The 138709-nt window shown below is 45.1% G+C and overlaps 11 protein-coding genes across 14 annotated transcripts in view; 4 read left to right on the forward strand and 7 right to left on the reverse strand.

Moving 5' to 3' along the window:
* Positions 1-1380: 1380 nt before the first annotated feature.
* On the reverse strand, positions 1381-3514 carry atp6v1f (ATPase H+ transporting V1 subunit F). Its single transcript, XM_030720141.1, has 2 exons — positions 3282-3514; positions 1381-1806 (listed from the first exon to the last, which is right to left on the reverse strand). Exons 1-2 carry the CDS (start codon positions 3437-3439, stop codon positions 1605-1607), a joined length of 360 nt encoding a protein of 119 aa, XP_030576001.1. The 5' UTR covers positions 3440-3514; the 3' UTR covers positions 1381-1604.
* A 705-nt stretch (positions 3515-4219) lies between these two features.
* Positions 4220-7974, forward strand: lamtor4 (late endosomal/lysosomal adaptor, MAPK and MTOR activator 4). Its single transcript, XM_030720142.1, has 4 exons — positions 4220-4354; positions 7112-7195; positions 7398-7515; positions 7764-7974. Exons 1-4 carry the CDS (start codon positions 4352-4354, stop codon positions 7859-7861), a joined length of 303 nt encoding a protein of 100 aa, XP_030576002.1. The 5' UTR covers positions 4220-4351; the 3' UTR covers positions 7862-7974.
* Positions 7975-8456: 482 nt separating this feature from the next.
* LOC115773236 (ADP-ribosylation factor 4) lies at positions 8457-13705 on the reverse strand. Its single transcript, XM_030719806.1, has 6 exons — positions 13494-13705; positions 12944-13024; positions 12603-12712; positions 9750-9821; positions 9536-9661; positions 8457-8936 (listed from the first exon to the last, which is right to left on the reverse strand). Exons 1-6 carry the CDS (start codon positions 13558-13560, stop codon positions 8850-8852), a joined length of 543 nt encoding a protein of 180 aa, XP_030575666.1. The 5' UTR covers positions 13561-13705; the 3' UTR covers positions 8457-8849.
* Positions 13706-14248: 543 nt separating this feature from the next.
* Positions 14249-17433, forward strand: gcc1 (GRIP and coiled-coil domain containing 1). Of its 2 annotated transcripts, XM_030719805.1 has the most exons (4): positions 14249-14486; positions 14619-15067; positions 15176-15829; positions 15920-17433. In XM_030719805.1, exons 2-4 carry the CDS (start codon positions 14684-14686, stop codon positions 17186-17188), a joined length of 2307 nt encoding a protein of 768 aa, XP_030575665.1. In that variant the 5' UTR covers positions 14249-14486; positions 14619-14683; the 3' UTR covers positions 17189-17433. The 2 variants fall into 2 exon arrangements, with proteins under 2 accessions (XP_030575665.1, XP_030575664.1); XM_030719804.1 differs by having other exon boundaries at positions 14249-15067.
* Positions 17434-18524: 1091 nt separating this feature from the next.
* dennd6b (DENN/MADD domain containing 6B) lies at positions 18525-25263 on the reverse strand. Its single transcript, XM_030719922.1, has 20 exons — positions 25056-25263; positions 24072-24110; positions 23934-23976; positions 23744-23853; positions 23589-23669; positions 23286-23391; positions 23119-23198; positions 22979-23041; positions 22820-22875; positions 22615-22737; positions 22434-22529; positions 22207-22301; positions 21954-22019; positions 21813-21877; positions 21655-21744; positions 21495-21548; positions 21310-21419; positions 21128-21230; positions 20979-21053; positions 18525-18985 (listed from the first exon to the last, which is right to left on the reverse strand). The coding sequence occupies exons 1-20, from the start codon at positions 25200-25202 to the stop codon at positions 18854-18856; spliced, it is 1734 nt and encodes a 577-aa protein (XP_030575782.1). The 5' UTR covers positions 25203-25263; the 3' UTR covers positions 18525-18853.
* A 1248-nt stretch (positions 25264-26511) lies between these two features.
* lta4h (leukotriene A4 hydrolase) lies at positions 26512-37633 on the forward strand. The gene is given in 20 exon segments (XM_030719921.1): positions 26512-26545; positions 26548-26741; positions 27788-27918; positions 28000-28120; positions 28690-28758; positions 29053-29157; positions 29249-29301; positions 29386-29458; positions 34071-34211; positions 34304-34327; positions 34422-34492; positions 35606-35717; positions 35821-35965; positions 36043-36146; positions 36325-36395; positions 36483-36537; positions 36618-36713; positions 36789-36871; positions 36960-37064; positions 37292-37633. Coding segments are annotated over 20 exon segments (1926 nt in total). The 3' UTR covers positions 37431-37633.
* Positions 37634-39780: 2147 nt separating this feature from the next.
* On the reverse strand, positions 39781-71414 carry mical3b (microtubule associated monooxygenase, calponin and LIM domain containing 3b). The gene is made up of 36 exons (XM_030719800.1): positions 71369-71414; positions 70221-70343; positions 68573-68910; positions 68049-68256; positions 67849-67965; positions 66928-67029; positions 66364-66519; positions 66183-66283; positions 59839-60096; positions 59441-59556; positions 59236-59362; positions 58998-59091; positions 58234-58381; positions 57496-57692; positions 57115-57215; positions 56974-57036; positions 55577-55747; positions 55296-55385; positions 54670-54768; positions 49669-49752; positions 49039-49201; positions 47055-47158; positions 46137-46203; positions 45828-45981; positions 44304-44461; positions 44150-44218; positions 43216-43773; positions 43069-43142; positions 42844-42915; positions 42624-42674; positions 42297-42542; positions 42106-42199; positions 41976-42026; positions 41797-41896; positions 41646-41719; positions 39781-41478 (listed from the first exon to the last, which is right to left on the reverse strand). The coding sequence occupies exons 3-36, from the start codon at positions 68834-68836 to the stop codon at positions 41294-41296; spliced, it is 4716 nt and encodes a 1571-aa protein (XP_030575660.1). The 5' UTR covers positions 68837-68910; positions 70221-70343; positions 71369-71414; the 3' UTR covers positions 39781-41293.
* Positions 71415-72414: 1000 nt separating this feature from the next.
* svopl (SVOP-like) lies at positions 72415-93736 on the reverse strand. 3 transcript variants are annotated; one of them, XM_030720344.1, is made up of 16 exons: positions 93579-93736; positions 92304-92413; positions 90951-91039; positions 90746-90844; positions 88542-88613; positions 88316-88440; positions 88149-88212; positions 76040-76165; positions 74973-75101; positions 74334-74407; positions 73648-73844; positions 73381-73492; positions 73212-73293; positions 73046-73135; positions 72854-72967; positions 72415-72771 (listed from the first exon to the last, which is right to left on the reverse strand). In XM_030720344.1, exons 2-16 carry the CDS (start codon positions 92410-92412, stop codon positions 72760-72762), a joined length of 1494 nt encoding a protein of 497 aa, XP_030576204.1. In that variant the 5' UTR covers position 92413; positions 93579-93736; the 3' UTR covers positions 72415-72759. The 3 variants fall into 3 exon arrangements, with proteins under 3 accessions (XP_030576204.1, XP_030576203.1, XP_030576202.1); XM_030720343.1 differs by having other exon boundaries at positions 90951-91042; XM_030720342.1 differs by having other exon boundaries at positions 73648-73871; positions 90951-91042.
* A 6173-nt stretch (positions 93737-99909) lies between these two features.
* Positions 99910-116476, reverse strand: LOC115773637 (UPF0606 protein KIAA1549). Its single transcript, XM_030720483.1, has 20 exons — positions 116311-116476; positions 112694-113953; positions 112512-112594; positions 111427-111726; positions 111155-111341; positions 111020-111079; positions 110756-110907; positions 110423-110600; positions 110146-110330; positions 109649-109854; positions 108998-109125; positions 108862-108876; positions 104336-104544; positions 104013-104248; positions 102961-103132; positions 102428-102709; positions 102284-102336; positions 102074-102201; positions 100895-101049; positions 99910-100788 (listed from the first exon to the last, which is right to left on the reverse strand). Exons 1-20 carry the CDS (start codon positions 116474-116476, stop codon positions 100567-100569), a joined length of 4377 nt encoding a protein of 1458 aa, XP_030576343.1. The 3' UTR covers positions 99910-100566.
* Positions 116477-122745: 6269 nt separating this feature from the next.
* parp12b (poly (ADP-ribose) polymerase family, member 12b) lies at positions 122746-133262 on the reverse strand. The gene is made up of 8 exons (XM_030720166.1): positions 132876-133262; positions 132287-132422; positions 127565-127814; positions 125668-125739; positions 125092-125218; positions 124854-125022; positions 124462-124582; positions 122746-123810 (listed from the first exon to the last, which is right to left on the reverse strand). The coding sequence occupies exons 1-8, from the start codon at positions 133208-133210 to the stop codon at positions 123695-123697; spliced, it is 1326 nt and encodes a 441-aa protein (XP_030576026.1). The 5' UTR covers positions 133211-133262; the 3' UTR covers positions 122746-123694.
* A 1064-nt stretch (positions 133263-134326) lies between these two features.
* Positions 134327-138709, forward strand: part of ovch1 (ovochymase 1) — a 7277-nt gene continuing 2894 nt past the window's right edge. The window contains exons 1-9 of the mRNA XM_030720490.1: positions 134327-134390; positions 135352-135447; positions 136379-136562; positions 136837-136912; positions 137447-137636; positions 137720-137859; positions 137986-138136; positions 138217-138258; positions 138381-138600. Coding sequence (XP_030576350.1) covers positions 134351-134390; positions 135352-135447; positions 136379-136562; positions 136837-136912; positions 137447-137636; positions 137720-137859; positions 137986-138136; positions 138217-138258; positions 138381-138600 — 1139 coding nt within the window. The 5' untranslated portion in view covers positions 134327-134350. The remainder of the gene's footprint in view (positions 134391-135351; positions 135448-136378; positions 136563-136836; positions 136913-137446; positions 137637-137719; positions 137860-137985; positions 138137-138216; positions 138259-138380; positions 138601-138709) is intronic.

Below are 138709 nucleotides of genomic sequence, written 5' to 3' on the forward strand. Positions count from 1 at the left end.
GGTTGGCTGCTCATTGCCTCTGGCTCTCTGGACTCTTGCCGTTTGGCCGTGAGGGGGTCCGTCTGGGGTCTCCCTCCTTCCTCCTCTGGGGTGTGTACGCAGTTACCATCGGGATGTGTGGCCTCTCTTCTTCTGATGTCCTGGTGGGCCGTGGATAGGCCGCGTCCCCTGGATCCTTCCCTGTTCGCCTCTGGATCACAGGGGAGCATGATTGCAGTTTCTTGCCCCTATTGGTGTACTCGCCAATGGGGCCAATGGTGTATGTGCCTCTGTCATGGAACGTACTCGTTCCATGACAGAGGCACATACACACATTATTTGTAAGCAACAGCAGGATTGTGTGTGTGTGTGTGTGTGTGTGTGTGTGTGTGTGTGTGTGTGTGTGTGTGCGTGTGTATGTATGTGCATGTGTAGATATATGGATGTGTATGTATATGTGAGGATATCATTCTTTGATTATTCTTTTCTCACCTTTGTTTTGTTTTAGTTTTTGTTTGTTTGTTTTTTCTCTTTCTCACTCCTTTTCCTACCCTTTCCTTTCTGCCTGTCAGGCCTGGTGTAAATAAATAAAATAAAATTAAAATACAAACTAACTAAATACATGCTAACAAGGGTAGCCTATTGTAAAACTTACAGAGCTATTCTTGGGAAAGCAAATATGTTTGGTACACCAGCGCATTCGGATCATATTCCGATTGCGAAAACTGCCAGACACGACAGGCTAAAAAAAAAAAAAAAAAAAAAAGATTGTTAGTGTCATTAAATCTTCTTACTGCGTGACCTCAGACACCTGTCCCCCCCTGTTTGTGTTTGTCTCTGTGTTTATATTTTTTGGATGGGTGTTCTGTTAACTGTAATTTCCCCATTGTGGGACTAATAAAGGTATTCATTCATTCATTCATTCATTCATTATAGGTTGACCAGCACTACACCTTCAGACACAAACATCGTTTCTATTGGCTGACATCACACGTGCTTCTTCCTCTGCTTCTTTCAGTGTCATTACCCTTTAGTTACCAAGTGATTTATGACCTATTAATGTGTCATTCAGAATACTTTAATGTCTGTGTTTCCTCCATCTGCTGCTGTATCTGACAGATGTTCTCATATGTTCTCCTGACATCACTGACATTTTCAGGATGTCCTGAAAGCTCCTCAATGATCCGCCACACAGAGACCATAAGGCGGTCTCTGTGTGGCACTCTGAAGAGTTTGTGAATGAATTTAGATGCTCACATGGCTGATGATCTGCTCCTGACTAACCCTGCTCATGTTTAAACTTTAAGAGCTCATCACACCTGAGGCTGGAAACAGGAAGTAGGTGTTACCTTGTCAGGTCTGTGACATGTATTGTATTAAACCAAAAAAACTTCAAACAACAACTTTTTTTATTAATTTATTACCACATCTGTTCACGTTTATAAGTTAACACATCTGGAACAAACACCTGGGAGGAGGTAAGAGATCACGTAACTCAGGCAGGTTTGGTCTAAAAATTGTCACACGGTCACATCACTTCCTGGAAACAAAAGTAAACAAAAGAGGAAACATCACAGCAAAACATCTGGACATATCTGCCAGTCGCACGGGCGTGAACACGCCGTTTATCGGAAATCGTCAGCAGAGAACATGCCCTTGGCGCGGCGCAGGATGGAGTCCTTCGATGCGTCGTACGGGTGCTCTTTGGACGGGATCTCCAGCACAGCTGGGATTGATTGCATGTGGGCGTCGATGGCGTGCCGGATCATCTCTGCAATGAACTGGTTAATCAGGATGATGCCGATGTCGTTACGCGCCAGGAAGCTCCTGCAGAGAAGAAGACGACTGCATTAGTCTGCCACACCAAAATCCAGTCACAATTTAACGTCCTCAGAACCAGGTGAGACCTTAAAAAAATAAATAAATAATGGCAAAGCGTTTCTGAGAATCTCAACATTTCTCACTGAGTTCCAGATCAGACACAAACACACCAGACTCCTTTCAATTTATTGTCAATTTAACATCTCTGCTGTTAATATATCATCACTCTAAAGGATCACAGCAGTTTGGATGTAAAGGATATTTACAGATCAGTTCAATGATAGCAGAGAATGCAGGAATTACTGATCTGTCACTAAAAGGATTCAAATTCAGACACACAGGAAATGTGATTTATTTTATAAAACAACTGAAAACATTCAAGATTAAATAAAAAAGGCTGATGTTTTAACAAACCAGAAAATCTCCAATAGCTGGTTTGTTTCATGATATCTAAACGTTTCTAACTACAACAGTGACCATTTAAATCAGCTGATTTTTGAATGTGTGAGTGTGGTGTGAGTCACACAGCACGAGGCCATAAATCAAAACCAGGGTTAACTGACCGACAAACACCAAACCACCAGATAATGAATAAAAGTGAACAATTAAACAAAAAGAAAAAACTGAATAACATATAGTACAAAATAAATTTATGTAAATAAATGTGTGCTGATAATATTTAAATTCTTCAGTCTAAATGCTGATTTCATATAAACTCACAAAGATTTAATATAATGCTCTGGTTTTTGAATGGAGTCTGGTCTGAGGGCTACCATGCCTCATTTGCTGATTTTTTTTCTTACTTTCAGTGATCTTTAACAAGTCACTGATTTATTTTTTATTGATAACTGCTCTGAACCAGGATTTTGCAGCAGATCCAACCTGAGTCTTAAAACTGCACGAGAAACATTTAATGGAGTGTAACAGACTGAAGCTACACTGATGCTGTATTTACAGAGAAGAGACAAACACTGAGGATCATTTATGTGGACTTCAGTGTTTAAATAATGTCGTAAAGAATGAATAACCTAAAATACTTTGATTATTGAATATTGTCTGGTTCAGGAATCCAGAGACAGAAACAGACTGAAGTCTGTCTAAATTTAAGATGCTCGGTTTAGTTCATGTTGCAAGTAGGATTAATATATTGATAGATAGACTTATTGATTATCAGTGCCCCACACTGGTTATTGGACAGGATTTGGCTTCAGACTCACGCCACAGGCCCAAACACACCAGAGTCCATTCAGATTCTCACCAAAATAATGGCCGGCCTGTTATCTTAGAGCAGGCCGGTCTTTATGAGGTCACTGGGTGGTGTTATGGTCTGCTGCTGTCCAAATCCTTTTCCAAACTGATCTGACCTTTGATCCCCGACGACCACGGGGGCCTTTAAGGGCGTTAAATCAGCTGATTTTCTTTAAATAGGCTCTGGTATATCTGTGTATGTGTGAGGGTGTGGGGGATGGACTCCATCTTACTTGAAGGTCTCCTCGATCTCCGTGATGCTCGTGTCCTTCTCCACCACCAGGAAGTTTGGCTTCCGGTTCTTGTTCAGTTCCCCGATCCCGCCGAGCAGGAAGCCCGTGCACGTGTCCTCGTCCCCGATCACGGCGATCAGTTTCCCCCGGCCGGCCATCACGGAGCTGCAGGTGAGATTCACGGAGAAACACTCAGCGTCACGGGACACGGTCCGCAGGTCACGTGAAGGAGTCAGCTGAGCCGCACTTCCGCTTTCCTTTAGTCCCCCCTCCTGCCGCTCGGAAGAATCGAAAAATTAATATGTAAATTAAACGAAAATTAATAGAAATTGATTAACTATTGACGATCGATCATTTATTTTAGTAAACGCCTCCAATTTGTGCTTTTTTATTTTTATTTTAATGCTTATCGGAATTATAGGTGACGTCATGTTTAGACGGCGGGGTGCTGCCTTCACTTGTTCAGTGTAAATCCAAATGTTCCTACAAGTGGCATTTTTTTCCCTGTGATAATCGGAACAAACAGGGACCGTCAATACACACCGGATCCAGTCTGTGTGTGTGTGTCTGTGTGTGTTCTGTCCCAGTTCTTGTTCAGCTCTTGTTCTTGTCGGAATAAGAACTCTAACTGTGTAATACCCACATTTCTGTGCAATATTATATTATTCATACTGAACAATATCTATCACCCCTATACTGTGTAATAATATCCAATATTCGTTCAAGTGCAATACTCACATCTTCATTATTGTATGTATACACTTATTTTATTTTTACAACGTATATATTTTTATTGATTTTATTTTCTGTATAATTTTAGAAGTTCTAGTTTATATTTTAGAAAGTTTGACTTTCTACAGCATGTCACTGAAAAGGAGTGGCCCTCCAATCACATTGTACATCCTGTATAATGACAATAAAGGCATTCTATTCTATTCTATTCTATTCTATTCTTTCTGTTTCACGGTTTTGCCCGACAGCGCTGAAAGGCCTCAGCAGTCACGTGAGGCTCTCTGATAAAGTCGGAAATGCGCAGCTGCGGGCAGTAAAAGCAGCAGCAGCAGAAGAAAATGGTGAGTTTAAAGTTTTACTTTTATTTTATATGTATTTTTTTATTCAGTATGTAGCTTCACCGTGAGACGTTCACGATCCGCGGACTCTCCACTGTGCGGCGTTTACTGACGCTGTTAGCTTCACTGTTAGCATCACTCGCTAATTTCAGTTCAATTTTATTTATATAGCACCAAATCACAACAAACAGTCGCCTCAAGGCGCCATATATTGTAAGGTAAAGACCCTAGAATAATTACAGAGAAAACCCAGTAGTCAAAACGATCCCCTGTGAGCAAGCACTTGGCAACAGTGGAAAGGGAAAAACTCCTTTTTTTAACAGGGAGAAACTTCCGGTAGATGTAGGGGATAAACAGTAATTGTTCATCTGGCTGCTTCATGTGAAGAAACTCAGAGTCCTTTAAGCTTTAGGCTAGAAGGGCTTCAGATTTATAATTAGTGATCAATAATCAATAACCGGACCGAATGTAAATACCTTTGAAACTGCAGCAGCACCCCCTGCTCTCAGGGTGGTACCAACATTGAAGAGGAGGGGGAATAGTGTTTGTGGAGTTTTTACCTGGCCTCTCCTGGCCTGAGCTTACACCTGTAGGTGAGCACGGTCCTAGATAGCGACTGATTGCCTGGTGCTGAGAATTTCAACCTTTTCCACGATGGAGCATCGCTATGAATTATGGGATATCATTCCCTCCTCTCCTGTCATAAAGGATGCTTTGGTGTCTCCTCTGTTAACAATCAACATGTTTATTAGATCACATTCCCACCAGACTGTTCAAAGAAGTCTTTCCAATTATTGATGCTTCAATCTTAAAAATGATCAATCTGTCTTTATTAGCTGATTATGTACCACAGACCTTCAAGGTGGCTGTAATTAAACCTCTGCTTAAAAAGCCATCACTGACCCAGCTGTCTTAGCTAATTATAGGCCAATCTCCAACCTTCCTTTTCTCTCAAAGATTCTTGAAAGAGTAGTTGTAAAACAGCTAACTGATCATCTGCAGAGGAACGGTTTATTTGAAGAGTTTCAGTCAGGTTTCAGAATTCATCACAGTACAGAAACAGCATTAGTGAAGGTTACCAATGATCTTCTTAGAGCCTCTGACAGTGGACTCATCTCTGTACTTGTCCTGTTGGACCTCAGTGCAGCTTTGATACTGTTGATCATAACATTTTATTACAGAGATTAGAGCTTGCTATAGGTATTAAAGGTACTGCACTGCAGTGTTTGAATCACATTTATCTCATAGACTCCAATTTGTTCATGTAAATGGGGAGTCTTCTTCACACACTAAGGTTAATTATGGAGTTCCACAGGGTTCTGTGCTAGGACCAATTTTATTTACATTATACATGCTTCCCTTAAGCAGTATTATTAGAAAGCACTGCATCAATTTTCATTGTTATGCAGATGATACTCAGCTTTACCTATCAATGAAGCCAGATGACACACATCAATTAGTTAAACTGCAGGAATGTCTTAAAGACATTAAGGACTGGATGACCTCTAATTTCCTGCTTCTAAATTCAGATCAAACTGAAATTCTTGTTCTCGGCCCCACAAATCTTAGAAACATGGTGTCTAACCAGATACTTACTCTGGATGGCATTACTTTGGCCTCCAGTAACACTGTGAGAAATCTTGGAGTCATTTTTGACCAGGATATGTCCTTCAATGTACATATTAAACAAATATGTAGGACTGATTTTGTGCATTTGCGCAATATTTCTAAAATTAGAAACATCCTTTCTCAGAGTGATGCTGAAAAGCTCATTCATGCATTTATTACTTCTAGGCTGGACTATTGTAATTCATCATTATCAGGTTTTCCACAGCATGTCTTTTGTCCTGTCTCTCTCTCCCCTCACAGCAGATGACCCCCCCTCCCTGAGCCTGGTTCTGCTGGAGGTTTCTTCCTGTTAAAGGGAGTTTTTCCTTCCCACTGTCACCAAGTGCTGCTCATAGGGGGTCGTTTTGACTGTTGGGTTTTCTCTGTATTATTGTAGGGGCTTTACCCACAATACAAAGCACCTTGAGGTGACTATTTGTTGTGATTTGGCGCTATATAAATAAAATTGAATTGAATTAAAAGAGGCGATTAAAAAAAGCATTGAACAACTGTGATTGGCTGCAAAGAAGAACCCTCCTCAGGGCACTGCTGAGCAGGAAGTGCCATCAGTAACAGTAAATGTTCAAGCAGAAAATTCCTGTTTAAGGAAATCTGTCCTCAACAGCTGAAGGATTTCATTTTGAATTAATCTGAAGTGCATTTCACTTCTGCTGAAGTGAAACAGGTGAAACTCTAACCTCATGAGTTCTTCAGACTCATGGCCACATTCTGACTTCAAAAATAAGAATCTTTTTTACATCAACGCAGGAATCTCAAACTGAGCATGTGCAGATCAGTAGTGACCGAAGCTTCAGTGTGACAGGAGTTCGTTTTACACTCTGTGCTGCGTGGCTGTAGCTCAGGTCACCTGCTAATCAGAAGGTTGATGGTTAGATTCCTGGCTGCTCTAGTCTGCATGTCAAAGTATCCTTGGGCAAGATGCTGAACCCCAAGTTGCTCTGTGTGTGAAAGCACTTAGTTGTAGAAGTGAGAGTGAGAGTAGAAAATCGCTGTGTAAGAATCCGTCCATTTTCGTTTGTTGTATTTTGGAAGGCGTCAGGACATCTTTGTGTCTGAGTCCTCAAACGACCTTTATTTCTGCACATCTGTCCATCATTTACTGTTAACTTGATGATCCTGTCCTGCTTTCAGGCCACGGCGGCGCTCACTGCGGGTCTGGAGCGAATCCCAGACCAGCTCGGGTACCTGGTCATCAGCGAGGACGGCGTCCTGGCTGTGAGTTTCTGTCTCTGAGCCTCCAGATGTTCATGATTAAAGTAGTTTTCACAAAGGAAACTGCTGGTAACCATAGTTTGGTCTTTATTTAACTGCCCTCAGTTAAATCAGGTGCTCAGTTTAGTCTGGATTACTGAACACAGAATAAAGTTGAGTCTGCTGTTTCTATTGATCAGAACATAAAGTGATTATTGATTATCAGTCTGCAGGTGAGCTGGAGAATGACGAGCACACAGCAGGCGTGATCATGCAGATGGTTCGAACAGTGAGCCGCTTCAGGTTATCAGGCTCAGCTGAGCCACCCTTCAAACGAATGTCAGGTAACACGCACACACCTGCACAGCGAGCTCATCAGCTAAAATAAAAACAAATGACTCAAGGTTTTCGTTTTCCTCGGACCTGTTAATGACAAGTCACACAATTAAAACATGTCTAATCATCAGCTGCATTTTCATGTTAACCTGATGACGTGTTTCTGTTGCATGATGGGATACAAAGCTCAGGTAGGACCCTGTAACTTGCAGTTACCTGTGATCTCAGTGGAATCACCTGGTGTGTGTGTCCACAGTGATCCTGGAGGATTTCGTCTACACCGTGACAGTCTCCAGTCAGAAGGTTTTTGTGGTCAAACGTCAGCACAACCACCAGGAGCCGATCAGTGTGTAGACTTGACACCAGGAGCTCAGCCGGGGTCCAAAGAGCCGCCATGGCGATGATGTGTGTGATTATGTCGTGCTTTTGATGTTTAGTTCGTGTGAAATAAAGGTTTTTGAATGAAACTCGTCTGATTGAGTGGAACAGACTGAGCCAATGGAGGTTCAATTTGACCTGTGAAGGTCAGAGCTGTCCTGCTGCTACCTTCAGATCATACCTGCACAGGTGTACATGTTGGGATACAGGTGTGCTGTGCGCAGCGACAGCTCCACCTTTAAAAGCCTGAAAACTTGATTTAAATCAGAACTTTGGGGATTTTAGGGCCTCTGTAGAAATCCAGGTGTTCTCAGGTTTTAATGATCTCACAGTTCATGACTGGCAGGTAAATCTGAGCTTCTTTCAGCATTTGTCCAAAAAAAAAAAAAACTTACAAGAACAAACAAACTAGAGTAATGGAACATGCTGGTGGATTATTGATCTGATTGGTGGATCAAAGGTCTGCAGGTGATCTTTAGCCCTTTATCTTGCCATTACTGACCCAGGAACAGCGTGAGAAACGTGTCATTAACACTGAAAACAAAGTTTGAAACAGGAAGCAGAACACAGGTGAGAAGAAAAAAAAAAACCTTTATTGCATCATGGTCTCTCCCTTTCTTCTTCACTTAATAAGGAATGACGAGGCCGCCACACGGCTCTCTGGAATGAGTCATCACACGACCAGGTGACCATCACCTGCCGTAAGCCCCGCCCCTCCTCCTGTCACATGATTCTGAGTTAAAACATGCGGATTAAAAGAAGATCTAACAAACACCTGAAGAACAGAAGAGGATGAGGGGAAATCAAGGTGAGCTCAGAGTCCATGACATCACTTCCTCCTACAGACACACAGGTATAATTTAAAAAACAAAAAAAAAAAAAAAAAAGGAACGCTGACACGCTCCTCCTCCTTTGTACACGGTGACATCAGCGGCTGAAATCAGTCTGCTTCCTGTCAGGTGGTCTAACGCTTCGACAGCTCATTGGACAGCCAGTCCAGCCCCTCATACAGACCTGTGCCCTGTGTCGCACAGGTAGCCTGCACATGCCACTGAAACACACACAGAGCATCATCACAGGTGAGTGAACAAGTACAGGAAGGACATCCAGGTCTGTTCACCTGTCCAAATATACAAACAGGTGAGTTTACCGGTCTAGAAAGATTTAGGCCCATTGATTTTTGGACACTTGACAGTTTTTGTAGTTTGGTGTCTGCACGCCTGAGTGGATTTTAAAAATCAACCAATCAGAATGCAACTGAGGTGCCGACCTTCAGCTTTAATTCACAGTTTAACAAATTAGGACATGAGGCTCCTCCCAGTGCCTCTGACATCACAGGTTTGAAACCTGCTGAATGTGCTCAGAACCCTGTCCCCCCAGACCAGTGCTGCTGGCTCATCTGAGCTCATTTGACTGCCTCATGTTTTATACCCTGTCCCATTTATCAATATTATAGATCAGTTTAACTAATGTTTTCACTGATTGATCAGTGGCATTCAAACACCACTGCATCTGATCAATCAATCAATAAAAGGTGGAGGGAAATAACACGACAAAAAGAACTGAGTCTCTAGAGGCAATACAGAGATACTGATCAATCTAATTTATTCATTGATCTGGATTATTAATTGTGTGGGTATTGATCCTTACGGTTCTGCTGCGCAGGCTGTGCAGACCAAGCTTGTCGGTGAGCTCGCTGACCCCCATGGCATTCGGGAGATCCTGTTTGTTGGCGAACACTAGAAGGACCGCATCCTTCAGCTCATCCTCCTGGACCTGCACAGTCATGTGACACTGTCAGTGGGTTCATGACGATCACTGAGCCTAACAATGTATTAACCGTAAACTGAATGAAGGGACTGACCATCTTGGAGAGTTCCTCCGCTGACTCAGCGACTCGCTCTCTGTCGTTACTGTCCACCACGAAGATCAGACCCTGCACCGGTGATCAATACAATCAGCACATCAGTGATCAATACGATCCTATTCCTGCTGCCAGGGAAAGTGTCATCGCTGCTTTAGAGTCATGACTGCTCAAGTGTCTGAGTGCAGCTCTGCAGGTCACCTGCAGGTAACCTCAGACACACCTGTATAACAGTTGCTGCTGACATACACACCCCTCCAAAAGTATTGGAACATGTGACTGACAGGTGTGTTTTGTTGCCCAGGTTCATCCTGTTACATTGATTATTCAAACAAATAAAGTTTTAGATTTGTGTTCTGCTTCTGCAGACTGTGCATTTATAGTCAGGAGTAACCACGGTTATAATAGTTTTGGATTTTACATTATAATTTAGTTTTAGTTAGGTTTTACTTTTTTTTCTAATTCAGTTAGTTTTAATTAGTTTTCAGAGCGGTTTTTCTCGTTTTTATTAGTTTTTATTTTTGGTTTCATGCTTAGTTTTAGTTAGTTTCAGTATTAGTTTTAGTATTTTCATACCTAATCAGGTGCAAGATTCAAGGCGCAAAAATGACTATTGTGTAATGAAAACTTGACAAAAGATACAGTTTAAAGAAATATATTCAACAACCAACTGTTCACGAGACAGAAGCACTACAGGCTAAATTTGTGTAATATTAAGGACACACATGAACATCAACAGGGAGAAACAAAGAAAAACATGAACTCCCAAACTCAATAACTTCTACAATAAAGTTCAGCATCAGTGCAGCAGATTAACAACAGCTACATGTGGTGTTTGACAAAAACAGACTCTTTGAAGGAGTCAAAGGTCAAATCCAGCTGCATCCTGATGTTCTCACCACCTGAAGCTGCTTCTGTTTTGGAGCTAGCTGGTTAGATGCTGCTAATTAAACTTGCAGGGTCTTTGTGGCCTCTGTACACAACCTACAGAAGTTGTCGACCTCATGTCCACATTTATGCTTGTGTAGCTGGATTGTGTGTTAATTACCTTGTGGTCGTGTGCAGGTGTTTTATATGCGGTGCATGCTGGGACTTCTTTTTTGGTCCTTGCTCTTTGTGCTCAGTTTTTTGGCTGCAAACATATTTGTCCCTGTTTTTTTTCACTTTCTTCATTCCTTCACGTCCATCCTGATAGTTTCAGCAGTCTCCTACCAGGAATTTGCTGACAGTTTTGAGTCCTTATATTGATGCTTTGATTATTATTCCTGATTGTTATTCTCTCACTGATAAAGTAGCTGGAAACGCACAAGGACGCAACAGTTTAGTCACAACGTTCTGGGCTGCGTGGACCCGACAAGTAGTCCCGTTTCTCAGAGGCGCAGGCCAGGTTACCTGGTAGGATCAGAGCGGTTTCTGTAGCCGTTGTGCGCTTCTTAGGTGGACTTTGATGTTGCTGGTTTTTTCTGACAGAAATGTTCCGCACATTTTTCATCATCCACAACAAGACTTTCGATTCTATCTGTGCTCTTGTACTCAAAGAGCCTCCATACGGGACTCTGCTGCTTTCTCGGCAGACCGCAGCCATTACTTTGCGGACCAGCGCGGTGAGCGAGCGCACGCCTGCACATGCGCAGGCACCCTATGGCACTCCCAGCTTAAACTCGGAGAGCGGAAAAAAGGATTTCACGTCAATCCACAAGGCTTAAAAACAAAACAACACACAAAAAAAAAACAAGTAAATGAAAGTTATTTTATCGATAATTTCAGTTAGTTTTGTAAACTCACAATTCAGTTTTAATTAGTTATCGTTTTTTCCTTTTATAGTTTTTATTTATTTTAGTTAACGACAATGTTTTTCCAATTTCAGTTTTCGTTATTTCGTTCATTTTCGTTAACTATAATAACCCTGGGAGTAACCAACATGAAACCAGAGAGCTGCTGTAGGTGAAAAACAAGTAGGTGTGAAGCTGAGAGAAGATGGAAAATCACTCAGAGCCATGAACAAACATTAGCCAGTATGAGCCTTTGGAACGTCCTGAAGAAGAAAGTCGTTACAGGTGTACTAAACAACAATTCAATTCAATTTTATTTATATAGCGCCACAACAAACAGTTGCTTGCAAGGCGCTCCAGATGTGGAACAGGCAGACCGAGGAAAACAGCAGCCGCTGATGACAGAAACATAAGCGCTGTAAAGAAAGACCCTAAAACAGCTGTTAGTGACATCAACAACGACCTCCAGAGGGCACGAGTGAAGGTATCACAATGTACTGTTCACCGAAGACTTCATAAACAAAAGTACAGAGGCTTCACCCAAAGATACAAACCACTAATTAGCAAGAACCGGAAGGCCAGGCTGGGATTTGCAAAGAAGTTCAGAGACAAGCTTCAGAAAGTCTGGGACAAATTTGTCCGGGGACAGAGATGGGTGTAGATTCTTCCTTTGTTTCCTGGATCACAGACTCTGACAGAGAGGCCACAGTTTGTCAGGTTTCTGTGTTTCTGGGACAGGGGCTCCACAGGGGACTGTCCTGGCTCCTTTTCACACTGTATACAGCAGACTTCAAATACAACTCTAAGTCCTGCCACATCCAGAAATACTGGGATGGCACTGCCACTGTGCCATGTATCAGGAATGGACAGAAATCTGAATATAGGGATCTTGTTAAAGCCTTCAACAACTGGAGTCACAAAAACTGATCAAATACTGACAACCCGCAAAACGAAGGAAATAATAGATTTCTGAAGATTAAGGCCCCTTCTCCAGCCTGTGAAAGTTTGTGGTGGACATAGAGGTGGTAACAAAATATAAATATGTAGGTTTACACCTAGATCCAGCTTTCTGGTTCTGTACCTGTGTGTTCTGGAAGTAGTGTCTCCACAGAGGTCGGATCTTGTCCTGACCACCAACATCCCAAACCGTGAAGCAGATGTTCTTGTACTCGACTGTCTCCACATTAAAGCCTGAAACACACAAACGCACCTGTGAACAGGTGACTCACTTCCTGTCAGGTGAAGAGAAACATCTTTACAAGTGAGACTCTTATTCATCAGGAATTAAAGTTGACCAGCTGACCAGTAAATGCAGTCAGACTTTTAATTTGAAAAGAGAAGCTTACAGGAAATACCTGAGTACAAACAAACCTGCTGAGAACAGGTGAGTCTCTGTATCTGTACAGTGTACTGATTACTTACCGATGGTGGGGATGGTGGTGACGATCTCGCCGAGCTTCAGTTTGTAGAGAATCGTCGTTTTTCCAGCAGCGTCCAAACCGACTGAAATACAGATTAAAGTTTGATCTGAGATTAATTAAACCTCTCACACACATTAAAGTTTAATCTGAGATTAATTAAACCCAGATCTGAGTCCAGCTGCTGGTTAAAGCTCCCATCAGACAGGGCTTAATGGTTTTTATGGCCCGAGCAGATAACATCAACACAGTTTTAGGCCTAAACCCAGTTTGCATTGTCTTAACCCCAGTTTAACCCTAGTCTGGACCCTGATTTAACCCGGTTTAACAGACTGTAATGCTTCCTTCCGTTAGCTCCGAGCTAACAGTCTCCTACACCTCCGGGCCGGGTTTGTACTTTTCCTGGCACCAGAGAACGGGCGATACTGTCCGCAGGACCCTGTGAGCGGTTTCAGGGTGAAATTAAACGGTATGTGGGGAAGATGGAGCCGCTTCCAGACGCCACGGAGCCCGGCCGGTAAGCCCGTTAGCTCGTTAGCCTAGCCCCCGCTCACCCATCAGAATCCTCATCTGCTTTTTCCCGAAGAGTTTGGAGAACAGCGACGAGATGGTGAGGCCCATGATTGCTGAGAGGCGGCGGGAGGTCACACACTGGCGGCGGGCAGAGTCGGAGGTCCGGGAGCAGCGGCGGAGCGGAGCCGGGAAAGCGCGGAGCGGACTGAGGGCGCAGCTCCTCACGGTGCCACGTCCAGGCCAACGCGGAACAAATGACGTCACTGCTGCAATAGAAAACTTTATTAACAGCGCTACAAACAATGCAGCGTTCATGGTCCGCTCAAAAATCAAACATTCGAAAACTGAACAGGATGTAAATTCAAAGCTTCAAATAACTAATAATGAAAACGAAGAAGAAAGGTAATTCATACTCATAAACTTATACGTGTATATTACTCTGTTCACGTCATTAAACAACACAAGATTACATAATGAAATACATACATGCTGCCTTTAGGCTAGTGCTCTAAATATAAACATGTAAAAATTACAGGATTTAAAAGAAGATTTTAATCTGTCCTGAAAATATTTCTTCAACATCATCAACCAACAAAGTTCATTTTTAATTAAAAAAAGCCCTTCTATAGATGTAAAAATGTATTATTATCAATTTGCATTGCTTGTTCAGAAATTTACACAAAATAAAAAAATTAAATAACAAAATAATTTTCTTTGTTAAAAAAATGTAAAATAATCTGCATAATGTTGTGCATTTTCTTGACGTCCGTGAATGAAGCATTAAACTCCCGCCTCCTCCTGTTCAGTCACTTCCGGCTCGCTCCAACATGGCGGCTGTTGACAGCTGAGGCTTTGAGTCGGATTTTAATCATCGATCGGATCGATTATCGGCCGATTGTGACGGATGGACTGAGTTTGTTAACCGCATCGTTCCGGATTATCGGCGCAGTTTGAAGTGAAACGTTCAAAGAGGCGAAAAAAAAAAAAACAGAATTTAACGTTTGTTTGACTCAAAGGAAGAAAGAAACAGAGAGGTGAGAAACTGCTCCTGCTACTTCCTCTGACCTTCAGCAGGAAGTTTCATCCTCACAGAAACCGATCAAGTAATGATTGATCGAGGACTCGTTGGTCAGAACAGGTGCTGTTCTCTGCTTTTTCTCTAACAGGAAGTCACTGCTGAGGGACCGTTCATGGTCTGGGTGCTGTGACCCAGCTAGACCCAGCCGGAGTCATGGAGAAGTTCGGGATGAGTTTTGGTGGCGGCGGCCCCAGCAGGAAGGAGCTGCTGGACACGGTGGAGTCCCAGAAGAAACAGCTGGTCCAGTACCAAACCCGCTTCAAGGACGTGGTCCGGGCCTACAAGAGCCTCCTGAAAGAGAAGGAGGCGCTGGAGGCCAGCCTGAAGGTCCTGAGCGTGACCCAGGACCTGGACCTGAGCCGGCAGGACCGGAAACGTCTGGACACCACCACCACCACGCCGGAGCTCCCTGAAGATGGCTGCTCGCTGCACAGTGAGGACAGCGTGGACACGGCGGCGTCTCTGGACATAGTCAGTGAGACTACGAGGGGGGACCAGAGCGAGGAGGACCCGGCAGAACCTGGAGGAAGACTGGTGGTATGTTACCATGACAACTGAACATAAATCACGTGACCAGAGTGTGATGAATGGCACACCGTGGACATTACTGTCTTCTTGTTGTCTGATTCCATGTTTGTTCTGCAGGCATCCGAGCCCGACGGAGGTTCTGAGAGTGGCAGTGTGGGGCTGGGGCAGCAGCAAGCCACTCCCCCTCCTGGTGTGGAGGCAGACCGCAGAGTTGCTCAGCTGAAGGGCCAGCTGAGCACACTCACAAGCTCCCTGGCCACAGTGACGCAGGAGAAGTCACGGATGGAGGCAAGCTTCCAGGCCGATAAGCGTCAGCTGAAACAGGAAGTGGAGGAGTTGCAGGAACGGCTGGTCATCATGACGACACAGCATGAGGCAGAACTGCACACCCTGCAGCAGCAGCTCGCTGAAAGCCGTGCTCGCATCATCACGCAGCAGCATGAGCGTGAGCAGGAGCAGGGAGACCACGCCCAGCAGCTCCGCGAGCTGCAGAGGCTCCTGCAGGCCGAGAGAGACCAGCGGCAGGATGTCGAGCTCCGCCTCCAAGACACCAGCACTGCCCTTCTCGTGACGTCACAGGCCATGGACCGGGGGGCGGTGTTCGAGGCTCTCCTGAACCAGGTGAAGGAGGAGAGAGACGAGCTGAAGAGGAGGCTGCAGGTTGCTGAGGAGGACCAAAGAAAACCGGATCCTAGAGTGGAGGAGCTGCAACGAGAGCTAACAGAGCTGAAGAGCCGGGTTCAGGAGCAGGTCCAGCTTGAGACCCGCAAGGTGAGAGCAGAACCTGTAAACAGGTCAAAGCTCGAACAGTTCAGGTAAACTAGAACAGGAAGTTAGGTTGTGCCTGTGTTTGTGTTGCAGGTATGTGAGGTGGAGGAGCGCGCCCATGAGCGTGCTCAGTCTGCAGAGGCCCGGGTGGCGGTCTTGGAGCAGCGCGTGTCTGAGCTGTCCGAGCTGCTGGGCTCGTGTGAAAAGGCGAGGCAGCGGGACCAGCAGGCGGCGCAGAGGCTCCGGGAGCGTGTGCTGCAGCTCGACACTGAGAACAAAACACTTGCCATTGCTGCCTCCAGCAGGACGACCTGTGACCTCGGGCCAGACGAGCTGCTTGACGTGGGCACGCTGCGGGAGAAGCTGCAGAAGGTGAAGAAGCTGCTGCTGCTGGCGGCACAGAGGAACCCGGACCAGAACATCCAGGACCTGGACGTGGAGGCAGAGCCAGGCGCGGATGCCGCCACGGTACTCGTCTACCAGCAGGAGCTGCGGCAAGTGAAGGACGAGTTTGAGCGCTACAAGCTGCGAGCGCAGGTGGTGCTGAAGAACAAGAACGCCAAAGATGGCTGCCAGGCGCGGGAGCTGGAAGAGGTGCGTGACCAGCTCGCCGAGCTGCGCGAAAAGTACATCAACCTGCGCGTGCAAAGTGACGAGGCCGAGGCCTGCCACCGCCAGCAGCTCGATGAACGCCAGCAGCAGGTGGCGGCACTGCATCAGGCGCACCGGCAGGAGGCGGAGCGTCTGGAGGCACTGCACCGTGATGAGCTGCTGCGCCTGGAGGCGGAGCTTCACAAGCAGCGTGAGCGCACCATGGCGCTGCTGGACGAGAAGGACCGAGAGCTGGAGAGGCTGCGGGCAGCTGCCGCTGCTGCAACACTTGCCTGGTCCAACCGTGCTGATACCACGCCCGCCGACCCACAGGAGGACAGCATCGACACAGAGGCTGACATAGTCAGCCAGGCACTGTGGCGGGCCACGCCCACCGAGTCCACGCTGCTGCTGTATGCTGAGCAGCTTGCCCGCAAAGAGGTGGAGGTGGGGGCGCTGCGGCGGCAGAAGAACCGGTTGGAGGAGGATATCCGTCAGCTACAGGCACAGCTCATCACCAACGGTGAGCGCCACGATGAGGAGGTGGCAGCCCTGCGGGACCGTCTTGAAAAACTGATCCGGGACCAGAGCCGTGAGGGGGCCAACCTGGAGTACCTGAAGAACATTGTGTACAGGTTCCTGACGCTGCAGGACACCAGCGGGCGCCAGCAGACGCTCACCGCCATCCTCACCATCCTGCACTTCAGTCCGCAGGAGAAACATGACGTCATGAGGCTGCAGGGGAGCACCTGGTGGGTGGGGCGCAGGTAGAACACCTGAAGAAGAAAAGCTCACCTGCAGGAGGAACACCTGGAAATCAGAGCCAATGAAGACCTGGCTTCATGCTGCGGTTGAGGTCGTCTGTATTTTTCAGCTTCCTAATGTTTCTCTGAGTTTGGTGCTTTCTGAGCTACACGTGACTCTAAACACTACAAACACATGATCATGTGACCTTCGCTGGTCAATCAGCTGTCATTTCTGATGTTTATTTTTGATTCAGATTAAAATATTTTTCCTGCTGCACTGTGTCTCCGAGCATCACGATGGTGAAACTATCAAATCCAGCCTCTCCAACATACTGCTCACCTGTCCACTCACCTGCCCACAGGTGCAGTCCGTTTAATATGTTGCTTAATAGCTCCGAAGCTCCGCCTAATCACAGGTGTCAGAAATAAAATGATTTTAGCTTTAAAATCTGTTAAATATTTGAAGACCCAAATGAAACAAACAGATGATGCACACAGGTAACTTTCTGTAGGGCCTCCCACAGGAAGTGTTTTTTCACTGACCTCTGATTGGCTCTGGTCTGAAAACATGAAGTTCAGGTGAAGCTGTGATGCACTGTGCTCAGGTAAACCGTCTCAAACTGTATATTAATGATGGAATGAAAGAAAAGGACCAATCAGAGGCGATAACGTTGGTTTCTGAGGTACAGTGAACCGCACTGTGAGAATGTCTGCAGTTACAGGTGGTGAAGCTGGTGGAGAGTTTTTGCTTTTATGATTAAAGTTTTATTCAAATAGCCAGAGGGTGAAAATAAGCATCAGCCTGGAGCTTCACGTGAGGGTTCGATTTAATTTTACATCTTTTCTGAGACTTCGCCCACAGATGAGCTGGTAAGAGGTTCTTCCGTCCTGGTTTTAGCTCCTCAGGATCTCAACCCACTTGACAGGAGGAGAAATGGCCTCCACAGTCACATCTGTACACGTCCCCTCCTCATCTGGAAACGCTGCCTTCAGGGTCAGAAATATGCAGATTCTCTCCAGCAGCTTAACAAAGATGTTTGCCCCAAATTTTAGGCTCAAGCCTCATTTTCACTTCCATGTTCAGCGGTGAGTGGATGTGGAGTCTTCATTATTTGCATATAAAACATAAAGAAAAAAGAATCACAGGTTTCCTCATTGGGATCTGAAGAAAACCTGAAGGAGAAGCACTGAAGAGGCTCAGCATGAAGCACAAAAGAGCCTGAAAAAAAGCAGGGCTGTGAGGAAGTGCATCACAGGAAGTGATACATATGTATATATGTTTTATAGTTTGGCACAAAGACTCAAACATGTTAAATCCAGGAGGAGACGATTAGAATAAAATGAACATGAATAAAACAGGCAGCAGGAAGTGGTCAGGCTTTAATTTCAAACTAAATGTTTACAGACAAACAGGAAATGGAGCGTAATTCTTAGTGTTACATTCAGTGTGTGGAGACAATAGAAAAATACGACTTCTGTGAGTGTTCAGCCAGCCTGATTCTACCATCAGAGAAACTACAACATCAGAGAAGCAGCAGCAGCAGCTCGATGGTCCAACAGATAATAAAGTTTAAATATTCCAGGAAAAAACATTTTCAGGGTGAAAGTTAAAGTTTGGAGCTGATGTTAGTGTCGTGGTGGAGCGTGAAGCTGCTGATGTTCGAAACTCTGCTGACGAACAGAAAAGTTGTCACGCCGAGGTGCCGGTGCCAAGGACGCTCTGCAGGTCATTGGGCAGCGAGCTAATGATGGAGGTAATGAAAGAGTCGAGTTTGTCCAGCACGCCGTCTCTGACCTGCAGCTGCTGACGCCGAGCTTTAATCTGAAAAACCACACACACACTTCCTGCTGTCAGAAATGGTTTCAACAGGAAACCAACAAAGAAAAATTAAACAAGAGGCTGCAGGCTGCGGCGTCACTTTAAATGTTCAGCCCCTCCCGGGATAAACCCGGATAATTATTGCAGCTTCATTTTCACACAGGGGTTCATACTTTTTTCTAGGCTCAAATTCAAGCACTTTCAATGTTCATTTAAGACTTTCCAGCACATTAACACTGTGATACATTTTCATACAAATACAAACTCAAAATTATGTCACATTTTTTTAATCATATTAAAAAGATGGTATTATGCAGTAAGTCACTTGACAGAAAACAACAACTACTGATAGTTAATTCTGGAAACTTTATTCTCCAGATTGTGAGCAAATCCGGTTTAAAACAGCTCTTATGTTGCTGCCACGGTGTAACTCCATCTAACGCAGTAACCTGAACTATCCATCAAAGTAACCAATCACAGAGTCCGCCCAAATGGTGAAAAGTTAGTTTTTTCACAGGCGTAAAATTCCTCATGAGAGCGTGAACCTGCAGCAGCGTGCACAGCAGACACTCATGTGCGCTGCGTTTCTTTGTGTGTGCGCCTGCTGAGTTCTACACACACGAGTTGTTGAATTTCCTCGTGAGAAATGAAAACCTGCACTCGCGGAATCACATTATTTGCATGGATTATTTTTTTTTCTTGCGTGTGACTTTTGACCTGAATATAATTCCATACTCATCTTATCCATAATTGGAATTTGCAGTTTTCCAGCCAACACTCAAAACGGTGACTCTCTGTCTTTGGGGGAGGGGCGGGGTCACATGCAGACCGACAGGTCGCAGGCAGACGTGCAGCCCAGGTGGAGAAATTTTCATTTTAGACTTTCCGACTCATTTTCTTTCTCTGTCTCATAAGCGAACTATTCAATCAGAGAGTTATTTTTTTATTTAAAAAAAAAAAAAAAAAAGAGGTTAAAATTTCAAACTTTGAGCTCTTATCTTTTAAAGACTGATGTTTTGGGTATTTTGGCCTTTATTTGATAGTGTAGCCATGAAGAGTAGACAGGCCAGAGGAGAGAGCAGCAAAGGGCTGCGGGTAGACTCAAACCCAGGCCGCTGCGTTTCAGCAGTAAGACGTATGGTCGCCTTCAACGAAACATCCTTTTCTCCAACTTTGTCCAAGATGATTAAAATGTATTACCCTGAAGTAATTCTTCTTTTTATCTCAAACTATTTCAACATTTTATCACCAACATGATGGTTTACCACAGATGATCTCAGTGTCAGCGAATGCATCGGTGTAATAATAACTAATGATTAAAAGCAGAGTGCTGTATAAACAGAGTGAAACAAGGTGAATGAAAAAGAAAAACTCAGTGCATCATGGGAACCCCCCAGCAGCCTACAGCAGAATAAGGGAGAAAATTAGAGGTCATCCAGGCCTTAATGTCTTTAAGACATTCCTGCAGTTTAACTCATTGATGTGCGTCATCTGGCTTCATTGATAGATAAAGCTGAGCATCATCTGCATAACAATGAAAATTGATGCAGTGCTTTCTAATAATACTGCCTAAGGGAAGCATGTATAATGTAAACAGAATTGGTCCTAGCACAGAACCCTGTGGAACTCCATAATTAACCTTAGTGTGTGAAGAAGACTCCCCATTTACATGAACAAATTGGAGTCTATGAGATAAATATGATTCAAACCACTGCAGTGCAGTACCTTTAATACCTATAGTATGCTCTAATCTCTGTAATAAAATGTTATGGTCAACAGTATCAAAGCTGCACTGAGGTCCAACAGGACAAGCACAGAGATGAGTCCACTGTCAGAGGCTGTAAGAAGATCATTGGTAACCTTCACTACAAATTATCCTCTTATTTGGGATGCCAACGTGTCAGTGAACGTGTCCTCAGCCTGCTCCTGTTCTCACACACACACACACACACTCTCTGAATTTCCTCTCGCTAACAAACTTCCTGTTTGAACTCACCAGCTTCTCCCTGAGCTTCAGAATCAGATCTACGACCTCCACCTCAGACTTGTCTTTTGTCCATCCCAGCAGGTCCTGTGGAGGACACACCTGGATTAGAGGCTACACAGCTGGCTGACAATCCAGCTGTTGGCACTCAGATAACTCACCGCATCACAGATGACCTCCAGGTGCAGACTCTCCAGCTTCTGCATCATTTCTCGATGGCGCTGACGATACCAGCCATCAAAATTTGGAGACCTGAAGAACTTCCTGAGGCAGAAACAGGAAGTAGAAACTCAAAGACAGGAAGACAGGAAAGACCTGGGCCACTCCCATCTGTGAGGCTTACCTGTACAGTCCTATCCAATCACCTCTGAGCAAAGAGGTGAGCTGTGGGCCTGTGTGATCCAGTGTGGACAGGAACTCATCCTGACTGAAGGGACGGATCTGAGGCGGCGTCTGAACAGAAACACAGGGAACATGTAACACATGGCACTCCTGTGACCTCATTACCACGTCTCACTTCGTGCTTACCTTCCAGGGTGTCACGGATCTCTGCAGGGGCATCAGGCTCGCCATGTAGCGCTCCTGTCAGACAACACACAGGGCTTACTAAGAGCTGCTCTGTGATTGGACAAGTCATTATAATGTCATTATAGCGGGGGAGCTGTGAGCTGATTGGCCAGTTCCTCACCAGCGGGATGATGAAACTCTGTGTGAGCTCCAACAGGTGTCGCCTCAGGATGGCGCTCTGCACTTCTGATGGACGCTTTCTCTGGATCCCCTGCGAGCAAAGAGCCTATTAGTGAGGCTCTGTGTTGCCTGTGCAGGTGTGATCAGGTGTATGCTCACCTTCAGCAGCCTCTTGATGAGGATCTTGTCTTTGTGTAGAAACGTCTTGTAGGCCGTGTAGATTCCTGCCAACACAAAACATTCAGTGTGACAAACATCCACCTGAGCTCAGGTACAAACACGCTGTCGTTGCCAGCTTACCTGGCTTGGTGTCGAGGGTTTTCAGTTTAGAAAGTTTTTTCACCTTCACCTGCTTTGGTAAATCACCTGGAAGACATCAGAGACAGGACGCAGGTAAGTCAGCTATAGACACCGTCATCCATCATGTACCTGCGTAAAAGCGTGAAACACACGGCTCATGTCTGACGGCCGCAAGGCATCACATGGACAGGAAGCAGCGTTTTGTCAGTGCTCAGAGTGAGCATGTAGGAAGAGGAAGAGGAGTGTGGCTTACCTGCCATCTTGACCTCTCCCAGCCGGACGATATGAGGCCAGCTCTGGAACGTCTTAATGAAAAATGGGTTGGTGACACCCAGCATGACATTCGGCCTTACCAAAAGAGAAAAAGGAGAAGCAGGTGATCACATGTGCAGTCTGAAATATTTGTCTTTATTGCTTTTCCTAAACGTACTCCTGAAATGTACTACAGGTGTGTTTCCACTCCAGGTGAGCGTGACTCACGGTGCCTGCGTCCTGGTGGTGTACTCCCTGAACTCGCTGTCGTGGATGGTGAAATAAGGTCGGAAGTCGCAGCAGAACTTCAGAGGGCTGATGGAGCTGTGGACACACACAGCTATTACCATGGTAGCAACAGCAACACCGCGCTGGCGGGGGCTCATTTAACACGTGGCCACTCAGTTACCTGATGAGAGCCAGCACAGTTTCCGAGGAAATGGTGGGAGACGGCGCCATGATGACTAGGGGCTCCCCAAGCAAGGTGAGTTCCCAGAGCATCTGCAGGTGGATCAGAATGGACTGGAAACACCTGAGCAGGACACAGGTGAGACTGAGACCGACCAATCAGTGAGCACATCTGAGAAAGCAAGAACAGCTTAATGAGCACTGACTTAAAGAGATCCAGCTCGTGGATGGTGGGCAGCAGGGTCGGCGCTGGCAGCAGGTTCTGCGCACAGACAGGAAAAAAACTTTATTAAACAGCAAGAAGAAGAACAAAGATTAAAGGAAAAATTTTATTAACAAGGTTAAAGCAGCAGAGAGGTTCTCACCTCCTTAGCCGTCTGTCTGATCGGACTTCCTCCAGGTTTGTCTGATTTAGAAGGAATCCTCACCTGAAACATCAGACCCATACACCTGTAAATCACACCCTTCCTCCTCAGCTGTAAAGCCACGCCATCTCCTTCCTCACCTGTAAAATGATGCCCATCACAGGCAGGTTGAGGGTCTGTCCAGGTACAGGTAAAGGCCATTGGTCAATCTCATTACAAACTGCAAAGACAAGCGGAGGAAAAACAATGAAGGAACATTCTGAAATCTGATTGGCTTCTGGTTATGATGCAAGCATGACATCATCACCTGCTTCGAGGCAGGGCTCGTGCTTCTCGAAGAACTCAGGAGCGATGAGCTGCAGCAGCGAATGGAACAGGTGAGTGTACGGCAACCTGGACACCAGCACCAGGGACTGAAAGAGGGTCACATGACCATCGGCATCATAACCATGTGATGATGAAATCCATTAAGGGATAACATTTTGCTCTGTGAGCAAGTGATAACAAATGAATACAGGTGAGTAAGCTGAAGAGTACAGGTAAGAACACGAAAGTCTCCACATATGACCAGGACAGCACAGGTGATAACAAGTGTGTGCAGGTGACTGACCTTCTGGAAGTAGCCCCTCTTCACGGAGACGTCTTTCACCTGTCTAAAATAGACGTAACCGAAGAAATGCGCCGTTTCTCTCTGAGGGACAGAAGACAGATGTTAAATACCTGAGTGGGCGGAGCAAGTGACCAATCAGGGGTCAGGTGAGTCACCTGCAGTGTCACGGGAGCGTCGCGATTGTACAGGTCGTCTCTGTGCCTTGATGCACGGCGGCCGACCGACTGACGGAAGCGGAAGCTGAACTGAGTGTCCCCGAGGCATCCTGGGAAAACACACAGAGCCCACATGACCTCTGACCTCCAGCGTCTGACAGATGCAGCATTAATCAGCATCTCAGCTTACCTGAGTACGAGTCAGGGAAGGACAGGTAGCAGATGCTGGTTTTCTGTCAACAGGAAACAGAATCAGTGAAAGTGTAATCAACAACACTGATTAGTAATCAATAAGCTGATTGGTGATCAATAAACTGAACGTACTTACCTCTTTCTCTGTCAGCTTCACATCCTGAGGATAAACCAGCTGAAACAGGGGAAAACTCCATTCAAAATTCTGATGGTTTTACGTTTTTCAGCTGATAAACTGAGAATTTGACTTTAGAGGCCAATCAGCTCCTGATCAGGTGACGCTTAATCAGCTCACAGGTAATCCAGTAACACACCGTTTATTACCCACAATCCTCTGATGAGCAGCCACACAAAACACACATGATAGAGCACAAACAGCAGGGAGGATCATTTCATACATATTCCACACTGCGAAAGTTTAATACACACAAATCTCACTTCACCTCAAAGGTTCTGTATAGTGTGAATTACTTATTTTTATTCTTCTTATTTATATATTTGTACTACTTACTATCGGATGCAGGTACAAAATACATTTCACTGTGCATTGTACTGTGTATAATTGTGCATGTGAATCTGCCTAAACCTGACTTGGAGGCCTGAGTGCAGCAGTCTTAAGTTTTATAAACGGGGTTTGGCGCATTTCGGCCAACACAGCTACCTGAGTCCTATCACCAAACTCCATTCAAAATCCTGATTATTTTACTCTTCCTGCCTTACACAGAGTCTTAAACACACCTGGTCATCACCACCACCTGTCCTCTAAATAACACATTTACCGGCATCACGGCATTTACCGTATTTACACCCACAAGACAGTTAAGAAAAGGTGAGTTCTTAGGGGTCAGATTGTAACCTGACGGAGGTTAATGATGACGAAGTGAAGAGGTGATCCTCAGCAGGTTTTCAGTCTAGTCTAGTGTTTACCTGTTCAGGTACGTGTGTCTACCGGTGAGATAAGAAAGAGTTATGGGTTTTTTGAATGGAGTTTGGTTGACTGATGAGCTGCGGGGATTCTGTTTTGGGGCTTTAATAATCGAACCCTCGCAGTTTTCAGCGGCTCCTCTGATCAATCAACACATCAACCACTAGCCATGCTAGCGATGCTAAGCTACCGTACCTCGAGGGCTTGCCCGAGCTCCAGGTCGAACGTAACGACGCAGGCGCACTCCAGCCAGGAGGAGAAGCGAGGCCACGGGCCGCGGCTGTCCGCGCGCCCCGCCGCCTCCTCGTGTCGGGGAGAATCGGGACTGTCAAACGGGTTCATGACGACCGGATTAAAGCGGCTGCAGCTCCGGGGACCATCATCCGAGCCTCCATCACAATCAGCGGACAGAGAGACGGGAGACAACGCGCCCCCTGCTGGACAGGAGACAGAGGAGAGATAGAGTCCTCTGTTGGAGACCCGCGGAACTACAAGCTTCTTTTAGCTGCTCCCTTTAGGGCAGTGATTCTCAAATCCAGGCCTCGTGGCCCGGTGTCCTGCAGGTTTTAGATGTGTCTCTGCATCAACAGACCTGAGTCAAATATAGAAGTCATTAGCAGGACTCTGGAGAACTTGACTGCAGACTGAGGAGGTAATTCAGCCATTTGATTCAGGTGTGTTGGATCAGGGACACATCTAAAACCTGCAGGACACCAGGCCACGAGGCCTGGATTTGAGAACCACTGCTTTAGGGCGTCATCTGCATCCATCAACCTCCTCCCCACTGTCACTACAGATGACATCATGGTTAAATATCATAAACATCATAGTTTACAGAGACTCCTGCCTGTCCATCTGCACTGCAAACCATAAGGGGATCAGAGCAGATCCCTGATGTAATGCCACTCCCACCTTCAACCCATCTGTCACTCCTACCGCACACCTCCCCACTGTCCTCATACATGTCCTGCTCCACCGTCACATCCTTCTCTGTACCACAGTTCCTCTCTAAGCAGCCAATCATCTGCTTTCTGTAGATCTACAAAGACACGATGAAGCTCTGTCTGACCTTTTCTAACTTCTCCATCAAAACCCTCAAAGCAAACATCACATCTGTAGTGCTGTTTCTCAGCATGAAGCCATCCTGCTGCTCACTGATCATCACCTCTCTTCTTCACCTAGCAACAACAACTCCTTCCCAGATCTTCATGCTGTGGCTTTTTGACAGTCTGGTTATAAAGTCCATTGTCCTCTCTCCTAGACACCTTCATACCTCCACAGGTATGTCATCCTCTTCATAGCTTTCCTCACTTCCTCCTGCCTGATCCTCTGCACTTCCTGTTTCACTGTCCCCCTCTCTCATTTTCTACATTCATACATTCAAAGTATATTATAGATTATTTATTTATATGTTACCCTCCCAGCTCAGTTCTTCTGCTACAACAATAACCGATGAGCAGCTGAAAGCTGAATAATAAAGTTCAGAATAATGAAGATAGTGGAGTCTGATCTGTCTGAATTAGTTTATACCGAGTCCTCTGAAACAACAAAAGTGAAAAAAAAACATGAACTTCATATTATTTAGGTTTCCTGTTTCGAAATAAAAGCTTCCCCCCTTGTGTCTGGACTTTTATTGTGAAAGGAGGCTCGGATGCTTGCGCAGCGTGTTCCGGTAGATAACCGGTCGTGTGTGGTCGGTCCTTCAGTCTCTCCGCTGTAACCGGACGGATCATCATGTCGGACCCGTGCTCCTTCTCCTCGTTCGCTAGGTGCGTCACCAAACACCTGAACCTGCACCTGCATCTGGACTTCGAGAGGCACGTGATCAGAGGGAGAGTGGCGCTGACCGTGGAGGTGCTGGAGGACCGCTTCTCTACGCTGGTAACGTCACCGGACCCGGGACGGTTAGCCTCGATCTAACGGTCCCTCGTGTGCTCGCCAGAGTCCGGCTAAAAACCGCTGAATTTACGGCGGGTGTGTGTTCAGTGGCAGGCAGGAGGGTTTTAACGGGCCCGTTACGGGCCAGGTTCCTCAGATGTTCCTCTGTGATCCGGCTTAGTGCAGATGTTCAGGTGTCCCCTTATGGTCAACTTTAAGCTCAGGGAGCATAGATGCAGCTGTTTTTAAACGAAATTTGGTGGAAATGTTATTACACAGTAATTAAAACTGTTCGTCAGCCACATTTGAATAAACTGACTTTAATGTTCATGAAAGCTTTGAATGTGGAACTTTAAATCCGGGAGTTTGAAGCCGAACCTTTGATAGTTTTATTTTTGATTTAATTTAAATGAACACAGTGTGACGTGCTGCAGCGTTCAGTGGCTGCTTTATTCAAACAAACGTTTACAAAGGGTGAAACAGGCGTGTGAATTTGCAGGTTAAATTCTTTATTCTGCAGAGGTCTGTTCAGTTTACTGTCTGGTTATTTTTATGCTTCATTACCTCACCTGTGGATATCATCAGATTTGTAAATATTTTTAAAGCATAAAAAACTTTTCTGGCTGGACTTTGGTGTGACACAAGTTAGGCTGAAGTCTAATAAAATAGGTGTGTCCACCTGAGCTCAGAGTTTTGCAGGTGCTCAGCAGAGCAGAATTTCACTTTCTAATTTCACAGGTTATTTAATTTACTTTTAAACATAAAAGTTTAAATTTGATTCTGCAGCTGCAGGAAGGTCACCTGTAAAAAGGTGGATGCAACATTAACCCACACCTGTTCATAAAGGTCTTCTTTGTGTTTATAGATGAGTAGCTACAGAAGTTAAATCAGATGTTTTTTGAATGCTGTGACGTGTCTCAGCTTTAGGACAGACTCTGTTAAGGTAGACTTTGTTCAGGTAGGGCAGGTTGGAGTAGACAGGTGAATTTTTATCAGCAGGTTCAGGTGCTGACACAGCAGCTCAATAATGGCGGTTTCCTGTGTCGCAGACTCTGGACAGCAGTAACCTGAGCGTGGTGTCCGTGACAGCCAATGGGCAGCCGGCACGCTTCAGTCTGGGCCCCAAACACAGCTTCAAGGGGGCACCGTTGGACATCACACTGCCCTTTGACCTCTCGAGGTGACACCGTCCTCCTTTCTCATGGCCTGTTCTCATGGCCTCTCTTTTCAAAATAAAATTTAACCTCTGTTGTCCAATCAGAGGGCAGCATGTGATTGTGGAGGTTACCTATGAGACGTCTCCATCAGCGTCAGCGCTGCAGTGGCTCACACCTGAGCAGACGGCCGGGAAGGAGAAGCCCTACCTGTTCAGCCAGTGTCAGGTGAGCTGTTTACCCTCACCTGAGCCCCACCCGCCAGCTCGGTGTTTAACACAAAGCCACATTCACTGACAATTCGTACAAATAGAGATCCGTGGCTGAAGTTTGATTTTAAACAGAAATCATTTTACCCGCTCATTGACCTTGAATTGGATAAGTGAATGAAGACGGATGGACTGTAAAAGAAAAAACAATAATATTTAAAGTGCAAAAATTAATCAAAACAATAAAAATTTAGATGATGCAGTTTATTTGTGAAGATTTAAAAGGTCAAAACATTTAAAAACTGAATTTTACTGTAAACGTATTTTCTGCTGGTTTAAACCTGAAACGCTCCTCTTCATATGAAAATATAATTCCACTTCCTGTTTGTTTGTTTTTCTTTCAATTGTTGAAACTTTGTGAAACCTCAACCATGAGCTTCCTTCCTCTTCTTGTTTTTGACCTGCTTCTCGTTTAAAGCCTCAGTGTGCTGCTCCTCTGCCCACCATCAGCAGAATGTCCCCTGTACAGACTACCCCTGAACACAACACGCTGTTAAGGGTCATTTTGCCCTGTTTTCTCTCTTACAGGCTCATCACTGCAGGAGCATGATCCCCTGTCAGGACACCCCGTCCATCAAGCACACCTACTACGCCAAGGTAAATGCACCTGTCTACGTAATTAATATACTCTAAAAAAAACCAAAAAAACTCCCAGTCAGCCTGTGTAGCATCACCTCAATCTTTGGAGCCTGACATCTGCCTCTCAGGTGCGTACATGTGTGTGTGTTTGCTCACGTGTCTTCTGAGATCGATGTGTGCATGTGTGTATTTGTGTGTGTTTACCTGTCCCTGAGGTGTGTGTGTGTGTGTGTGTGTGTGTGTGTGTGTGTGTGTGTGTGTGTGTGTGTGTGTGTGTGTGTGTGTGTGTGTGTGTGTATGGCTGTCCCTCAGGTGTCTGTCCCTAAGGACTTGGTGGCGGTGATGAGTGCGGTGAGAGACGGACAGGAAGTCGATCCGCAGGACAGCGGTCGGATCATCTACAGGTTCAGGCAGACGGTAGGCGGAGTCTCCTTTTTCTCCTATTTACCTGACATCATTGTCACCAGGCCTCAGATGTGAATGTCCTCTGTTTGACCTCTGACCTCAGGTGCCCATGCCTTCCTACCTGATAGCCATTGTGGCTGGAGCTCTGGAGAGCAGGTACCAACTGTCTCACCTGTTCTCTGATGTCACAGCACAACCTTCAGCAGGTTACCTTAGTTCTGTACTCTGATTGGTTGGCAGGGAGATCGGGCCGAGGTCCAGAGTCTGGTCGGAGAAAGAGTTTGTGGACAAAGCAGCGTTTGAGTTCTCCATGGTGAGTTGGCGAGGCCCCTGTGGGGAACCGCAGACACACTGAGGGCACACTAAAGAGGACAGACCACGCACAGAACATGCGGAACATGGCGAACACATAGAACATTTGTCGGGTTGTAAATTTTGAAGGATTTGCAGAATTTCTTCAGGCCAAAAATTTCCAAATCTTGGATTTAATTGTGTCTAATATAAAAAAAAAACTGATATTTTAAATGTGCTTACTTTGATCAAGGTTAAAAGATTTAGTTTCCCTGTTATGAAACTTGACACTTCATTTCTTGGCAGCCTTTCCTGCTCCTTGTAATCTTCCCAGATCATCCATCATCACTACAGTTTCTTGTTGACAGGTCTGCAGCTGGGAGCAATTAATAATTTTTATCATCAGTAGTACCTTTATTTACCAGGAAGTCCCATTGAAGTTGCAATCTCTTTTACAAGAGAGACATGACCAAGTTAGCAGCCATATAAACTCAAAAACATCTCAAAATACTACAGATACAACATAAAATATCAACAAATACACAATATAAAATACCCATAGTATGAAACATTGAATGGCTTTTCAGAAGAAACATCCACAAGCCTCCTTCACTGCATTCCTTATTATGCATTTAAATTCACTGGTAGATAGAGGCATGGTTAAATTGAGGTCTTTCTGTATATGAGACCATGTCCAAGGTGCACAGTAAGTAAATGCTGTTTTCCCCAGACCTGTCAAAAAGCAGTCATTTAGAGGAGTGTGGCTGGTATCTACTGGTACTAGGACAGAGAAGGGTACAGAGGTAAACTGAAGTTTACATAAAATGGCTTTATAGAGGAAAATATACCAGAGCTGTTTTCTTTGAATGGGGCCAACCCACCAAATCACAAAGGATGCAGTGGTGAGTCAGAGACTTTGCATTCATAATAAAACAGAGATACATGGTACACTGAATCAATACTCTTTAGAACTGAAGAGGTAGCAGTGTATCACCATAATCAGTTACAGGCACAAACGGAGCGGCCACAAGTTTTTTCTTAGAATAAGCAAAAAAGATTTATTTCTGAAGTCAAAGCCAAAAAACAGTAGAAGTCTTTCTGAAAGTGCTGTAACTAAGTTTAAGGATCTAATTCCTTCATTGTTATGCTCTTCAGTGCCATGTGCCAACACAGTGCAGAGCAGCTACCTAAACTCTGCTCCCAGTGAGGTCGATTATCTCGTCAATAGTTTTACATCCTCACTGCGTATAACTTTGGATACTGTGGCTCCTCTGAAAAGGAAAGCTTCAAATCAGAAGTGCCTGACTCCGTGGTATAATTCACAAACGCACAGCTTAAAGCAGATAACCCGAAAGCTGGAGAGGGAATGGCGTCTCACTAAATTAGAAGATGCTCATTTAGCCTGGAAAAAGAGTTTGTTGCTCTATAAAAAAGCCCTCCGTAAAGCTAGGACATCTTACTATTCATCATTAATTGAAGAAAATAAGAACAACCCCAGGTTTCTTTTCAGCACTGTAGCCAGGCTGACAAAGAGTCAGAGCTCTGTAGAGCCGAGTATTCCTTTCACGTTAACTAGTAGTGACTTCATGGATTTCTTTACAAATAAAATTTTAGACATTCGAGAAAAAATTATTCATAACCATCTCAAAGATTATTCTTCATGTTCGGCTGCTTTCAGCACTGCTGGTATTTGTTTAGACTCTTTGGCTCCAGTTGATCTTTCAGAGTTAACTTCAATAGTTACTTCCTCCAAACCAGCAACATGTTTGTTAGATCCCATTCCTACTAGACTGTTCAAAGAAGTCTTTCCAATTATTGATGCTTCAATCTTAAAAATGATCAATCAGTCTTTATTAGTTGGCTGTGTACCACAGACCTTCAAGGTGGCTGTAATTAAACCTCTGCTTAAAAAGCCATCACTTGACCCAGCTGTCTTAGCTAATTATAGGCCAATCTCCAACCTTCCTTTTCTCTCAAAGACTCTTGAAAGAGTAGTTGTAAAACAGCTAACTGATCATCTGCAGAGGAACGGTTTATTTGAAGAGTTTCAGTCAGGTTTCAGAATTCATCACAGTACAGAAACAGCATTAGTGAAGGTTACAAATGATCTTCTTAGAGCCTCTGACAGTGGACTCATCTCTGTTCTTGTCCTGTTGGACCTCAGTGCAGCTTTTGATACTGTTGACCATAACATTTTATTACAGAGATTAGAGCTTGCTATAGGTATTAAAGGTACTGCACTGCAGTGGTTTGAATCATATTTATCTCATAGACTCCAATTTGTTCATGTAAATGGGGAGTCTTCTTCAGACAGTAAGGTTAATTATGGAGTTCCACAGGGTTCTGTGCTAGGACCAATTCTATTTACATTATACATGCTTCCCTTAGGCAGTATTATTAGAAAGCACTGCATCAATTTTCATTGTTATGCAGATGATACTCAGCTTTACCTATCAATGAAGCCAGATGACACACATCAATTAATTAAACTGCAGGAATGTCTTAAAGACATTAAGGCCTGGATGACCTCTAATTTCCTGCTTCTAAATTCAGATAAAACTGAAATTCTTGTTCTCGGCCCCACAAATCTTAGAAACATGGTGTCTAACCAGATACTTACTCTGGATGGCATTACTTTGGCCTCCAGTAACACTGTGAGAAATCTTGGAGTCATTTTTGACCAGGATATGTCCTTCAATGCACATATTAAACAAATATGTAGGACCGCTTTTTTGCATTTGCGCAATATTTCTAAAATTAGAAACATCCTTTCTCAGAGTGATGCTGAAAAGCTCATTCATGCATTTATTACTTCTAGGCTGGATTATTGTAATTCATTATTATCAGGCTGTCCTAAAAGCTTTCTGAAAAGCCTTCAGCTGATCCAAAATGCTGCAGCTAGAGTACTGACAGGGACTAGAAAGAGAGAGCATATTTCTCCCATATTGGCTTCTCTTCATTGGCTCCCTGTTAAATCTAGAATAGAATTTAAAATTCTTCTCCTCACCTACAAGGTCTTGAATAATCAGGCACCATCTTATCTCAAAGACCTCATAGTACCATATCACCCCAACAGAGCACTTCGCTCTCAGACTGCTGGCTTACTTGTGGTTCCTAGGATACTTAAGAGTAGAATGGGAGGCAGAGCCTTCAGCTTTCAGGCCCCTCTTCTGTGGAACCAGCTCCCAGCTTGGATTCAGGAGACAGACACCCTCTCTATTTTTAAGATTAGGCTTAAAACTTTCCTTTATGATCAAGCTTATAGTTAGGGCTGGATCAGGTGACCCTGAACCATCCCTTAGTTATGCTGCTATAGGCCTAGGCTGCTGGGGGGTTCACATAATGCACTGTTTCTCATTCACCTTATTTACTTTGTTTATACTCCACTCTGCATTTAATCATTAATTGATATTAATCTCTGGCTCTCTTCCACAGCATGTCTTTTCTCTCCCCTCAGCCCAACCGGTCGCGGCAGATGACTGCCCCTCCCTGAGCCTGGTTCTGCTGGAGGTTTCTTCCTGTTAAAAGGGAGTTTTTCCTTTCCACTGTCGCCAAGTGCTGCTCATAGGGGGTCGTTTTGACTGTTGGGTTTTCTCTGTATTATTGTAGGGTCTTTACCCACAATACAAAGCGCCTTGAGGCGACAGTTTGTTGTGATTTGGCGCTATATAAATAAAATTGAATTGAATTGAATTGAATTGAATTGAATTGAATTGAATTGAATTGAATTGAATTGAATTGAATTGAATCTTCACTTTGAGCTAATAAGATTTACAGTGTTTGCATTAAAGAGAAGCTTGTCATCTGTCCATATACCCAAATACTTGTAGGCATGTACCCTTTTAATGTTTTTGCTATCAGATGCAACAATGCTAAGATCATCAAGCCCCTGTGATCAAGCTTTTGAGAACACCATAAATTTGTTTTCTGAACATTTAAAACTAATTTTACTGTTGCTATTTTTATGACTTAGGGCAGTTTGTGCTGCCAAAACCATCCATAAATGTCATTAATTAGGTATGTACGAGGTGCCTTTACATTCTACAAATCACAGCCCATAAAAGTGCCAAAATGAGCCATAAAGCTGTCAGCGCTAACCATTAGCACAAGTCATAAGATCATAAAACAAAAGGTGTACAGGCACAAAGTATAGAGTGTCAAGTCCAGTAGATATGATGATGATACTTTATTGATCACACAATGGGGAAATTACAGTTAACAGAACACCATCCAAGAAGACAGACAGAACAAACATGGGGAGATTGGTGAACTGTGGCCATGCTGCCCCCCCTTCTGGAGGCGCTGCCATTAAAAAGACAGAAACAATAGTGAAAACATATAGGGATGAGTGAGGAAAAAATCATCTCATACTTTGTATACATACGCACATACGCAGAATAAGGTTACAAAAACCTCTGCGACAGAGCAGAAGCATATAGCATGGGAGCACTAGGGTGGGGAGGGATGGAAAGGGTAAGCTAGTGATAAGCTAGTGTAAAGTACAGGGCCTTCAGAGTATATGGGTCATTCCAGGGTATATATGACTAGTAAACCCCCCCAACACATACAAAACATGTAGACCATACAGAACATGGAGAACATGGATGAATGTTCGAGTGTTCCTCATCTTTCAGACCGAGGCCATGCTGAAGACCGCTGAGGATCTGGCTGGACCGTATGTTTGGGGTCAGTACGACATCCTGGTTCTCCCTCCATCATTCCCCTATGGTGGCATGGAGAACCCGTGTCTGACCTTTGCCACGCCCACTCTGCTGGTACGTACGCATATGCGTGCAGTCGGGTTATTGATGACCTGCCAGTGTCACGTGACTGTTGATTCTGATCAGCTGTTTTCTGTCTGTTCCAGGCTGGAGACAGATCTCTGTCTAATGTGAGTACAAGGCTCCACCCACCGCACCATGTGATTGTACGTGTTGCATTACAATATTACACATTCCATAACCGTCTATGACTGTGCCGTTCAGGTGATCGCCCACGAGATCTCTCACAGCTGGACCGGAAACCTGGTGACCAACAAGACCTGGGAGCACTTCTGGTAAACAATCAGACGAAAGGGTAGAGCTCAGCTCGAGGGCCTCAGGTGTAGGCGGTGCTCACAGGCGTGTAGCGGGGAGAGAACCCATGGACACCTAGAACATAAAATCTTTAAATTGGTTCTCAAACATGCTCTGAGCCGGCATAAAGAGGCAGAAACATTTGCTCAGGTGTGCCATCCAGACACTGCTGTTTGCGGTGGTTCTTTAGCATAAATGTGTGGAATGCATTCTGGACAATGGCAATGGAACAGACGGGTTCTTTGAAACAGGATCCACTGATAGTGGGGTTAGTTTACCTGGAAAGACCCTTTTTGAGTTCAGGGTTCAAGTTCACAAAGACACAAACACTTGACAGAAGCCACTATTTGAGGCTCAGGTGATCTGAGAGTCAGGTACACCTGAGAACGACAGTGTGTCTTTAAAAACTGACCCCTGTGGCACGCCATACCTCCACAGAGACACAAAGACAACCACGTTAAAGATGCCCACCCCACTGCGAGGATGATCAGCCTGAGCTCTAACCATTTTCTCAGAAACCGTTAAAAACACGACCTCGGTCAGTTTAAGAGAAAACTGTAGGTATAAGAATGATGGTCTGCGTCTCCACTGGCTATTAGCTGAAACTGTCCCCACTGCTGATACGATATCTCGCTGAGATCATCCTTCTGATAAGCCGTTAAAAATGTTTGATGTACTTTAGTTTTCATGAGGAACATCAGGAGGCTGAACAAACAGCATGATGGACAAATTAAACATTAGTTGTGCAAAGTGGGCGGGTCCTGAATTTAACCTTTCAGAATTTTAAGGCGGCAACTGAAGCGACTGCCAATGAAAGCACAGGTTGCTGATGACTGATATGATCCATGATTGTCATGGACCTCTCAGCTACAAAGAGATCCATGGCAAGCTAGTCATCTTCTATGTGGGCGGGGCTTCAGTAAGATGTCACACTCAGTCAAACAGGTGCCATATGGTTCGGAAGTATTCAGAAAGTGATCCCTGGACTTCCTGCGTCCCAACCGCCGTCCACATCAAACCTCAACACCTGACAGGTTTTGTGTTGAAACAGGAAACAGACGTGTGTTTGACCGTCAGCATGTTTGTACCTTCAGGCTGAACGAGGGTCACACGGTCTACCTGGAGAGGATGATCGGCAGGTGTTTGGAGAGCGAACAGTTCAGACAATTCAAAGCCATCGGGGGCTGGAAGGAACTGCAGGACTCGGTGAGAACCAGAATCTCATCCAGCTTTACCCGTCTTACATTGTCATCACAATCTGACGTCAGGCACCTTTTTCTTCCACTCATCTGTGCTCATCATCCCTCAGGTGAACACCTTTGGAGCCAACAACCCTCTGACTAACCTGGTGCCCAGCCTGCAGGACGTCAACCCTGACGAAGCCTTCTCCTCTGTGCCCTACGAGAAGGGCTTTGCTCTCCTGTACCACCTGGAGGAGCTGCTGGGAGGGCCAGGTAACTCATGTACACACCTGCACACTCACCTGGTTACCGCTCAGTCGCTAACACCCCTGTTGGTTTGTCTCCCTCAGAGGTGTTCATGGGCTTTGTGAAGTCGTATATCCAGCGATTTGCCTACAGCAGTGTCACCACAGACGAGTGGAAGAACTACCTGTTCACATACTTCAAAGACAAGGTGAGGAACACCTGGACACTCAGGTGATATCACAGCAAGAGCAGGAAAGGAACATCAACATAGCAGGGAGAAATAATCAGTATTTACAGATTGATCAGTCAAAATCTCCTAGTATGACAGACAGGTGAGTTCAAAGGTCAGTGTGGGGTGTTCATATGTTGACATTCTTGTGGCTCAGGTGGACATCCTGAACAAGGTGGATTGGAACGCCTGGATGTTCACACCTGGAATGCCTCCTGTCAAACCTCAGTAAGTGGAACCTGTCGGACCTCCATATGGTCTCTGAGTCCTTAAATATGGCTGATTCCTTTGTCCTGATTGGCTGTTGTGTTTCAGATATGATACCACGCTGGCAGATGCCTGCATTGCTCTGAGTCAGAGGTGGCTCCAGGTAACACCTGCACCTGGCATGGTTTCATTTAGGGTGAATTTATGTTCCGGTTCAAACCTCCATCCCCTGTCCCCCTTCAGGCCAAAGACCAGGACCTGAACAGCTTCAAGGAGTCCGACGTGAAGTCTCTTTCATCCCACCAGGTCATCGAGTTCCTGTCGCTGCTGCTGCACGAGGTACCACACATCATCTCACCACAGTCCAGTTCATCTCATCACAATCCAGTTCAACTCACCTGTTTCTTTCTTCAGGATCCACTCCCGCTGACTCATGTGAAGAAGATGCAGGAGGTGTATGATCTCAATACCTGTATGAATGCAGAGATCCGCTTCAGGTGAGTCCTTCAGCAGATCTAAAGGTGACTTTCATTTCAAACCCTTGCCCCCTTTAAGAATCTTGCTGAGTGGCTGTTCTCTCTCCAGGTGGCTGAGGCTGTGCGTCAGGTCCAGGTGGGAGGAAGCAGTCCCCATGGCGCTGAAAATGGCAACCGAGCAGGGGAGGATGAAGTTCACACGACCGCTTTTCAGGTATTTACACTCTACCTGAGTTTGCTTCATTTAACCGTCAGTCCACTGTGTTTCCCCAGACCAATACTCATCACTTAGCTTCGTATTTATTTTTACTGTCTGTCAATGAAGCCATTTCTCTGTGTTTCTATTACTTCTGCTGTATATTTACTGCATTTCTACTGTTTCTCAAGTGTTTCCACTGTGCTTCTGTTGTTTTGATCATCATGGCTATGCTTGTTCTTCAGGGAGGTGTTTAACTTTAAGAAGTTTGGTGATGAAGCTGTTCGAGTGTTTCTGGCTCATCGAACAGAGATGCACCCGGTCACCTCGGGACTCGTCTCCAAGGACTTGAAGGTGGACAGCAGCAATGCCGCCAGTCAGTAACAGCAGAAACCAGCCCAGAACCAGTCAGAGACCAGTGTGAAACCAAACCAGAATCAGCACCAAAGCAGTATTTTATCACAGCTGTAGCTTCTTAATGTTTGTCCCTGATTAAAGTTTTCATTAAATCCTTCATTTTTTTTTTTTGCTATCGTCTGCAGCAGGAAAACAAGCCGATTTTATAAAGAAATAAACTCTGAGCTGAGCTGTTGGTTCTTCTTGTTTATTCAGTCCTCAGCTGATGTCACAGAGAAGTCCTGATTGGATGATATTTCAGGCTTGGTTTAACTCAACATCAAACCAGTTATTCTCCACCTCAGTTTGAAATCATAGTTTCATTTGACGCGCACAGAGGGAACATATTATTTGCTTTGAATGTATAACTGGATAGACTTTATAGCTAAATTAGCTGGCAGTGCTCCACATCATAGCTGCACACCTGAAAAGCTGAAGAAAAATTAGTTTGTAGAAGTCTTAGATTAGAGATAGATTAGATTAAACTTTATTAATCCCTTTGGGAGGGTTCTGTCAGGGAAATTAAAGTCTTAAAAGTGATGAACTTAGAAGACCCTTGAAATGTTTTATGCGCTGTTCCTTCTAATTACAGGTTATGCTTTTAAAGTCTAATATTTATTTTTAATCACATGAGCAGAAAAATGCTGTGATTTTATTATTTCAGGTAAGCATAAAAAACATCTTAAATACTTTACATCAGGGGCGTTCGGGTGGCTCAGTGGAAGAGTGGGCAACCATATAAGCCATGAGGTGAAGTGCAGTCAGCGCAGGTTCGAGTCCCAACCTGTCACTCTTTGCTGCGTTTCCTCCAGACTTCCTGTCACTCTCCACCATCAATAAAGCCACTGTGGCCAAAAAACCCCTTTAAAATCAGATCTTTAATCTTGCATAAATATGGGGAATGATTCCTTTTTTGAGTAGAGTGTACCTCACACTCCTATCTGTGTCACGCTGTGACAGCTTCGAGCATCAGGGCACACAGAACAACCTGAGTCTCTGTGACCTGTGAATGTGGGAGCAAACAGAACCAGAACATCTCACCAGAATGTTACTGGATGATGAGAATCATGACTGCAGACTGCAGCACATGTACTCAAAAGAAATCAGTAACCTGGACTTCTACCTTTAACTTTATCTGCAAACTAGTTCATTGTAATGAAAAATAATCATGAACTCAAGTTTAAATATTTCATTGAAAACTCTGAAACAATGTGTGATGATTACTTTGTGTACTTACAATTCGGAAATGTCCTGACTTTGTTTACTCGTCTCACACTGACTGGTGTAAAAATGAGCTAAACCTTCTTAACAACAGGACCATCTGGTAACATCACATTACTGACTGCACCGTACGGCTTTGAACTCTTCAGTCAGTGAAAATCGCCATCAGCTGAATCAGTGACGGCTATAATGTTTGTAACTCTACAGTGAAACTCGTTTGTGTCGCACATGAACTCACAGAAGGTTTCAGGGTTGCTGCAGGAACCTCAGACTTTACCTAACATGACTGAAGAAACAGTTTGAGGAAGAACACATCAGTCTCAGAGGATGACAACATCCAGAGTTCAGATCCTGCAGTTCACTTCCTCTTTCAGTCGGATCATTAACGGGACAGAGTTTCACCATCTGTCGGTTAGTGTGACCCAACAGGAAAGGTTACATAAACATTCAACCGGACAAAAAAGAGAACACCAACGAGAGACCGCAGACACACAAACTGCTTGAAGCAACACAAAGTGTTTTAAATCTTCTAAAATGGCTGAAATCTTAGACAAACTGAAATGTCCGACTTGGACTTGAATCTTCAGAAACAGCTCCAAACGCTCTCAGAGGGTTCCAGTTGGTCTGCTTTTGCAGATTTCAGGATGTTCAGGAAAACAAAATAGCTTCAATCTTCTGAAACATTTTCAGACTGTTTCAAACCCACAAAGGCATCAAAGATCCAGAAACTGTCAGGGTTAGAGAAGCTCACACATCTGGTTATAAGAACAGATGTTTGTTCCTGATGGCTAAGCAGCACATTTAGAGGCTGTACAGACTGCGGCCTGCTCAACCACATCACCTGCAGGCCAGGCTGACTCTGAGGTACCTCACTGATCCAGAGCAACATTATTTTTACTCTGAAGGTCCCACAGCTTTTCTCTCAGTGTTAATCCATCAGAAGAAACCTCAGAGCTGAAGAACACTCGTGGTTTACGTTAAACAGCCAAACATTACGGACCTCTTCAGTATCTGATGGAGGAACTGTTTGTGGATCTTATCAAAGGAGCTGAATATGAATTTATGAAATAATGTTATAAAATGAGCTGAACTGAAGCGTGTAGAAAATGAGACAGAATGACAGAAATGAGTCATTTATTTCACAGCACAGAGTCAGAGTTACATTAATAACCATCATCATGCTGCATGGACACGTTATGGATCAGGTGGCAGACATGGGGGGGGGGGTAAGGCACACAGGTGATCTGATGGCACAATCAATCAATATGATAAACATGAAAGTAAGTCACATGACTGAGAACTGAAGCTGGATTCTGTGTGCACTATTCAAGAGAACCAAATGTTCCTTCCGGTTATTATCAGATCTTTATTGATTATTATTTTTTCTGTTATTATTAAGAAAGTCTTTGTTTCAAAAACCACCACAGCTCCATGAACACCATTAAACTCTGTGCACTGAAATGTTTAAGTAATTTTAATGATTGTTAGTGTTACTGCCAAAACCTTAGCAGAGGTTAGGCCCCCTGCAGGGTCAGGCCCTCCACTGGGTCAGGTCCAAGGAGGATCAGGCCCCTGCAGGGTCAAGTCCCCGCAGGGTCAGGCCTGCAAGCTTTTTAATGACCTGTTTTAAAATGTTTTAATATAATTTTTTTTTTATCTTTACGAGACATTTAAAGGACATTTCTCTTCTGTGGAAGTGGTTCAGAACTGCATGAGAGCTGGCTTCCATATAAAGTTTGATCATTAGGTTTTGGATGCACAGACAATCTGACCCATTCTGCTCATTAGCAGCTTAAAGTTTTTATTCTTAGAATACCATAAAGCAGCTTTGCATGATCAACAGTTCAAAATAACCCTTCTTTATCTTAAACTGGACTTCAGTTTATCCTGTCTATCATAGCTCCTCCCCCTTTAACAAGGCATGGATCTGACCGAAGAATAGGGACTGTGCAGGAAACAGGACAAGGCCCTCAGAGATCAAAGGAGTCACCCCCTGTTGGTCACTAGAAAGAATGCAGTTTTAAGGTAGTTTATCACTGAAAGCCACCTTCCTTTGTAGCCTGAGCTGTCTTCTTGTCTCCCTCCCTTGCATCTTCATTTAAATGAGCTTATTTTCAGCACCAGCATCTTACTGGCTAGCTGGCATGTTAGCGTTCATTGAAGCATATTGAGTATAAACATGTCAGCGTTACAGAGTATATCTAATACAAGCTGTTATCATTTTTTTCCTCATTCTGCTGGGAGTACATGAATGCAGTATCATCAGATCTGATTGGAGGATTCAGACCACCTGGACTCTGTTGGGCTTCTAATGGATTTTATTCATTGGCTGCTCTGATGACTTTAACCTCTGAGGAAATATTGGAAGCCAGCTGATTTCACAGCAGGACTTCCTGTTTCTGCTCTCTGGTTGTTTTATGAACTTGACGATTTTAAAAGGTTAATAAATGAATTCAGCTGACAGCATCTTTTTCTTTTCACCTGCATCAAACCAAAGTTTCCTCACACCTGACTGGTCAACAGAAACTCGACAGTTCCCAGTTCCAAACATGCTGTCTCTGTCTGGTGGGTTTAAAGAGTCCAGCTTCTGCTCCTCAGTCTTACAGGTAGGACAGGAAGTCAGACCAGCTTCAGGTCCAGGTGAGTCCCAGTTCTCCAGACAGCATGACCTGCTCCAAGTCTTGGTCTTCCTCTCGCTCCTTCAGTCTCTGCTCCTCCAGCAGGGACACCAGAGAGTCTCTCTGCTCCACCACCTCCAACATCTCCTCCAGGATCAGCCGCTCCTCAGCCAGCTGCTCCTCATCCTTCAGGTGGTCTGCGCACACACGCACGCACACACACACACACACACACACACACACACACACACACACACACACACACACACACACACACACACACACACACACACACACACACACGTGATCGTTACACACAGAAATACACAGGTGAGCGGGTGAGCTCTGATCATCTGTGTATTACCATCCACAGCCATCCTCTCTCTGAGCTCCTGCTGCAGGCGACTCTGCCTGTCCTCCAGCTCCAGCTCCCGAGCACTGAAACACAGAACCAGCACCATCACACCTTAGGAACCTGCTACTACTGGGTCAGAAGTCAAAGGTCACATACTCACAAGATCATGAGCTCAGCCTCATATCGAACCAGAGTGTTCTTCTGATGGACCAGCTGGAACCACTGCTGCATCAGAGCTGGATTATCCAGCTTCCCCAGCCCTGCACAGAAAACTGGGATCAGTACTGCAGCACACCTGGTGTATAGGTACTCTACAGGTAAGAGAACAGGTGCACTGACCTCCCAGGTGAAGCTCCATGTCTGCACTTTGGCTGGATTCTCCCCAGTAATCTAACACAAACACAAGCACAGGTGGATTCAGGTAGAACCAAGTAGGTTCAGGTGTTCCTTTGGCCTGTACATTCAGTACCTGCTTCTCCTCTCAGAGCTTTCTCTACCATCACTCCTCTCTCCTCCAGCTGTCTCTGTTTCTCCTCCACCTGCTGCAGCTGCCTCTGGATCATCTGAGATACACAGAACACAACATCAGGTAACTTCACCTGCACTCAGGTAACTTCATCTCGTCCAGATCCTGGACTGTCTGAGCTCAAGTAACCTCACCTGAGCCTTGTGGAATCTTTTCAGCTCTTCCTGTTTGGCCTGTCTCTTCGCAGCTCTCTGGACCCGTCGGGTGATTCTGGCATCCAGGTCTTCGTCTCCACCCTCAATCTCCCTCTGGAACATGGTCTCCTTCACACTCAGACTGGATGCCTCCTTCGGCTGGGCCAGGACCCCCACCACCTCTGTGGGGCAGGAGGACTGTCCATCAGAGTGCTGGAGCAGGACTTGGTCCTTCAGGGGGTGTCTCTGAAATGACAGCACATAGATATTAGGACAGGAAGTGAAACTGCTGTCCTGATGCCACAACCATCAGAGGATCGGGTGTACCTTGATGGCGTACGATCGTTTGAAAGCCAGAGCGTGAGGAACGTATGCCGGCTGAGCACGTGAAGAAGAAACATGAAGGACAGAAAACAGTCAAATTGATGGACAAGACATGGATCTACTCTGAGTTACAGGTCTGAGAATTCACGTCCAGATCAGTCTCAGGTCAGTGTCAGGTCAGTTGAGTTTAAAGTCATTCTGGTCATTGTGTGTCAGGGGATACCTCCTGGCTCTCCTCCTCCTCGATGGCAACCCTCTGAATTTCATTGGTGAGGTCAAGCAGCTCCAAACGCAGCTGCAGAAGAAGAATAGTTCGGGTGAGACAACCAGTCTAGATCCAGGACTGAGAATCAGATCCTAACCCTGTTCCTCTGTGAGTCTGGGTAAGAGTTACTCTTCTGATTGGCCGGTGTGACACTGAGCTCTGATTGGCCGGTCTGATGCTCACATTGTTTTGGTGCTTCCATGAACATCTCTGCAGCACAGTGGATGAATCCAGGTCAGACACTTCCGCTCTCACATCTGGACATAGGAGGTACAGTTATTATGATCACAGTGACATTGCAGTGACTGAAGGTATTGTTATTACCATCACCTGTAAATCTCCGGCTCAGTGTTTCCCTCTTCACCCTCTCTGCGGGTAATGTCCTGCCCCCCTTCTTTTTCTGCTCCTTCTTATTTCCAGAAAACACTAAACACTTTAACAGGGTTCTGGCTCTGCCCCCTCCCCCCTCCATTTGCCTGGGGGGAGGAGCCTCTCTTAGCTTTTTAAATGGGAGTGCCCCGCCCCCAGGCTGCAGGGGTGGGAAGAGCAGTCGAGGGGGGAGGCTGTGAGCTCCTCGCTGTCTCCTCCTTCTGGCCCTCTCCTCCTCCTCCTCCCCTTTTTCCTGTAGGAGGGGCCTCTTCTGCGGCTGTTCAGGGGTGATATTGTCAAATGAGCCCTGCCCATCAGCAGCAGGTGTCTCCATGATGACAGCAGGTGTGAGTGGTGCTTGGGCTCCGTCCTCACTGGGGGAGGAATCAGGTGTGGTGATGAAGGAGGCTGTGGAGGGGGTGATGGCATCGATAGGGGACGGAGTCACAGATGAGAGTATGGAAGAGGTGGAGTCAGGGTGAACAGCTGTGTCAGAGCTGTGAGGAGGAAGCTCCACCTCTGGAGGTAGAAGATGGTGGATCAATAAAGTAAAGACACACTTCATCTTTCATGTTTCATATTAATGTGAATATGAATGAATATTAATTTTTATGTGAAAGAATCTGAGGCTGCGTGATTAAAGATTAAAATGCCGAGCGTTTAAAAGCAGCAGGTGAGCAAACAGCTGCTTCAAACTGAGACTTTAAGTATTTTAACTTCAAACTAAAATCTAAAGAAACCAAAGTCTCAAACTAATTAATCAGGTCAGTTAATCAGGTCAGCTGACCCCCCCACCCCCCCAAAAAACAACAACAGCTGCATACTCATATGGTGGTTATTCTAAAATTGTGGTTTCATGAATGGAGTTTGTTTAGTAGGTACAGGTAGGCGCTACCTGTCTCCTCCTCTAACAGGAGCCACAGGCCTGAGCGGCGCTCCATCTCCCAGGGGTCGTACTCCCCTTCTACCAGCAGGGGGAGACACACAGCAGCTCATCACAAACTCAGGACTCCCTTCACACCGACAGACTCACAAAGACTTCAACTCACCGTCGCTGGACTCCACCTCACTGCCCCCCTCCTCTTCCTCCTGCTCCTCGACTCTCAGGTAAAGCTGCAGAGTTTCTTTCGATGAAGCTCTTGTCTCAACCGAGGTTACACGGTCTACACCCTCTGCCTCATCCTCCTCCTCCGCCTCGGAATCTGAACTGAAAACAGGAAACACACAAACGGGAGGGATGGAAGACCAACACTGTTAAACAAACAAACACACACTGACAGAAGAGAAATTATTCGATCTATACCTTCAGAGAAAAACGCTTAAAGTTTTAGAATTGAATTTTTAAAAAATGGTAAATGTTTCATTCAAAAGTAAAAATAGAAAAAATAGATTAAAAAAAATCTGCAAACATTTACAAAAATATTTTTGAATAAAGTTACAATTGTAACATGGAAAGAATACTCTATTTTAATGTAAAGTTTGTTTTAAAATTATTTTTACACAATAATTTTTTTTTTTTTGGTTTTTATAATAAACCAAAATCTGTGATATCCAACATTTTTTATTCAAGACGCAGTCACTGAGGCTTTGTATGGAGATGTGATTTCAAACATTCAAATGCAAGTCTTAAGGGATCTGCATAGAAACGAGATGCTCTCAAATACTTTGAAGGAGCAAAGAAAACAGAAACAGGACCCCAAACAGACCCCTGTGGAGCGCCACATCGCAACTGCTGATACGGAGAAATGTTAAGTTTAAGTGTTAATATCCTGTAATTTAATGTTAAGTTTAAAATAAGTTTAAAATAAGATTTAAACCAGTTTAAAGTCAAATGCAGCGTTCAACACTCAGTGACTAACTCGTGATTGACGGTGTCACAGCAGCACTCTAATCCAGCAGAACCACCAGAATCAGCGGGAAGCAGAACCTTGTTGCTTACGTTCAAGAACAGACTCAGTGCTGTAAAAGGCATTTCAACCTCAGGACTGAAAGGCCTCATAAATGTTGCTCTGCTCTAGAAAATACAAATGTTGAGGAAAATATATTTTTTTTCTAGAACTTTAGCAGAATATGGCAGTTTGGACAGGTTGGACAGGCTGATGGTTCCTCAGGAGACCCTCATCCAGATTCTTCTTTGGAATGGCTGGACTACTGCATGCTTAAAACAATAACTGCATTTATAACAGTCAGAGCATCAAAGCCTGCTATATCAAAAGTTTCCTTCATAAAGCAAGATGGAAGAAGTTCAGCTGCAGAGGTAAAACATTTCATGTGACCCCCACTGGGGAAGGAAACAGGTTCCAAGTCCCCAGAGGTGGCAGAAACCAGCTGATAGAGGACCGCTTGGAGCCACTTTCACAGGCTGAGCTGCAGGATAATCCACAGTTATCTCCTCTGAAATCTGAACTGTGTGTACCAGAGACCTGGAACAAAACTCTGGAAGCTAAAATCCTTGAACTGGTGGTCATGAGTGAAGCACCTGAGGCTGGTAAAGCTGGTGAAGGCTGAAGCATTATTAACTTATCAGTGCCACGGTGATTTCTATTTTTGATGCTTCCTGAGGTTTCACTGACCTTCTGGACCCCGCCTTGCTGTCCGTGCTCAGGTTGAAGAGGTTCAGGACCTCCTCAGAAATCTCTTCCGGCTCCTCCTGCAGCTCCACCTCCGAGATCGGGTGGCAGATTTCCAGCTCGATCCTCTCCGGCATCACCATCATCATGGAAGCAGCTGCCAACACACCAACGCAGCCGCAGCCGCACACACACACAGACACACACAGACACACAGACACACTAAAGCCCACATTGATTCCCGTTTAAGGAGCGCACTCAGTGTGAACACGTATGACACTGAAAGCATACACACAGGTGAAGTGTGCTCACCTGAGGATCGACGGCGGCCTGCCGAGGTCAGAGAGTCAGAGAGAGACGGCACTGAGCTCTGAGATGCCTTGAAAGAAAAACAAACAAACATGGTTTTATTTAAAGTTCATTTAAAAAATCTCGATTTTAAAGCCACAAACAGTTTTTTTACACTAAACTTTTTCATCTTATATTTAAATTTTTATACATTTTAATATCCTGTAATTTTATATATCATTTCAGAATTAATCCAACTTTAAACTCAAAGTTTTGAGTAAAAAAAAAAAAATCACTATTTCAACAAATGTAAATTAAAATGGCATGCTTTTACTTTGAAAGTCACAAACAGGACAATAAAATGAAACCACACATTTTATGTTTTTAGAATAATTTAATGTTTTGTTTTTTTTAAAAATCTGGAATGTGACAGACATAAAAATGCAAATTTGTAATTCTCATTTTTCCAGTTTTGATTGTTTTTGTTTTAAAATATTAAAGTCACAGTTTTTAAAGGTGACGTCACATTCAGAGTTTGACAGATGGACTTTATTCAAAAAGTCACACTTAAGATATAAAAAAGTTATTTAAATTTGTATATTTTAATAGATGTGTTAATATTTTCTTACCTGTATTGTATAAAAATACATTTAAAAATTTTTTTCACTGATTTTGTTTTGTTTTACTTTGAAATCTGAAAGTGAACAAAACACTTTTTAAATTTAAAACACCTGAACTGATCACCGTGTGTTTCACAGGCAGGTAGCTGTTCTTGTCAAAACTCCACCTGAGGTCCACCCACACACCACCACCCTGACCTCCTCCTAAAGTCACCACCAGGAGACTTTTCCAGGAGCTTTGAAAGAATGAATCTAGCATTGCTCCACCTGCAGGACAGGTGTGTACAAGTAGCTTCACATTCAGAGAAAAAGTGTTTCTTACGATTGACGTTCGATGTGACGCAGTTCTGTCAGATGGTGCTGGCCTCTTCCTCACGGTTGGAGCGCCCAGGTGACACTCAGAGCGCTGCAGGCAGTAAAACCTCCCTGAGACACAGAGGATGACAAACACAATGTCAAGACAGGTTACACACAGGTTTTACAAAGAGACAGCTGCTGAGGACAGATGTTCTTCCAGCCTTCGTCTCTGAACGCTTCCTAAAATTCATCATGTTTTTATAGCGACCTTCACACCGACTCCCGCCTTGACTTCAAACTGGGGTCATGTGACCGTCGTGCTCTGATTGGCTGCTGAGCTGCAGAATTCATCTGTCAGACCCACAATAGACACTTTGTGTGGTTAAAATATGTTGTGGAGACGTGTGGAGACGTGTGGCGGCTAGGCTCGGGGCTGCCAGGGCACGCTGAACTGAGCTCGTTGGTCACATGAGAGCAGCACCTGACTGTAATCAGACTGAGTCCAGAACCAGGCCCACGGGTTAGTTTTAGGAAGTCTGACCCACAGCAGAGGGTCCAGGTTTCGTTACTGGACTTTATCTCTGACCTATCTCACTGCCTGGAACAGATGGGCATTTATTAGCTGTTTCATTATTCTAACACTTTACACTACAGATTAATTTTTTTTCTCTGCTCCTTTTCCAGCTCAAACCTGCAGTCATGTGAAAATCACCTGCTGACCTCCTGTACTGTCTTTGGACTGAGTCTGAGGTAAAGGTAGAGGACTATATGGAAAAATGCCTGAGAGAACAGTACCTGTTCTCCCAGATGTCACAAAAACGTTTAACATCCAGGATTTACGAGGTTTAGCAGGAAGCTATGACCAAACTTCAGCCACGAGAATGTTTGAGATGATCCATCCACAGCAGAAGGTCAGTCATTGATCTGCCGCTGTGTGGTTTAATCCTCAGCTTTCCATACTGATTCTTTTTTGAAGCATTCAGATATTTGGCATTGGGACACCATGAGCCTGTGGGCTGCAGTTTTTAAAAACTTAAAGATGTGCTGGACAGAGCAGAAAATGACCATTTAATAAAAGGACAAAGACCTGCAGCATGTTCAAAAGAACCTCTTTTATCAAGGAGACGCTGGGACTGGAAACAGGAAGATGAAAGGTTACATTTCTCAGGATTCCTCTAAAACTTGTTGTTACATCCAAACTGTAAAAGCAGAACTTTCACTGGGGACAGATTTTGCCCACAGGCCAGTGTTTGAATCTGCAGTTAGAAGCAAACTGCTGACTGGTAAACAACGCAGCGCTGTTCTCTGCACCAGAACTGTTTATTTATTAAGATGTCTCTATTTTTATCCTGAAAGTCCTCAAAGACAGCCTGGAGTCCGTCACAGGTCCGCACTCTTTAAAAGCAAACAGAGCTGGAATCAGTACGGCTTTTCTTCTCTGGTTTCTGATTGGACCCATTTTAATTTCATATAACGTTGCTCAGACTGTTCTTGTTGTTCCTGTCAATAAAGCTTGCAGATAAATCAGAGACGTGGTTTATTTATTTGTGCGGTGGACACAGAGAGGCCTTATCCTCCTGCTCGGTCATGAGCCTGAGAATATCTTTGCCAGTATTCAGGCTTCATTACAAAATAAAGAATAATGAATTCAGCTCTGTGGTTTGCTCCTTCGCCACGTTTGTCCTGTTTTCTTCCAAATGTGAATGTTTTGCTATCAGAAAGCCGTCGATACACAGATGTTTCCACTGAAGTCTTTTTCTCTCGTTCTCAGTTCAGAGTGTGTTAACAGCCTGCTGAACTGTGTTTCCTGTGCTGGAGGTTAATTTTGAAGAACATCAGAGACATTGATGAGAAGCTCTGTGAGGCTTCTTTTTCCTGCTGAACACCTGTCACAGTCACATCTGTTTTTTTGGGTTTTTTTTACTGAAACATGTCCACCACTCTCTACAGCACAATCTAAACTCCAACACCACACACAGGCAGATGGAGGGAGGTGTGCGTGGACTGACCAGTGTGCCGGTCATAGGTGTACGAAGCCAGTCGGAGGAGGCCGCCGCAGGAGGCGCACTGGAAACAGCTTCGATGGAAGAACAAACCCTCAGCGCTGAGACGCTCCATCACATAAACCCTCTGCTTACAGAAGAAACAGACGTCGCTGCAGCTGGCAGAGACCTGCAGGGACACAAACACAGGGAAAACTGAAGGACAGGAAGAGATGGAAGAAGTGATGTGAAGAAGAGAAACAGAAGGAAGCAAAGAGCAGCTGAAGGAAGTGGAGGAAGAAACTGGAGGAAAGGAAACAAGGCTGAAGTAAATGAATGAGGGGTTGAAGGAAAGGAAGAAAAGGTGACAGGGTAAAGGAAACCAATAAAAGACCTTTAAGGACATAAAGAAGTGAAATGAAGGAAATGATGAAACTACAGACAAAAGACGTAAGATTTGATGAAATGAAGAACTGAAGGAAACTGAAGAAGAAACATGAGGAAAAGAAGAGAAATGTAAGCCAACTGAAGATGAACTGAACATCCATCAGGCTGATTTATGAGCTGATTTATGACAACAGCTGCTTCACTTCAACTGACTGAAATGAAGTCAAAATTTTGAAGTGAACGAGTGACAGAAGAGTGAATCAGTCTTACCACACCACCTTCCTCCTGACTCTGAAAACGACTGGCTATCTGTGCAGCCAATAAGCTCACTCCACCAGTGTACATCTGAAGACACTGAGACAGGCAGACAGGAAGGCAGACAGATTACAGCCACAAACCAGGGGCCTTGTTTCTAAAATAGTGCTCCACCGTCTGCAGTTACACTGTTAACATGATCTGAAAATGGACTCTGTAATAGCCAGAAAAAGCAGGAAGATCTCCATGAATCCACCATCATCCTGTGACTCAGTTGTCTACAATCCCAAAGGTCAAGGTTAGGGTTAGAGTGGGGTGGAAGTAAATATTTGTTAAGTTTGTTTCATAGATGTAAACATCTGTGTGGGAAGAAGCCATCACTGACCCAGCTGTCTTAGCTAATTATAGGCCAATCTCCAACCTTCCTTTTCTCTCAAAGACTCTTGAAAGAGTAGTTGTAAAACAGCTAACTGATCATCTGCAGAGGAACGGTTTATTTGAAGAGTTTCAGTCAGGTTTCAGAATTCATCACAGTACAGAAACAGCATTAGTGAAGGTTAACAATGATCTTCTTAGAGCCTCTGACAGTGGACTCATCTCTGTTCTTGTCCTGTTGGACCTCAGTGCAGCTTTGATACTGTTGACCATAACATTTTATTACAGAGATTAGAGCTTGCTATAGGTATTAAAGGTACTGCACTGCAGTGTTTGAATCATATTTATCTCATAGACTCCAGTTTGTTCATGTAAATGGGGAGTCTTCTCCACACACTAAGGTTAATTATGGAGTTCCACAGGGTTCTGTGCTAGGACCAATTCTATTTACATTATACATGCTTCCCTTAGGCAGTATTATTAGAAACCATTGCATCAATTTTCATTGTTATGCAGATGATACTCAGCTTTATCTATCAATGAAGCCAGATGACGCACATCAATTAGTTAAACTGCAGGAATGTCTTAAAGACATTAAGGCCTGGATGACCTCTAATTTCCTGCTTCTAAATTCAGATCAAACTGAAGTTCTTGTACTCGGCCCCACAAATCTTAGAAACATGGTGTCAAACCAGATACTGGCATTACTTTGGCCTCCAGTAACACTGTGAGAAATCTTGGAGTCATTTTTGACCAGGATATGTCCTTCAATGCACATATTAAACAAATATGTAGGACTGTGTAGATTCTCAGTCATCCAGGTCATAGTAGTCTCTGGAGCTTGAAAAAGGCGACTGGACTTCTTTTTGTTTCTTGAAGACGTTTCACCTCTCATCCGAAAGGCTTCTTCAGTTCTCAACCAAATGGTGGAGAGACCCAGGTATTTAAACCCCTGTGGGCGTAGTCCCCTGGAGGTGGTTATGACCCTCTATTGATCATGTGCGTGAACACATGTGCCCAGGTGTGAAGGGGGCGTGGGTCATATTTAATCAGTGGTTTCAGTTGAAACCAATTTAGGACTCCGCTCCATTGTTTCCTGTGGCCTATTGAGGTCACTGGAACAAAGGTGTGAATGGGGGTTGAGACGTCTGGGAAGGGAGCTCAGGACAGCACTGTAAGCGGGGGAAAGTTGGTGATGTAATCCACCTCCTCTGTTCAATGATGGTTGTTCACAGTGGACATAGATGGCTTCTTTCACTCCTCTTTCAAACCATCTGTTTTCCCTGTCCAAAATGTGGACATTGGCATCCTCAAAAGAGTGCCCTTTTTCCTTCAGATGCAGATGTACTGCTGAATCTTGTCCTGTCGAAGTGGCTCTTCTATGTTGTGCCATTCGTTTGTGAAGAGGCTGTTTGGTTTCACCAATGTAGAGGTCCGAGCACTCTTCACTGCACTGAACAGCATACACTACATCGCTGATCTTGTGTTTGGCGGGATCAATAGAGGGTCATAACCACCTCCAGGGGACTACGCCCACAGGGGTTTAAATACCTGGGTCTCTCCACCATTTGGTTGAGAACTGAAGAAGCCTTTCGGATGAGAGGTGAAACGTCTTCAAGAAACAAAAAGAAGTCCAGTCGCCTTTTTCAAGCTCCAGAGACTACTATGACCTGGATGACTGAGAATCTACACAGACATATTCCTTATGCTTCCCTTCTGCCTTAGAGGGAACACTTTCCGCACAGTGTTGTAGGGTCCTGAACAGCCTCTTCACAAACGAATGGCACAACATAGAAGAGCCACCTCGACAGGACAAGATTCAGCAGTACATCTGCATCTGAAGGAAAAAGGGCACTCTTTTGAGGATGCCAATGTTCACATTTTGGACAGGGAAAACAGATGGTTTGAAAGAGGAGTGAAAGAAGCCATCTATGTCCACTGTGAACAACCATCATTGAACAGAGGAGGTGGATTACATCACCAACTTTCCCCCGCTTACAGTGCTGTCCTGAGCTCCCTTCCCAGACGTCTCAACCCCCATTCACACCTTTGTTCCAGTGACCTCAATAGGCCACAGGAAACAATGGAGCGGAGTCCTAAATTGGTTTCAACTGAAACCACTGATTAAATATGACCCACGCCCCCTTCACACCTGGGCACATGTGTTCACGCACATGATCAATAGAGGGTCATAACCACCTCCAGGGGACTACGCCCACAGGGGTTTAAATACCTGGGTCTCTCCACCATTTGGTTGAGAACTGAAGAAGCCTTTCGGATGAGAGGTGAAACGTCTTCAAGAAACAAAAAGAAGTCCAGTCGCCTTTTTCAAGCTCCAGAGAGGGTCATAACCACCTCCAGGGGACTACGCCCACAGGGGTTTAAATACCTGGGTCTCTCCACCATTTGGTTGAGAACTGAAGAAGCCTTTCGGATGAGAGGTGAAACGTCTTCAAGAAACAAAAAGAAGTCCAGTCGCCTTTTTCAAGCTCCAGAGACAAATATGTAGGACCACTTTTTTTGTATTTGTGCAATATTTCTAAAATTAGAAACATCCTTTCTCAGAGTGATGCTGAAAAGCTCATTCATGCATTTATTACTTCTAGGCTGGACTATTGTAATTCATTATTATCAGGCTGTCCTAAAAGCTCCCTGAAAAGCCTTCAGCTGATCCAAAATGCTGCAGCTAGAGTACTGACAGGGACTAGAAAGAGAGAGCAGATTTCTCCCATATTGGCTTCTCTTCATTGGCTCCCTGTTAAATCTAGAATAGAATTTAAAATCCTTCTCCTCACCTACAAGGTCTTGAATAATCAGGCCCCATCTTATCTCAAAGACCTCATAGTCCCATATCACCCCAACAGAGCACTTCGCTCTCAGACTGCTGGCTTATTTGTGGTTGCTAGGATACTTAAGAGTAGAATGGGAGGCAGAGCCTTCAGCTTTCAGGCGCCTCTTCTGTGGAACCAGCTCCCAGCTTGGATTCAGGAGACAGACACACTCTCTATTTTTAAGATTAGGCTTAAAACTTTCCTTTTTGATAAAGCTTATAGTTAGGGCTGGATCAGGTGACCCTGAACCATCCCTTAGTTATGCTGCTATAGGCCTAGGCTGCTGGGGGGTTCACATAATGCACTGTTTCTTTTCATTCACCTTATTTACTCTGTTTATACTCCACTCTGCATTTAATCATTAGTTATTATTAATCTCTGTCTCTCCCCCCTCAGCCCAACCAGTCTCAGCAGATGACCCCCCCCCCCCCCCCGAGCCTGGTTCTGCTGGAGGTTTCTTCCTGTTAAAGGGAGTTTTTCCTTCCCACTGTCACCAAGTCATTTTTACTGTATTGTTGTACACACATACAAAGCACCTTGAGGTAACTGTTTGTTGTGACTTTGCGCTACATAAATAAAATTGAATTGAATTGAATTGAATTGAATTGGAGACCTTGAGATTTCTGCTATGCAGCGGTTAGAAATGAGGCCCCTGATCCCTTGCAGAGACTGATGGGAAATTAAGTGCTTTTTTTTTTACCAGCATCATGTTCAGTGTTCTGGTATTGAAGTAGGAAATTTCACAAGTGATTGATGCTATGAAAACTGATCTTTAGCATTGATCAGATCTTCACGTCTGAAATAAAATTGAAAGAAATTGAAAGAAAACTATCCCTAGTTAGCACTACTGCCTCACAGTTAGAATACCATCTGGAAGGTCTGGGTTTGATTCCACCATGGCCCGGGCCTCTCTCTTTCTCTCTCTCTCTCTGTGGAGTTTGCATGTTCTCCCCATCTCTGCTTGGGTTTCCTCCCACAATCCAAAGACATGCACTTACTGGGGTTAGGTTAATTGGCCGCTCTAAATTGCCCATAGGTGTGAATGTGAGTGTGGATGTTTGTCTGTCTCTCTGTGTTGGCCTTGTGACAGGCTGGCGACCTGTACAAGGTGTACCCTGCCTCTCGCCCTATGTCAGCTGGGATAGGCTCCAGCCCCCCCATGACCCTGAACAGGATAAGCGGAAGTGGATGGATGGATGGAAATTATCCCACAATGTTTCACTCTGAAGAGTAGAAACATTGTAGGATAATTTTATATCAAACCTGGAAGAAACATCAGAGGTAGGAGACTGACTCCAGGTCGTTCACAGGTTTATGGACCTGATGGTTTCTGGTCTGTGACATCTGAGCTGTCCACATCAGGTGGATCTTTCAGTAAATCTAACTTCAGCTGTTTCAGTGTTGCTGCTTTCAGTGAGTAAGTGGTTTACTGGAAGCCAGAGCAGATGAAAATAAATCCTGTTTGTGATGCTGGTTAAAAAGACAGCAAGAGATGGAGGGAAAGTCCAGCTGCACAAAGTGCTCACTCAGCAAACACATCAGAGCTGCAGGCTGATCTGAGAGCAGCTCCTCTGCTCAATAGGAGCCATTCATGAGCTTGAGTTTGTTATTGATCACATGAAGCAGACAATCAGTGCAGCCCTGCAGGACTCAACGATCCACTGAGGACCTTCAAGCTTATGAGCACGAGTGCAGTTGGAGGACACAGGTTTTCAGACTTAGACCAGAACAAACCAGAGAACTACAGGAGGGAGGGGTGTATGTCCAGCACACAAACACATTGAGCTACCACAGACACCTGCCCAGGTACCTGCTCAGAAGGCTGTTCATCCCCATTGAGAACAGTCTGAGCCTTGAGCTTCTGTTTGAACCGAAAACTCATCTGCTCCTGCTGAAGAGTTCTTTTTTTCTGGCAAAGACAGCAGACAGTTAGACCATTGTATAGCCGGGACTCTGCAAAAGCTGTGTGATGATTCAGGAGGCTAGAAGCAACACCTGAACCAATCAGAAATGGTCTGCTTCCAGGTGGTGTGATGTCTGCCACAGAATACAGAGATTTCCTCTTTAAAGTGTCTGAATTCAAACTGCAAACTCAGTCTGATTCATGATTATGTCACCCTGTGTGTGCATCAGTGCCCCCTGAGCTACGAGCAGTTTATTTCCATGAAGTGACTTCTCATGAACCAAACCAACATCTGTGTGATGTAGATGGAGCTCTCAGTTATTAACAGGCAGGAAAACGGAAAAGCTAGAAGCTCGTAAGAGCTGGAAGATTAGTTTTCTGCCATATATCAAATTATTTTAACCATTCAGCCACCTGCATCCTCTTAAACGTTGCTGATGATAAATTTTGATGATTTTAATTTCTATACAGTGAAAATGTATCTGAAAATGATCTGTCTCCACTGGGTTCTGTTGGGTTCTACTGGTCTTTACCGGCCTCCATGATGACATGTGAACTGGAGCTGCAGCTGGTTGACCATCTGCAGACTCTGAGGTTGGAGGGAGGATGGATTGCTCCCCCTGCTGGTTGACACAGGGAGTCAGTGTTTGAATTTATAGGAACACACATCATACATTACCTCAGACCTTCAGGATCACAGTTTTATATTAAACGTATATTAAAATCTGTTTTTACATATTCAGGCTGGTGTCCACTTTGACCAACTGACCATCAGGAAATCAACATGATTGATCAGAAATCACTGTGCTCTCACCAGTCGACGTAAAGCTGCAGACGCAGCAGAAGAAGAAGCCCTGCATGTAGAGGAACTTTCGTCCAGCTTTGCCTGCAGCTGATTGGCCATCAGACGAACTCTGGACCGGCTGGCTCCACCCACAAACTCCTCCTCAAAGGACTGGCTGACATCACCATTCAGGTCACGTGACTGCAAAACCAAACATCAATATCTGAGTGAAGGTCAGAGGTTGTCCTGCAGAGACCTTCAGAACCAGACTGAAACCTGAAACTGGACTTGCAGTGCTGGTGTTAGTTCTGTCTCAGTGCTTTTTGAGAACAAGCCCACACCTCAGCAGATCTGAGTACAGGAAAGGAACACAGGGTTACTAGGAAAATCAAACTCCTCCCACTGACACTGACATCCATGGTTCCAGCTTTGGTCCTGGCAGCTGACACTGTGCTGGTGTCAGCTTTGCGGCATCCTCTTCCTTCCTATTGGACACCAGCACCGCCTTAGTGATGTTACAAGTGGCTACAGCTTGATAGAAAAAAGAAAAAAAAAAAGGGAGTCCACACAAGTGTATAGTGCATCAGCTGGCTTATTTGACATTTATGGTAGCATAAATGTTAAATGATTTAAGGCAGCACTGCTGCTGTGTGGTGGTTAGCACTGCTGCCTCACAGCTAGAATGACATCTAGAAGGTCTGGCCCGGACCTCTTTGTATGAAGTTTGCATGTTCTCCCCGTGTATGGTTGTTGGCCTTGTGACAGGCTGGCGACCTGTACAGGTGTACCCTGCCCCTTGCCCTGTGTCAGCTGGGATAGGCTCCAGCACCCTCACAACCCTGAACAGGATAAGAGAATGGATAGATGGTTTATTTACAAAAGGAACATCAGTAAATTAGTGGTGTGGCGTGTGATTGGATAAATAAGCAAAGATTCTGCCATCAGCCCAGCCTGTCCTGTGGAGGTGTCTCCACTCCTCCACAAGAGAGGAAGAGTGGCCAAGCCAGCAACTTATATACTCTAGGCCATGATCAGCCCTCGATGAGAGCCGGCTGATTGAGCTTCCTCAGCTCCACCTGAGACTCTCAGAACTTACAAGGACTAAAGAGGGTCATCACAGTGAAAGAGAAGCGTTTGTCTTCACTGATGACTCGTTTTCTTCATCTTTTATTCAGTTGTGAGTCCTGATTAAAGAAAAGTCATCATCTGATCCACAATCCTGAACTGGATAGGCATTGGATGGATGGATGGATGGATGGATGGATGGATGGATGGCCCATTAACTGTTTACAGTCTCTGATTTGAATAAAGGTTAAGACATTCTGTCCTTCAGGTTTTTGTCTTCCAGTCTGGTTCTGGTTGAAACTCCAGATTCTGGATATGAATATTTTAGTATCAGCTCATTTGAAGTAAACACTGACACTGACCTCCTGCAGCTCTTGACTAGGCTGACTAGTCTTCCTCTTTTTACCCAGAGCATCCCCATGCTCCTGCAGAAACTGTAAATTATTACCATCTTAAATCTCACACAGATGACTGCAGGTATGAAAAGGTGGAGCTACTCTTACCTTTGGGTTTCTCTTCCTGGACACACTGGTTCCCAGTCGGCTTAGGAGTGACGCGGGAGCAATGAGAGCTGATCTCAAGTCAGCGCTCTGACTCAGGTAGCCTGAAACAAACAGCAGTTGTATTAGGGTTAGGGTTAGACCTGGAAACACATTTAGCTTTTCATTTGTGCTGCTTTTATTATAAATCAGTAGGGCTAGGGTTAGTTTGGAATATTCTGTCAACATTTTTACTTGCTTTCAATTGTTTCACTTGAGTCACTTTTAATGAGCAGATTTTTGAGTTGTGTGAGTGAGAAATACATCAGTCCACTATTTTGGATTAGCACATCTTTCCTCTTAGTCATTTTAGAAAGGCTGATTGGGAGCAGGTTGTGGCCTCACCTGCAGGGGGTGGTGAGTCTTTGAGCAGTTGATAGAACTGGCTCAGGTACATGACCATGGACAGAGAGTCTGGTTCTTCCACAGATGACATTTCCTCCACCGTCATCAAAGGAGAAATCCCAAACTCTCGTTCAGCCACATCAAAGCCGAGTCGAGTGTTTTCTTCCACCGACAGCTCGTCCAGTGAATCAAAGTCTCTGAGGGGGACAGGAAGTCAGTTCAGACCATGGAAAAAGTCACCATTTCTCACCTTTAAAGGAACAATCCCCTCTGGACACTGCAACCTTAGGCAGAAACTATTCTGAAAAATCTCATCAACCTGCTGAGCCAGTGATGTTTAATGTAAAAAAAAACATCATGAAAGACAGCAGCACTGATCATATGGCTCAAGGCTGGATTCCAATCTGAGGCCACTGCTGCAGTTCTCCCCCGACTTTCTAGTCTCCTCTTTACAACTACACAATCCAATAAAGGCAAAAGGCCTTTGAGGACTTTAATTCTCCTTTTTTGATTATAATGAAACACTCAGTGACCGCAAAAGGTTGCTGTAATATTTTTTTTCCTCAGGAAGCTTTTTCAATGATAATGAATTAAGTTCTCTCACAGAATGATAGAAAGCAGTTTCTGACAGGAAGTGAATCTCTTTAAACACATCTGAAGAGACTCTCTGAACTCTAAGAAGGTCTGAGGAAACTAAAAACATAATTGTGAGAACACAAACCGATGGAAACTAATTACATCAGATCAGGTCGGTATCGGTGGATAAGGGCACACAGGGCCAGGCCACTCCTCCAGGAAGAAGTCAGGTCGGTAACATTAACGCCATGGTAACCACGAGTCTGTTCCTGACACCAAGTCAGCAGCTGATTGGACCTTGAGAAGGACTCTGTGTGTGTGTGTGTGTGTGTGGGTGAGAGAGAGAGAGAGAGAGAGAGAGAGAGAGAGAGAGAGAGAGAGAGAGGGGAGACTAATCAGATAAAAACTTCAGAGCATTTTTAAAGCTGGAGGATCTGTCTCTATCAGCTACTTGAAGTCCTGCTCCTCCTTTCTTAGGAGACTCTGGCAGATCTTCTAATAATGCACTGAAATGGGGTATACAGCTCCTCAAGGACGAGCTCAGGGTGTTCTTTCTCTTTTTCACAATTTTTCCACCCCAGCACCACCCTCACATTAAATAATTATTTAAAAAAAATAAAACATGAATAAACCTGAACACTAAGGAAAAGAATAATTAAAAATATTCATTATATTATTTCATATGCTGGAAATTTGTCCTGAAAATACTTGTGTGTTTAAGAGTCCTTCATGCTGTTGTTCTGCTTTTCATCCAATAAACTACATTACTACATTTCCACCGCCGAGGTGCTGGTTCTCGTGCCAGTGCTGTGTCAGTTTCAATGAACCAGTGAACCGCTTAAGAACGGGCCCGCATTTCCACTGTGCTTTGTGAACTGATCCTTTACATATGAGTGTGGGCGGGTCCTTGTCTGGAGTAATCCCACCTTGTCTGAGGCATCTGGGGGAGGACAGCCGGATGATGTTACTGCAGTCTGTGTTTAGCTCCAGCTCTTCTCCTGTATCCACCAGGTATCTCACCTGAAGACAAAAACCATCAGTTCATACAGGAACAGCTGAAAATCCTTACTCATGCATTGATTCAGCTTTAAATTCTTCAGTCCAGCCAAACACAATCAACAGAGACAACAAAAGTATCTTTCCCTCTTTGTAATCAGTGTTTACCTGGGCAGGTGTGATGGTCAAAGAGCTGGTGTTCAGGTACCTTGTTGCTGGATCTACAGAGTACAGAGTGATGTTCTTCTGCATGTTCTCTGGAGTCATCTGAGGGAGGAGACGGTACAAACTCTCTCTGCAGGAAAGACAAACAGACATAATGTGGCCAGGTGTGAGAGAACAGCAGGTATGTCCTATCCAGGTGTGTCTTCACCTCTCAGCCAAGACATCCAGAGGAGCTGCACCCTGAGCCCAACTTCGTATCATCCAAGCTGAATCCAGAGCTGCCAGAAACCCTCGAGCGATTCCTGTCCCCATTGGCCAGAAGGGCTGCAGACACGCAGAGCAACAGGGTATTTAATTAATGTGCCAGCACCTCCAGCAACCTGTCTCACCTCCAGCAGCCTGTTCACCTCTCACCTCCAGCAGGTGGTTTACCTCCCCTGCCTCACCTCCAGCAGCCTGTTGACCTCCACCTATCTCACCTCCAGCAGGTGGTTTACCTCCCCTGCCTCACCTCCAGCAGCCTGTTTACCTCCACCTGTCTCACCTCCAGCAGGTGGTTTACCTCCCCTGTCTCACCAGCAGCCTGTTGTCCTCCACCTGTCTCACCTCCAGCAGGCTGTCTCCGACCAGTGTGACCAGCAGCTGGTGTCCATGGCGTTGGCGAACCATAGCAGCATTCTCTGATGCGTACATGCAGGTGAAGTCAAACATGGCGACATCTGGCTGGCCGTAGTGATTCATGGCAAAGTCCAGAGATGGCAGCTGGTGATTGGTGGAGAAGTCTGCGGCCTCGCGGGCATATGCCTGCAATGCATTCTGGTCCACGTTCTCCCGAGAGAGGAGCAGCTCTGTGTCTGCACAGTCCTAAAGGAGAAAGAAAAGGCATCTGTTATTAGTTCAGGTTTACTCCTGGCTTTGTTAGTCATCAGGCGTGTGACTTCAGGTATGTTTGTTACCTGCAGAATGACTCCACACCTGTCAGCCACCTTAATGTGATGGAAAATGTGATGTATGAACCTAGAGATGTCCTACCAATACTTACCACAGGGGGGCAGACCGCCACTAGGGCATACAGGGGTTCTGATAGCAACAGTAGCATAATAAACAAATGAGTGAACCAGCAAGAAGTTGTCCTCCATGCTCTGTGTGTCGAGTAATAATGTTTACTTAGTGACACTATAAGGGAGCAACATAACATAAATTGGCGACGAGTCGTGTATTTCGGAATACTTTTCATCGACTGGCTGTGAAAGTTAAGTCAGCTTTGTGCAAGTTTTTGGACCGAAATGAACACCCGCGTTTTTGGATAGCTAATGTGCTGATCAACTATGAGCCAACCATCATCGGAGGGCCCGAGTGCAGCTAGTGTTACATCTGCGGATACAAGGACATCGAGTGCTTCGAGTTCATCTACAGTGCACGTAATCCCAGAAAGACGTATGATGGCTGGAATATATGGACATATGGACATTTTCGATGAGTCTGGTGAGCAATGGGCAACGTATATTGAACGTTTTGAGCATTACGTGGTGGCTAATGACATTCATGAGGCTAAGAGGGTTTCAGTACTGTTCAGTGTGATGGGACCTAAAACGTATGGACTGCTTCTTAGCTTAGTAGCTCCCGTGGCACCTGGCACAATGACTTACAAACAGGCTGTGACTGTGCTTAAAGATCACTTCACACCGAAACCGCTTGTTATAGCCGAGAGGTTCAGGTTCCACAAGCGAAATCAGGGGGAAGGAGAAACGGTAGCACAGTATGTAGCAGTGCTCAAGAAGCTATCGGAACACTGTGAGTTCGGGGCTTACCTAGAGGACGCTCTGAGGGACAGATTTGTTTGCGGATTGAAATGCGAAGCTGTGCAGAAACGCCTTCTGACTGAGGAAAACCTCACGTTCAAGAAAGCTGTTGAACATGCAGTGTCAGCAGAGACAGCAGCACGCGACGTACAGCAGTTAAGTAATTCCCTGAAAGTAAACGCAGTGTTTTCGCAAGGTGAAAAATGCCGCCGCTGTGGGAAGGGAAATCATAGTGATGATGACTGCTGGTACAAAGACCGCGAATGTCACCAGTGCGGGAGGAAGGGCCACACGAAACGAATGTGCAGGAGTAAATCAAAAAGCAGTCATGAAAGAGAACATAAACACAAAGATATTAAGCCTGAACAGAAAAGCCATGCACACAAACGCAGCGTGAAAGATAGAAAGAAAAAGATCCATCACGTCGAGGCGAATGAAAGTGAAAGTGAAGGAACGAAATCGGATAGTGACAGTGACTTGGGACTGTATGCAGTGTCTCAGAAAGGGAAATATTCACGCATATCAGTAGTGCCAACAGTTAACGGAAAGAAAATGGAGATGGAATTGGATACAGGGGCTGCAGTGTCATTGATTCCTTGGGAACTGTACAAACGAAAGCTGCATAAGTTTCCTCTGCAACCCACTGATATCATACTAAAGACATACACTGGAGAGCCTTTGGCACCAGAAGGAGTTGTTAAAGTGCAAGTGGCATTGAACAAGCAACACGCTGTCTTGCCACTGTATGTGGTGAAGGCGGATGCTCCACCATTATTTGGCAGGGAGTGGCTGAGAGCCATTCAACTAAATTGGAGAGACTTAAAGACTGTACATGCAATTGAGTACAGACAGACAGACAGCTTAAAGAGACACTCCGCTGTTTTCTCCGATAAGTTAGGCACCATGAGAGGAGTGAAAGCCAGGCTCACTCTAAGACCAAACAGTGTACCCAAATTCTGCCCACCACGCAATGTGCCATATGCTCTTCGACCGCGAGTGGAAGCTGAGCTGACACGCCTCACTGAGCTTGGCGTCATCTCACCTGTGGCGCATAGTGACTGGGCTACGCCAGTGGTGCCCGTGAACAAGAAGGACGGCGCCGTGAGACTCTGCGGGGACTTCAAAGTCACCATCAACCCAGCTCTCTGCATCGACAAGTACCCAATTCCACGTATTGAGGACTTGTTTGCTTCTCTCGCTGGAGGTCAACGCTTCAGTAAACTGGATCTATCTAATGCATATCTACAGATGGAAGTAGAAGAGAGCTCCAAGAAGTTGCTGACCATCTCAACACAGAAAGGACTGTTCTGCTTCAACCGCTTGCCGTTTGGTGTAGCGTCATCGCCCGCCTTGTTCCAGAAGGCAATGGACCAGGTGCTCCTCGGACTGCCACACACTCACTGCTACCTGGACGACATACTGGTCAGTGGTCCTGACAAGCAGACACACCTGAAAACTCTGGATGCAGTACTCAGCAGGCTAGAGGAATACGGCCTGCACCTCAAGCAAGAGAAATGTCTCTTCTTCCAGGAATCCGTGGAATACCTGGGCCACATCATCGATGCTGCTGGGCTCCACAAGTCACCGGAGAAGGTACGTGCCATCGTGGAAGCACCAGCACCAGGCGATGTAAGTAAACTTCGATCTTTCCTAGGAATGCTAAACTATTATGGACGCTTTATCCCTGATCTGGCCACTGTGCTAAAGCCGTTGAATGAACTGCTGAACAAAGAAAAGAAATGGCAGTGGACGTCAGCCTGTGCATCAGCGTTCCAGAAAGCCAAAGCACTCCTGGTATCACAAGAGGTGCTCACACACTACAACCCTGAGTTGCCGCTCCGTCTCGCTTGCGATGCTTCACCCTATGGGGTCGGAGCTGTTCTCTCGCATGTCATGCTGGATGGCGATGAAAAACCCATCGCCTATGCATCCAGAACTCTCAGCAAAGCAGAACAAAACTACGCTCAGATTGAGAGGGAGGCGTTAGCGATAGTCTTTGGAGTACGCAAGTTCCACCAGTACCTGTATGGCAATACATTCACGCTACTCACTGACCATCGCCCGCTTACAACCATCTTCAGTCCAGTGAAAAGCACACCATCCATGGCTGCAGCTCGCATGCAACGCTGGGCGCTCATGCTTTCCGCTCACAATTACACCATTGAGTACCGAAAGGGGGCCCTACATGCCAACGCTGATGGACTGTCAAGGTTACCGCTCCCTCATGCCCCCAGTGAGAAACAAGGTGCAGTGGAGGTGTTCTACACGTCACAGTTGGACACATTGCCAGTCAGCAACGCCGAGATCAAGCGTCACACCATGTCGGATTCCACCCTGTCCCGTGTCATGGAAATGGTCACAACTGGTCGTTTTCCAGCTGCAAAGGACGCAGGTGAGCTGTCTCCCTATCTCCAGCGCCGCCATGATCTCACTGTGCAGCACGGATGCCTTATGTGGGGGTTGAGAGTGATTGTGCCACCCAAACTGCGCCCCCGGGTGCTGACAGAGCTACACTCAGCACACCCAGGTGTAGTAAGAATGAAGAGCTTAGCTCGTAGCTACGTTTGGTGGCCCAGCATCGACTCCCAGATCGAGCACCAAGCAAAATCATGCCACTCATGTCAACGAGTGCAGAAAGACCCTGGCCTAGCACCCTTACACCCATGGATGTGGCCATCCAGTCCTTGGGAACGGATACATGTGGACTTTGCAGGTCCATTTGAAGGGCACATGTACCTGGTCATAGTGGACGCACACTCCAAATGGCCCGAGGTGCACATCATGGATAGCACCACATCCAGCAAAACCATCCAAGTGCTTAGGGGACTTTTTAGTCGCTATGGCATTCCACACAGTCTTGTAAGCGACAACGGCCCTCAGTTCTGCTCTGAAGAATTCAGCACGTTTCTGAAAGCCAATGGAGTCAAACACATTCGCTCAGCACCATACCACCCTGCCTCCAATGGCTTGGCAGAGCGATTTGTGCAAACCTTCAAGCACGCTCTGAAATCTTCCAGAGGAACTACACCAGTGCAGCAGCGTCTGGATACGTTCCTCCTGACCTACCGTAACACCCCCCATGCAACAACCAAGGAAAGCCCTGCAATGCTGTTCATCGGACGCAAGCTGCGTTCTCGACTGGATTTCCTGAAACCAAGTATGGCTGGAACAGTGCACCAGTCACAAGAGGCTCAACAGCAACGACGCCAGCTACACTCTAAACAGAGACAGTTTGAACTTGGTGAGCCAGTGCTCGTGCGTGATTATAGGAGGGGGGAGGATAAGTGGACGCCAGCTGTGGTGATCGAGAAGACCGGACCAGTGTCCTACAAGGTACATGTGGGAACACAAGGGGTCTGGAAGCGTCATGTGGACCAGATGCTGACTCGGCCCGAGTCAGACCCACCAGAGACTGCAGGGAGTTTTCCTGTGAGTTGTCCGCTGTCACTTCCTCAGACAACCACACCTGACCCAAATACACCTCAACAGAAGGAGGATACTGATACAGTGCCACACACACCACATGCACCACCAAAAACACCCAAAACACTCAAGACACCACAGTCCACAGAAATGACACACACAGAACATTCAGAGACAACAGGGACTGTACGACGATATCCTGTGAGGATCACACGTCCGCCGGTACGTTACAGGGATCAGTAAACTTAACAACCACGAAAAAAAAAAAAAAAAAAAAAAGAGTTGAACAATGTTGACATTCCAAGATGTTGTAAAAAAAAAAAAAGAAAAGAAAAAGTTGAAGAATGTTGTTAAATGGTTCTGAGTTTTGATATTTGAAGTGATTATAAGCTGTGACATAACTCTCCTATTTTCTGGTAATGTTGTGGAGAAGTAAAGAAAGAAATAATCTCATGTAGTTTAAAAGGGGATATAATGTCTTACGTTTGTTTCCGAAGAAATGTTTTTGTTACTGACAACAAATCTTAGTGGGGAGGAGATATGTGATGTATGAACCTAGAGATGTCCTACCAATACTTACCACAGGGGGGCAGACCGCCACTAGGGCATACAGGGGTTCTGATAGCAACAGTAGCATAATAAACAAATGAGTGAACCAGCAAGAAGTTGTCCTCCATGCTCTGTGTGTCGAGTAATAATGTTTACTTAGTGACACTATAAGGGAGCAACATAACAGAAAAGTTTGTATTTTCCTCTAATCCTGAGATCTGTGAATACCTTGACCTGAAATTGCAAACCAGAACCCCCTCTTGGAGCTAGACCTGAGAGGAAAGCTTATCAGGTCTGTGGTGCATGACTGGACAGTTCAAAATCAACTGGCCACCACAAACACCATGTTCAAGTGTAAGGTGCCTCATAAGTGTGCTTGGTACCAGAGCATCTTAGGTTAAAGGTCAGTTTGTTGTGTCATCAAATGTAAAGGTTACCTTCTTCAGGTCTCTGTAAGGCTTCCACACATACCTGGTAAACAAGAACAGGTGGCGAAGGTGAACTAGAAAGTCTGGGAGAAGCCCCTGTCAATGAGGACTTTAACTCCCACATCCAGAGGAACTTCTCTCAGGTAAGTGGGCATGGAGTGTGAGTGAGCCATGTTTAGAAACCTCCATTGCAAAGCTGGATGGTGGCCTTTCAGGCTTGGTTGACCCTTGGGTCTCCCATAAAAGCAGACAGGTACCAGGAGGCCAAAAGAACCTGTGACTTTGGCGGTCACCAAAGTCACAGGTTTGGTGACCGCCAAACCTCGCCTCAAAGAGGTCAACTCTTGATCGCCTCTTTGAACAAGAGTTCAAAGAGGCGATGGAGAAGGACTGTTGGGTGGCCTTGAGGAAGTGCTGCTAAACCTTCCTGTGACTTAGTAAAGGAAAGCCATGCTTGGCTCAGGCTGTGTTCGGGCATGGAAAACTGCTGACCTAGCTGGGAATATTGTTGGATTAATGAATGAAGACTTTGAGGAATTCCTGAATCTGACCAACACATCCTCAGTAATGGAAGTTTGTTACACTAGAAAGGCTGCTGGGATGGTTGAGATGCTCCCAGGCAGCAAGATGCCAGTTTTGGATGAGATTAGCCCTGAGCTGCTAAAGCCTTTCAATGGGATGGATGGATGGATGGATGGATGGATGGATGGATGGATGAATGGATGATAACTCCGGGTGCGTGTGTTACCTGCAGAATAACTCCTTTTTCCAACAGACTCTGTTTCTTTGCTGTCATCACAAAATAGTGTGTGTCATCTTTGTAGTACACAATATTCTCCAGGTCAATCCCTGAAACAGGCATACACAGGTGAACGTTAAACACACACCCTAGAGTTTCTGACTGAGGTGAGACATTTTTCAAAACAGACCAGTTTCCTGGCGTAGCTCCTGGAAAAATCTTTGGTTGAAGATGAACGCCACACCACTGATCTCCTCCACTTTGGCCTCAGCGGTGGTGTTTCTGTTCTTAAAGTTTGCTGTGATGGCGATGGCGAGCTTCCCCCTGAACTCTTTACGCCTGAAACCTGGTCACACACAAAGGAAGCCACAGCCAGCTACACAGTGTCCAAATTTTAGAAAGGGAGATAGTAAAAAGTACATAATATTTCCAGAAAAGGGTCATAACAGTCTGAAACATTATATTGATGCTCTTTCTGACTCAGATTTACACAAAGTGTAAGCATTTGACTCAGCTGACACTGAGTAAAATGCTTGCAATGTAGTACTGATTTAAATGTACAACTTTCTGATGGGCTTTGTGGTCTGGAGTTTCATAAATCTAGGTTGGACTGAGATGTCTGAGGCCTAAACTGGAATTTTCTGGTCTAAAAACTATCAGATCAGATTTGGACAAAGCTAAATGCTAACATACTGTTAGCATGTTTGCTAGGACTCAGACACTCAAATCCTTAGCAGGACTGAAGGCGTTGTACCTGGCAGTGTGTTCCTGCGTCCGTCTGCTCCGATTATTATGTCAAACTCCAGCTGACTCACAGGGTGAGACTTTGGACTCACTTCCATCCTCCAGCCCACGTCTGCACCGGTACACAGATAAATAGAAAGGTAGTAAATCTGCTTTCAGGACAGAGTTAAATTTACAGATACTATCTGACATCATTTCTTTATTCCAAATCAGAATCAGAATCAGAAGGTTTTTATTGCCATATGGGTGAACAGGTTCACAGCATTAGGAAATTGCTGCGGTACTTCGTGCTTACAGAAAAAACAAATAAGTATAATGACTCTCCAGCTCAGTTTATTACCTTATCACCTTGATGCTGGCTGATATTCACCTGCTTCCAGCATATCTCTCGCTCATCTGAGTCCCATTTTGTTCTTTCTAATTAACATCTCAGCTCCTTTCAAGGGTTAAGCTTCTTATTCCTGAAACACCAGTGATGTTTTTCAAGACTTTGACTTACACCCAAACTGTAACATCACTCAGTGGTATCTCTGACGGGTGTATTGACCACCTGCACCTTGGCTGACATTTGAACTCCTGTCACATATTTAAACTGTAAATTTAAGCTGTGAACACACTTCAGTTTCCTTTAAAAATAAATACAGGCTCAAAGAGAGCAGCCTCTTTGGTAAACAGATTGGTTCTTCTAAAGCATTTTTCTACTTTGCTCGAGCAGTCAAAGCATGTCTCCTTCACACAGTCATACAAGCACTTTTTTCTCTAAGTCCAGTCACACATCAGGAGCAACTTGGGCTTCAGCATCTTGCACAAGGATACTTTGGCATGCAGACTAGAGCAGCTAAGGATTGACCCACCAACCTTCTGATTAATAGACAACCTGCTCTACCTTCTGAGCCAGAGCCACCCCAAACTGAAAAATCTGAGGCCGTACTGTGTCTGTGCTGGTCCTCCGGCGGCTCCACCAGCTTTTTAAACTCCACGTTGACGTGAACTTCGACCCCTAGCAGTAAGGCGACCTTCAGCAAGACAAGCTGCAGCTGGCGAATACCTGCAGACAGGAAACATCTGGACAATTCAGCTGCTCTGATTCAGCTGCTCTGATCTGCCAGAAGAAGCAGATCACAGACTTACTGATGTGGTCAATGGAGCCAGCACAGAACTTTCCGTAGAACTTTTTGGCTCCAAGGCCACGCAGGTCATGGATGGTGAAGGGCCATAAGTGGAGAACATTGTTCCTAGAGAAAGAGTCCCTCTTCTCCAGCAGCACCACGCGAGCTCCCATGAAGCTCAGCTCCACAGCTGTCCGCAAACCGCAAGGCCCTGCCCCGATGATCACACACTGACCAGTAAGAGAGGAAAAAGCAGACAACCAATCAGAGACACTCTTCCCTTCTTTTTAAACCTTGATTTAACCACCTCAGAATCTGGTTTAAAACACACAAAAGCCTTGTATCAACAGCTGAAGAAGGTGTAGCAGAGGTTCAACCCTCTGAGAGCTGTTTCCAGGTCTGGCTGTGCCAGGAAGAGTAGAATGCATCTAAAGATAAAAGAAGATCCAACTGCTAAGATGTTCCTAATAATGCCAGGTAGACATGTATTAGTATGTTTAAACTAAAACTCCTGACGTGGTGTTGAAGAGGATTCTGATCACATACCGTCATGTTGCTGCAGACTCGGGCCCTCTGGTACTCCTCCTGTGCCGCCCTCCGGTCCAGCTTGGCCCACAGGCCATTTGCCCTCCAGTAGCTGAGGCAGCGTTTGATCGGTTGATACAATGGCCTTTCGGCAGTGCTCGGGTCCAGCTGCAGATGTTCACACAGCTGACTGAAGCAGCGTAGCGCCGCCCTGCAGGTTGATGCAGATACAAACTGATCGAACAGCTCCTGAGCTCGGCATTCTGGATATGGCTCATCTTCCATGGTGACCCCCAAGGATGCAGGGCACCATGGGAAGGGTGTCACCTGCTGATGATCTCCAGCTCGCCCTCCGATGTCTGATGAAAGGACAGGAAGTGTAATTAAACACTATGATGTCTTCTGTGATCCTAAAAGTATTTTATTTGGGGTTTGTGTCAGTGCTGTGCTTTTCAGCCCTGATTACAAATACAGTTACAGCTTACCACTTCCCCACATTTATGATGTAATTCAGAAGTATTTTTAATACCTAAAATACTTATGGGCTCATGATGACATTTAAATTGTAGGTACAGGAAAGCAACTGGAAGCTTTAAAGGAAAGCAGAAGTCTCACTATTTTTAAGTACTGAGTACCTTTGGGTTATTTTAGAGGAAACGACAATAGTATTTTTAAGTACTGAGTAATTTAGAGGTGTGAGGGTTAATGTTACCAGTGGTGTTTACTTATATAGTGCTTTTCACAGACAGGAGTCAAAGTGCTTTACAGAGGAACAAGGTTTAAAAAGCAGGTAAAAGGACATCAGTATTGGGCGATATGGGGCTACTTGATCCAGTAAGCAGCATAGCGACAGCATTTTGAAGTACCTGCAGGTGATTCGGGGCAGATTCACCGAGTAAAGAAAAACCTTGATACAGGAGAACATGAAAACATGAGCATGCATCTCCAGCTCCTCTTTAGAAACAGAGCTCAACCTACTGATATTTCTCAGATAGAGAAAAACAGAATTTTTAACGTGGGTGTCGAAGGATTATCAGTGATAACCGCTATGCTGACATGAACATGGTACCCACGCTGTTCCTGGAGGGCCACATTTTCTGGGGCAGCAACCAGAACCGCCAGCTGCAGAATGTATTTTACCATCCAGTCCCAGCAGTAAGGGAGCCTAGATAACTTATAATGGTTTGAAAGGGAAATAAAGCTGGGTAACTAATTTTAATACAATCTGTCCCAGAGGTGTCACATATAAAGTGACTAACAGGGGCCGAGAACTGAGCTCTGTGGGACGCCACAGGACACAGAAAAAAAACATGAAGCCTCCAACAGAGACAGTGAAACGTCTGTGTGTGTCTCATAATCTGAACAGCAGGACTCTACCTGAAGGGCCGTAGCTGAAGGGCTCACCCAGCCACGTAAGCTTTAATCAGAATCTGATGGTCAACTGTGTCGAATGCAGAACTGAGGTTGAGTCATGCTCAGAAACTCCTGCATTAGGTGCCATTAAAAGGTCATCTAACACTCTGAGCAGAGCAGTTTGGTGGAGTGCATGGTGACCATTATTGTTACCATTAAATGATTTAATTAATACAGTTTTTATGAACTGGATATCAGCAACATGACTCTGGTACAAAAGAATCTGCTTTCTCTGTTGTGTGGATTTTATAATAACCTGGGTTTAAGGTAAAGGAGCAGCTGGATGGAGTCCAGACCTCCTGCTGACGCCTGTGCTGCGTTCACAGACACTCAGACACATGCGTGCTTAAAATAACACAGCAGCTCTTCAGACATGATGCTGGAAATGAAAAAACAAAAAGATTACCCCTTTATTCAGTTGTTTGGATTTCAAAAGAAAACATCAATAAATACTCTCTTGACCATGAAGTGTGAACATTTCAATACATAAATAAATCAATATTTTTTTCACTTCAGAAATATCAAATATGTCAGTTTCATCCTCTGGAGACTGAAAGTCACTGAAACTGATCAGGATGGTCAGTTGGTCTGATCACTGGCAGATTATTGATCATCAGCTCAGAGGGAGTAAAATGATAATGATGTCACTGTGGCGTAGTCATATGACCAGCCAACAGTGTGTGTGTGTGTGTGTGCGTGTGTGTGTGTGTGTGAGTGAGCAGAAACAAAGAGGCTCAGAGAGCACGCTGTCTGTACCAAGCACCAGCACACACATATGTCTTTCTGCCTTTGTGAGGACCCTCAGTGACATGATGCTTTCATAACCTAAAGCAGGTCATGACCCCTGAGGTCAAAGATGGACAAACAGTAGCAGGTCTGGGCATGTCACTTCATGAGAATTTAACACTGATTGATTAGTCCATTGATTATGCTGATAATGTGTTTCAGGTTGATCACAGAAAGTTAGATTCAATTCACTTCAATTTTATTTATATAGCACCAAATCATAACAAACTCAAGGTGCTCTAGATTGTAAGGTGAAGACCCAACAATAATACAAGAAGATCCTGCTTTGTCTTTGATGTTTGAATAAAGATTTATTTAAAGATCTGATTTTAGTCCTCTGAATTTAAGCTGACTTATCAGCTGCAGTTTGAATCAAGTTCATTAGTACTCAGTGTCTCACACTGTAAATATTTCAAACTGATCTCAGAACAACTTGCACAGCTTCCTTCATCATCTCACTGCAGTATTATCAAATTATCATGTTCTTGATTTCAGGTCTTTCAAACCTGGTTAGAGTGGTTAAATCTTCCTTCCTTCCTACACTCAGAAAAACTCATCACATGTGACAAAAGACTTCCTGCCTGCAAACAAACACAGAAATCAGTGAAATGTACTCACAGCTCAGAGCTCCCAGCCGCCTGCTGCTCATCTTCAACTGCTACTGCTCACCAGCACACACTAATCCACTTTAATCACACACACACAGACACACTCACCCCCCTCAGTGTGATCAAATGTCCTCACAGTGTCTGTAATTCATGCTGGTCTCCACAAAGCTGGACTAACACTCACACACACAGTGTGGAGCTGAGGTCAGGGGGTGTGGTCTAGCCCCACCTCCTGAGTATCAGGGAGTCAGAGACCTGATCCTGATGGTAATCTGAGAGTTAACGAGCTTAACGGGAGCCGAGCAGCAGCCTCAGATCAGCTTCCTCTTCATTGGGGATGAAGAGTGGTAGAGACACAGCAAGCGCTTTAACATGATGGCACTCACTGACATCACAGGTGAAAACATTGCTATTAATAAACAACCACACAGGTGCCCGTAAAGAACAGAGGTAGCTCTACACAGACAGGAGGGGACAGAGGAGGTCATGCTAAAGTAGAGATTCATGGGATGATATCCAGTGAGTGCGGGAAACCTATCAGCTGTCCCATCCGATCACTCAGTCTGGGACTTCCTGCTCTCTTCAGGTCCACCTGAAGTCTGTCGTGGATGTGGAAATCACAGATTAGGCTCTGGAGAATGTTTCCAGCTGATAGTCACATGATGAAGAGCCCATACTTCCTGTTCTGTCTTTACTTTAGTAAAGACAGAACAGGAACAGGAACTTTTAATGCAGACCCATTTTAACCTCCACCTTCCGGAGATAAAAAGCTGTACCTGAGAGGCTGTCCAGCTTCGTCACAACCTGAGGTGAGACTGTTTTTTGTCCTGAAGGTGGCCCCAGAGGAAAGTCATTCAGTTTAAAGTGCTTTAAAGAACTTATTATGCTGTATGTACTGCATGTACTTTTGTGATGACAGCCGTTTATTATGCGTGTAAAGCACAAAGTTACCTTTTTATACTTGTACTTTTTATACAAAACATCACGTCTGTCACAACAAGAAAAAAAAATCTCACCACAAACACTTTGGTCCCTAGTTTGAATTTATTAATGCTCAGAGTTCCTCTTAGATTCTACTGTACTACTAACATACTCCTGGATATCTGTATAAAATATATTCATAATTCCTTGCATACAAAAGCCCGCAATAATGATAATAATAATAATAATAATAATAACAACAATGTGATACCATCAGGAGGAGGTGGGAGATGATACATTCCTACAAACAGGAAGTTTTAGGTTTCCTTCAGTCTCACCATGATCACTGACATCCTAACCAACAAATAACTCACTTTGAGCTGTTAATGAAGGAACAGCAACACCTGAGCTCAGTAACACATTTAATATCATGTAACCAGAATAAAATGACAAATGGCAGCAGTTTTTTCAGAGACAGCATCAGGAGTTTTGCTGAAAAACAAAAACAAATTAGACCACATTTTTTTTAAATGACAAAATAATAAAGTTATTCTTCAAAAATCACTTTTCTTACCAGCAAAGCTCGCCCTTTAGTTTCTATTGGCAGCAGGAAGTTTCCTAAAGCACAGACCACACAGGCCACAGCGAACGGACTGAGAGCCAGAATCACCGACTGAGACATCAGCACCTGAAGTACACACAGAGCAATGATGCACTTCAGCAAACACTTGAAAACTGTGATCATTGAGTAAGACGGTGAACACACCTGAGCGATGAACGGCGCAATCATTCCTCCAATCCGACTGAATGACGTGCAGAAGCCCATCCCCAAAGAGCGTGCCACTGTAGGGTACACCTGAGAGATGAAAGCACCTGTCAGCTCAGACCCAGTCCATAAATCCCCCAGTGAAGCCAGCAGAGTGTGTACATACCTCCGCTGTGTAAATGTAAACCACATTAAAGTTCATGGAGACCAGCGACCGGAGCAGAAACAGCAGCACCGTGAAGCCAAACCTGCACAGATCAAAGCAAAAAGAGACCCTCAGAAACCTGGAGCTTCTGGTCAGGCTGGTCCATCAGAGCAGTCTGTGTGGTTCTTACATGGTGGAGCAGATGTTGAGCATCATAAAGAAAAAAGCTGCTAACAGCTGCAGCACGGTCAGACTCATCTTCCGTCCAAACACATTGAGCAGAGCGATGTTGGCTGGGACCACTGAGAAGACAGAGGAGAGGGGGTCAGAGTAGACCTGATCCAGGATCAGCACAGTAGCAAACCTTCATAGTAAATTTTAGGAACTTTTAGGAATTCTTCTGAAAACTGACGAGCTGAAAATTCTCAGAGCCTGCTTTTAGCTGCTGTTGACTCACATGCGACCTCTCCCAGGCAGCTGATGAGCAGAGTCTGGTAGTCGCTGTAGCCAAAGGGGATGCAGTAACACAGTCCATCCGCATGACGATGTTTGACCTGATGTTCTTTGTCGGCGTTCGTCACGCACAGCAGGTTCTTCTCCAACAGCTCCGAACTGCTCAGCACTGAGCCGTAGTATGTAAACGATGCCACAAACCTGAGAGTGAAAAACTGAAAGTTGGTCCTGAACAGGTCCAGGAGAGTCACGATGAAACAAACTGGGAAAAACAATGACCAAAACGACGGCATTCAGTGACTTATCCAAACCACAGACCTTCAGCTTTTAAATAAACTGCTGGGAGCATTTGAACATGTTGCTGGAGGACCTCTGGGATCAATGCTGGTCTAAAATTATATTATTTTGTATCAGTACCTTAACAAACTACTACATTTGACTATAAAGCTCTAATAAATTTGGTGATTTGCTTTCCTTAAAGGATACCACTTTGAGTTTGAATTTTTCACCATTGTCCACACCTGTAAATATTAAATAATCATAACTATTCCTGCTGTCAGATAACCTGTTCAAAGCTCCAGTCTGCTTTTCCCTTGATCTTTTATTTTTTTCTGATAATTTTCTCCTTTGATGCACTTTGAAGTCTGTGTATGATTATGATGATTAATTCTTAAAATGAAATACCATTACCATGAGTACCAGAGCAGTAAAGATGTCCTCCTGAATGATGGACCGAGCAGAATTCTCCAGCTGCCTCTTTCGTTCTGAAACACACATGAACTGTCACACCAGACATCCTTAGATAACCTTAGATAAATGAGTTAAATGAACTTTGGCATTCCTCAGGGATCAATTCTGGGTCCTCTTTTTATTTTATTTGTATAAACTATTCACTCCTATTGTGTCTTTGTCACACACAGGAGAAACAGGAGAAACATGAGCAAACAGTAACTCCTGCTGCTCAGTAAGCTCAGAAACATCTTTACCCTCAGAGCCATGATCATCAACAGCCTCCAACACCAAAGAAAATGCTGCTTCAGACTAAACCTGTAACATGCTGTAGCTCCACTGAGTGACAGTGGAGTGACAAGACTAGTGCCTAAATGCAAACACTGCCCCCATCAGGCCATACTGTCAATTACACATACTGCCCTCTGTGATGTTCTTCCAGTGGTATGTTAATAAAAACCCAGTTATTACAAACTTAGAGACGAAAACATTAAAGAACCTTTTTTTCTATGAAAGTTTGAGGACCTGAGATTCAGCCACTGGAAGGTCAGAAAGATCAATATACTTAACACAGTCTTCACTGGACTTGAATAAACGTACCGTAATGGGCTCCACGAGTCGTCCTGGAGGAAGAGATGCTCGGTTCATTTTGGCGATCCAGTGCAGCGTTTTCATGGCAGCCTCAGTCTTTCCTGCTGACACGTTGTAACGAGCCGACTCGGGAATAAACTGATTTTAAATCAATACAGACAGAAATAGGAGTCAGCTGGTCTTCAAGAGGCTCAGCCTGAATTAATCCACCAATCAGAAACCAGCATGTAACCTTAGTGATATTTACAATCCTAATGTGACACTTCAACCTTTCCCTGCTTATATTTGAAGTGGAATTTCTGTTTCTCTTAATTTCGTTCACATCAGTTCCTTTCAGCATTTTCAGAGTCTAACAACCTAAAACAGCCTAATTCAGAACCTTTAAGCCATTTCTAACACTTCTTTCGGTAGCTGTAAATTATTACAGTACTACTTTAACATCTTTGAAAACAGTGCTTGCTCACACCCTGGCTTTGAACTCTGACCTGCATCAAAGCCAGAACAAACAGACTCAGGAACAGTTTCTTCTCCAGAGCAATCACCACCCTGAACTCACACACTCACCCACTAACTGTGCAACACCCACATCTCTGTGCAATATTATATTATTCAACAATATCTATCACCCCTATATTGTGCAATATCCACTATTAATTCACCAAGTGCAATACTCACATCTTCATTATTATATGTATTTACTTATTTTATTTTTCTACAATGTATATATTTTTCCTAAATTCTGTTTGATTTTCTGTGTATTTTTTATACATTTTATTTTCTGTATATATTTTTATACATTGTTTTATTTTCTGTATATTTTTAGAAGTTCTATTTTATATTTTAGAAAATTTGACTTTCTACAGCATGGCACTGAACAGGAGTGGCCCTCCAGTCTCATTGTACATTTTGTATAATGACAACAAAGAGATTCTATTCTAAATCCTCTGCAGGTGTCGTTCATTCTTTGTTTAATTTTCCACAGTGAAAGGGGAGTTAAATGTTTAGAGTTCACAAGTGCCCTCATTGCCCTCATTCACTGGTGCACAGGTGAAGATGGATGGTTGAGGACATCTCACCTTAAAGAGGAAGATGAGGATGATACTGGGCGTGACAGAGATCCGGATCATCCACCTCCAGCCCAGTGTTGGAACCACCAGCATACCCAGAATGATTATCAGCATGGAGCCCATCATCCAGAATATCTGACACACAAACAGAGTGCATGCTGGAAGATCTGAACTGATGACATCACACATTGTACCGGTAAATTGGGTGAGTTTGAGGATGCCCGCAAGACCTTCAGTGGAGAAAAAAACTCCTCAACAATACTCTCATTTTAATGTTCAATACAAATGACCCCTGCACACAGAACAGACCATCAGAGTAAAGAGGACAGAGGGTTTCAAATGGAGTGCCACAGGGCTCTATTCTCGCTCCTTTACTACTTATCTTCCATAAATTATTATTCTTCCACATCAATGTGCACTGCTATGCAGACAATGCAGTTGTGTTCTCCAGATTCTGATGCAATCACACATGCATATCTGACCAAACTTCAGGTGTTCTCCACCTGCACCACAGTCCAACTGTCCTGCCATTAAATCTTAAATCACACCAACATTACTCACTAATTCCTGAGGATTTATTCTTACAAATGAGTAATTTCTTGGTGTATGGATGCCTCTTCCTACAGTTTGTCTCCATGTGAGCCCACTAACATCTGCAACATACTAATACATTTATTACTTACTTTACAGAATAAAATCATCTTCCAACCATTCTTCTTTTTATTACGGCTGAGTGCATCATGTGGGCATTTAAACACTATTTTTCCACCCAAAAATGTTTAAAGTGTCACTATCAAATTTACTATCACCAAAGTCACTATCACCTTTAGGCAGATATGTTTCTATTGTTAATGGTTGATGTGTTTCCTCCAGCTGAAGCTATTACCCATGGAGCTGTGAGGGCTTTTAAGTATTAAAAGGAGGGCTGTAGCAGAGTTATATTTGCTGGACATCTGAAAGTTTCTCATTCTCACGTCTCTTTAAAAACAAAATATTATCTCAACAAGACTGTCTGATTAATAACTGTGTGTGTGTTTGTGTGTATGCTAATTCGTATTGTGTTTCTTTAAAAAGTTTATTTTGTGTGGCTCTTTTTCTTGCTTTAAAGAATAACAGACCTGCTTTAGTTTGATGTTTTTATCTCATGTTAAGCACATTGAGTTTATGTGCTTTATAAATGAAACTGTTAATGCCATTATTATAAAGTTCAAATAAAAATACTGGATTTAACTTTGTGAGGTTCAAGCCATGAATCACCACCTTATCGTGGTGGAGGGGTTTGTGTGTCCCAGTGATCCCAGGAGCTATGTTGCCCAGGGGCTTGTCCCCCTGGTAGGGTCTCCCATGGCAAACTGGTCCTGGTGAGGGTCCAGACAAAGAGCGGTTCAGAAGACCCCTATGTCTGTAACAACAAGGAAACAGTTTACCCTGCCTGGGATAGGGTTACCGGGGCCCCACCCTGGAGCCAGGCCTGGGGAGGGAGCTCGAGGGAGAGTGTCTGGTGGCCGGGCATTAGCCCATGGTTCCCAGCCAGGCGCAGCCCGAAGAGGTTACATGGGCCCGCCCTCCTGTAGGCCCACCACCCACAGGAGGCGTCAAAGGGGTTGGGTGCAGTGTAGGGTTTAATATTTTTCCCGAAAATGACATGAATTAAATCCCGGGAAATGACGAGCCATTTCCCGGGAATCCCGGGAAAAAGTTTATTTATTTTTTTATTTTTAATTAGGCCTTCTGTAGCCTGTGTCGGCCTTAACCTATTGTGATATTGTAGAGGTAGCTTTCCAGCTATGTCCTGTTATGCCCAGTAGGGGGCAACGTCAGCTTGATTAACGCAATAAAACCTACATCTCGACATTGGAGTGCTCGAGCTATGCGGTGTTGTATCGTTCCTCAACACTCCCTTAACAAATATAATTCGAATATTCCTCCATTGTACATGGAATTATACCAAGCTATTTTACAACTGCTGGTGCAAAACAATACGGTTCATCTCCACAGCATTGATAAAGGCTCAGCCACGCTGTCGTGGCGACATCTGTTGCACTATATCTCCACCAGTGGAATGCTGTAATAGTCACTGAAAAGTTAACTACCGTACTACACTATAATATGGCATAACACAGGGCCTTGAGTAATGCACTACAACTTGGTCATTGCCATTCTGGCAACAGCAAATTTATAACACCGTGTCTGAGGGTTAAAGTAGGTTCGCTGTGAATCGTCTTTTGAAAAACTGGCCAATCCTTATAGCCTAAAAAATATACATTTTACTCAACTCCATTTTAAAAGCGAAATATGTTAAAGCAATCTATTTCATGATAATTTCTTCACACATTAGGCCCGTATCCTAATTCATGATTGTTAGTAAGCGGCTGCAAACGAGGAAAAGAAACACTCGAAGTTAAACAGATATTTCTTTATTGTTCAGGGCAGGCATATTTTATAGGCTATATAATGCAATATAACAATATATAATAATATAAAATTATATAATACAAAATACCTTAGGGTAAACACATTGCCTACGATTTCAACAAATTAAAGAGGAAAAAAGCACAACTGTGTAATACCTCTATTAAAACGCTTGAGATGAAGAGGCTGAAGCCTTAAACGGAGGCTGAACGTGCCTGAAATGAAGAGTAATGCTTTTCGCATTAAACGAACCCTTCTCTCAATATTTCCTTAAATTTAACTTTCTGAAGCTTTCTTTTCTTTCTGAAAGTCAAATCGACGCGCGCGACTTTTTTCCCGGTTTCCCGTCTAACGTTTCCCGGGAAACGGGAAATGGTTCTGATCGCATTTCCCGGGAATCCCGGATCCCAGGATTAAACCCTAGTGCAGTGTGTGTCGGGTGGTGGCCGAGGGTGGAGGCCCTGGCAGACCGATCCCCGGCTATCAAGACTGGCTATTGGGACATTGAATGTCACCTCTCTGGTGGGGAAGGAGCCTGAACTAGTGCGTGAGGTTGAGAGATACCAGCTAGATATAGTTGGGCTCACCTCAACGCATGGCCTGGGCTCTCCTGGAGAGGGGCTGGACTCTGTTGCAGTCTGGAGTTGCCCTCGGTGAGAGGCAGCGAGCTGGGGTCGGTATTTTTGTATCCCCTCGGCTTGCTGCCTGCATGTCTGAGTTTTCACCGGTGGACGAGAGGGTAGTTTCCCTGCGCCTAAGGGCTGGGGAACGGGTCCTGGCTGTTTTTTGCGCTTACGCGCCGAATGACAGTTCAGAGTACCCACCCTTTTTGAAGTCGCTGGGCGGGGTGCTGGAGAGTGCTCCATCTGGTGACTCCATAGTCTTGCTGGGAGACTTCAACGCTCACATGAGCAATGACAGTGAGACCTGGAGGGGCGTGATTGGGAGGAACGGCCTGCCCGATCTGAACCTGAAAGATGTTTTGTTATTGGACTTTTGTGCAACCACAGTTTGTCCATAACGAACACCATGTTCGAACATAAGAATGTCCATAGGTGCACATGGCACCAGGACATCCTAGGTCGCAGGTCGATGATCGACTTTGTAATGGTATCATCAGATCTGCGGCCGTATGTTCTGGACACTTGGGTGAAGAGAGGAGCTGAGCTGTCAACTGATCACCACCTGGTGGTTAGTTGGATCAGGTGGCGGGGGAAGATGCTGGACAGACCTGGCACACCTAAACGTATTGTGAGGGTGTGCTGGGAATGCCTGGCAGAAGCCCCAGTCCGGGAGATCTTCAACTTCCACCTCTGGCAGAACTTCAACAGCATTCCGAGGGAGGCTGAGGACATTGAGTCCAAATGGACCATGTTCCGCACCTCCATTGTTGAGGCTGCTGCTCAGAGCTGTGGCTGCAAGGTGGTTGGTGCCTGTCATGGTGGTAACCCCCGAACCAGATGGTGGTCACCGGAGGTGAAGGGAACCATCAAGCTGAAGAAAGAGTCCTATCGGGCTTGGTTAGCCTGCGGGACTCTGGAGGCAGCTGACAGGTATTGGCAGGCCAAGCGGAATGCAGCTCGGGCAGTGGCCAAAGCAAAAACTCGGGTGTGGGAGGAGTTCGGTGAGGCTATGGAAAAAGACTTTTGGACGGCATCGAAGCGATTCTGGCAAACCAGTCAGGCGGCTCAGGAGGGGAAAGCAGTGCTCCACTCACATGGTTTATAATGTGAGTGGGGTGCTGCTGACTTCAACTGAGGCTATAGTCGGACGGTGGAAGGAATACTTCAAGGACCTCCTGAATCCCACTGACATGCCTTCTGTAGTGGAAGCAGAGTCTGGGGACGAGGGGGATGACTTGACCATCACTGGGGGTGAGGTCACTGAGGTGGTTAAACAACTCCTTGGTGGAAGGGCCCCTGGGGTGGATGAGATTCTCCCTGAGTTCCTGAAGGCTCTGGATGTTGTAGGGCTGTCTTGGTTGACACGCCTCTGCAACATCGCGTGGAGATCTGGGGCAGTGCCATTGGATTGGCAGACCGGGGTGGTGGTCCCCATCTTTAAGAAGGGAGACCGGAGGGTGTGCTCCAACCTTCGGGATCACATCGGGGGAGGTGCTGGCAAGGAGGTGCTGGTCCTTTCCAGCACCTCCTTGCCAGGGTGCTGGAAAGGAGTGTCCATCCGTTAGTCGAACCTCGGATTCAGGAGGAACAATGCAGTTTTCGTCCTGGTCGTGGAACGCTGGACCAGCTCTTTATCCTTTCAAGGATATTTGAGTGGGCGTGGGAGTTTGCCCAACCAGTCTACATGTGCTTTGTGGACTTGGAGAAGGCATTTGACCGTGTCCCTCGGGGTATCCTTTGGGAGGTCCCGCAGGAGTATGGGGTAGGGTTTAATATTTTTCCCGAAAATGACATGAATCAAATCCTGGGAAAAGATGGGCCATTTCCCAGAAATCCCGGGAAAACATTTTTTTTTTTTTTTAAATTTTAAGTAGGCCTTCTGTAGCCTGTGTCAGGCTTAACCTATTTTGATATTGTAGAGGTAGCTTTCCAGCTATGTCCTGTTATGCCCAGTAGGGGGCAACGTTTGCTTGATTAATGCAATAAAACCTACATCTCGGCATTCGAGTGCTCGAGCTATGCGGTGTTGTATCGTTCCTCAACACTCCCTTAACAAATATAATTTGAATATTCCTGCATTGTACATGGAATTATACCAAGCTATTTTACAATTGCTGGTACAAAACAATATGGTTCATCTCCACACAGCATTGATAAAGGCTCAGCCACTTGCGCTGTCGTGCACACGTTCCACCAGTGGAACGCTGTAATAGTCATTGAAAAGTTAGCTACCGTACTACACTATAATATGACATAACACAGGGCCTTGAGTAATGCACTACGACTTGGTCATTGCCACGGCCAAGACATGGCGCCCTCCGTGGCAGACGTGTTTGCGACGCGCTCCCTACACCAATTGTATTTGTTGTTTATTCTAGTGCTAGTTTGTGTGGCTAATATTCAGTGCTTGTACTCAAGGATCACGTACAGCAGAGAAACACTATTGGACATTGGAAAAGTTTCCCATGGGCTTAGCTTAGACCTTTTGGACCATAGCCTTCTTCTGTGTTTGGATCATGCCAGCTCCAGCCAGCAGGCCGTAACACCACGATCACGCTCAGGCAGGCAGAGCAGCCGACAACGAGCGCATCCAAGATGGAAGCGTGGCAAGAGAGGAGGGCTACATGCTAAACTAAAGGCTAGAGCCACACGACCACCATTGCCTAGCCTTTTGGTAGCTAATGTCCGCTCTCTCGAAAACAAGATGGACGAGCTGAGAGCTAGGACAATAGCTCAGCGGGAGATCAGGGAGTGCTGTGCTCTGATCTTCACGGAAACCTGGATCACTGCAACTACGCCGGACTCGGCCATTCAACTACAGACCCACTCAGTGCACCGCGGAGACCGCACATCTGCCTTGGGTAAAAACAAAGGTGGCGGTGTATGTGTTTATGTCAACAAGCGATGGTGTGTGGACGTTCAGGTGGTGGAGAAACACTGTTGCACTGACATCGAAGTGTTGATGGTGAAGTGCAGACCCTTTTATTTACCGAGGGAGTTCAGTGCTGTGTTAATGCTGGCTGTTTATATCCCGCCGCGAGCCGATCGGACCACAGCGCTAGGAGTACTGCACGACATCATCAGCAAACATGAGACCGCCCACCCAGATGCTGTGTTTGTTGTTGCCGGGGATTTTAACAATTGCAGCCTCAGGACTGTTCTCCCTAAGTTCCATCAACATGTGAGCTTTCCCACAAGGAATAACAACATTCTGGATCACGTGTACAGCAATGTGAAGGATGCATACAAGGCTGTGCCCCGCCCACATTTTGGACAGTCCGACCATATTTCTGTGTTCCTCTATCCAAAGTACAGGCAGCTCCTCAAACAAGCCCCCCAGCAATTAAAAGCATTAAAGTTTGGAGTGAAGAGACTGATCTGCTGCTTCAGAACTGCTTTAATGCCACAAACTGGGATGTGTTTAAGAATGCTGCTCTGAGAGAGGACAGTTCTGTGGATTTAGAGGAATATGCATCAGTGGTTACCAGTTATATCAGCACATGCGTTGATGATATTGTCCCCACCAAATGCTGCAAGATATATCCCAACCAGAAACCATGGATGAACTGTGAGGTACGCTCCATGCTGCATGCACGCTCAACTGCATTTGCCTCTGGTGACACGGAGGGCTACTGAAAGACCAGATATGACCTACGTAGATCCATCAGGGAAGCCAAGAGGCAGTACAGACTGAAGCTGGAGGGATATTACAAACACTCTGATTCCCGACGCATGTGGCAGGGCTTGCAACACATCACTGACTTTCAGCAGAGGAACAGCAGGATCACAGCCTGCAACAACGCCCTACCAGATGACTTGAACCAGTTCTATGCTCGCTTTGACACCCTCAACTCCATCCAACGTAGAGAGATTCTACTACCGGAGGCAACACAGAGCTCTTCACCCACTGTAACATCGACTGAGGTGTGCAAGGCCCTGAGGAGGACCAACCCCCGAAAAGCACCTGGCCCCGACAACATCCCTGGCCGTGCTCTGAGGGTCTGCTCTTCAGAGCTGGCCGAGGTTTTTACAGATATTTTTAATTTGTCCCTCTCCCAATCATCTGTGGCCACATGCTTCAAGTCCACCACTATAGTGCCCCTCCCCAAGAAAACCAACACAACCTCTTTGAATGACTATCGTCCCATTGCACTCACTTCACTTGTAATGAAGTGCTTTGAGAGGATGGTCATGTCCCATATTAAAGGATCCATTCCGGACACATTAGATCCCCTGCAATTTGCATACCATCAGAACCGTTCAACTGATGATGCTGTTAATGCAGCCATCCATACAGCCCTCTCACACCTTGAAAATAAGGACACTTATGTTCGAATGCTGTTTATAGACTACAGTTCAGCTTTCAACACCGTCATCCCAAGCAGGCTGGTTGAAAAGCTGTTCACCCTCGGAATACCACCCTCCCTCTGCCGCTGGGTCTTGGACTTCCTTACAGACAGACCTCAGGCAGTCAGAGTTGGTACCAGGACATCAGAAACAAAGACAGTGAGCACTGGGACCCCACAAGGCTGTGTGCTCAGTCCTCTCCTGTACACCCTCTTCACCTACGACTGCATCCCCTCCCAAAGCAACACCTCCATCGTCAAGTTTGCTGACGACACCACCGTCATTGGGCTGATTACTGGGGAAGAGGAAGCAGCTTACAGGGAAGAGGTGGCCCAGCTGGTGTCCTGGTGCCAGGAAAATAATCTCTCCTTAAATACAGAGAAGACTAAGGAGATGATTATTGACCCGAGGAAGAGAAGAGACCAGCATGCTCCATTATTCATCAACGGGACTCAGGTGGAGAGAGTGAAGACCTTCAAATTCCTTGGCACCCACATCAGTGAAGACCTCACCTGGACCTACAACACAGCACAGACTGTCAAGAAAGCTCAGCAGAGACTCTTCTTCTAAAGGAAACTGAGGAAATTCGGATTATCCCCCAAGCTCCTCAGCAACTTTTACAGATGCACTGTGGAGAGCATCCTGACAAACTCCATCACGGTGTGGTGTGGAAACTGCACCAGTCAGGACAGGAAGGCTCTCCAGCGTGTCATCAAAACAGCACAATTCATCTGTGGAGCTGCCTTCCCATCACTACAGGACACTTATAATACCCGGGTAATAAAGAGGGCACACAACATCATCAAGGACCGTACCCACCCACAGCACACACTGTTCACACTCCTGCCGTCTGGCAGACGTTACAGGAGTGTAAAAGCAAGAACAACCAGACTAAAAAACAGTTTCTATCCACAGGCCATCAGGCTACTGAACCACTGACTGATTACCAAACTGTGATTACCTGCCTTTCTTTCATCTGTATATATCTGTATATATTGCACTTGCTTTATTATTTATTTATTTTTATTTTCTACTTTTACTTTCCTAATATACTAGTTCTTAAATTTTATTTTAACTTAGTTGCTTATTTCAATTGTTTGTAAAGCAGTCGCAAGTAAGAATTTCATTGCTCAGCATAACCACAGTGTTTTGCGGTGTACATGACAATAAACTTCTTGAATCTTGAATCTTGAATTCTGGCAACAGCAAATTTATAACACCGTGTCTGAGGGTTAAAGTAGGTTCGTTGTGAATCGTCTTTTGAAAAACTGGCCAATCCTTATAGCCTAAAAAATATACATTTTACTCAACTCCATTTTAAAAGCGAAATATGTTAAAGTAATCTATTTCATGATACTTTCTTCACACATTAGGCCCGTATCCTAATTCATGATGTTAGTAAGCGGCTGCAAACAAAGAAAAGAAACACGCGAAGTTAAACAGATATTTCTTTATTGTTCAGGGCAGGCATATTTTATAGGCTATATAATGCGACTTTTTTCCCAGTTTCCCATCTTAACATTTCCCGGGAAACGGGAAATGGTTCTGATCGCATTTCCCGGGAATCCCAGGTCCTGGGATTAAACCCTAGTATGGAGTGTCTGGCCCGTTGTTGCGGGCCATTCAGTCTCTGTACAACCGCAGTGAGAGCTTGGTCCGTATAGCTGGTAATAAGTCTGATTCATTTCCTGTGGGTGTTGGACTCCGTCAGGGCTGCCCTTTGTCACTGATTCTGTTCATAATGTTTATTGACAGAATTTTTAGGTGTAGCCAGGTGGTGGAAGGCTTCCTCCTTGGTGGCCTCAGAGTCTCATCTCTGCTCTTTGCAGATGATGTGGTCCTGTTGGCTTCATCAGGGGGTGGCCTCCAGCTCGCAGTGGAACGGTTTGCAGCCGAGTGTGAAGCGGCCGGCATGAGAATCAGCACCTCTAAGTCTGAGGCCATGGTCCTCAGCCGGAAAAGGGTGGAGTGCCCTCTCCAGCTCAGGAACGAGTTCTTGCCCCAAGTGGAGGAGTTCAAGTATCTCGGGGTCTTGTTCATGAGTGATGGGAGAAGGGAACGGGAGATCGACAGACGGATCGGGGCTGCTTCTGCAGTGATGCGGACGCTGCACCGGTCTGTCGTGGTGAAGAGGGAGCTTACTGTAAAAGCGAAGCTCTCGATTTACCGGTCAATCTACGTTCCTACCCTCACCTATGGTCATGAGTTTTGGGTAGTGACCGAAAGAATAAGATCGGGAATACAAGCGGCAGAAATGAGTTTCCTTCAAAGGGTGGCTGGCCTCTCCCTTAGAGATAAGGTGAGGAGTGCGGCCATCCGGGAGGGGCTCAGAGTAGAGCCACTGCTCCTCCACATCGAAAGGAGCCAGTTGAGGTGGCTCGGGCATCTGATTAGGATGCCTCCTGGCCTCCGGGCATGTCCCACCAGGAGGAGGCCCCTTGGTAGACCCAGGACACGCTGGGGAGATTATATCTCTCGGCTGGCCTGGGAACGCCTTGGGGTCTCTCTGGATGAGCTGGAGGAGGTGGCTGGGGAGAGGGAAACCTGGGCTTCTCTGCTTAGGCTCCTGCCCCCGTGACCTGGCCCCGGATAAGCGGAAGAGAATGGATGGTGGGGATTTGATCCTCTACAACCAGCCAGAATTCTAGCTCTCACAGACTGGCTGTGTGCCCATGTGGCACACAGATTATAGTCACTCAATTACCCAAATTCTAACACATCAAAAAGTGTTTTTCCATAAAATCCTTTTATTTCTCTTTTATTTTCCTTCTCTTCCTGCTCTTGACGGAGACGGTCGCATTCTATCTCTCTCTCCCTGCCCTCCCTATTTTTCATGCTTGCTGCTTGCTGTGAGAGTGTCTCTCACACACTGTCCAAATAAGAATAAGATTGAGAGCAACATGGATCTGGCAAGCTGGGCCCTAAACACCATTGATCAAATTTTTTCCCACTATGAGACCTGGGAAAGGGGAGCCTGCGTGTCTGAGTGGAACAGACCCGGTTGGATACGTCATCGATTCTTGGAGCTCGTGGAGACCTGTGTGCTTCTCAGCCCTGGAGGTCGAGGACGTGGAAGACGTCTACATATTTGGCTATGTGGTAGGGGTATCTCTTTTGTTTGGGCTCGGAGGATACCTGATTTACCGGGAAATTAAGAAAATCTGGGCAGCAGTTCGACATCTGCAGAGGCTGCCGACCCAGGTGGATGGGCTGTGCAAACTCAGACTCAAAGCCTGTTGGACCTGAGCCGTAAAGCGGATGGGTAGTCCAGCTGAGAGCGTGCTCGCAGGCGAGAGGGGTTCGATCTGGAGATAAGGTTCGGTTCTGCACAGTGAGGATGGTAACTAATGAATTTGGAATATTGGATTACTGAATGGGTTCCCCAGTGAGACTGAAGGCTGTTGGAAAAAAAACAAGCAGCCTGTTCCAAAACAACATCTGCATTATCAGGAATTCGGCTCCCTAACCGGCCTTGGGCTGGTAATCATATCTCTCCAGGACAATGTGTGATGGTCGCTTTTCCCCTCAGCCCTCTCTGTGATCTGTGAAGCTGGATCTGGTGTACCACGGCTGCTGATGAACTTCCACCACTATCAGCGAACTGTTTTGGCTAGGAGCTGGCATCTGGGCTCCACAATGCCCCCACCCTCTCATCTCCGTCTGCATCCCCTCCTGACCTGACCTTACCCACCATATTGCTATCCTGGCTTTAAATGTGCAAATATGCTTTTGCTGAGGTGTTTTTTTGGAACCTCGTACAGTGTTTATAATGAATACAGTACGAGATGATTTTTTTGAACCTACCTATCCCAGTGTATCTCTTTCTGTTCTTCTGCTAAAGGTAGCGCCGGGAAGACGGCTGCATGACCTCGGACACCTGTCCCCCCGTGTTTGTGTTTGTTGTATTCTTGGATGGGTGCTCTGTTAACTGCAATTTCCAATGTGTGAACCTGTTCACCCATATGGCAATAAAACCTTCATTCACTCATTCATTCAGTCACCAACACATGGGCTTAGAGATGAGTATATATTAGGGTAGCTAAGGGACCTCTGAGAGTTGAAATACTGTTTCAGAAGATGTTGAGAGACCCTCTGAGATGCAGCTCGAGGCTGCAGTTTAGCTCTAATGGGGCATCCACAGAGGAAGTGATTTTCAATGATGTGAAGACCAGAGATCTTACAAAGTTGAAACTTCAAGGAACCACGGGCAAAATAACAGGTGAGCAACTGAAGCCGCTACGAATGAGAATGAAAAATACCACTGATTAGCATTTTGCAGGGTAGATAAATATATTAGAGGGTCACCTAGGCAACCAGGGGCTGGAATGCCTATAAAGATGACATTTGATGACCTCACCTGTACCCTTAATGAGTTCTGACACCTCAATATATATCAAGAAAGACATGCTGTGACAACCATTAGAACGAGTTCTGGGGTTTTCCTAGGGTTGCCCTAGTAACAGATCGCCCTCACTAAACTCTGATGCACATGCGGCCATTTAGTTCTGGAAGCAGACGTGAAATCGGACAGAAGCTGCTCAGTTCATGAAAGAAACACAAGGTTACCCTTAGCAGGCATCCAAGGGGGGGAAGAGTTAATACTTCTCTGATGTTTTGGCTCTCTGAGATCTCTAATGGAGATGGAACAACCTAATTCAGACTTTTTCTTCTTTATTTTTTAAATACTTTCTGAAAATCAATGAAATGTGCAGAACATAATGAAGTGACGAACTCACAGTGGCCAGTGGCAGCAAGATGGCTCGGTACTTCGCTGGGATGAACTCTGTCTTCAGTACAAATCTGAAATTTAGAGCAGCCACAGGTGTCACTGACTAAAACGTAACACCATCCAGCCAATCAGAGAGCAGGATGTTCAGCGTAATGTTTCTGTATGTGAGCTGACCCCTGTGACACTCCTGCCACGCCGCAGCCCACCATGCCGCGCAGGAAGATGAACCAACCGTACGATGGTGCAAACGACGTGAGCAGAGAAAAGTAGGCACTCCACACAAAGCCTCCGAACACCACCTGGTTCACACACACCCACACAGACACACACACACACACCATCAGCCAGGCAATCAGTGCACAGGCTCCAGCTGAAATTTGACGTGCGTTTTGTTTCTGACCTTCCAGCGTCCGTATCGGTCGGCGATGTATCCTCCCAGAACTCCACAAAGCATGAAGCCAAGAAAAACCATCTGAGGGACGCAGAGAGAAACACTTTCATACAATCATCACAAGTTACTGAGTTCATAGATTTCCCACAGTCTATGATACAATGAAACCACGACTGGTCCGGTGATTCCTCAGCTCAGAAGCTGCTGAAGAAACAAAGTCGGATCACACTAAAGAAGATGCTGAGGAGTTAAAGAGCAGGGCATTAGAAGAAGGTCAATAAAAGCACAAAGTAAATGAAAAAAAAAAATTCAAACAAGAAGATCTCAGAGAGCCAAAGCCTCCAGCAGGGCAGTGCCCTCTCTGGGCAGGATTTCCTCGTAAGGGAATAATATTGGATTTTGTATGATTTCATTTTTGCTTTGTTCTTTTTAAATGTACTTTAAGAAGTTTGTAGTGCAATAAAAATAAGATCAGGGCAGCATGACAGACGTTTACTGTGATCATACAGACACATGGTACTGATCTGTGAATAACTGCACACGAATAACTGAGCTTATTATATAATATTATACTGCAGTATATTTCTGACTAACCAGGCAGCTGTCTCTCTTTCTCCTAACACTTTCTTTGAAGATAAAACACAGTTTGGGCTCAGATTGAGTGAAAGGCAGCTGTGAAATATATACTTGAGGTCAGAGGTCAAAGGTGAGATGATCTTTGGATGCAAACTATAATGTGATATTGAGAATCCCCATGTATCCTTCACTATATGCCTCTATGCTGTCAATGCAAACAAAGACAGTAAGAAAGTTTTAATCGGCTCTATCCACGGGTTTCTGGAAGAGCACACGTAGGCTCCATGACAGACGGCTACTTCCGCTGTTCGGGTTTATACTTCCGGTTACCCAAAGTCAGAGCCAGAGTTAATGACAAAATTTGGTTACTTTGTGCTGTAACAGGCGGCTTTATTAGTTGGAACATGAGCTCAGGTTCAACTTGTGCTGTTGTCGGTTGTCACTACATCAGTCTGTACATTTTTTCAATTTATTTTATTCTGTAAATTTGTTCTTTTTCCCCCAAATTATACTACCCAGTTGCACATCCTATTACTGTATTTTTTCCTTATGTTTTAAGTTTTCTTTTAATGTGCAGCCTCTTATTTTTTTACATTATTTTATTTATAGTGTGACACTACAGCATACAGCCTACACAAAGCTTAAACAATGCCTGCCTTCATGTAAACACGTAGCAGTTAGCAGGATGACAGCTGCGTGTCTCCCTGATCACAGCCTTCAGCCAGTCCAGTGTTTCTGTTTCAGTGATCTGAACACTCTGATATCCAGATCAGTGATTTACCTTCCACAGAATAGCTGCAGCATCACTACATGATTTCCCTAATCAGCGATACAGGAACAGCTGACTGTCTCCACCACTCCACTTTCCCTTAGCATGACCCATGCTAAGCGCTTAGCTTGGCCGATGCTCTGGCTCGGCTCTACAGCTGCTTGTTTTTTCAGCATTACTTTATTGATTTTATTGCTTTGAAGGTAATCTGGTGCTCTTACAATTACGTGATTCCCCGCCATCAACACCTTCGGAAAAAACAAGGTAACTGATAATGTGGATGTAGCTGACTTTGGGCCATAATTTCATGTCATTTACGCAAGTGACGGGTGAGGCTCTGTTACCTCGCTGCTTTTTAAAACATCCTTGTAATGTCTCCACCTCCGATGTGGTACCATTTAGGCAGGTAAAAGAAACTGCAGTGTCAAAATGTTTCAATGAACGGCAACTGTGTAAGCCCGCAACCGTGAACAACAGCGCAAACGGAAGTAAACTACCGGTTTCCACTATGAATTATGGGTAATGGTGCGAAGTCAGGAATACTGTGGATAGAGCATTATTATCACACTGACCTTCAGATCATTGTGTTGACCTTGAAGGAGAGGTCAGAGGTCAAATGTGACATGCACCCCTACAAAGTTTTATCAGAATTCATTCAGAACGTTTCCAGCTGTGGTGTTTACAGCAGAACGTCACGCTGACAAAAACACGACCTCCTTGGCGGCGGTAAAAAAAAAATCCTTCGTTGTGGTTGCCGTTCAGATTTCAGAAGGTCAATTCTTATGGGCATGATGAAGATTTTCAGACCACACAGTGAACTGATTAGTTATTAAATGATCAGCAGATCAATCAGTTTACTGAGACTCACAGTGGAAACGAGCGCAACCTGCCAGTCATCCAGACGCCACTCACATCGAATCTCTGGAGAAACCACGGCTAACAGCATGATTTCCATCGCCTCCACAATCTGCACCCACACACACACACAGATGCAAATACACACACAGTTTGTCTGATTACTTTAAATACTTGGAGAACTTGTTGAGCAGGTATTGAGCAGGTGCGTGACTCACGTTGGAGCTGCCCATGATGACAAACAGCATAACGTGAAAGCGTCCAAAGCCGATTTCCTCCACAGCCTCTTCCACAGTAAATGTTTTATCTGCTGTAGGAAACAATCAATACATTGATCAGTGCATCAGATAATATCAATCTGACTTGAACAGAGCACTTCTCTCTCAGACTGCTGGCTTACTTGTGGTTCCTAGGATACTTAAGAGTAGAATGGGAGGCAGAGCCTTCAGCTTTCAGGCCCCTCTTCTGTGGAACCAGCTTCCAGCTTGGATTCAGGAGACAGACACCCTCTCTATTTTTAAGATTAGGCTTAAAACTTTCCTTTATGATCAAGCTTATAGTTAGGGCTGGATCAGGTGACCCTGAACCCTCCCTTAGTTATGCTGTAATAGGCCTAGGCTGCTGGGGGGTTCCCATGATGCACTGTTTCTTCTCGACGTGTTTATACACCACTGCTGCAGGTCATTTGCTTGTGTCTTCTCTCTACCATAGTTTGTGTTCTTGTGTCATTCTCTAATCCTGGTTCTGTTTGAGGTTTCTTCCTGTAAAAAGGGAGTTCTTCCTTCCCAGTGACACCTTTGCTGTGGGGCTTTTATATCTGATATTTTGGGTCTTTACTTTACAATATAAATCAGGGATCCTCAAATTCAGGCCTCGAGGTCCGGTGTCCTGCAGGTTTTAGATGTGTCTCTGCTTCAACACACCTGAGTCCAATATAGAAGTCATTAGCAGGACTCTGGAGAACTTGACTGCATACTGAGGAGGTAATTCAGCCATTTGATTCAGGTGTGTTGGATCAGGGACACATCTAAAAGCTGCAGGACACCGGCCCTCGAGGCCTGGACTTGAGACTCCCTGGTATAAAGCATTGTGAATCTGTGCTATATAAAAAAAATACTGTACAAAGTTGATCTGTGCAAAGAACTCTGTAGTGAAACTGAGTGTTACTGCAGCCACCGTGTGTGCTTCTCTTGATGTTTTTAAGCACAAATCCACAATTTCTACAGACAGTGTGAGACACATCACTCACATTGTGGGTCCATTCACAACAACTGGCATCAAAACCATTTTAGGGACCTGTAGTGTTGCACAAAGGGACGTGGGGAATGTTTCGTAAGACCTCAGTCATCTTAAAGACCCCTCCAACTTCTCCAAGAACAAGGGGACCTCTTCAAAGCCTTCCAAAACTTTCAAGACTTCCCCAACTCAAACCGTGAAACTTTGAAACATAATGAACATCAACTGAACCTTTTGAGGAGCCCAGACCAACACTTCGGAAACCACAAAGCCCCACTTTTGTGCATTTGGGTATTATGTCATGTCCAGATGATTGATTATTGGTCATCACTCACCGTTGTTGTTGTTCTCGCCACCCTGTTTGTCCTCTGCAGGTCTCTCATGCAGTTCTACCTCCTGCAGACAGATGGCACTCACCAGCTGAGTCTTCATAGAGTCACCCATCCTGAAACAAGATGTCTTTTTATCAGAATGCAACCTTCTGAGGAGGTTCAACCATCTGCAGAAACATGAGCAACAACATTTCTGAGCATCAGCTTCATGTTACGTTACAGCTGACTGTGTCTTTATTTCACCATTGCAATCAAAATCATATCTGTGGCAATGCTGCATGTTCCTTCAGCAGCTGATCCATGACACTGACGCTGGCTTTAGAGCTGACGAAGCCTTTCAGGGTCTTGAGACGACCATGACCCGCATGAACAAGCACAGACACACTCTCACTGCTGTTTAAGGCTTGTGTTAAGGTTTTAATCCGTCAGTGAATGCCAGGCACGAGCACGTGATCAACATTTGCGTTCTACAAAAATTGCAGTTCATCTAATGGTCACAGGGTGGCGTTACAAGCACTGCTGAGCTCCTTCAAAGGTAAAAGACTGAAAGTACTCAAACCCTCTGATCACTGAGGTCTCATCAGCCCAGCATGTGCAAACTGGACGCATCTATGAACTGATTAATGCGCTCAGCTGCAGGCAGCGTCCGCGCCTTTCTCTCTGTCAGGGAAATAAATCAAACCAGGATTTGCTGTCAAAGTGCTCAAACAATTAGCTGATTAATCGATTTTAAGCAAAGATAATCTAAAAAGAAGCTTCCGGCTTCCTTTGGTCACGTTTCTCTGAAGCTTAAACTGTGATTTAGTTCCTGAGTGTGCGATGAGCTCTCTCTGCAGCGACAGGTAGAGAAACTGGACCCTGCAGCAGGTGAGAAATCCTCCTTAAACAAACCAGCACATTTATATTAATGGACCTGTTAGGCCCTTTTTCGGGAACTGAACGGGGCCGTTTTGAATCAAATTGACATTTAAATGGTCCTCGTTTGTTTTCTTTCAGGTGTGTCCGCTTTAAAGCAGATAGGAGAAAATACTCTTTAAACCGGCAGAAATTTAAACGGAGTTTGGCGTAAAGATTTCTCCGGTGATTCCCCGGAGGAAAGGGCGAGCGATAAAAGCCGAATGCGGTCATAAAGTCTGATTCGAGAGAAACAGCAGGACGGATTTATGGTGACTGCAGCGACTTAAGCTTCGCTCGTCACACAGGAACCGACAGCGGAGCCAAACTTCGGCTGCTGTCACGGTGAGTTTAACTTTTCTCTGAAATGAAACCTGTACTCACACAGATGATGAATTTTAATGCTGAATTTTAACGTAGAAGCTGCCGGTGAGGTCTATTTTCATCCTGCCCACGCCACAGCCCGACAGGTAGATCAACACCGTAGTTGTCCACCTGTCCAGGTGTTTCAGGAAGTGCTACCGCCACCAGGGAGCCAGACGGGGGGTGGGGTGGAGCTTTGTGTTTAGGGAGGGTTTCTGTTCCGCCCATCGTCGACTGAGTGAGAGACAGGAAGTCAATCACTCATTTCTCTGAAAGATTTTCACTTACTTCAATTTTGAGCAGAAAGATTTAAACATTAGTCCTGAAACTCCCCCTGCTGGCACTGAGAGCAATTACAACCTGCAGTTCCTCTGCAGTCCAGCAGTGGCGCCACAGTGAGTCAGTCTCCACAGACTCCCATGTTAAAACTTTCCAGCAGAAATAAACCTATTTACAGCCTGATACAGAAACTGCTTTAGTCTCTGGAGCTGATTTCCTCCTTCATAATAGCTGTACAGGGAGGATGTTTCTATAACTCACCTGTTTATATAAAGTTTAAATTAATACGGGCGTGGCCTCTCACACCGACAGGTGGATGGTCACACAGGTGGCTGGAGCTGCTAGTTGCCTGTTCGGCTTCCCCTCAGCTAACTGGAGCCCCTGAACTGGACCTCTGGACCATGTTTGTGCTGTTGGAGCCTTTTATGCAATTACCTGACTAATAATATGGCTGCTGTGGCTTCATTGGACTAACAGACCTGCTGTCTGATCAGCAGGTGTCTGTGGATGCAGACTGATGAGTAGGCTAACTCTTAGCCTTTGCTGGTTGAAATGAATCAGTGATGTGGGATGATCCCTGCAGAAACACTCACAGATTAACCAGAGCCTTCAAGTCTTAATTAGTATAATGTGGACTCATTACTTTATTCTCACAATATTCGTGCTTAATTTTTCAGATGTTTTTAGAAATCCAGCTGTTTGTTTAGATTAGAGCATTTCTGCTCAGCACTGTGAAGGATCAGCAGCAGACTCTCTTGTGTCAAAGGAAAAGTCAGTCAGTGATCAATAAAGAAAAACTCAGCAGCCTGTCTGAATCTGAACACATCTCTTTAATGTTTTTAACACAGTCTGTCAGACTTGAAACACCACAGGATGCAGCTCACACGGAGGTGGGGTAGAACAGGTCCTGTCACGTGACCCATGCAGGTCAGCGGCACGCTCACCTGGTAGCTGTTGGACAGGTGATGCTGCTGGCAGTGTTCCCAGCTCACTAACTCGACATTAAAAGAACTCCCTCGGGCTCCGTTTCCATGAAGCAGCGTCACCGAGTTACCTGGATCACACCCAGGGCCTGGTCTCACCTGACGTGGAACTCGGCGATGCGGCGTGTTGAAAAGGAGCCCGAAAGGGAACAACAGGAATGCGGTTCGACTCAGAGCAGCAGCCATATGGGAGTTAATTCATGACAAAACTACTGACTGAAGCATGGACAGAAGAGTTCTCTGTAGGTCAAAGGTTAATACCTGAAAGTCGCTTCACCTGCTGCTGGATGCATTCACTGATTTCTGTCTGCAGGGGAAAGGTGAACAGAAATATCCTTCAAAAACAAAAAGGATTTAATGTTGAAGAACAACAAAAATGCTGAAACTTTTTAAAAGAGCGACTCATTTTGTCACTGACCCAGCAGCATGTTTGAATAAAGTCAGCTTTAAAAAGCTTTGATCTGATGACCGTTTGAAGACCTGTTTTTCACACCTGTGAGCTGTCAGACTCTGACCGCAGACCAGTTATAATATCTCACCATCAAAGCTACTGTCCGCTAATCATGTCCCAGTTTCCCTTCCTGCACGCTGCTTTGATCACGTTCGTAGTTTCCTTCAGTTTCCGCTCTTCCTGCGGTCCCACGGCAACACCTCCACCTCCACCTGCAGCTGAAAGTCCTGCTCTGCAGCAGTTATTGCACTGATACAGAAACTGCTTTAGTCTGCTTTTGGTATGTTTGTCTGTTAACAGTATCACAGCAAAACTGCCGCTCCCATTCATACCAAATTTGCATGAAAGATGGCTGGGGACCCCGAGATCACCTGATTACATTTTTGCCATAATTGGATCAAGGTCAGAGGTCAGGTTTTCATGAAAAATGCAATAATTCAAGAATGATGAGGATTCACACCAAATTCACACCACAGTTGCAGCTGCTAAAAATCTTGGACGAGTTGGAATCTTGGTGACCTTGACCTCTAGGTGAAGGTCAGAGGAAAATTCTGGGCATGGACAACAGGACCTGTGAGTTATCTCTGTGATTCAATGTTTGGAGACAGCTAAAACGTCTGCCGGGGGCAGGGCTTGTTGTTCCCAGCACTGCTTGTATTTTTTATTTTCAGTCCCGTTTGCATGTTTTTGTTTAGTTTTCATTAGTTTGAGTTTTTATTACTCATGGAGGATTGTTTGTCAGGAAGAAGCATCACAGCACAAATGTCACCCTAACCCTTCAGATGTCCCCATCACCAAAGCCTCCTGACGTGGTGAGCCACACAGACAGAGACCAAAACTGAGGACATTATTTCATCCAGTTTGGTTCTGTGTGGCTCGGAATCATTTTAGCTCCTTTTGTGTTTATTTCAGGGACCCGAAGTCTTTAGTGTTTGGCTTAGTTTCACTGATCTATAATAACCCTGACCTGCAACCTTGGTCAGCCTGAAGTGATGGGTCATGAACCAGTTCTCCACCTGATGCAGATTCTGGTGTTAGTGCAGAGCAGAACAAGAAGCATTGTCACCAAGCTGTAGTCCTGGAAGATGGAGTTTGAGCCTGGTGGCCGGATGGGTCTCTGGACTCCATGACAGCAACCAGCCTGCAAGGAGGGGCACCACCACAATCCATGGTCTCAGAATGTGGATCAGTAGTTTTGTCATGAGAAATTGTCCACTGTGCATCTGCTGGAGTCTTACTGAGGATTACAGACCTAGAAAACAGAGTCTCTGGAAAACAGAAACATTCAGGAGAAGTTTATGAAGAGTTTGATGAGAAGTCAGACTTCTCTTTGCTATCTGGACACCCGCAGGATAGATTTTTTTTTTTGTGTTCTGTGGGCGATCTGATTGTTTCAGACACCTCAAGTCATTGAATTAGCACCATTTGATCCTGTAGGCGTTTCCGAGTCCTACAGCTTGACTGACAGGTGCTAGGTCCAATCAGATCATCTCTATCCAGTAGAGTTCTGTGGTTGGTTTCTGGTCCATGACATGTGTTGTCTTTGAGTCTGTTCAGCAGAACAATAAAATCTTTTCCATATATAATAGGTTTCTACATCTTCAACATCATATCCACTCCATTCATAACCATCTTCATTTAGATTCAAAAATATCTTTAAAAAAAATTTGAAACATGATGGTTCTCATGGTGCATTTTTTTCCCAACTGTGCTTGGATGAACGGTGGCTTCATGGCGCTGTGACATGAATCAATCTTTGATCACTCATAACTGGATGTGGAACAACTCTTCACTTTTATAACATTTTTTTGGCAGCATGCGAAACATTAACTGCAACATCACAAATAGCTAAAGCCTCAAACTTAGTTGAACATGCTGAAGAAGAGCAGAGAGCAGATGCAAACAAAACCTCTCACACCTTCTGGAACCAGATATCAACACAATACAGAGAAGACAGCCAACCAGCAGAGAGAGGAACCAGACGCTCAGCTGTGCAACCAGTACATGAAACTAACAGCTGAAACACAATGTTCTCACTTTCCCACACTTATTGGACTCAACGACATGAAGGAGATAATTTTCAAGAAGTCCACAAGTTTGGCAAAATCTACAATCAAGTCTCCAAACTTCCAGATGGTCCTGCTAGTGGAAGACTGCACTCAGTGGACCTCACATAAATATAGAAGAACAGAAATGTTCCTCTCATCTAATTCAAGGTCATGGGGGGGCTGGAGCCTATCCCAGCTGCCATGGGGTGAGAGGCAGAGTACACCTAGACAGGTCGCCAGCCTGTCACAGGGCTAACACAGAGAGACAACCATTCACACCTATGGGTAACCCACCATACCAGGTAACCTAACCCTACTAACTGCAGGAGGAAGTCAGAGTACCCAGAGAGAACCCACACAGACATTGGGGAGAACATGCAAACTCCACACAGACAGGATAGATGATGGATTTGAACCCAGGGCCTTCTCTGAGGCAGCAGTGCTAACCACCACACCACCAATAATGGCAAACATTACTATCCTCCTCTGATGAAATGGAAAACCTTTGTTCAACCGCCAGCCTCTCTGATGGAAAACCTGTTGATGTATTTTTGTCTCAAAATCCGCTTCAGTTGAGGAGTGTGAAGGTGTGGATAATTGGGTTTAGCCACAAGGATTTTTTTCTAAATCCTGACTGCAACAATCTGGTAATTCAGTCACAAACTGAAGGAAACAGAAAAAAAGAGGTAAAGCATCATTTTTCCTGTTAATCAGTCTGTTAAGAAGAGTCATTGATGCACATGCACTACAGCCCTGGCTGCTTTTAGACAGACCTGCAGATTAAAGTGCCTTTAATGTCTGATGCAGGTGGATCAGACATTAATCGCTTTACCTGTAACTCCCCAGAATGAAGCCTGTAATTTACAGTTGAACTCATATGAGAATAAAGATGCTAACAGTATGGGAAATTTACAGCTAGTGAATCATCATGTGTGGCACCTCCTGTTGTACCTAGGCAAATCCCTCACCTGTACCACATGGTGTATTCCCAGTACTGAGAACACAGCTAAAGTGAGGACTTCTTGTTGTGTTCTGTTGTGAGAACCTGAGTCCTGAAAACATAAACCTTTAAAAACTTATGTATGTATGCATTCCCCTCTATCAGCATCATTAGACAACACTGATGAGAGATCTGTAGCTGTATCACGTGGGTCTTGTATCACAGGTACAGTGACATCTTTCAGTGAGCTTTAGGTATCAGCTTTCCTCTGTGCAATAAGCATCTCCTGGTTGTGATGAATGACCAGTTCCCCTCTCTGCAGTAATACTTTTTTACCAACCTGTCTACAGCATTCTGCTCACAGACTGATGGATGCAACAAATCAGCGACGAAAAGCTTGATACCAAAACAATGCAATAGCTGAGTTTTTTCATTGCCACCAATACATGAACACGCGAGCAAGCGGCTATGCTAAGCAACGTCTCCACGGAGAAACAAACGCTGGCTCAGAATCTACAGCGAGCTCAAACACAAGAGGATTACAACCATAGAACAGTAGTTTGGTCTTTTTTGATCAAAATAAAGGATTTAAAGTATACTTTCATATATAAGCAATAAAAAATAAGTAACATCTCAATACTCCAGTACTAACTCTTACATTGATATTGTGCTCATTGGGATTCTATCTCTTTACATATATTTTATTAATTCTTATAGATATTTCTATATATTTTTTTTTCTGTTTTACGACCCCATGCTGCAGGAACTGTGTGGCACCTCCAGCTGTCGACAGTGCAACGACCTCATTGATATGATTTATGAACAGAGACCTGATCACCGTGGCTGATGGGAGTGTGGAAGGCAATTAGTGGTTAATGACGAGATGGTATGAGGCTGATGGTTAGCACCACAGAAGGTCCAGAGGACCAATCCATTTCAGAACTTCAGGAGGAAATGGTCCAGAGCAATTATCCACTCAGAAGGTTAAGAATAACCATCTACTCCAAAGTAATGAACTACAAGAAGGCCAGGAAGGACGGTGCTTTGCAGAAGTTCAAAAGGATAGACCCCCTGTAGAACATTAAGGAGGTTCATTCACTCTAGAACTCTAGGAAGGACTGAGCTCCTGAAAGCCAGGTGATGAGGTTTTTCTCCAAGAGCTGGTTGCACTAACTTATGTTATGCATTAACCTAAGTTAGCCATAACTTAGGGTTCTAAGTCAGACCTAATAATATTGCTAGTTACACCATCCAGTCTTCTTGCTAATCTTGGCCCGGTCTTCAAACCAGAAAGTGAAATTCTTGAGAAGAATACTCTCTTCTGTGAGAGTGTCCAGATCCAAGATAGGCTACCCAGGCTAGCAGGATTTTCAACAGCAAGAAAAACCAGAGCTCCTGGTGAAAACCTACCAAGCACATTAAAAACATACAAACTCTGCAAAGAAGGTCCAGCCTAGATTCTGAAACATGAGCACAGTGGCTCAGTGGTCTAGAGGGTCCTGGTTCAGAACCTGTGCTGCTTTCTATACACCTTTTAACACTACAAGCAATATATCAAGTTTACAATGAGCATGGTTGCTTGTTTGTCTTGCAGCCATCTTCCTGTGTGCATTCATGTAGACAAACATTACTAATATTGGGTATAGTTAAGACTAGGTTTAAGGTTGGTTGGTACAACCAACCTAAAGTTCACTCTAAAGACTGAACTTAAAGATTGACTTAGCAGTTAGAACTAGGTTTAGTAAACCTAACTGGTGCAACTGTCCCCTGAAATTATGCTGGACCAATCCTCTCAAGAACCCTCAAGAACTCAAGAAGGTCAGAATGCCTCCTCCAATGACTGAACTCCAGAAGACTAAGAAGCCAATCAAGACCTTCAAGACCTCTAGGCAGGATAACACACTGAAAGCTGAAGGGAAGCCATCTACTCCAGAAGTTCAGAAATGAATTGCTGCTCCATATGTTTAAAAAGTAATGACTCAATCAATAAGTTCAGGAAGGATGATCATTGAATGATGCTCTCCAGGAAGCACTTAAGTGGAAATATGAGTAAAACTCATGTCTAATGAAACATAGAGCTGAGGGGTGACAGACAGACAAAATTCAGGACCCTGTAAAGTACCGGAGGTCTTCAGGAGACACGTTCTTGTTTCCAGACATGGATTGTGGTCCAGACTTTTTTGGGTTTAGCGGCACAGACGTACATTAGCTCAAGAGAGACCAGTTAGTTTCCCTCAGACCTTTCAGGCTCTATGTGGTTTAAAACATTCAAAACCAAATAAGTCCTGATCCAAAGAGGTCCAAACAGTTAAGGGTAGCTGGTCACTGCCTGTTTCTGGGCTAGACGTCGCAGCTCCTCCCTGATAGCCTTTATAAGAGAGGCAGAGGTGTGGGCAGATGGTGATGCGTCCTCAGGTGGATACTCGGGGGTTGGTGAGGTCAGCAGGAGAGGTGGAGCTGATGGGTCCCGCAATGAGGAACTGGGCATCTGGAAAACAGAGGAAGAGGAGAACTCAGGAAAAGACAGCACCTGTGAAAATAAAGGAGAGAGAGTGATTACTCTGGACATTTCAACTGCATTTCTTTACCACAGAGCTAATTTCTTTGGTCCCGTTTTATGCGATTTCAAGACTTACGCTCTCTCTGCTGGCTCCTGGCCTGGATAGGTCCTGGTCTGAGTGCTGCTGGTTCCAGCTGGAGCCAGTGGGCCCTGACATGCTGCGACCCACCCCAGGGTACACACCAATCTGACTGGACAGACCCACTTGGGTCAGGTGGTGGAGCTGTGCACCTGAAGGTCAACGAAGTCAGTCATCAAATACAACAAAAGCCCCCACATGGAGGAAAGAGTGTTTGTGGATTTAAATTCAATCTTTGTGTAAATCATCACAACGAGCTGCTGATATAGACAGTCATATTTGGTATGGGCGGTATTAGTATTATGTTGGCTTTTTCAATTATTTTCAGAGACTCTGCATAAAAACATTGATCTCCCATGAGAAAAAAATACCTTGTTCCAGATTAACTACTCCCTAATCTCCTTCTGCACTGCACCACCAGAGGGCAGTCTCTCCTGTTGGACCTTTCAGCTGAGCTCAGTGAAAGACAAGGAGAGCAGAACAAAGCCAAGACAGTATTACACATTACTGTTGCACTGTTTGGGAATTTTGGTCCTGCTGATGAAAGTGGGCCAACCAGCTCTCACCTTCATTTACAGTATCCATGAGAGACCTTAGTTCTGTCAGGAGCTGCAGCCCCAGGCAGAGCAGGTTGTGCTGTACACTGATAACACAACTAATGTGTTTAACAAACCAGTGCCAACTAGTGAGAGGAACACAGTCTATGGGTGGCTATTTGCAGCCCACCCAAACCTTTAATCACAACTGTGAGTGTCACACAGTCCTGACACAAAGTATTTCTGTGAGTCTGATTCCTCATTAACAGCTTTACATTTGCTCCTGATCACCATGGCTCCATTTCAGTGCTTCCCACTGTTGACAAGCTACAACGTGAGCTCAGGATGAAAAGCAGGTCAGAAAATGAAGATAATGCTTCTTTTAAAATGTAAATATTTAAACGCAGTATTAAAATAAATTGAATTGAATACAGTTTTATTGACTCCATTGCCCTGCTGTGGGTCACACTTTGGGAATCACTGCTTCACGTCCATAGCTGCAATGACTTCTATCACAGTAATTTTTTCTATAACACCCACACATACTGAACATCAGGAGGTTATGAAGACCTGCTGTGGGGTAATGTAAACAAACAAACAAAAATGGTGACATGTTATTGGTCGGTTGCAGTGACTGTACCTGTGCTCCCTCCTACAGGTCGAGGTCTAGAGGAGGAGGGTGGGTCCTCATACTGCCCCCTGCTGGAGTAAACTGACTCCTGCAGCTGCTCTCCAGTAGACACATACCCTCCTGAGCTCAGGCCCTGTCTGGACAACCACATGGAGAATGAGCTCTGGTTCAGGCCCAGCACACAGACCTGGACCTGGGTTTGGGTGTACTGATACTGACCTCTGCAGCAGGCCCTGGACTGAGGTGGGGGACATCCCCAGCTCTGCATATCTCTATGGGAAGAAGAGAAAGACAAGAAAATGAAACCAGAACATGGATTCTTGGCAGAGGTATCTTGCTTCATCTGCAGGTTGACACACTCACTGCAGAGAAGGGGCTGTGGGAGGGGACTGCTGGGTAAGAGCCCGGGGGCCGGCTCTGAGGGGAGGGGCTGGGCAGGGCGGGGCTTACTCCGCTTACCCCGGCACTGCCCTGCGAGGATGGCGACACCAGGGCGAAGGCATCATCCAGGAGGGAGTGCATCTGCTGCCGGGCCTCTTCAATGGAGGGCTGGGGGGGCATGTAGGGGGGCGGGGCCGGGGCTGGGTCAAACACCTCGTCTGTGGGTGAGGGACTGCCGTGGTCTGGGGGCAGGTCAGGGTCCGACTGTGAGAAATGAGGCAGAACATCAAGTTAGCACTCTGTTATCATACAAACATATTCCACAGGGATCAATATGACTTCCTGTGTTACTCAGATTTCAGCAACAGTCACATTAAGGCTCAGCTCTGCATGTCCACTTTATGCTGACCATACCATCAATACTAGTTCAGATCATCCGTCTACCTCCAGAACACTTAAATATTCTATATTTCTATGAATGCTTATAACAGGCCACGTATCCAGGTTAGACCTACCTTGCTTATTTGATGGTTAAATTTTGTTTGCCTCACCATGTAGGCCACGTTGTTGAGTCCAGGGTATTTCCTGTAGGTGGCGCTCTGATCAGTGAGCAGCCGGTCTCTGTCTGTGTCAGGAAGACTTCCAGGTCCTGGCTGAGCCCGCCGACTCCGAGGAGAGCGCCTCCCTCTGGTGGAAAAATAATATTTACAGTCAGTGTGGGAACCAGACTAAACAATAATGAGCTTAGCTTTGTTACCAACATGTGTTTGGTACTTCTGTAGCCCCTTAACTGGCAAGGGCCCGGTGACGGGCCGTTTGTAGTCCCTTTTATATGGCAGGCTAGACCCTCCCATTTTTATTGACACGTCATTCGGCCAATCATGTAACTGGCTGCACCAAATCACCTGACAAAGCTACGTGACGCCCTCTGAGTATTATTGGCTCTGGGAAACCGATTTCTTAACATGATTGGCCGAATGAGGTGTCAGTCAAAATGGGCGGGTCTAGCCTGCCATATAAATGCACTTCATTCGGCCGGCGGACCAGACGCAGCCAGTTAATAGGCTATGAAATGGGTTGTTCAGAGCCAATAATAACCAGAGGGTGTTATGTAGTTTTTGTCAGGTGATTTTTTTGCTGCCAGTTAAGGGGTTAAAATGATTTCTCCAGAGTTCGTGGTCTACCCCAGGGTTTCCTCCCAACTAGGGGGTGTCTGGAATACCTCCAAAGGGGAGGTGCTCACGCAGGAAACTGGTAAACTGAATTCTTCCAGCTAAGCTCTCTCTGAACCTCACGATAGTATGGTACAACATGCGCATGGAGCGCCCAATCCACCTGTCCATCTCAAGCCCCACCATCCTCTTTGTCCTCCAGTCCAAAGAGAAAATCAGCCAATGTGGAGGTGCTTCTATGCCAGCAGACCCACATCATTTGACACCTTCCTCACCTATGCTTAGGGATGATGTCCATGTGGTTTATCTTCAAAATCAGAAGCTGTTCATGGAAGATCAGTAAAGTGAGACTAAACTCTGCTGCTTTTTATTTTTCACCTCAGGTGACATCTGACCTTTTCCTGGAGTCAGTGGGGGTTGGGGGTGAGGCAGCGTCAGCCTGCAGGATGCAGTCCATGTGGTCGTGGGCGGAGCTGTAGAGTCGCTGTGCCCGCTCGCTCTGAACAGGACCATCTCCAAATGCATCCATGATGTCATCCATGGAGGGAAACTCACACTGGCCCCGCCTCTTAGCACGCTGTCGCAGTTTGTTTCTGTGATGCTCAATTTCTGACTTGTGCCTTAGCGCCACCTGCAGGAAAATAGAGACATTGCATTACATTTTAAACAATTTCACGATAAACATTGACTGAATGTGTTCCTTTTGCGATTGTCTCACCTCTGTATTGACCTTTTCAGTGAGGGAGGTGCTTGGCTGAGATGGGGCATGCGGCTGTGGCGGGCTTGGACGTGGTTGCATGGCGATGAGCTGCACCTTGTTGGCCTGACGACGGGTGCCGTCAGATGATCCGCGAGACAGACGGTCAACGTGATCAAAGATGGAGGATGATGACAGAAGTTCGTCTGGACCGCTGCCTGATGGAGCAGCTGTGGATGGAGAAGTCAGAGAAAGGTGAGAGGAGACATAAAGACCAAAAGATGCATTTCACCAACAACGTCTACTGAGAGCTCACAGAACGCCTTGAGGTGACTGTTTGCTGTGATTTGGCGCTATATAAATAAAATTGAATTGAAATTGAATTGAGAACTGGAGCTGTAAGTTACAAACCAGATTTTAAAACCATCTTCAGTCAGTTCACATATAGTGACTTAGTCAACAATGACAAAGTGCTGTCGCTTCTTCTGCAGCATATTCATATTTGAGGCCTGTACACTTTACTGCCAAAGGTATTCAATCACCATCCAGATCATTGAATTCAGGTGTTCGAGTCACTTCCATGGCTACAGGTGTATAAACCAAACACCAAGGCATGCATACTGCTTCTACAAACATTGGTGAAAGAATGGGTCACTCTCAGGAGCAGTGTTAATTTTGACAGTATATTTTGATTTAGTTTTAGTCATAGTCTTTTGACGAAAATGTAATTTAGTTTTAGTCTAGTTTTACTCGACGAATTATCCTTAGAATATAGTCGACTTAGTCGATTTAGTCGACTAAAATATAAAGGGTGTAAAACGTAAATGCTTTTTCTTCAGATCCCCTTGAATTAGACATTATACACACTTACACAAAATTAAACATAAAAGTTATGGAATATTATTAATAATATTAACATTAGCGTTTCACCTGCTTCCCACACACCTGATCATTAACACCACCTTACTGAGATAATACGAGCGTTTTACAGCAGGACGCGCTCTGAAAGGTACAGGGCAGTGTTCAAGACTAAGATTAGGAAAAACACTTTACCCTGCATGACATTAAAATGCTGACCTTTGCATGGAGATCTGGGTGACTGGTTTGCAGATGTCGTTTAAGATTTGTCGTGTTTTTTACCCGAGATAGTCGCCCCACATGGTTTACACATTGTTTTGTTTGTCACGTCAAAGGACAAATGTGTCCATACATCGGCTCTTCTCTTTCTCCCTGCTGACACTGTTTACATCACTTAGTTCTATCGGAAGGAACGACCAATCACAGGCTAGTTTGGTCCTCCCGGGTTTAGAGCAGATTTGTGCATCTGTGCATTTGATTGGATGCTTTCCTAACTTGTCCCGCCCTGTCACAAAATTAAGTAAGTTTTGATTGGATGTCGTCCCCGCCAAGCATTTTTGTCTTGTTTTCATTCGTTGACGAAAGTGTCAATTAATTTCGTCATCGTTTTTAATCCTTTTAGGTGGTTTTAATTTAGTTATCGTCTCATTTTCGTCATGAAAAAAGGTTTGTTGACGAAAACTATAATGAAAATATTTCGTCAATGAAATTAACACTTCTCAGGAGCTCAATGAATCCCAGCGTAGTACCGTGACAGGATGATACCTGTGCAACAAGTCCAGTTCTCAAATTTCCTCACTGGTGTGAGGAACAGTGTGTAGAGAGCTTCATGGAATGGGTTTCAATGGCCGAGCAGCTGCGTCCAAGCCTTACATCACCAAGATCAATGCAAAGCCAATCTGCCAATCTGATGGAGGAGTCTGGGTTTGGTGGTTGCCAGGGGAACGATACCTGTCTGACTGCATTGTGCCAAGTGTAAAGTTTGGTGGTGGTGGGTGGGTGGGGGGGTTATGGTGTGGGGGTGTTTTTCAGGAGTTGGGCTCGGCCCCTTAGTTCCAGTGAAAGGAACTCTTAATGCTTCAGCATACCAAGACATTTGGGACAACTTGATGTTCCAACTCTGTGGGAACAGTTTGGGGATGGCCCCTTCCTGTTCCAACATGACTGCACACCAGTGCACAAAGCAGCTCCATAAAGACATGGATGAGCCAGTTTGGTGTGGAAGAACTTGACTGGCCTGCACAGAGTCCTGACCTCAGCCTGATAGAACACCTTTGGGATGGATTAGAGCAGAGACTGTGAGCCAGGCCTTCTCTCCAACATCAGTGTCTGACCTCACAGATGTGCTTCTGGAAGAATGGTCAGAAATTCTCATAAACACTCCTAAACCTGTGGAAAGACTTCCCAGAAGAGCTGAAGCTGTTATAGCTGCAAAGGGTGGGCCCACATCATAATAAAGCCTCTGGATTAAGAATGGGCTCTTACTCAGGTTCATGTGTGTATGAAGGTAGACGAGCAAATATTTTAGGCAGTATAGTGTAGGTAAAGCACTAATAACATCCAGACCAGACCTGCACATATACAACTGCAGAACCCAGCAGAAATAAACATGTTTACAGCCATAACTGCTGTACACTGGGGAGGGTGCCATTATGTGGGTGCTGGTGAAGCTTTATTTTACTTTGTAAACAGTTAAACTGATACTTCAGCTCTTAGTCTTCAGTGAACCATTTAGAGGGTGGTGAGGGTTAGATTGTAGGTTGGTCTCTCAGTGAATCACATGCTAAACAAGCACATTTTCAGAAATGAAAGATTTTCCCTTCAAATCAACTCTCCTAAATGTTTTAAACCCTGAATGTGCAACTTTTATATCAGCAAGTAAGAACTTTAAAGGATTAGGGTGCACCTATGAAATCCCACAGAAAGCTCGTGTAACTCATCATTAATGTGTTTGTCAGAGATTTAATCACAAGCTTCAAATAAGCCCTGCTATGCAGGATCAATCAGCTGCTCTCATGCAAGCACACTTTGCTCCACCCCTTCTTCTCTCACTCTGCTGTGTTTTGCTGCCATGTGGTCATGTGACACGGTGGTGCTGAGCAGAGATGTGCAGGCTGCAGACACAGATGAGATATTTTACAGCTGTAAATTAAAATACTGCAAGTCGATGTTATCGGAAAGAAATTCTCTAATTTGCAAAAAATTAGAGAGTGGAACACAGAGTGACACATAAGAGTGGTGCACACAGGTGGACTATATCTTATGAAGAAGGTGCAATCTGGAAGGTGGTGTCAGGGAAGAATGTAGCTAGGCAGTATTGGATGGTAGTCTGTAGGATGGCTTTGGACATCATGAAGAGGAAGCGAGTGAAGACCAAGGTGAGGATTAAATGGTGGAAGTTGAAGAAGAATGTTGCACAGAGTTCAGGAAGGAGTTGAGATGGGCTCTGGGTGATAGGGAAGAGTCACCAGATGACAGAGGAAGTACAGCTGGAGTACTGAGGAAACTGCCAAGAGTGCATTTGGTGTACCCTCTAACCAGAGGAAAGTATTCAAAGGATGAGATGAGCAAAGAAAAAGTGGGATAGTCAGGGAGATGAAGAAACTAGATGGGAGTAGTGGGAAGCGAGGCGTACAGCAAAGAAAGGTGGCAAAGACAAAGGAAAAGGATTACAGTGAGTTGTGTGTGAGGCCGGACTTGCAGGGATTGGCTAGGCAGAAAGATCAAGCTGGAAAGGATGTGCAGCAGGTTAGAGTGATTAAGGACAGAGAGGGTTAGGGTTAGAAAAGGGTAAGGGAACTTATGGAAAAGTGCTAACAAGTGAAGAGAGGGTGTTGAAAAGATGGAAGGAGGACTTTGAGGAGATGATGAATGAAGAAAAAGAGAGAGACAGAGAGAGAGGAGGACAGTTACTGAATCGGGAAGTGCAGAGGATCAAGAAGGATGTGAGTACAGCTCTGAAGAGGGAAAGGTACAGAGGTGTCTAGGAGAGAGGGCAGTGGACTTTTTAACCAGACTGTTTAACACAATGTTGGGGAGGATGCCTGAGGGATGGAAAAGAAGTGTACGGGTACTGGTTTTGAAGAACAAGGCTGATGTGCAGAGCTGTGGTAACTACAGGGGCATAAAGCTGGTTAGCCATCTGCTGTGGAAGCAGCCCAAAAAAAAGAAAAACTGGGAAAAGGGAACTGTTTTTCCTGGAATGAGCAGCAAAACAAACAAAGAGAAGGAAGGAAATTCCTCAGGCAGACCAAGACCCTGCCACAGAGGTCAGAGGTCATTGCCAGAGTCCTTTCAGAGAGGCAAAGAACATCCAGATAGCTCATACAGTGATGAAAGTGACCTGTCTATTCATTTTCATTCAAACAGCGCATTTCAAACAACAGTTACTGGGGTTAGGTTAACTGGTGATTCTAAATTGCCTGTAGGTGTAAATGTGAGTGTGAAGGGTTGTTTGTCTCTCTGTGCTAGCCCTGTGACAGGCTGACGACCTGTACAGGGTGTACCCTGCCTCTTGCCCTATGTCAGCTGGGATAGCCCCCCCAATCCAGTCCAAGGTGTTCTGTAATTACTTAGGATCAGATATTTGAAATCCCTGAGAAATAATGAGCTCTGTCTCTGTTGATAGAAAATGTGCATCAGAGCAGCAGTATGTGGGAAGGTGGTGATGTGTTGGCATGGTAACATACCCATCTTGCTCCTCCCTTCAGGTAGGCAATGCATTAGAGAGAAAAGACAAAGTTTGAACAAAGCAGAAGCCTCAACCTCCTTTTTCAGTGTATTCATCACAAATACTCAACCTGATGATGTCACTGCAACTCTCACCATTTTTGGGTGTCTTCCTGTGCTGTTTCCCCTCACTGGGCGTGGCCACAGGTCGGGTGCTTTCTTCCGCTGACTCCCTGCCGCTCGACTGGTCACTTCCTAACGAGTCGCCATCTGATGGGCTGAGCCTGACGACAGACAGTTTGTTCAGTCGACCAGGCCTATGATTTCTTTTTCTCTCTGGAGTCTGTAAACTTTCACTTTCTAATCTCTGCTTGATTTAATAATATTTTGATATATTAGAATTATAAGGTTCTATCTGCATTCTGACAGTTTTGAGATATTAAATAATAGAACCTTATAATACCAAATGAAAGCTTGATTTTGCAGATAGACCCTTTTTGTTTTGTGAATAAAATGGCCAAAGTTGTATATAAATGAAAAAAAATCTCTTACAAATTGTTGATTAGCGGTCAACGAATAAGAATATGACAATAAGTCATAATTCTAAAGGGAAGATATATCAGTAAAAACATTTGATATTGACAATTGGTCCAAATGAAAAAGCATCCTATCAACAAGCCAGTGAAGTTTTATATTCTATAAAAGTATAAAAGTGCAAAAGTTTTTGTAACGTTTTGGGACAATTTTGCCTTTTAACAAGTCAAAACATATTTCTGGATTTTTCATTTCTAGCTAAGGTTCTCTAACCTCCCCCGACGCCGGCTTGACCGTGCTGCCTTGGTGGATGATCCTTTAGATTTGGGGGTGTTGAGGTCTCCGCCATCAGAGGGTGTGGCCTCCTTTACGGGGGCAGGAAGTGGGCTGGGCTCCTGGATCACCATGATGTCATCTTTACTGTGCTGACCCAGGTGAAGCTTTGCAAAATCAAAGCCTTTAACGCTGGGAGCCTGAAGCTGGCAGAGGACACACATCAGGGGTCAGTCTGATTCTACAGGTGAACACCAACCGTGGACCTCCAGGGTGGAGGAACCTGCAGTTCCTCTAAAGTCCACTGGAGGCTCCCTTGTTAAAGAGAGCACTGATTAGCAGGTGTGTGTGAGACGCTCCTGCACAGTCTGTGGATGCAGACTGATAGCCAGGCTAGCTAGCATTAGATGAGAATTTAAAGCTCCTCCCTCACATCCAAATACAATACACATATAAAGTTTATTTTAAATTGAAACTGTTTTCTGTTGACCTCTGACCTTTTGCCTCTGCTGGATGGTGTTAATGGCATCTGGCTGGAACTCGAGCTTCTCGGAGCCACACAGCTTCCAGTACAGGATGATGATTATAAAGACGGCCAGTACGACTGGGACAACCACGCCGACGATCAGCCAGATGCTGCTGCTCTGAGTCTCCGCTGGAGGGACGGAAAGGGTCTCCACAGCTGGACACAGGAGAGACACAATCAAGCTTTATTGATACAACATTTTCTAAACCAATCAAAGGCTGTTTGTACAGACTCGGGGTTGGACTCACGTTGGGCCAGCGGTCTCTGGACTCGGTGTCCAAGGACGATGGCGGCTCTTTGAAGGTCCACGCGGTTTAGGGTGGCGGCCGTCACCTCAGCAGGGACCCTCTCCCCACCTGGACCCTCAACAAAATAAGAGACCTCCAGAGGGCGCTCTGCTCCTGACAGACTGGAGACCCGCACCACCTGAGACACAACAGGTGAGTTTTATGAAGCTTCACTGCACCTCCACACTGCACAGGTGTGCTGATGGAAATTCATTAGAGATCAAAGTCACTTTTACAAATCACCTGTACAGTGTGCATACCTCGATGGTGTGTATACCTGCACTGTGTGTGTACCTGTAGACTGTTGTTGCCCACAGCTGTGGCTCTCCTCCAGCGCCTCCTGCTGGTTTCCTGGAGTCCCTCTTCCAGCAGCAGAGCCAGACGTCTCTCCAGACGAGCTTTAAAACTTCTCTCGGCCACCAGCTGCTCCTGAACTCCCAGCAGGACTGAAACCACACAGATGGGAGTTCATCACAGAGTGATACTCACAAACTGTAAAACAAGTTTTTACAGTAAAACAGTACTAGACAGTACAAAGACTTTGTGCAGAGTTTTTACCTGTACGGACCCAGGTGGAGCGCAGGTGGTGAGATGTGTTCAGCTCAGGGTAGTGGAAGGCTGTGAACACAGGTTTAATTAACAGTCAACATCTTTAATGTTTGTTCTAACATGTCCTTCATTTGTGTGCCGTACGTTCTGCGATCTGCAGCACAGGAAATCCCACGTAGAAGCTGAATTCCACCAGGCTGAGCTTCCTCAGGTGTTCACTGACCTCCGACCCCAGCAAGTAGCCCTGCCCATCCCGCACTGCAAATGTAATCTCGACGGGTACCTTCTGCTCCGCTGCTGGCTGGGCTGCACTCATGGTGATGTTCAACAACTGCGTGACAAAGTAAAAGAATTTACAAAAGTGCTGCAGAAGGGACAGCCTGAAAATATGGTGACAACAGAGCGGTCAGACTCACCTGTACGGTGGCATTTCCTGCCTCATGAGATCTCTTTCGTGTCTCTGCGTACGCCATCGCGAGCCCTCTCTCCACCCGCTCACTGAAGTTGCAGACTCTGATGTCGATGTGGGTGGGAACAAACTGCAGCACAGAGTGGATCTGATACCTGAAGTCAGGTATAGTGTACAGCGGTGACACGGTGGGAATGGGGCCGAAGCGTGATGGTGGTCTGCGAAGGGCGTTGATGATGGACACGGCAGTAAAGATCAGTGGTCCCGACACAACGCGAAAGGCAAAACTGGATGGAGTTCTCAGGAACTGAAGAGAAAACAACCAGGTGAGTTCAGTGAGGAACTTTAATTTGCACAGGTGAGAAAGCAGCACTCACACCGATGGTTTGAGGAGATCTACTTTATTCTACTTACTTTACCAAGATTAGAAAGAACTGAGTTGAATTAAATTTGATTCCGGATTTAAGGTTTAGTTCAGTTATTAACATCAAATATGGCTTCAGCAACATAAGCAAAAAAAGAAAGAAACATAAAGAAAAAAATGAAAGCGTGCATTAGGTGGCATATTTTCATGTATTAAACTGTTTTTATTGCACGTCTGATCAGATTTCTCTGTCTGCCTCTGACGGTTTGCAGACTCATTTCTACTCAACTAGAATCCAAAGTGCCTCTTTTCTGCATCATCAGTGACCAAAAAGCTAACGGAGTCCACTGACAGACCCGCTTCACAGAAGCCAGAATGTCAGTGATGTAGTGACTCAGTCTCGGGTTCTCTTGTCATGAGGCTTCAAATCTGGTGAGAATGACAAATATTAGGTGATCATTGTCAGTGAGTTTGAACTGTAGGAGGAGCAGCAATTCTTGTGACTGTCGACAGATCGATGAAGGATGCCTCACCACAGCGGCTGGATGAGCTAAAAGCTAACACTTCAGTTAGCGAGCGAGTTTGAGCTTAGCCAGTTTTATGTGATGTGTGAAGTCCAACTGATCTGTCAGGAGAAACTAATGAGAAACTGTTCCCTAATTTCCTTTGGGATCAATAAAGTATCGATCTATCTACAATCAACAGCTGCTGGTAGATGCTGTTTGTACCTGCAGCTCCACTGAGCGGTTGAACTCTCTCTTCAGAAGATCTCGGACCTGACTGAAACCAGCCGATGAGCCTTTGGAGCTGACTGCACAACACAAACAGGAAGACATCAGTGATTGGACAGAAAATGCATTCTTGTTTGTGCAGAACCTGGAGGGAGTCACGTGACCCTCTGGGCTCTTACCTACTCTGACCAGGTACATCTCTGGCTTAGTGACATTGCACAGGTACTGTCTGGAGGGTGGGGTCTGGGCCACTCTGGGTGTGGTGACTGGGGGGGCTCTGGTCAGGCTGATGGCTGTGATATGGGTGGTGGTGGTGGTGATGGTGGAGGTTGTTGTCGTCGTAGCCTTAGTGGTGGTTGTGGTCCTGGTGGGAGGAGCCTTTGCTGGCGTTTCTGTGACCACTGTGGGCCTCTCTGGTCTCTCAGGGCGAGTGGGCGGTCCCAGCGGGGGAGGGGGTGGTACCCAGCTGGTGGTGTTGGATGGGGGTCGGGAAGGATGCCTGTCTGGGACTGGGACACGCTCTTTGTGTTTTGGAGAAGGAGGAGTCAGGGTGGAAGGGATCTTGGGGGTGGTTGTTGGAGCAGGTGTCTCATCCTCACCTGTAAGGATAGGTGAAAGGGTGAGGGGAGGGGTGGGCCTTGCTGGGGGATGCTTAGGTTCCAGTCCTGGAGGAGGAGTGGGGCTTGGGGATGGAGTTACAGGAGGATGGTGGGTGTGTGTTGCTGTAGGAGTAATGACTGGTTTGGAGTCTTTCTGGGTTACTTTGTTCCTCTCCCTCTCCCTCTCCCTCTCCCTCTCCCTCTCCCGGGCCAGCAGGTTTGTGTAGTACTCCAGACTGTTCATGTCGGGCAGCAACAGCTCCGTTGGCTCCAGCGGCATCATGTCCTCCAAGTCATAGTCCTCGTCCCAGGTGGGGAAAACGTCCGGATGGGTTGGGAGAGTATGCAAGGGAATGCTGGGGGTGGAGAAGGAGGGGGAGAGGGGAAGTCGGGAGGACAGAGGGAGAGTGGGGCGAGCAGGGAAGGAGGTGTCATAAGAGATCCAGTCCCCCCCATTGGCCTGGTCGTAGGGATGACTGGGCAGTGGCGTGGCGAGGGCCAACTCCTCACCTTCAGGTACCATGAAGGACAGAGTCTCCAGATAGTCCCCAGAACCCCAGGCCTCCTCCAGCGAGGGGCCCTGCTCCCAGGGGGGAGGAGGAGTGAGGGTGGGCTGGCTGTGTGGGGGGAGGGGTGGGGGTAGACTGGGGGACAGAAGGTCTGGAGGTCTAAGCAGGAGGTGGATCCCCTGAGCGCCAGAGTCCGGGTCCTCTGCCGAGCCTGCACCACCTCCATTACTGTAGTATCCAGAGTCTGGGGGGTGGCTGGGGGGTGAGGGTCTGGGAGAAAGGGAGGATGATGGTGAAGAAGGATCAGTCGTCCTGTTGAAGTCCAGCTCACCTGTGGGCCAGAAGGACAGAAATCATGAACATAAAAGCTCAGTGTATCCGAACAAAGACGCCGTGACCAAAACCGGATTCTCTCCAAACCTGAGGAGCCTGAACGAACAGTGACCCCCCCCATTACAAACATCAGTATTTTATGATTTAAAGCCCCCCACAGCTAATTCTTTCATTCTCACAGACCTCTCCGTCTGGATCCAACTGTGAAAGGGTGCAGCTGTGTAAATGAACACACATCATCTCAATGAGACGTCGCTGTTCTTGGTTCAGTTTAAGGTAAAGCTGCAGCCGCGCTGCTCGTCCTCATCGTGCGTGAACATCATGCTGCTGCAGTCACACAGCAGAAACACACTCCTCTTTTTTTCCTCCTCTGCAGTCTCTTTAAACCTATTTGTCTTTGTGACACACACACACACACACACACACACACACACACACTCAGACTTGACTGGGTCTCTTTCATCTGGTCTTGGCCTTGTTGCCGTGGTGACGCCGTGCTTTGCGGCAGCGTCACGTGCAGAGCAGAGACGAGTCATTGGTATTCAGGAGACGACGCCCTCTCACACAGACAGAAGCTAAAAGTCATTTCTTCCTTTAAAATCATCTCCGCGCTGATTTTCTGTCATAGTTGGAGCGCTTTAATGGAGCCCATGGCCACTGGGGGGCGCCTGCACTACCTGAGCCTCACTGCTAACCTAGGTAGACACCAACCTGCATTTATCTTAGCTGCTGCTTGCTGTGCAGCACCTGTACTCTCTCACACAGGTAAAAGGATGATCACGTGATCACCTCTAATGGCATTCAGTTCAATTACATTTCATTTATATAGGGAGGGGCAGCCTGCTGTGACCGGCTGGGATGAGGGGAGGGAGTCTGGACAGAAGGAATTAAATTAATCCTGAGAGAATCGGGTGAGACCTGAAGGGCGAATCAGCTCTGAGAAGCATGTCCTGATGGTCCCCGGGCTCCCTGACACCGAGGGTCCTCACAGCTACAGCTGTGGCAGATGTGTTAAGTCCAGATATGTTTAACGGCAGCAGTAAACTTCTGTACTCCATCACATTTATTTTAAAGCTGTGGTTCCTTCTGATTTTGCAAGTTTAAAATTTAAATCTACTCATATGACATATTATTAGAGATGAAGCTTCCCAACAGTATATCATCCTCTTTTTCTTCAAGCTGCTCCCTATACGTGGATCATCTGCCTCCAGCATCCTCCCCTGCATGTTCTCCTTCACTCTGTCCATGAACCTCCTCTGAGGTCCTCCTCTTTCCTCCTGCCTGGCAGCTCCATCTCAGCCTTGCCTCCCCCAGTAGGATATATAAATTCATCTCCATTTCCATCATCCAGCTAATAAACACATTAATGGATCACATTAATGATGGGTATGACCCACTCCAAGTGCACTGTGGGGCTAAAACTTTGAGAGGTTAATTTTGGAGGGTTATAACTTTTAAAGTTTGAATTATTTTTTTTTGTAAATCATTCAAACCAAACAGAGTCTCGAGCAGCTGTTTTTCCTTTGGCGATGGTTTTAATGATGCTGCCTCAGACTCAGATCCAGGAAACCAAAACTCCTGTAAGTGTTTCTGATTCATTAGATTAGTATTCCCTGAGCTTTGTTTTCTAATTGTTTTATTCTCACTGAGCTCTTTTGTATATTTTATTGAGCTTTTCTACTTTATTTAATCCACAGTTTACAGAGAAGTGGTGGGGCTGCATGACTCTGATTGGCAGGAGCACAGGCAGGCTGAGGTACAAACAAGTTAATTCAGGAAACGGTGCTACATTTCTGTGTGCAGGTATAACCAGGTGATGTGTCTTGTCTAAATCTTCATCAGGCTGTGTCAAATTCATATATAATAAATAATCAAACAGCTTTGGGTGGAAGTCCAACACCTGTGGTGCACTTTATAACCCATAGAGGGTGCTGTAATGAAAGCACAACCCCTGTAAATATCAAAATGCTCATTTTGAGTAAAGTTTCAGGACTAAATGTGACTTCACACCAACACAACAGTGAGCTGACCGCTGAGCAGCTGTTTGTGGTGAAGAAGCTTCCTGCTTCGTTTATATGTCTACATCTGATCAGCTGATGTCACTTTAAACCTCCACAGTCTGACATCAGCAGGTCATGTGACTCGCTGTGTGTGTGTGTGACTCAGTAATGTAGGAGGACAAGAATACGACGCTAAAATAAGCTCAGAATAAGATTCCTGCAGCTCTGCATTCCTTATAAGGAAGTCCACCGTTCACTTCCTGCTCTGTACAAATAGCCTAGAGGTTGGAGGTCAGACACAAGCAGGTAACTGCAGGCTAGCACTTAGAAAAAAAAAAAAAAAATCACAGTTTACCTGCAGCAGGTGAGCTTGAGGTCACTACAGAAACCAGTGTGCCAACCACCAGCAGGACCACAGTGAGTGTTTGCCTATATGCTGAGGTTCTGGGCTCCATCCCGCACCTGGTCCTGGTACTGTTCCTGGTGTTGGAGCCGGGGCCCGGCGGGGTCATGGGGTCCATCATCCTCACAGGGCCATCGGTCTGGTCCCGGTACAAAGAGCCGAGGGCCCCTCAGGAGGACCTAAGCAGCATAAAGCAGTAGTCAGAACATGTGTGGCCTGCAGGGTTCTCACAGAGTTTAGGAGAAAGGTTTCCTGCTCTGCAGCTGGAACGATTAGATCATCAAACCCTCAGAGCAGGGATTAACAAATATTTATCTGTGCAGGTTTATCCAGGTCATGGTCATCTCTGAAGCTGGAAAAAAGGCCGCTGGACTTCTTTAAGTTTCTAGAAGACATTTCATCGCTCATCCAAAAGGCTTCTTCAGTTCTAAAACCAAAAGATGGAGAGACGCAGGTATTTAAATCCCAGTGAGACGGTCCCCTGGAGGTGGTCATTTGCCCAATATTGATAATGTGCATAATCACGTGAGCAATAGTGGGTCATTACAATCAGGGGTTTTGGGAGAAACTAATGAGGGACTTCTCACCACTCTATCATGTGACCTATTGAGGTTACCTACAAAAAGCTGGAGTGGGAGTTGAGGTGGCTGGGGAGGGAACTCAGGACAACATTGTTGATGACCTCCTCTGTTCAGTGATGTTGTTCACAGTGGCCATAGATGCTTTTCTAACTCCTCTTTCAAACCATCTGTTTTCCCGGTCCAAAATGTGAACCCCACCATCCCAAAAGGGTGACCTTTGAACTTTAGGTGCAAAAGTACAGCTGAGTCTGGTCCTATTAAGGTGACTCTTCTATGTTGTGCCATAGCTACTCCACAAAAGCTTGGCACAGCATAGAAGAGCCACCTCGACCACTGATTGTAATGACCCACGCCTTTTTTTTCACACCTTGGCTCGTGATTATGCTCAATATGATCAATAGTGGGTCAACAACCACCCTCCCACCTGGGTCTCTTCACCATTTGGTTATAGAACTGAAGAAGCCTTTTGGATGAGAGGTGAAACTTCTTCTAGAAACTTTAAAAAGTCCAGTCGCCCTTTTTCAGACTTTATCTGCTCACATTTTTTCCCAGTTTTCTGACAGTAAACTCAACATGTTGGCTTTAAATTCAGGTGTTGTTCACTTTTTCATTGCTAGTTTCAGAACAAAACATGAACAGTCCCTCGATGCTGCTCTGGACATCCCAGCAGCAGATAAGCTGATAAATATCATGTGTAAATCATTACATATAAGCAGAGCCACAATCAACAACCAGCTGATCAGAGTCGGCAGAGCATAAATGAGTAGATAAATAAGGATACATATGAAATGTTAGTTTATGTTTATGCTGTGTTTGTTTTTAATCACTGAACACTGATGTCAGTATCGGTCTTAAAAATCTTGCATCGGTCAGGCTCTGCTAGGCTCCTCTGGGCTCATTTAGCTGCTCCTTAGCAAACAGCTCTCCAGGGACAGTAACAGCTTCGGGGCAGTGTAACAAATTGCTGTAAAAACTACAGCACGATAATACAGTAAGGCGGCTGTGTTTTGAAAATACAGCTCTTTGCTGTGAACTGAAATGCGTCTGAAAAGAATGTCGAATTTAATTGGACCGCTGGATCATATGTGTTCATTCGGACCCATACGGTCCATGCATGCATGGGCTATGCATGGACCCTGCATGGGCCTCATGTAAGTCAACTGTCTGGGTCCGAATGAACACATATTCAGGGCCAGTTAAAATCTATCTGGGCAAAGCCATGTAGGGCCACCATGGAAACCGCGGACAAAACCTTATGGGGCCCATAATGTTTGCCCTTGATTATCCCATATGGGGCCCACCTAGGAGTGCTGGCAGGGTTAAAACCTTTACTGGGAAACAGCTGGAGGTCCTTCAGCATCTGCAGTACAGAAGTTGAAATATGCAGATGAATTGTTAATATGAAAAAAGTATTTCTTATCCAATTACTCGAGTAATCGATGCAATAATCGAAAATCAACTACTAACAGGTTTATTAAGGTTGTTCTTGTTGTTCATACAATTTTTAGTACTACTGCAGTGAAAGTGCAGAAAATGTTCTTATTTCTCTTTTAGAAAAAAATGTGTGTGATGATATCCCAGCAAGAAGTCCACCTCCATGTTCCATTAGTTTGGACACTGAATCCACCAACCTCTTCATCAGCTACTTTAACTTCTTGGCCAGAGACATTTCAGATCCCCTGGGACTAAATGCCAAATGATGTGCGAACTACAGTGGCTAATGAAAAAAGGCAACTCCCACATAGAAAAATGATTAGAACTCTAGTTAATGAAATGAGGAAGAATGGGGGGGTCCAAGTGCTGTACGTTTTTGTCTTAGGTAATCTTATGTTGTGATGTTGCTTTTACAGAGGTGTGCTACAACTGCAGATCTTGAAGGAACCCAACCTGCCGCCAGGTCCACAACTCATTGCCCTTGGTAAGTACAACATATGCACAATGCACTCCTCAGGGTGTCTCACTGTATCCCCCTGTCTATAGACAAATGGGTGGAAGATACAGTGGGATATTGCCATCTTACTGCATCTGCCATCCCTAGGTCTATAGAAATGTGTCTCTGTAACTGAACATTAAATTAAAATGAAAACTAATATCAGTGAATATTGTTATTTTTTCAGGAGACAATGTTACCCTTCATCAGTGGATGATAAGCATCCAGGGTGAAATTGTTTGTGAGGGCGTTCAACCTACGTTCCACGCTGGTCTCGCAGCACTTTTTGCTACCTTCTACGTTTTTAACCTTGAGTATCCAGAGGAGGCAACATACACACTGGAGTTTTTTCAAAGGTGAGAACTAATTCAGTAATGCCTTAAACATATTGGGTAGTTCACAAGCATCTAATCTAAAAAGGTAACATGTACCTTAAAATAAAGAAAGTAGTAGTTTCTTTATTTTACTGAGCTATTTGTCTCCCATCTGTTTTTAGGTGATTCACAGGCCTCAACCCTGGAATAGGGACAAAAGCTGCAAAAGGAAAAGTAACTTCACAAATGACAGGAAGACTCGTGCAAAAGAAAAAGACATCAGTGAACCCACGTCTCTCCTCTGCAAGTTCATGGACTACCAGAGGAACTTCTAAAATAGTAAGATTACACATTTACACACAGTCTGTTCTCTCTGTGTGCTCTTTGCATTTTTACTCTCTGTCCTCCTCTCCATGTTGATGGAGAGGAGGACAGAGTAAAAACACTCTGTCTGTCCCCCTCTCTTTCTGTCCATCTCTCCCTCTCTGTCTCTTTCTCTGCCTCCACCTCTGTCTGTCCTGTCCATTCATAACAGACAGGAGGACAGCTACAATGAGGGAAGGTCAGAGAAAGAGTGTCTGTCCACCAAATCTGTCCTCCTCATCCTGTCTGTCTTTAACTGCCATGAATGCAGTTTAACCTGCTGTATATTTCATGTGTTAAATAAAACATTTTCCCTTTCTTTATCTTCTAGCAACCCTCTGATGATTTCAGGAGGCGTTCAGGACTAAGCCGTACTCAGCACTCATTCATGATGGTTTGGTTTCTATACTTTTTGACTTGCATGTAAAAAGCAAATGTTGCCTTTGCAAAACATGTCATATTTTGTTATCCTGCAGTTTGTCTGTTTTAAATTGACAATGAATTAAAGTAATTTTAAAATATATTGTTTTTTATTTGCTTGAAATTAGAAAAATCATTCATATTTATTGAGAGTTTGGTAAATTAAGTTACAAGTTGACATTTTAACTTTTAACAACTGGCAAAAGCCGAAGTATGCAGAGTTCAATTAGTGTTAAAATTACAATTTAGGGGTGCCTCTTAAACTACTGTAAAATTAAATAACTTTTACTGTAATTCTATCACAGGGTTACTGTAATTTTATTACATTAAAAATATAATGAAATTACAGTAACCCTGTAATATAATTACTGTAAAATTGTAAACAAATTACAATAAAATTTAAAAAAATTACAGTAAAACTAACAATTACAGTAAAATTGTAATGAAATTACAGTAAAACTAATAGAATTAGTTTTAATGTAATTCTATTACAGTAACTGGCTGGCAACCCTGCTGCCAGTAATTTACTGTAAATTTTACAGTCACTTTTTAACAGGGTGTTTACTGACGTATTTTACGTTGGAAAACGTCTAAAGCTCCATTTACCACAGATGATAATAACCAAGACATGACAAACCCACCGAGTTTATGATGAGAGAGCTGAAGCCTTGCAGGGAGGAGGTCGGGGTGGATGGAGGGACAGTAAAACATGTCGGGACATTCAGACAGACATGACGGCTGAAACAGATTTTTCTGACACCCAGCAAACCAAAGCCTCTGCTCTGTCACAGAAGCTCGGTCAGGCATTTATCAGCCTATCTGCTGCTGCACCACTCAGACCTCCGTCCACCTGTATGCTCCTTCAGGCTGGAGCACCGGTTGGGGATTTCAGCAGCATCGTGGGACTTTACATCCTTCAGTCTGAAAGTAACTCACAAAGATAAAAGCTGGACCACCAAGTGAAACCAAAGTGAACATTTAGGTTCTCGGATTCCTCTGGACCTTAAACAGTTTAAGATGGAGCGGAGGCCACGCTTCAACCAGCTGCTGGAGCGTCTGCACAGCTGTCTGTCTAAATACGAGCTGAGCTCAGTCTCCAGGTTTATGGTGAAGGTCAGCAGGTGTTTGAGGCCCTCTTTAATTCACTGAGTTCAAACTGAAACTGTTTTTATACATTTAAGATCAACATTTTCACCTGAGCTTGTGAAAACTCATTTTTATCAGGGCGAAGGAGATTCAGCAGATATGAGAGCAAACTGTCAGAGGACGCAGGCTCCTGACGCTCCTCACATTCCCACAATAAGGAGGAACCAACAGGGAGCCTCCGGAGAGGCGTTGGGATTCTGAGGTGGTTTCCCGGTTTCTGTTGGGGAGCTCCTCTCGTTTCCCGTCTGAAGGGACTCGTTTGTCTCGAGTAGAGTGGAAGCAGGATTACAAACGGGTCACTGTCCCAGAGCCCGAGAGATCAGCCAGCTTTGGGCCCGGTATCAGTTTCATTTGCTGGATTGTTTTGGGGTATTTTGTGCAGTTTGCAAAAGGCCCGAAAATAATGAAACATGTCGGTTTATGATTCCTGCAGAGCAGGTGAAGGATTTCACTTCACTGCCATCCGAGAGCAAAAATTCACATTTGCACAAACCTCAGAAACTATCAATCAGTCAGTGCGACAGAAATAAATCACAGTGAACGGAATTTTGGAGGAGCTGAAACATTTAAATGAAATTTAAACGGGTTCCAGCTGTTTGTCACAGGTGTGCCTAATAAAGTGGCAGGTGAGAGCATATTCTCTACATTCCGCTTATATATTCCGGGTATTTGTTCTCTGTTCGGTGTCCGGGTTCGGCTTGGTTCTGGCCCCGCTAAGATTCAGCTCCGTTTCCAGGCCACTCCCACAACTGCTGGCCTGGCTCGGCTCGGCTCGGCCTCCTCTCACACTGACCCCATTATCGGACAGATAACCTGCTAACATCCATCTCTCCCCCGCGGACTCAGCGGGCGAGATGGAGGCTGTAATCCGCTCCGCAGTCACCGTCTCCGGGGCTGGATTTGCAGTGTATCTGTTCCCTAATTGCCTGGGACGCTCCGGTCCACACCGGCGCCGGTTTAACGTGATAACGACACTGATTCCGGTCCATAGATGAGAGCCGCCTCCCTTCTTGATGTGAGCCGGCCGAGCAGCTGACAGCCACAGCTGGAGCCGCTGAACACACCGAGCACCGGCGATGCGGATCTTTCTGTGAGAGCGAGCCGAGCTATCCTCATACAGAACCTGTCAGAGAGGAGACCTACCTGCCATCCTGGAGATGCGGTTCGGGCGCGTCACGCCTCTCCACAGCCGCGCGGCGCGCTCCCTGCGCGGGGAAGGAGGAGGCGGAGAGTCCCTGCAGAATCAGACCTTCCTCCTCCTCCTCTGTCCGCAGTCTTCTTCACCTATAAGGAAACAGGAAGGATCCAGCCTCCTCCGCCGGTGATGTCCGTGCTGGTCCCGAAACCGTCACATTCAGGGCACGTCCGGTCCCGGTACCAGTCCAGCCCGGCTCCGCCTGCTGCTGCCGAGCATCATTTGATCCAATCTACAATTCAAACGACTTCTTGTTTTCTTCCTCACACAGAGACGTTTGTCTGAGCTGAACCCGGATCGGTTCTGCAGAGCCAGGACAGATGTGGGTCCGCCTGTATGGTTCTGATTACTGATCCTAAAATCAAAGAGCAGGAGCGCCTTTCACAGCAGAGAACCTGCTGATCTTTGTATTTTGGAGCAAAGAGGAAGAAGCACACCTTTAAACTTCATCACAGAACATTTATTCTTGTTTCCGCTGAACACAGGAGCACAAACTCACAGCCTGCAGAGACTGACTGCAGTTCAGTTTAGCTCACAGACAGAAATCAGACATATTTATACAGAGTGGGTGAAATGAGCAGGATGAGCTGCAGAGTTCATCTCAACACAGATCAAAGTTTCAGACTCGCTCCTGAATGAAAATCAGGAAATGTGTTTTCATCCTGTCCTTCCAACACAGCAGCTTTGCATCACTCACTGTTCAGAATAACCCTTCTTTGTCTTCTCCTCACCCCCATGCAGACCCTGAGCCGGGTGGCACAGAGGTTACCACCACCGCCTCACAGCAGGAAGCCTGTGGGTTTGAACTGTGTGGTCAGTGTCAGGCTAACGGCTGATTCTGTGTTGATTCTGTGTATGCAGGTCGTGTAAACATGATCGGGTTGAATATTTATCAGAATTTACTCTCAGCGCCTCGTTAATGTTGATTTGCTAAGCTGTGTGGTCGTTGATTGTGGATCACAGCTGCACCTTCATTCGTCCTCTGGGGACCAATCCTGATGACTTTGGTGATCACATGACACCATTCCTCTTAAATGAGAAGATTTCAAACTGGTGGTTTAAGGAGAATATTGATCACACCAAATCAAAAGAAAAAGGAGCTCAATAAAGTTCATCAGGCTCATGAGACAGCAGAGCGTGCTGCACCTGAGCAGGTGTAATAACCCAAACACCCAATAACAGAAGTCACATTTCAATACATTAATGAATGTTTCCAGTAAGGATAAATCACTGAGTCAGTGATAAAGGCTACAGCATGTGATGAATATACAGCACACACACACACACACACTTAAAGCTGAATGTAATGGAAACAGGAACCCTGAGAGCCCTGCAGGCCCTGCTGCTCATATAAGGCACTCATCAGGTCCAGTCAGACCACATCAGGTCACATCTGGTTTCGGAACACAGCCACCTGGTTCTCCACCTCATCCCAGGAGACGAAGCGTGGACGGCGGCAGACTTTCCTCTTGGTGTTGTGTTTGGGGTTCCTCTGGTACATGTCTGCAGTGAAGAGCCTCAGAGTTAGAGCAGAGAAGAACTAAAGTCCAAATATTTGAGCTTGATGTTAGAAGCTGTGAAACTAGAAAGATAAAAGTGAACATTTTAACCCTGTAACACCGGGCGATCGCTGCTGACGCACCTGTTACCAGCCCTTACCTGCCACGAACAGCTGATTAAAGTATCACTGCTGAGATGTCTGATCAAACGTACTTTTGTAATTATGTAATTATGCGACCGTTTGTCCTATCAGAAAAATTTGGTTTCTGAAAGCTGAGAAATTGGGCTTCACACCCAACATAGGGTTATTATGGTAATTACTGCCAGAAGCCTGGAAACATTTGAAGTGCACTGTGTCCCCAATGACACGTTCAGCTTTTTAAACAGATTTAAATGAGCTGAACCTGCCTGGGATACGTGGGACATGATCTGGGACATTCCCGGGCTTCCCACTCGGATCTCTTTTTGGACATTTCTGTTGTGATGTGGATCTTCACTTCTGACTTACTTGTTGGGCCTGACTGACGGGTTTCCTGCCTCAGCGTGGGAACTGAGAGTCCTGATGTGGAATGACTTGGGATTTGGGGCACTCTAATCTTTGCTCCTCTTAAATACACAGTTCCACCTGTGATGGGAGGTGACAGGAAGTAGTACCTTTGAAGCTGATGATGTACTCCCTCCGGCCTTTCACCACTTTGACCTCAGCTTTTCTGTCAGACTGGTATTTTTCCTCCAGAGTCCGAGATGTTTCTGACGTGGAGCACTGCCTCTCATCCTGAAAAGCAGGAGATGAAGAGCGGTCATCATGCTGACCCTGCGATTCCAGTATCAGACTTCTGGCCCTGGGACATCCTACACCTTCTGCAGCTGGTCCCCAGAAACCAGGAAGTAAATACACATCGTCTTTAAGGCTTTAAGGCTCCAACCCCTACAAATAATCTCCACCCCTCTGTGACTGCTTTTCACCCTTTTAAGATTAGTTCCCACACCTGTCCATGCTCCTCTACAGTGCGTCTGCTGCTACAACTGAAAGCAGTCCAACTCACCAGCTGTCCATACTCCACCCACTTCCCATGGTCCCCCTTGTAGTACCACAGCCAATCAGTGGTCAGGGAGTAGAAAGGCGGCTTTTTCACAGAGGAGACGGTGGAGAGACGCCGAACGGGCTGCGACCCTCGAGTCATCGTCATGAAGTCGATTGGCTGAACGCAGCCACTGAAAAACACAGCACCTGTGAGCTGCATGAAAAGCAAAAAACATCTGAGATTAAAGGTGACCTCTGACCTCTCCATTTTATACGGGTCACAGAAATCTCGCTCGATGTCCTCCATGTGCTGCAGGTCCGTCCAGGTGCTGCCGTCCAGAACCTCCCACTTATACGGCAGGTAGAAGTGCACCTGGAGGCAAGCGTCTGCAGAACGACAGGATCAGGAGATAAAACTCAGAGCAAACAATTACAGAAGATTTTACACATGGAAAATAAACAAGTTAGTGAATGAAACATTATAAATAAGAACAAAATATTTCTAAAGTGTTCATTTGAACATAATATTCATCATTTTCACTGAAGATTCAACATGAAATCATTTAAACTGTTAAATAGTTTAAAGGAAAATAAATTACAGACAAGCCAGAAAAAATATTTAGTCTTTAAAACTCTCTGAATGAGTCAATGCAGGAGAATTTGACGTTACACATTTATTAATGTTCATAATGAAACTCATCTCTGAACCGCTACACTATGCTGCCATCTGCTGGACATTCAGGGCTGAATGACCAGCTGCAGGCTGAGACCACTTCCTGTGTGCCGTTTCCTCTCAGCCAATCAGATCTTCACACAAACAAAGGAAGAGAACTCACTCTGAAACTTGCAGCTGTTTCTGAAGAAGTGCAGGCAGATTTCATGAAATTGAGCCGATTCAGGAACGTTCTCTGAAACACACAGAACATCTCCTCAGCGCAGAGAACCTCAGCAGGAGGCAGAGCTCCTCACTTACACATTCTCACATGTGAGGCAGTTATTGCCGATGGAGCCACTCCCCCTTACTTCTCTGGGGGCGTGTCTACCTTCCATTATAAACACGCCCCTTTGACTCAATTGCAGAGTGTCACCAATAGATGGCGCTTTCTTTGACTCGGGTACTTTCAAATTGTTTTGCAGCTTTTATGTTTGAATGTTTTCACGTGCTGAAATATAAAAACTATGATTTGAAAACAGATTAAACTTTACAGTTTGACCATTCAGACATTTTGTGCTGCAAATTACCAAAACTGCTCCCAGCAAGCGTGTCTTCATTCATCCATTTCAATCTAATCTTACAAACAGACAAAATTTAAAAGAAAATGAAATAAAATGATTTTGAACACAAACATCCTCAGACTGCAGATCCCAGAGCAGTTACCTTTTTGACATTTCACTTAACCCTCTTAATTGGAGGTTAAGGTGAAATGTCAAAAAGGTAACTTAAAGGGCCAAATTGTATGTTATGTTTGACATCAATTTGCAGACCGGAAGGAGGGGGCGGGGCTGGAAGCGGCCCACGGGCCGAGTTTGGGCACCCCTGTCTCAGAGAGTTCAGGCTGAGCTGAAGAATGGAGGAGGTCACACCAACAAGCTCTGTTTTAACCTTATAAACTACATTTCCATGCAAGTTTGCACCTTTCCACAAATGGCTGCACACATTACCTGTATAAAAAAAAAAAAAAAAAATTCGTTGTAACTCAAGATTATTGCACAGTGCTGTACTGAGTGACTCACACAAATGAAAGTATCAGTGTTAATGTGATGGGTGTGGCTGAGTTTTGTGGGAGCAGAGGAAAGGTCTTTGTACTGTGCCTCATGATGCCTTTGAGAAGAGGTGACAAAGTATCAGCTGTGATGCAAATGATGCTCTACAGCTGATCAACAAGCACCAAAACAAGAAAATCACAATTCCCTGATTTGACCGTCATGCTGCAGTTCAGGAAACAAACTGGACGGTTTTTATGCGCGTCTGTAAATACTTCCTGTCAGTGATTCATTAACAGCAGGCACAGAGGCTGATGTTTGGGCTGTGGGGGAGGGAGAGCGCCAAACCGGCCACAGAAGACTCTGCTGTAATGCTGAGAACAGTTTCTGGGCTCTCACCTGTCTGCAAAGTTTAAATTACTGCAGCAATTTACCGCAGATACGCAGTATTCATTTCTTTTACCCAAAGACACCTTTTTTTGGAGCGGTGCTTTCAGAGCGCACAATTTAAAAGAAACTGCAGTGGTTTTTGTCACTGTACTGCATTTAAAAATGATGCAGTTTATGCATTATACCCACATATATGGAATAAATCATGTTATTAGTGTACTTATTTATTTATTGTCAGTCTTCAGAAAGCGTCAGGATGTTCCTGCTGGTTTATTCCCTGCAGTCAGGCTCGTGTGATCGTACTAAATACGCTGCTATCGCTTTGACTGCACAGGAAACAATACAGGAAACGTATCAAACAGATCCCAGTGTCAATAATCTCTTAGTTAAAAAAAACTGGATTTTTTCCAGTCTCCCGCAGTCTTACTGTATTTAGACAGTATTTATACAGCAAAGGTACTGTGATTAAAAGTATTACAGAGCCATGTTTGTGGTGGGGGTTGAGCTTTGTGGGCTGGAAGAGGATCGGAGAGGCATTTTAAGCAGCTGTAGATCATTGTCAGCGTATGCTCATAGGAAGTGATGATAATAGACCTCAGCAAATGCGGCGTGTGAGTGTATCAGAGGCTTCAGTCTCACCGGCAGCAGCGGCTCTGAGTTGGTGGATGTTGCTGTAGATGAAGGGCAGGTCGTGGATGGCGTCTCTGCTCAGCCCTCTCTCCTCCAGCACGCTGAGGCCGTGCTCGTCGATGGCGTGCTGTCGTTTGCACTTTTTTCCAAAGATGCAGTCGCCTTGGACAAAGTGCTGGCACAGATGCATTTTAGTGCACGCTCCCTGGAAGGTGCAGCAGCCATGAGGCCCCGAGCCTTTGTTATAGTGCAGACACACCTGAAAGAGAGCAGACACACCACACAGGGTCTGAGCAGTGTGGAGGAAACACTGTGGGAGGCAGCAGGGCTGCAGGTGAGTCTCACGTCTCACAGATACATTCATGTGTTTCATAGGAGACTTTAATAATCAGAGGTAAACTGAGAGACCTCAGGTAAGGCTGACAAAATAAAGATTTAACAGCTTCAAATCAGATGATTGGAGATTGTTCTGAAGAGAAGATCTCAGTGCTCATGAAGAAAAACACTTCGTGATCATTTAACTGTGAGAAACTTCCTGTCAACTCTTATTCTGAAATATTAAATATTGAAATTAGATTTCTAAAGTCAGTGTGAAGTCACATGTAGAGGAAACAAATCATTGTTAGCACAGATAGGGATTGCACAATCCCACTTTTTATGTCCCATACTGATAATTTACATTTGGATATCGCCGATACAAATCCGATCTTTTTTGTATTATTTTTAAAAATTGTTTTTAAATGCCTGGATTAATTTTACATAAGTCAAGAGTCTCTCACACAACAACCTTGAAAGTTGTCCCACATACAAGACTAAGGACTAGGGGGGGGGGGGGGGGGGGGCAGAGCTTTTCAGGCAGTGGTCCCAAAGCTCTGGAACGGTGTACCACTCCAGCTCCTTTTACCTGACTCTGTGGCATCTTTTAAAAAACAGTTGGAAAACTTTTCTGTTTAACCAGACTCTCTATTGACTTTATTCTTTTTCTTTTAATATAGTAATGTTATGTTTTAACATGTTTTTTTTTTGATATTGTGTTTTAATTATTGTACAGCACTTTGTGACATTTTGTCTGTGAAAAGCACTAAATAAATAAACTTTACTTACAACAATCGCTCTATCACCTGAGTCCTGTTGCTCCTATGTGAGAAGGTGATGCATTGGCTTATGGTATGTTGCAAATTTCATTAGGGCTGCAACTATTGATTATTTTAGCAATCGACTATTCTATTGATTATACCATCAATTACCCGAGTAACTGGATAAGAAATACTTTTTTCATATTAACAGTTCATCTGCATATTTTAACTTCCGTACTGCAGTTTTTCCCTGTGTGAAACACAGGTGCTTTATATAGAAAATTGAATAGACTGGACATGTATTTTATTATTATGCCTCTCAGCCTCTCTGGATGGAGCAGCTACAAAGTTCTCTTTTCTTCACTCACTGATCAGGTGGTTGATGAAGGGCCTCCAGCTGTTTCCAGTAAAGGTTTAATGGAGGTTACAGGGACGAAAAGGCTTCTTTTGGACACTAGAAAAACATTTCTTTCTGCTCCATCTGAGCTCACCGGCTCCGCCTCTTTGCGCTCCTGCAGACAGACTGCACGTAAATCAGCTGACTGCTGCTGTTGCGTCATCAGTGTTTATGTTGAAAAACTGGGGGCTGTGTGAGCGTAATCTTGTAATAATTTATATTCACAAGCATTCACCTAAATACGTTTCTACTGCAGGTCTATATTTAGTCACTAATCAGCGATTAAAGTATCAAAAATATTTTGACGGGGAAGGGGTCCTTCCGGTACCGGACGGTCACCAGTGCTAATAGCTGCGCTCGCTAACAGTATGTCCGGGAGCTGAAGTAGAGAAAGAAAAATAACAGCTGATTCTCAGCACAGCGAGCACAACACACAAACACGCAGAGAGCGGTGGAGGCGGAAAAACATGTCAGCGATGATCGATCTGGGAATCCGTCGCAGCGACGAAGCACTTTATAGAATCTGAGGGGTTCTTTTTTCTAACTCCTGATCCACTCCATTCCAGTAGGTGGCGGTAATGCGGCTCTAAGCTGGTTTGGTCAACCGCAAACCCACAAAAAGAAGATGTCGACAGAACTGTAATGCAGCTGATGTTGATCGGATCAGACTACATATTTTATTTCTTTTCGATATCCGATCCAGTAAATTAGGCCAGGATCGGACCGATACTGAATATCGGACCGATACTGAATATCGGACCGGCGCATCCCAAAGCACAGAACAGTGGAAGAGTTTCACTTTACCTGCAGACACCTGCGTCAGTCCAGACTTGAGTTTTTTTAAGTTTTCAAGCCTCCGCAGCTTCTCTTCATCTGTTCCCTCTTCTGTGAAGATTAAATGATCAAAGGAAGTTTTCTTTTCTATGACTTTTCTTCTTTAACCTGCTGCAGACTTTCTATCACTCCACAACAGAAACCGTGCTGGGATACTGCATCATGCTGTGGTATGTTGGCTGTTCAGTAAGGGACAGAAAGGCCCTGCAGAGTGTTGTTAAAACTGCAGAGAAAATAACTGGCCACCCCCCACCCTCCACCCTCCCTAGAGGACATGGTGAACCCCCGGGGGTTAAATAGGGCTAGGGAGATCCTGGGCAATCCATCTCACCCCAGTCAAGTTCTCTTCAATCTCCTGCCCTCTGGTAGAAGGTACAGCGCCCTGAAGAGCCGGACAACTCAGCTTAGAGACACTTTCTTTCCTTAGCAGAGTTAATTTTGACAGCAAATTTTGATTTAGTTTTAGTCATACTTTAGTCATCTGAATAGTTTTAGTTGATGAATCTTAAGAATATAGTCGACTAAATCTACAGTCGATTTAGTGGACTAAAATATAAAGGGTGTAAAATGTAAATGCTTTTTCTTCAGTACCCTTGAATTAGTCATTATACACACTTAGACAAAATTAAACATTTATTCAAAGTTATGGAATATTATTAATAATATTAACATTAGCGTTTCACCTGCTTCCACACACCTGATCATTAACACCACCTTACTGAGATAATCCGAGCGTTTTACAGCAGGACGCTCTGAAAGGTACAGGGCAGTGTTCAGGACTAAGATTATAAAGGCTAATCCACCACGGTGTGGAGATTTTCTCTAAACACAAACTGGGAAAAACACTTTACCCTGCATGACATTAAAATGCTGACCTTTGCATGGAGATCTGGGTGACTGGTTTGCAGATGTTTAAGATTTGTCGTGTTTTTACCCGAGATAGTCGCCCCACATGGTTTACACATCGTTTGGTTTGTCACAACGTCAAAGGACAAATGTGTCCATACATCGGCTCTTCTCTCTCTCCCTGCTGACATTGGTTACATCAGGGGCTTTCAAAGTATGAAAGGGTGAGCCCCCCTCCAAGGAGCACAATGCCTGCTGCGCCCCCCCCCCCCCCCCCCCCCAATAATCAACCCACACACAAACAAATGCCACTACAAAACACCTTCTAATTGCTTTTATTTTAGAACCATCTCATCTTTTAAAATGACACTTTATCTGAATGAAATTTAACGCATGAACATTTTAAAACATTTCCTCCCATTTTAATTATTTTATCAGTGCCTTTGTATGGCAAATACGCCCTTTTTTCATTTTTCTACTTATGCCAGAGCTTGTCTCCCCTGCCTTTTTCTTTACTAAAAATGTGTCCATTCTTTCTCTCACATCAGTAGACAGCAAGCAGATAGCTTCTGTTCCCGGTTTATTTTTTCCCTCGCACCGCGCCTCCCCTAAAGTGCTCTGGCGCCCCCTAGGGGAGGCGCGCCTCACACTTTGAAAACCGCCGGGTTACATCACTTAGTTCGAGCAGAAGTAACGACCAATCACAGGCTAGTTTGGTCTTCCCGGGTTTAGAGCAAATTTGTGCAACTGTGCGTTTGATTGGATGTTTTCCTAGCTTGTCCCGCCCTGTCACAAAATTAAATCAGTTCTGATTGGATGTCGTCCCCGCCATGGATTTTCGTCTCGTTTTCATTCTTGTCGAAAGTGTCAATTAATTTCGTCAACGTTTTTATCTTTTTAGGTAGTTTTTATTTAGTTATCGTCATTAAAAAAAGGGTCGTTGACGAAAACTATGACGAAAATATTTTGTCAACGAAATTAACACTGTTCCTTAAGGCTATTACAGAATGAGGCTCTGGATACTAGAAGGTGTGAATAAGTGCAAGTGTGGAGGGGGGGGGGGGGGGGGGGGTGAACGGAGTCGTGTATTTTTGAGGGTGGATTGTTGGGCAGGGTGTACGTCTAGAGGAATGAGTGTGAATCTGTAGAAGTATACATGTACTTATTTATTTTATCTATTTATCTTTTTTTTTTAAGACACTAGCTAGAGATGCTTACACAGTTTCGTTGTCTCATTGCTGCACAATGACAACAAAGGATCTTCTGATTCGGATTTCTTCTACAAACAGCTCTTCACTCACATCCACTCCAGTCAGGACCGAAGCTACTCGGCTCCATCCTCTCCAGCAAAGACAAAGAAACAGACACCATTCACTCTGTCCGAGTCTGAACACGGCAGAGACACCTGCAGGGACAGGTGAAGGTCAGACTGAAGAGAACGAAGAGCCGAGAGAAGAATCAGTGGGCCTCACGCACGAACGTGCTTTCATCTTTCCAGGTGTAATTTACTGAGTTTGACTCTCATAGGGGAAAAGCTGACATACCTGCGACGTCAGGTAAGTCGGGTGTGAGCGTTACCTCGGGCAGCAGCGCGGGGTCGTTCTGCAGCAGCAGCAGGAAGAGTTCGTCCTCGTCCAGCTCGTGCAGCGAGCACTCTCTCAGCAATCGATAGTTATGATCCGATCGCACGTCGTGGGAGAATCTGCACGGTTTCCTGTGAGGAACAGCAGAGTGGGAAACAGATCCTTTCAGCAGCTGTAAAATACCGATCAGATCGGTCCTGGTGCTGCTGCCGAATACTAATAAAACCTGACTGCTGATCAGCTGTTTCCTGACGTCATCGCTTCCTAAACGCTTCAGGTATCAACAACAGCAGTGATGATGCTGCTGCAGAAACTTTTTCTGTTTCACTTCCTTAACTTTCGTTTTGCCTCTTCACTGCCACAGAAACTGTATCCCTCCGCAGCAGTACCGTTGATTACATAATGAGATGAGGCCAGTCTGTCTGTTCTGTCTGTGCTGTGAAACACGGACAGACGCTCCAAACTTTTCCGCCTTTATGTTTTGTCTGCATCTACGCTGAAAACTAAAAACGTAACTCTACTTTCACTCAGCACCACCGTGTGTGCGTGCGCGCGATGCTGACACGCCCGTGCGCGCGGCTCACCTGCCCTTGCCGAACCTGCAGGTTCCGTAGATGAAGAACTTGCAGAGGTGCAGCTCCTCGCAGCCTCCGCACGGTTCCCCGCGTCCGTAGCTCCTGCACAGTCGCAGCGACGTTTGTGCCACCACCGTGCATTCTTCCGGCCGCAGTCTGCCGTCCCTCTCAGGCCCGCGGACCAGCACGAAGCGGGGATGCTCGCAGACCATCGTGCAGAGGTCCTCCGCGGTGATGTTGCAGCGCTCCCGCAGCCTCTCGTGCAGCTTCGGGAGCTGCAGTGCTCCTCTGCTGGCGCACAGCAGTCTGGTGGCCTCAAGGATCGCTCTGCTGTTCCCGGACATGCTCTCTGCTCTGCGGCTTACGCCGACTGAGCTCCGCGGAGAGGACCGGGGGAGGAGCAGGAGGAGGACCGGGGAAGGAGGAGGACCGATAGGTAACATTTAAAATACCGTGGACCCTCATCAGTTCCGGAAGTTTCTGCGGAGCATGTCGGAGTGACTGAGAGGCATAATAATAAAATACATGTCCAGTCTATTCAATTTTCTATATAAAGCACCAAATGACAACAAACAGTCATCTCAAGAATCAGAATCAGAAGGTTTTACTGCCATATGGGTGAACACAATATTACAAAACTAACTATAACACAATATTACAAAATATACAGTACAGTAATCATTTAGTACAAAGCAGAAACCAGGTGAATGCTAAAGTGACATAATAAAGTGACTGTAAAGATAATAAAATGTAAGGTGCTTTATATAGTAAGGTAAAGCCTCTACTATAATAAAGAGAAAACCCAACAGTCAAAACGACCCCCTATGAGCAGCACTTGGTGACAGTGGGAAAGAAAAACTCCCTTTAACAGGAAGAAACCTCCAGCAGAACCAGGCTCAGGGAGGGGGGGGGGGGTCATCTGCTGTGAGGGGGGAGAGACAGAGATTAATAATAACTAATGATTAAATGCAGAGTGGGGTGTTAGGTCTAGGGGATGTGGGGCAACATTAAGAATGGAAACAAAAAGAAGGAAGGCCAGCAGCCAGAAAGCAGATTATGAAGTATGGTCTTTACTGGCCTTCTAAAAGCCAAACAAAACTCAAACCACTCTCCAAACTGGAGGCCAGGCCAGCTTTCTGTAAATGGTTAAAATTTTGCAGAAATTTCATGAAAATCACCACAGAAAGACCTTGTGGACTGCATCAGCCAATCACTGCTGAGAATTTGTAGTGGAAGCTCCTCCTACTGGCATCAGTCTTTTAATGGAACCGGTTCTGTACTGGAACCAGCACTGCCTCAGTGGAAAAGGAACAACAGACAGACCTTACCTGCCTCCCACCTGGTGTCACACTGAGTTCTGCACACTGACAGCAGGGAGGTGTGACTCTGGACTCCTGCAGGTGTTTGTAATCACACAGGTGAAGCTGATGAAGGTGAAGCACTTTGAAGCCTGTAGACCCTCTGAGGGTGAGTGTGAGGCAGACATGCTGCTGGTGGTCGTCAGTTTTCTGTTGGTTCACACAGGTGAGACACAGGTGTTGCTGGTTCCTGATGAACTGCTGGTTTGTGTGTTTTGTCATTTACTTAATTTAGAAAATGTTTAACGAATACTGACTCGGCACAAAACCCGTCATTACACCGATCATCTAGACAGGATTATATTAACACAGTAACACATATGCAAGAAACAAAGCTAAAAGTATGAAATGTTAAACAACAGCACACAAAATAAAGTACAGTTCATTTTAAATTGTTTCAAATGCAGGATGACAAAAGTCTTCATCATAGCAGTTTAAGCAGTTTACAGCACAACAGCGATAATAGTTCAGGTTAAAGTAACAGTTTTACCATGTGTGTGTGCACATGTGTGCATGAGCATGTGCACTACATAACATGGAGTTAAACAATATAACAGAAGTAAAGTGTACAGTACATGCTCCATATGCCTAAACAATGAATTCTGTTTAGGTTGCATTTATATCATGAAAACAGCAGAAATTCAAATTCAGTCTCTTTTCATACATCTGACTTCTTTCGCTTGGTTACTCTGAATGAGCCTTATTGTCCAGGACTGTTTGTTGCTCGAGGAGCACCACAGAACATTCTGATATATATATATTTTATTAATCATCCTGTGTGAGGCTTGGGTTCTGCAGCCAAACAGATGAAAAACAGAGCAGCTGAAGTTTTGTGTAAAGGTAAGTAGTTTGGTTATTTTGATGGATGGGGTTCAGACTTGTTCTCTCAGCTACTCCGCTGCTGCAGGTAGGACCGTTTTCCTCTGAGGGTTCCTCAGATTCTCAGACTAAATTTTCCAGCCGAATGTTTCTGATGTTTAAAGTCAGATTTGATTCATCGGAGAACATCGCAGAGTGACGATCTTATGCTGACTGTGTCATTTCTGCAGTGACTGTGAATCCATCGTCTCCTCTCCTGGAGACATGAAGTTAGAGTTTGAATTCTGATGCTGATGTTTTTCCTACAGCTGGAAGCTGGAATCAGGCCCGGAATCAGCTGAACGTGACGTTAAATGAAACCCTGCAGGAGAACTCGCTGTTCTCCGGACGCTTCGGCTTCAGAGGCAAGTTTAAGAACGCTGATCAACAAATCCAGAGTTTTTATTACAGTGGAAACTCCAATAATATCAAACATAAAGAAATAAATTCATCAAATAAAGAAAAAAGTCTCAAATGTTTAAAAATCATTTTGAAAATACTTTTATTTAATCATGGAAAATATTTAAATGTAAAAGCTTAATATTTTTATTTGGAATAAATATGTGAACATTTTATTTAATAGGTTTTGGACAGTTACCGTCATATGTGGTAAATGGTAAATGGACTAGTTCTTATATAGCGCTTTTCTACTCAGATATGAGCACTCAAAGCGCTTACACAACACGTTTTACATTTACCCATGCACACGAATTCATACAAGCACTTCCATGATTAATTAATTAAGCTAAGTGCTTTTAATTATTTAACATTCACTCACATTCATACTCCGACAGAACGGTCGGAGAGCAACTTGGGGTTAAGTATCTTGCCCAAGGATACATTGGCATGCAGCCTGCAGTAGCCAGGAATTGAACCACTGACCTTCCGATCAGTAGGTGACCTGCTCTACCTACTGAGCTACAGCCACCCCAGTAGGTAGTGACCTGTATGATGTATAATAAACCTGTGCATCTGTTCACACACCTGACACTCTTTAATAGAATTTATGGACTTTTAAGGTAAATATTATTCACTAATATTCATCATTCCTGCAGTTATTTTAAAAGAAAATATTTTCATTTGTATTTAAGTTTCAGTTAAAACATCGACATTAAAATTGGGTGAAAACTTCTGCAGGGGTTTAAATATGTTGGCATGTTAGCTGGGCTCTTATTTTGAAGTTCTCTGCAAACTCAACCCTTTTTTGTGGTGGAATGTGGTTTTATAGTTTTGAAACCATAAAACCTGAAGCCACTGGCTGAGCCCTCTCCTGACCTCTGACCTCTGCGCCCTCAGACCTGGCCGGGGTGCGTTCCTTCGTCCCAGAGCAGGAGATGGAGACTCGGATCATCGGCGGTCAGGAGGCCTGGGCTCATTCGTGGCCATGGCAGGTTTCTCTTCAGCTCGACTCCATGCCGGCCTGCGGGGGCGCCATCATCAGCCCGCTGTGGGTCACTTCTGCTGCCCACTGCTTCATAAGGTCAGAGGTCACCACTTATTTTAGTTTTTGTTGTAGCGTCTGCAGTGGGTTTTATTTTATTACAAGTAAGAAATTCAGAAAAGTTCAAACACATGAACCAGAACAAAGACTTAAACTAAAGCTATTTCCTGTCTCTGACTCCTCCTCCTTCTCAGTTTATTTGAGCTAAACTGTTTTTGCACTGGTTTTGGTTTGTGACAGCAGGAATGGTTTCCAGCACTGATCCAGGATCTGATTTCCTGACTTGTATTTCTTGTTTCCTGGTGTGTTACAGACACACTAAAGCATCTTTGTGGACGGTTCTGGCCGGAAAACACGACCTGGATAATCCCGAAGAACCTCAGCAGCAGGTCAGACTCGGCTCCACCGTGTAAACGTGCAGAAACACCAGCTGAAGGCAGCGCAGCACAAATGGATGGATTTACCCCCCAGGGTTACAATGCTGGAGTTCTTCTCTGACCCTCTGAAGTGTTTTTAAAAAAAACACCTCAAAATGTGGGTTATGTCATTGTGTGTTAACACACAGCACAAAGATTTTTTTTTTTTTTTTTTTTTTTTTTAGCCATAAAACTTCTCTCTCCTATTACAACAGACCCAGCTAACAATAACAGACTCCCTCATTCCCAAAATCAGATTTAAGCTGAAAGGGTGTACACGATGGAGATCCGCTCCTGTCACAGGCAGCAAGTTAGTGGTCCAGAAGTGAACAAGGAGATGAAGGGATTATTAGGGATTAAATTATTCTTTGGGACCTCAGTCAGTAGTCCATGTATGTCGGTAGGATGAAGGTTTGAGCTCCAGGCTGCTTTCTCTTGGCTGGTTCTTTGGTTCCTCTGAGGCAGCACAGGTAAACATGTTGATAAGAAAATGTTCCTCTCATTCAGCTGGTCGGTGTCTCCATGATCCTCACCCATCACAGCTACAACACTCAGTCTAAAGAGAGCGACGTTGCTCTGCTGAAGCTGGAGAAGCCACTGGAGTTCAACCATTTTGTCAGACCCATCGATATCTGGATGACACCACTGCCTCTGCTCATGAAGTGCACCATCACCGGCTGGGGCTCCACTCGAGAGAGTGAGGAAGTGTTTGTCATAAACAGGGGATGGAGGTTCTTCAGGCGGGATCTGAGCCTTTCTGTCCTTTTTCTCTGTCACCAGATGGTCCTCGAGTCAACAGGCTGCAGGAAGTGAACGTGACCATCCTTCCCTCAGATGACTGTAATCAGTACTACCTTGGCAGGATCAGGCCCTCCATGTTTTGTGCTGGGAAGGATGAAGGAGGAGTGGATGCCTGTCAGGTACAACATGTGTGCAGCCTGGAAATAAGGAATGTTCAACACCTGGACAATCAAACTTTAGCCAGCATGAGTTTAGAGAGTTGGAAGTAGTTCATGTGGTCTGTTGCTGTTTCCTACCTCCCTCAGGGGGACTCTGGAGGTCCTCTTTCCTGCTTCACTGGCACCAGGTATGAGCTGGCAGGTTTGGTGAGTTGGGGAGTCGGTTGTGGTCGAGCCAAAAGACCTGGAGTGTACACCAGAGTCCAGGAGCACGCTCAGTGGATGTCTGACACCATGGGTGAGTCCGAGTCCAAAACCTGAAGGTTCCTACACCTGCGAAAGGTGGATTCTGTTCTGAAAAGCTTCTTCCATTTCCAGATAATCAGGCTAAAGTGTATGAAGATGACCTCACAGTTGATGGTAAGCTTTTATGTCACACCTATATATTTTAAACTGAACCTACTGCAGCAGTTAGAACCACCACGCAGTCAGTCGAGGTGTTTATGGTATTTTGTCCACCCTGCATGTTGCATGGGTAACAGAGGACTGCGGCAAGCAGCAGAGCTCTGGCTGTGATCAGACTCCAGGCCTCGCTGGGCTCTCGCTGTCCGCAGACGGTGTGCTGTCTGTGGTGAATGTCACAGAGTCCTGCCCCTTCTTCTGGCCCTGGCAGGTCAGCCTGCAGTTTAATGGTCGCCACTACTGCAGCGGCGCTCTGATCCACCCCCACTGGGTCATCACTGCCAAACACTGTGGTGTCAGGTAATACTGCTTCTGCGATGCCCAGGGCACATTGAGGAACTATTGCCTGCAGTAGGGAGTGTGAGCACTGCTAACCTGCTGCCCCCCCCCCCCCCCCCCCCCCCCCCCC

Source organism: Archocentrus centrarchus, chromosome 23 (genome assembly GCF_007364275.1).
Source record: "Archocentrus centrarchus isolate MPI-CPG fArcCen1 chromosome 23, fArcCen1, whole genome shotgun sequence".
NCBI classification, from domain to species: domain Eukaryota; kingdom Metazoa; phylum Chordata; class Actinopteri; order Cichliformes; family Cichlidae; genus Archocentrus; species Archocentrus centrarchus.

What these genes read in the sequence shown, in the direction of transcription:
- LOC115773236 (XM_030719806.1), bottom strand. Translation starts at nt 13,560, where the DNA reads ATGGGCCTCACCATCTCGTCGCTGTTCTCCAAACTCTTCGGGAAAAAG. An exon ending in GCAGATGAGGATTCTGATGG is followed by an intron (nt 13,025 to 13,493) that starts GTGAGCGGGGGC and finishes TCTGTATTTCAG; the next exon opens with TCGGTTTGGACGCTGCTGGA. An exon ending in ACTACTTCCAGAACACACAG is followed by an intron (nt 9,822 to 12,602) that starts GTACAGAACCAG and finishes TCACCGGTGCAG; the next exon opens with GGTCTGATCTTCGTGGTGGA.
- LOC115773637 (XM_030720483.1), bottom strand. Translation starts at nt 116,476, where the DNA reads ATGGACCCCATGACCCCGCCGGGCCCCGGCTCCAACACCAGGAACAGT. An exon ending in CAGGAAATGCCACCGTACAG is followed by an intron (nt 111,342 to 111,426) that starts GTGAGTCTGACC and finishes TTTGTCACGCAG; the next exon opens with TTGTTGAACATCACCATGAG. An exon ending in CCAGAGACCGCTGGCCCAAC is followed by an intron (nt 110,331 to 110,422) that starts GTGAGTCCAACC and finishes TCCTGTGTCCAG; the next exon opens with CTGTGGAGACCCTTTCCGTC.
- atp6v1f (XM_030720141.1), bottom strand. Translation starts at nt 3,439, where the DNA reads ATGGCCGGCCGGGGGAAACTGATCGCCGTGATCGGGGACGAGGACACG. An exon ending in GAGATCGAGGAGACCTTCAA is followed by an intron (nt 1,807 to 3,281) that starts GTAAGATGGAGT and finishes TCTTCTCTGCAG; the next exon opens with GAGCTTCCTGGCGCGTAACG.
- parp12b (XM_030720166.1), bottom strand. Translation starts at nt 133,210, where the DNA reads ATGTCCGGGAACAGCAGAGCGATCCTTGAGGCCACCAGACTGCTGTGC. An exon ending in GACCCGTATAAAATGGAGAG is followed by an intron (nt 125,023 to 125,091) that starts GTCAGAGGTCAC and finishes TGTGTTTTTCAG; the next exon opens with TGGCTGCGTTCAGCCAATCG. An exon ending in GGGTGGAGTATGGACAGCTG is followed by an intron (nt 124,583 to 124,853) that starts GTGAGTTGGACT and finishes CCTGCTTTTCAG; the next exon opens with GATGAGAGGCAGTGCTCCAC.
- dennd6b (XM_030719922.1), bottom strand. Translation starts at nt 25,202, where the DNA reads ATGAACCCGTTTGACAGTCCCGATTCTCCCCGACACGAGGAGGCGGCG. An exon ending in ACGCTCCCGTGACACTGCAG is followed by an intron (nt 23,670 to 23,743) that starts GTGACTCACCTG and finishes TCTGTCCCTCAG; the next exon opens with AGAGAAACGGCGCATTTCTT. An exon ending in AACCCTCGACACCAAGCCAG is followed by an intron (nt 21,878 to 21,953) that starts GTAAGCTGGCAA and finishes TTGTGTTGGCAG; the next exon opens with GAATCTACACGGCCTACAAG.
- gcc1 (XM_030719804.1), top strand. Translation starts at nt 14,684, where the DNA reads ATGGAGAAGTTCGGGATGAGTTTTGGTGGCGGCGGCCCCAGCAGGAAG. An exon ending in AACCTGGAGGAAGACTGGTG is followed by an intron (nt 15,068 to 15,175) that starts GTATGTTACCAT and finishes TTTGTTCTGCAG; the next exon opens with GCATCCGAGCCCGACGGAGG. An exon ending in TCCAGCTTGAGACCCGCAAG is followed by an intron (nt 15,830 to 15,919) that starts GTGAGAGCAGAA and finishes TTTGTGTTGCAG; the next exon opens with GTATGTGAGGTGGAGGAGCG.
- svopl (XM_030720342.1), bottom strand. Translation starts at nt 92,412, where the DNA reads ATGGGTGACTCTATGAAGACTCAGCTGGTGAGTGCCATCTGTCTGCAG. An exon ending in ACCGATACGGACGCTGGAAG is followed by an intron (nt 88,441 to 88,541) that starts GTCAGAAACAAA and finishes TGTGTGAACCAG; the next exon opens with GTGGTGTTCGGAGGCTTTGT. An exon ending in TCTTGCTGCCACTGGCCACT is followed by an intron (nt 76,166 to 88,148) that starts GTGAGTTCGTCA and finishes TTTGTGTGTCAG; the next exon opens with ATATTCTGGATGATGGGCTC.
- mical3b (XM_030719800.1), bottom strand. Translation starts at nt 68,836, where the DNA reads ATGGAAGATGAGCCATATCCAGAATGCCGAGCTCAGGAGCTGTTCGAT. An exon ending in GGAGCTACGCCAGGAAACTG is followed by an intron (nt 66,284 to 66,363) that starts GTCTGTTTTGAA and finishes TGCCTGTTTCAG; the next exon opens with GGATTGACCTGGAGAATATT. An exon ending in CACCTATGACCGGCACACTG is followed by an intron (nt 47,159 to 49,038) that starts GTCAGTCCACGC and finishes TCTGTGTCTCAG; the next exon opens with GGAGGTTTTACTGCCTGCAG.
- lamtor4 (XM_030720142.1), top strand. An exon ending in GCGAGGACGGCGTCCTGGCT is followed by an intron (nt 7,196 to 7,397) that starts GTGAGTTTCTGT and finishes ATTGATTATCAG; the next exon opens with TCTGCAGGTGAGCTGGAGAA. An exon ending in ACCCTTCAAACGAATGTCAG is followed by an intron (nt 7,516 to 7,763) that starts GTAACACGCACA and finishes GTGTGTCCACAG; the next exon opens with TGATCCTGGAGGATTTCGTC.